The 142,184-nt window shown below is 48.8% G+C and overlaps 3 protein-coding genes and 1 non-coding gene across 7 annotated transcripts; 2 read left to right on the top strand and 2 right to left on the bottom strand.

Annotated features, from left to right (window-relative positions):
- Nucleotides 1-35,467: 35,467 nt before the first annotated feature.
- On the top strand, nucleotides 35,468-65,980 carry CAMK1G (calcium/calmodulin dependent protein kinase IG). 2 transcript variants are annotated; one of them, XM_066261462.1, is made up of 14 exons: nucleotides 35,479-35,520; nucleotides 38,388-38,507; nucleotides 46,149-46,269; nucleotides 51,371-51,499; nucleotides 54,444-54,518; nucleotides 56,957-57,095; nucleotides 57,767-57,890; nucleotides 59,597-59,672; nucleotides 60,908-61,020; nucleotides 61,783-61,861; nucleotides 63,522-63,609; nucleotides 63,840-64,264; nucleotides 64,816-64,942; nucleotides 65,118-65,980. In XM_066261462.1, exons 2-13 carry the CDS (start codon nucleotides 38,471-38,473, stop codon nucleotides 64,904-64,906), a joined length of 1,497 nt encoding a protein of 498 aa, XP_066117559.1. In that variant the 5' UTR covers nucleotides 35,479-35,520; nucleotides 38,388-38,470; the 3' UTR covers nucleotides 64,907-64,942; nucleotides 65,118-65,980. The 2 variants fall into 2 exon arrangements, with proteins under 2 accessions (XP_066117560.1, XP_066117559.1); XM_066261463.1 differs by lacking the exon at nucleotides 38,388-38,507 and having other exon boundaries at nucleotides 35,468-35,520.
- Nucleotides 65,981-66,914: 934 nt separating this feature from the next.
- On the bottom strand, nucleotides 66,915-108,335 carry LAMB3 (laminin subunit beta 3). 3 transcript variants are annotated; one of them, XM_066261459.1, is made up of 24 exons: nucleotides 108,042-108,335; nucleotides 103,096-103,541; nucleotides 101,674-101,737; nucleotides 100,763-100,917; nucleotides 89,965-90,079; nucleotides 89,391-89,464; nucleotides 87,113-87,304; nucleotides 85,419-85,482; nucleotides 84,891-85,087; nucleotides 82,982-83,102; nucleotides 82,098-82,286; nucleotides 80,295-80,450; nucleotides 79,736-79,932; nucleotides 79,314-79,425; nucleotides 78,211-78,589; nucleotides 76,894-77,054; nucleotides 76,558-76,778; nucleotides 76,091-76,288; nucleotides 75,616-75,760; nucleotides 72,061-72,268; nucleotides 71,545-71,686; nucleotides 71,002-71,178; nucleotides 70,089-70,242; nucleotides 66,915-67,409 (listed from the first exon to the last, which is right to left on the bottom strand). In XM_066261459.1, exons 3-24 carry the CDS (start codon nucleotides 101,699-101,701, stop codon nucleotides 67,273-67,275), a joined length of 3,522 nt encoding a protein of 1,173 aa, XP_066117556.1. In that variant the 5' UTR covers nucleotides 101,702-101,737; nucleotides 103,096-103,541; nucleotides 108,042-108,335; the 3' UTR covers nucleotides 66,915-67,272. The 3 variants fall into 3 exon arrangements, with proteins under 3 accessions (XP_066117556.1, XP_066117557.1, XP_066117558.1); XM_066261460.1 differs by having other exon boundaries at nucleotides 108,083-108,335; XM_066261461.1 differs by lacking the exon at nucleotides 108,042-108,335 and adding an exon at nucleotides 106,499-106,592.
- Nucleotides 108,336-122,656: 14,321 nt separating this feature from the next.
- Nucleotides 122,657-123,730, top strand: G0S2 (G0/G1 switch 2). Its single transcript, XM_066255145.1, has 2 exons — nucleotides 122,657-122,812; nucleotides 122,950-123,730. The coding sequence occupies exon 2, from the start codon at nucleotides 123,002-123,004 to the stop codon at nucleotides 123,311-123,313; it is 312 nt and encodes a 103-aa protein (XP_066111242.1). The 5' UTR covers nucleotides 122,657-122,812; nucleotides 122,950-123,001; the 3' UTR covers nucleotides 123,314-123,730.
- A 7,703-nt stretch (nucleotides 123,731-131,433) lies between these two features.
- TRNAP-GGG (transfer RNA proline (anticodon GGG)) lies at nucleotides 131,434-131,509 on the bottom strand. Its single transcript has one exon. It is a non-coding gene; the product is annotated as a tRNA-Pro (tRNA).
- Nucleotides 131,510-142,184: the final 10,675 nt, after the last annotated feature.

The raw sequence follows: 142,184 nt of genomic DNA, 5'->3' as shown, positions 1-142,184 counted from the left end.
CAACTTTTAACTATAGTGAGTCAGGAAAGTTATAATAGGAAACAAAAGCCTCAGCTCTACCCCTGCCCTCTCCATACTGGCTGGACCAGTATGAACGCGACTTTACTGACCACCTATTCCCCTGCTTCCTGCTCCTCAGTTTCCTGTAGTTGACACAAACAAAAACCTGTCTCAACCAGATTCAGCAGCCATAATGACCTAAAAGTGACCATTAGGTCATTTATAATATCTTTATAATAAACTTGCATTGCTGTTTCAAAACTGCTCTGCTTCTCCCCCACTCCTGTGCCCCACAAGTCACCATGACAGTTCTGGAAGGACCAAAAAAGAAATCACTATCCGGAGACGAGAGACAAAGACGAGCCATGTCGGCAGTTACCCCTCAGCATCAAAAGCCAAGGACCACCCTATGCCCCACCCCTTGCCTGCATTTAATAAAAGCCTTCCACCAGACTTCATCTGAACATCTTGTTCTCTGTAGTCGCCTGCTGTCACTTTTCCCCTCTTCCTCCTCCTCCTCCTCCTCCTCCTCCTCCTTCTTCTTCTGCTTCTTTTTTTGAGGGAGAGAAGAGAAAGAGGAGAAGAGAGAGAGAAGCATCAAGTTGTTTTTCTACTTAGTTATGTCATTGATTGCTTCTCACATGTGCCCTGACCGGAGCTCAAACCTGTGACTTAACAGTTGAGCCGGCACCCTTGTGGACCCCAGGATCCAGCTGGAGACTTTGGGATCAGTGACTCTGGCTTGAGCCAGTGACCCCAGGCCGGAGCTGGTGATCCAGAGCTGAGCCATCAACCCCAGGATGAAACCATCCAGGATATGCTCTAACCACTGTGCCACCAGCCAGGGCACCACTCTCACAATTCCTGAGTGTGTAATTTCCCTTTAATAAATTCACTGCACTTTGGTAAATCTTTCTGTCTAGTTCTCGAATCCTTTTTTGTGCTGTGACAAGAATCTGGACCTCAGGATCAGGGTTAGGCCTCCCATGGCTTCCCCGGGTGTCACCCAGCATCAGTAGGACCTTGGAACTTAGCCATTTATGGTAAAGGGGTGTCAGCATCAGATCTTCCAAGGCTATGGGCTCTTGGTTACTGAAAGGGGTCCAGAGTTCAAGTTCTGGTTCTGCCTTGGCCCTTTGGTAGGGGGAGGGGGAGGAAGAGGGGACACTTTAGTTCCAGATACAGCTAGAGGCCACACAGTTCTCTCCTCTGCACATGCTTTGGCTCCATGACTTGTGATTTTGATTTGTTGTCTCTGCAAAGAATCTCAGCACCCCCTCAAACAGGACAGAGCCATTTTGAGCTGCTTCTGTGGTCACATGATGACACAATAGACACTATCCCTGCTCTCATAGGTTTTACAGTCTAATGGGGGAAACAGACATGAAAGAAATCATTTTACAGACAATTTCCCTATAAAATGATTAAGTTAGCCTGGGCTGGAGGCTTTCAGCCCTAGCTGCAGATTCCTAAATCAACTGGGAAGCTCTAGGGGAAACACAAACAATCAAAACCCAACTCTATGGGCATTATTTCCAAAGGTTACAATTCCAAATGGTGGGGCTCGGGCATAAATATTTGTGTAAATTTCCCTAAGTGATTTTAATGTGTAATCAGGGGTGAGAATCAGTGAGCTAAACAATATCTAAAGTCTCTTTCTGTGCTAACATTTTATTAGTCTTTTATATTCTATGGATAATCTATGTGTTAACATATGTGTATTTCCGTCTATATGTATATGAGAGAAAGACAAAGATACCCAAGGAGATTGAGAGAGCAAGTGGAGCATGAATAAGAGAAAACATTGGAGACCAGCGGGAAAATAATAGATATCAATCCTCTCCCCACTTGGCCTGAGGAATGTTCAGTTGGAAGAGACTACTGGCCTACTCAACATTCTTTCATCCATTCCTCTTTAGTTATAAACCTCTGATTTTTTTTTAAATTTATTGATTGATTCTAGAGAGAGAGGAAGGGAGAGAGAGACACACACACACACACACACACACAGAAACAATGATCTGTTTCTGTATGTGCTCTGACTGGGGATCGAACCTGCAACCTTTGCACGTAAGGATGATGCTCTAACCAACTGAGTTAATCAACCAGGGATAGAAACCTCTGATTTACTTCAGGGCAGCACTGTGCCCAGCTCTCGGCCCGTACTTCCCAGCTGCCATGGCAGCTTGATGTGCTCAATTAGTTGCAAATAGAAGTTATGATGGGACTTCCAGAAACTCTACTTAAGGGAAGTATTCACCAAGGGGGAGTATACTGATGCCCTGCATCCCTTCTTCCAACTTTCTGCCTGGAACAGAGTGAGACGGCAAGATATCATTAGCCATCTGGAACTGCGCAAGGACCTTAAGGATGAAGGTAATGACCTAAGGCTATCAGAACAGAGATATAAAAGGAGCCTGGTTCTCGCATAATATCATGGTGTCACAATAGCCTGGATTGCCTATTTTTTCACCTGAAAAAATAAAATTAAAACCCCACTTTGTTTAAAAAACACCTTGGAGGTTATTTGACTCTGATATAGGTAATTCTGTGAAGAAAAAAAAATCCCTGGCCCTAGCCAGTTGGCTCAGTGGTAGAGCGTCGGCCTGGAGTGCAGGAGTCCCGGATTCGATTCCCGGCCAGGGCACACCGGAGAAGCACCCATCTGCTTCTCCACTTCTCCCCCTCTCCTTCCTCTCTGTCTCTCTCTTCCCCTCCCACAGCCAAGGCTCTATTGGAGCAAAGATGGCCCGGGCGCTGAGGATGGCTCCATGGCCTCTGCCTCAGGCGTTAGAATGGCTCTGGTCGCAACAGAGCAATGCCCCAGATGGGCAGAGCATTGCCCCCTGGTGGGCATGCGGGAGTCTGTCTGACTGCCTCCCAGTTTCTAACTTCAGAAAAATACAAAAGAAAAAAAAACACCAAAAAACAAAAAAAAAATCCCTTATTCAAATAAGTTTGGGAAATACTACATAGCACAGTGTTATTCTCCATCTTACTGTCGAGACTCCCACTGCACATGTGCCCACAATAAAGGCTCACAACAGAGAAATCATTGCACTCTGGTTAACTTGCCATTCAGAACCTGGCTCACTCCACACACTCACTCCCTTCCCACAATGATATATAGTTAAGTAAAGACACATAGAGAATCTTTTACAATTGCACAAAACTAATATTCTTCAGTGCAGTTTTTGAGAACCTCTGACATACACATCCACTTGCTGAGATTCCAGATTACCCAATATCTGAGCAGTTCAATGCAAAATGTCAATCAGATGTTTCATATCAGATGTGACAAACAACCAGTGAAATATTTTCTTGTCCATTCAGCTGTGGGTGCATTGGAGTGACAAAGTCACAAATGTTTTGCTGAGAAACAGCCCTAACAACCCACATCCCAAATGGCCCGGGAGAGCTCTCTCCCTCCAGCAGCCAATGGCTCCCTGCTCGTCTTGGGCTCTGACTCAGCCCTGTGTAGTGTGTTGGCCTGTGTTTTCCTGCTCCGTTCCACCTGGAAGGCTGCCCAAGAACTGGCTTTCAGAATGAGGCTCTGTTGGCAAACCTGTTTCTCAGGCCGACCGAAGAGAGTACAAACCACCCAGCCACTGGCTTCTCCTTCATGATAACCGACTGTGAGTACACACATACCTGCAGCCTGACCTATTTCAGCGTAGCATTTAACTTGATCATTTTAGCTGTCCCAGGGAGATCACCTAAATCTTCCACATTTACAATACTGAGACCAGTGACAATTCCTTTTATTTCACAAACGCACCATCTGAAAAACAAAGTCCTCTGAAAAGAAACACCAGCAAATTCACAGAAAGTACAAATGTGGATACTGTTTCCCGAAAGCCAGAGCGGTGGTTCTCCATCCCTTCACATGTAACCAGTATGTGTCTTTATAAAGTAGGTTCTTGGGGACAGTGTAGTTGGGTCTTGTTTTTTACCCACTCGGGCATTCTTTGTACTTCATTGGTGTGTCGATCATTCATATTTCAATGGATTATTGACATAGCTGAATGAATAGATCTCTAACAAACTTACACAGCCTCACACACACACTGAAAGACACTCATGCTTACACATGTCCATACATTCACACTCGTGTACACCTGTACACACACTCTACTCTCACATACATACACATACATGCATACTTATACTCACACACATTGCAGAGGTTGGTGGGAGGCCCAGAAAGGTTTCTTATTTGCTCCAGGTCACACAGCACAAATGGGACAGGCCTGGAATGACATCCCAAGGTGACTGTTCCCATTCAGGCAGTCATGCTTCCTCTCACTGGGCAAGCAGGGCCACACGGCACACCAGTATGCCCCGCACATTAATGATGATTCCGGATTGCCACCAGCCAATGACTGATGCTTGAACCAGCCATCACGAAGTCCATTCTCTGGTTTTTATGCTGTCAGACGTGTCTCCCCAGCTGCAGTGGCTAGAGAGAAACATTGCTGACTCTCAGGGTGGACAGAGCAGGGTGGACACAGTGCTGGGCAGTGGGGCATCAGTGTGGACTTGCTGGGACCAGTCACCTTCTCATCCCCGAAGAGAAAGCCAAACATCTCAACCAAAAATCAGATCACTCCTACTCTGTTAGGAGAGCCGGACCTGCAGCCCGGGTAGGGGACCCACAGAGGATGTCCTGGAGCAGTGGTCTTACAGCTGGGCTATCCGGTTGTGCTGCGTGAGCCAAAGCAAATGGCAGACATCTCTGGGCCGCCTTCTGCAAAGTGTGTGACTGAGGGTGTGTGTGGCTATGTATAAATGTACAAGTGTGTGACACGAGTGTGTCTGAATATAAATGTTTCAGTGTGTATGAGTTGGTATGTGATCTGTGTGAAGGTGTGTACATAAGTCTGTGAGTGTATGTGTGTGAGTACAAGTGTGAGTGTGAAGGTGTGTGAGAGTGAGCTTGGAGTGCATGATGAGTGTGAGCTTGTGAGGGTAGCTGAGTGAATGGATATGTGCAGAGGGTAAATGGTGAAGAAGGGCATCCTTTCGTGAGGACTCTCCGAGAAGGACGCAGATGCGGCTAATTCTATCAACGCCAGGTCCTCGGGTTCCCCATGAACTACCCCCGCTGTTTTACAAGTTCCCTTTCCTACTCACCTCCGGTTTTAATTGCCCTTCTCCTACCTCACAAAGGACAAGGGTTTCCCTCCATCCCCATCCTTACTGGAGTGTGCTCTCCAAGGCCTAAACTCCTTCAGGGCACCTAACCAAGGGACGAGTAAAAATGTGATTTGGGTGTGGAACTCCTTATTGGTGAAGTAAGGCACAATAAGCCCATCTTAGGACTGCCGTCCCTTCCCTGTTTTATACGTTCTGTAGCTAGCAGGAAGCCACAACCTCATCACGGGCCATCACAGAAGCAGTCTTTAATCAGATCTACTATAGACTACAGGCAGGGATCTCCTGGCAATTTTCTGGTCAGGAAGTCATCTCTGCATTCCTCCAGTCTTGTCAAAGAATGCATTGCTTTGACAGGGCCTGGGAGAATGAAGAGAAGACAACATTGTAAAGAATAATGAAAACTTAAACATGGCTCTACACACGCACGCGCGCACACACACACACACACACACACTTAAAGATAAGCACTTCCTTTCAACTATCCTCAGTACTCAACCCTAGGAGGAGCCAAAAAACCAACCAACCACACAAACAAAAAACTTTGAATGGTCAATCCAACCTAGGTTTGCAACACTAATTGTTTTAAACACGACTGAACTATTTCCAGGGGAGACTAATTTGACAATTTGTACTGGCTAAAACCCACAGATAAAAATTCTATGTGATTTCTTTTGAATGCAGTGTGCATTATTCAATAGGTAGTTAAAATCTATTTTATTAAATAATATACTGAGATATGTATTCCAATTACAATCAATCCTGAGACTATTTCATTTTATAAAATGTTTAAAAATTTTCCCTCATACACCCCCTATGCATAGAAAAATTAAACACTAACTGTCATATGATTTAATTTTTAGCAATACAGTTGACCCTCGAACAACGTAGGATTTAGGGGCAACCCACTTCACACAGTTGAAAATCAGTGAATAATTTTTGAATTCTCAAAACCTTAGTAATCCCGGGGTATCCATAGAGGATTGGGTCTAGGAACCCCCATAAGTACCAAAATCTACAAATGCTCAAGTCCTCAGTACATATAAAATGACATAGATCAATACATACAGTCAGCCCTCCACTCCACAGACTCCCAACCACAGATCAAAAATAGTACAGGTATTTATTTTTTAAAATCTATGTCAAAGTAGAACTGTTCAGTTCAAACTCATGTTGTTCAAGGATAGACTATACTATATATACCTTTCCCCTTCATTGAATGTGTTGGAGAATTTATTTCAATGTCTAATGAAATTAAAGGAATTATTTCTGTTTTTATATAAGATTCCTATTTAATTACTCCCAAAAGCTAACTCCAAAGTAAAGTGTACACTTGCACACATATTTGCTAAAAAGAAAAAGAAAAATATCATGCCATGTATTGTGGGGGGGGGGTTGTAAATAATTTACGATTTTGACAGCAATATAACATTGAATTATGAAACAGCTTATATTATTCTTGTTTTTATAACTTTATATAAAATAGATTTAATTATATTATAACCTTTCTTATTTTAATCTTGACTGCTTTTAGTAATCATTTTTACAAATTAGAAGTAACCCTTCTGGCCCTGGCCGGTTGGCTCAGCGGTAGAGCGTTGGCCTGGCATGCAGGGGACCCGGGTTCGATTCCCGGCCAGGGCACATAGGAGAAGCGCCCATTTGCTTCTCCATCCCCCCCCCTTCCTCTCTGTCTCTCTCTTCCCCTCCCGCAGCCAAGGCTCCATTGGAGCAAAGATGGCCCGGGCGCTGGGGATGGCTCCTTGGCCTCTGCCCCAGGTGCTAGAGTGGCTCTGGTCGCGGCAGAGCGACGCCCCAGAGGGGCAGAGCATCGCCCCCTGGTGGGCAGAGCGTTGCCCCTGGTGGGCATGCCGGGTGGATCCCGGTCGGGCGTATGCGGGAGTCTGTCTGACTGTCTCTCCCCGTTTCCAGCTTCAGAAAAAAAAAATAATAATAATAAAAAAAGAAGTAACCCTTCTTATGGTGGTTTTCATAATCTTCCTCAAAACATACATGGTAATGTTGATTTGAATTAGAAATTTAAGTCTACTTTCTCTTAGAGAAACTAAGTCTGATGTGCAGACTGGTTTGACAAGGAAGACAAGCTTTGCTAAATAGATCTTACGCAAGGCATTTTCCATAAAATGAATAAGCTAAATCTGGGCTCTAGGGTTCTGACAAAAAAAAGATACATAAGCATGTAATAAAATAAAAGCACTTCATGTTTTAAAACTGGCTTGGGAAAGTGGGTTGAAATTAACAGTATTTTAATTTTTCAGCCCTCTCTTAATACATTGGGCTATAAAAGGTGAAAAAAAATAACAGCTGTAATTAATAGTCATTGAACAGATTTTGGAAAAAAGTTCTTTGGAGATGCCCAGAAACTGAGAGAGTGTGTGGTTCTAACGATAAGTAACAAATTCCTTAGGGAGTCTTAACCTCTTCAACAAAATTGAAAGACAGATATTTTCAGATGATGGTTATTGTGTAAATTGGAGCATTTAAGTCAAGAAAGTTCAAATAATTAATGAAGTTGTAATAAAACATCTGTTCCTATCAACTTATCAGTTTAAACAAGATTTGTCAGTGTTCACACCTATAAAAACAAAACAAATACATTTTAAAAAAACAAGATTGATACTGTCCCCTTTCTCATTCTAGCAATAAGTAATATTTATTATCTAATTTGGGGAATCAGGTTAATCTCATTAAGAAATACAATATCAATTATTTTTACTATTTAATTTAGTATGGAAAAAATTGTTATAGTTGGGTTATTTTGATTACACTGGTGATAATTATAATGGCCACTCATTTAAGATGTAATTTTAACACTTAAAACCTTATGGAAAATTTTAACATTAAAACTTATGACTATACACAACAATGTGTATATACTTAACACTACTGAACTGTGCACTTAAAAATGGTTAAGATGGCAGATTTTATGTTATGTGTTTTTTTTTTTACCACAATTTAAAATGTTAAAGAATTTTAATTTCTGATTATCTACCTAATATTTTTTTCAGAAATGCATACTTGGTGATCAATAAAAGATTAGCCAGCATAAAAATATACCACATTAGAATAAAATTCAAGAAAGATGAGTTTAAGAAGATTAGAGAATGAAATACAATGTTCCAATGTTAAAGAAACAGTTTGAGTTCACATGCTTTTTAAATGGATACTGATGGATATCAAATCACTGTGATGTTTAGGTTCCACTGACTGCATTTAATAAGTGATAATGATGTCATTTTAGAGTCAATATTTATAATGCCCTGAAATGATATCCCTGGAATGATTTCAACTTTGGGAGGAAATTGTAGAGGTTAACATAAGGCTGTTTGAATTGCTACATAGATTTTCAGGACACGTGGGGAGGCGCGTGATCAGAACTGAAGGTACCGCCTTGGAGCCTGGGATGAGCGTGTCCTGGCAGCTGAGGCCAGCTTGGACTCCCCGTGCAATCGTGATTTTCTATCCCGTTCCTCCGTTTTATTCCTTAAGAGCATTTCTTTCTCCTGGAGAAAGCAGCGACCTTGTGGACCAGAGTTTTCAAAAGCATGGGTCCTTTTCCGGTTGTTTCCACTCTGTGTCATACAGCCTTTCCCTTCAGTGGGAAACTCAGTCAGCCCAGGACTTCTTTTTTTTTTTTTTTCATTTTTTTTCTGAAGCTGGAAACAGGGAGAGACAGTCAGACAGACTCCCGCATGCGCCCGACCGGGATCCACCCGGCACGCCCACCAGGGGCGACGCTCTGCCCACCAGGGGGCGATGCTCTGCCCATCCTGGGCGTCGCCATGTTGCGACCAGAGCCACTCTAGCGCCTGAGGCAGAGGCCACAGAGCCATCCCCAGTGCCCGGGCCATCTTTGCTCCAATGGAGCCTTGGCTGCGGGAGGGGAAGAGAGAGACAGAGAGGAAAGCGCGGCGGAGGGGTGGAGAAGCAAATGGGCGCTTCTCCTGTGTGCCCTGGCCAGGAATCGAACCCGGGTCCTCCGCACGCCAGGCCGACGCTCTACCACTGAGCCAACCGGCCAGGGCCAGCCCAGGATTTTTAATGCATGGACCAGATCATTGCATTTAGGATGGAGAGGAGGCGGGGACCTTTCTTACTGAACATCTGCCGTACACCAGATACTGTGCCAGATGCCGGATGCTTTATATACATAATCTCATTGATTAATATGAATAATTAAGGGGACTGTATATGGTTCTGATGATCACACTGAGCATTTCATATGCACCAGACCCTGAGCTGAAAACTGTACATGAGTGATATTTACCAGTCCTTACAATGATCCTATGAGGTAGGAATTAGGGTCATCTCCACTTTACAGATGAGAAAAATGAAATCAAAGCACCTCTTTCAAAGTAAAACAGACAGTAGGTGGGAAGCCTGATCATGATGCCCAGTCTGCACTTTGACCTCAAGTGTCATGCCCAGTGAAAATGAACCTCACAGAGTTTAAACCCCCTTGGCACGATGGAAATTACTGAGTCTCACGTCCATGTGATTCATCCATGTCTCATTTGTTCCAGAAAGGAGTTGGGGCACTGCCTGATAACTATAATATAGGGGAAAAAATCATATTTATCTGGAACTCTCCAAGTACATTACTTGCCTTGCTTTTTTGCCAACTTAAAAAGTGGACAGAATTGGTTTATTACAATGATTATTTCATTATAATTATATAATTACTATCTCTTACCCCACCCCACCCCCTTTTTTTTACAAACGCAGCTGTTAAAATGTCCATAGCCTTGCCCCTCGCATAGGCGTCCTCCAGGCTCCTGAGCAGAGAGCCTGTGACAGCTGTGAAGACTAAGCCAGGGCAGCGGGCGCGACACCAGGGCCCCCGAGCTCCCAGCGCTCGCACAGCTGAGCCAGGGTGGGAGCCCTCAACACACTCTTTCGAGCTTTCGGGTCCCACTGAAAGTGAGGGCTCCTAACTAACACGTGCTACCAGGCGGGGGACCTGTCTGTCCACAGTCTTCCTCATGGGCAGGGGGTCGTGGGCCCTGGCCTGGGAGCAGACGGGAGGGACATGCCTGCAGGTCTTGAGCAGGCAGACATGTGGGGCTCACTCCTCACTGCCGCTCCCTGAATAGGGTAATTGTTTCGTTGCTCAGAAAGGAAGGGTCTTCACTGGACTTTGCAAAAGGGCCTATTTTTACTAATTAAGCCCCAGGCAATGGTGTGCGGGGTAGGAGGTGGACTAGGGTCATTTAAACCTAATATGACATATACAAAAATACAAACAGAGATTTGCTTCTGAGAGAGCCGGAGCTGTGGAGGAGCTCCTAACTCCGATAAAGGGACAGGAGCTAGACCAGCGGGAGGCGGGGCTGCAGCGCAGCCTCCTGTGGGTTCGCCTGCTGTGACTCCCGGGTTGCCCCGCCCCACCCAGCTGCTGCGCCCAAGAAGGGTGCATCTCGGAGAGAAGCCAGCGGGCTCATACCGGTGCTTCCCTTTTCTCTCTTTTAAGGATCAGAGGGGAAGAACTCGGTTTTGTTTTCTTCTTTTCAAGTTGGCTAAGCATGACTTCTGACCTCAGACTTGACCAGCAGCGTGAGCAATCAGACAGGACAACAGCCTGGGGTATGTATACTCTTGTGGAACGAGGGGAGTCCAGGCTGTCTTTTCTTCTAAAATTTGTGGCAATAATCAGAAAAGAGCAGCTGTCAAACTCGCCTCCTGCCCCAATGACACTGCCAGGCCACTGCCATCTTTATTTAATTGGTTTATTTATCTTTTTTTTTTTACTTTTAAATTCATTTTAGAGAGGGTAGGGGGGAAAGAGAGAGAGAGAGAGAGAGAGAGAGAAGTGGGGGGGGGGCAGGAAGCATCAACTCCCATATGTGCCTTGACCAGGCAGGCCTGGGGTTTCAAACCAGCAACCTCAGCATTCCAGGTCAATGCTTTATCCACTGCACCCCCACAGGTCAGGTGGTTTATTAATCTTACAATGCAGTACCAGCCTCTGTCTCATGGTGCCTTTCCAGCTAACCAGGTCTGGATTTTGCAAACATGTTTAATTAAGCTCCAAACACCACAAGCCTTCTCTACTCTTGAAACTCTCCCTCCAGGCCAGACACCAGCCAGAACTCAGATAAATGAATGGTTCTGCCTCCTGTCCATCTGTCCCATTGGGGGTGGTGATACGAGAGCAGGATACTCTGAGGAGAGAAATGTCCCCTTCATCAGAGGTCCACTGCTTTCCCCGACAGGAGGGCTGTTGTCCTGTGCAGAAAGATGAAGCTGAGTGCTGGAGGGAAAGGAAAGAAAAAGACGTTATTCAAACTTTTATGTGTAAATCAAAAATCACTCCTTTTCCCAGCCACTCATACTTGTTGGGAAGGGATCAACAAGGGAGCAGCCTTTCTCTGGGGTTCTGTGAAATCGTGGAGACATTGTCCCCACTCTGGGGCTGGGGGGCTGTAAGGCCAGGAGGAAGCAGTGGGGATATCCAGAGATGGGTCTGGGGAAGAAGTGTACCTGTGTATGTTCTACAACTGTGTTTAACAGCTGCTACACACCTGTCACACCCAATGAACTGTGAGTCCTAGCAGACGGCTGCTATCTGGAACAGTGTTGGGCACATACCAAACACATAAATTTTGAAGGAGGAAAATAGGTAGGCAGGAAGGAAAGAAGGAAGGAAGAAGGAGGGAAGGAAGGAAAGAAGTAAGAAGGAAGGAAGGAAGGAAGGAAGGAAGGAAGGAAGGAAGGAAGGAAGGAAGGAAGGAAAAGCAGGTGGGTAGGTGAGGAAGGATGGATGGATGGATGGATGATGGATGGATGGATAGATGATGGATGGATGGACAGATGATGGATGGATGGACAGATGGATGGATGGATGGATGATGGATGGATGGACAGATGGATGGATGGATGGATGGATGATGGATGATGGATGGATGGACAGATGATGGATGGATGGACAGATGGATGGATGGATGGATGGATGATGGATGGATGGACAAATGATGGATGGATGGACAGATGGATGGATGGATGGATGATAGATGGATGAATGATGGATGGATGGACAGATGGATGGATGGATGGATGGATGGATGATGGATGGGCATTTGGGTAAGTATATGGGTGGCTGGGTGAGTAGGCAGGTGGATGAGCAGCATGCGTGTGGATGGGTGAATGGATGATGAGGATTTGGATAAGGGACTCCACTCTATTACACAGACCCCTTGGCTCCAGAAAGCCAAGCCATGGTGTTTCTTCCTCGGGCTCTTCTATCATTGACAGAGTCTTTTTCCTAGGAGGGTTCCTAGAGAGTGTGGTCAGAGGCCCCTTACATGAAGTCTGCATACCATACCACCGAAGCAAGCCAGCAGAAAGAAAAATCCAAGTCTGTCTACCAGTTGTTTTGAAGACAAGATGATAAAAACTCCCAGCTTGGGTTGTAGAGGTTATCTTTATTTTCTCATCTATATGTTTTTACTGAATTGTGTCCACAGGGCACCAAGCATTCAGAATAAGCAAAACTACTAAAATTAAATCTACCATCTGGACTTTTCTAAACATCTGGATATTTGACATCATGTCGACCCAAACTGGGTTCTTATGGCTATGTAGTTATAGCCCAAAGCAGTAGTCGGGCAAAGAAGAGGCATCAATAAGGGCATTTAGAATGATCATACATTCCAGAACACCCATAAATGTTCAGATTTCAAATACTCTGGCCCACTGTCAGGCTATGTCCCAATTTTTAATTTGAAAAATATGGCTATTGTAGACATATGAGTAAGGGAGAGTGTACAAGAGATAAGGGCGAGAAAGAGAAGGAAAAGACAGGGAGGAAAGACAGCAGTTGGGGAAAGGAGATGCTAGGGGGCTCCCCTCTGAGCAGTGAGATGGGGCAGCTGCCAACAGAGGGTACTTTTCCCCAGCGCGACCACTAAGGCTAGCTTGGGTCATTCTCGTCCCAAGCCCAAGCCCCAGGTACAAAGAGCCAGAGCACCAGGTTCTCCTGGAGTTTATTTCACACCAGCTGTGGCAATGCCCCACTCTTCCTCCCTCCAGCAACGTGGGCAGAGGAAGGAGAGTGAATCTCCCCATTTTACAGAGAAGAAAACTGAGGCTCATAAGAGACCAGAAGCTATCCGGTGATGAGCTGCAGGCAGAGGTGCATGGAAGCTCTGTGCTTCCAGGGTACCTTTTCCAGAGGGAGGAGTATAGGGAAGTCTTAACTGAAGTTAATATTTTCTGCTGCCCAAATATTCATCAAAAAAGAGGCAGGATGGCAGGGGAGACTGGGAAAGATTAGCATCACTTATACATGAAGAAGGCGAAGAAATGAAGGGGGGAAAGGCAGGCAACAGTACGGTGATTTTGGAGGGAGAGGGGGGTACAAGGAGGTGGGAGAGGGGGGTGCAAGGAGGTGGGAGAGGGGGGTGCAAGGAGGTGGGGGAGGGGGGTGCAAGGAGGTGGGAGAGGGGGGTGCAAGGAGGTGGGAGAGGGGGTGCAAGGAGGTGGGGGAGGGGGGTGCAAGGAGGTGGGGGAGGGGGGTGCAAGGAGGTGGGAGAGGGGGGTGCAAGGAGGTGGGGGAGGGGGGTGCAAGGAGGTGGGAGAGGGGGTGCAAGGAGGTGGGGGAGGGGGGTGCAAGGAGGTGGGGGAGGGGGGTGCAAGGAGGTGGGAGAGGGGGTGCAAGGAGGTGGGGGAGGGGGGTACAAGGAGGTGGGAGAGGGGTTGCAAGGAGGTGGGAGAGGGGGGTGCAAGGAGGTGGGGGAGGGGGTGCAAGGAGGTGGGAGAGGGGGGTGCAAGGAGGTGGGAGAGGGGGGTGCAAGGAGGTAGGACAGGGTAAAAGGGGATCTATGGTGATGGAGGGAGACTTGAACTAGGGTGGTGAACACACCGTGTACAATATACAGATGACATATGATAGAATTGTACACCTGAAATCTATACAATTTTATTAACCAGTATCTCCCCACTAAATTCAATAAAAAATAGTTTTAAAGAGGCAGGATGACAAGGGGAAGCCGGGAAAAGATTGGCATCACTTAGTCCTGACTTAGTCAAACACACACACACACACACACACACACACACACACATGCCATATGTCCTCAAGGTTCATTTTATTTTAAACCCATTAAAAGAAAAATATTCTCTCTGCAGGGCCCCCTCTCCTCTCAGCTGTCCCAGGCTCACTGTGGCGTGATTTTGTTTTCTGACTGGGTGATTGATTAGAGAAGAGCAAATTAGCTCCTGCTGCTTTTAAGATGCATTTTCTCCCTTAAAGAGAAGATGATGTGTGTGAGTGTTACTTCTCTCTCCTGCTGCTAGCCTTGGCCTGAGCTGCAGTCATTGCCACTTCTGAAGGACGTTCTCAAAGGGAGGAGACACACAGACAGCCCAGCGCAGCCCAGGCTGCTGCGACCCAGCCCTGCGCCCACCCTGCGCCCCCATCACCTCCTCCTAGCCCCAGGGACTCTCTCTGCTTACTCTAGGCTATTTCTTCCCATCTGTATGTCAATACATGTGAATCCAGCTGCCTAGCTCAAGGTAGACAGTGTTGAATGAATGAAGGAACACATATATGATGAATGAAGTGTAAACACTAAGGTCTCAATGTAATAAAATAAATCTGCCCCTCCCCTCTCTTTCTGCTGTGGGCCTTGCCACTCAAAGTACAGTCCCTGGATCAAAAGTATCAGCAGTCACCCGGGAGCGGGGTTCCCAGGTGCCCAGGTGACCTGGATGACTTACACGCAGACCTATAAACTTTGAGAAATGCTGCTTTGTGGTGCTAAGTGGAAGCAGGACGGTAGGCAAGACGACTTCTTATTTGTCTCTCAGTGAGATCAGATTGGCATGGTTATGGAAGGCTTAGCGCAGGGTCCTTACAGACTGGAGCACTGACCTAGGAGCGGCAAGGTAGAATTTCAACTCTTCCTTTTGGTTCTAGCCCTTCCTGCTGTCTGCTCCTTTGGGGGTCCAACTGACAGATCCAAAGCACAGCATGGCTTTGCTCTAACTAATTGCCAACAGTTGGCTGTAGCTACATTCGTTATTCAAAAAGGCTCATTAATCTCCTAATGCCGATGTAGCCACGGTTGCTAATGGTGCCTCTCACCCCCCAACACCCAGTTCCCAGTGGGGCCTCCTGGCTCCTTCTGGCAGCTCAGCAGTAGGAAACAGCTTCCTTCTCAGGCTGTTAGTGCCTGGGGACATGGAGCCAGGCTGTTTTAGAGCCTGGTTAAGCCCTGCTATGGTAACACCAGGGGGGGGGCGGTGATCTGGGAACTCTTGAATGAGCTCAGTGTACTCTCATAGCCAAACATTAGAATCTCTCCTTTTTCCTCTCTGGTATATGGATGGGTGCTACCTTGGAAAACCCTGCAGGGTGTTTGGAAACATGGAAGAGCTACCTTCTATTTTTTTAAAAAAACATTTTTTTTGTGTATTTTTCTGAAGCTGGAAAGGGGGAGAGACAGTCAGACAGACTCCTACATGCGCCCGACAGGGATCCACCCGGCACGCCCACCAGGGGCGACGCTCTGCCCACCAGGGGGCGATGCTCTGCCCCTCCGGGCATCCCTCTGCCTCGACCAGAGCCACTCTAGCGCCTGGGGCAGAGGCCAAGGAGCCATCCCCAGCGCCCGGGCCATCTTTGCTCCAATGGAGCCTTGGCTGCGGGAGGGGAAGAGAGAGACAGAGAGGAAGGAGGGAGGGGGGTGGAGAAGCAAATGGGCGCTTCTCCTATGTGCCCTGGCCGGGAATCGAACCCAGGTCCCCCGCACGCCAGGCCGACGCTCTACCGCTGAGCCAACCGGCCAGGGCCTACCTTCTATTAATAGAAAGCTGATGATGAAGTCTAAAGAACTTTAGAGCCTCTGGCCAAAGTTTGAGTCAGAGGTTCAAACCCACGTTTATGCTATGGCAGCAAGGACGTGATTTCAGTGTTCTCCTGCCTTTCTCCTCTAAGTTCTGCTTCTGAAGGTTTGTATTTCCCATACTATATATTCTTCAGGGAAGGGATCTGCTGTGCATTTCACACCTTAGCCACCAGGCGCGGCCCTGCTAACTCATTGCCATCCACTGAGACTGATGAAGATTGAAGTCACTGACTCCAGGGGTTACTCAACTGGTCCAGGCAGGTAAGCCACCCACTAGGGCTAAGGTGACACTAGGGCTTTATTCTTTCTTTGTCTGGCAATTTAATATGAAATTTTTCAGAGAGAAAAGTTGAAAGAATTATACAGGAAATGCTAATTGTCTAATATAGGTGGTTGACGTATAGGGGTCCATCTTTGTTGTTATTTTTGTTCTTTCAATGGACTAGACCCTTTGGCCTTGGTCAGTCCCATCACTGTTGCCAAAGCAGGTGTGAGTGAGCATCCTTCACGCCATAAGGTAATTGTTAGAGCAATACTGCCCTCTGCTGGCCATGAGCCCTCATTTCCTCAGGACAGCCCTGCCTGGCAGAGGGCTCAGAACGGGTTGGTCAGATTGTTCCCATCCAGCCCTTGGCTTTGGCTCTCCTGTGTCTACCCTTTGCCGAGGCCCCTGCTTAGTGTTGGTGGGACTCACTCAGGCACAACGGTGAGCATGAAGACTAAAACCCAATTAAGATCTGGCAATTAAGCAATATGTGAGGCCAGCCAATGTCTCCATCTTCACATTTCTACAGCCATTTACTGAGCGTCTGCTGGGGTTAGACGCAGGGCCAGGGCTGTGCACAGTGCAAAGCAATGTTATCGTGCCATGGGTAAATGACTTGACCACTCAGAACCTCGCTTTCCTTCTCTGTAAAATGGGGATCAGACTCTTCCTTCCCTGGCTGCCGGGGTCCCGTGCCGGGAGGAATCCAGGGGTCCCACAGGAATGGACGGTGTCAGCACGAAATGAGTGAGAGAGCCGAATTCTTTAGCTCATCTGCCAGGCATCTGTGCCAACGGCTAGTATAGCTTTATTTTTGTACACTAAATTATAATCACATGGTATGCAGAATACATTGATTAATAGTTGTTTTTGCTTTGATATGGATAAATATTCCAGGAAATGGTTAGTACATTTCTTTAAGCTATGAATCAGGTGATAAGTCATTCTAAGTACAGTTACACAATAACTTGAGAGCAGCAACAACAATATCAGCGCAAGCTTCTAAAAGGTCCCTATTGATTCTGTTTTACTTAGTGGCCTATTGTCTAGTAAAATTATGTTTGTCTACTATTTTCATCTACTAGTTAAGTTCTAACTATGTATTTTTCTCAGAACGTTCCACTACCTGAAGGTTAGGTATGTAAGAGGAACAGAAAGTTTTTCTATTCTTCTATAATATAAAAAGGCTAGGGGGGTAAAGCAATAGATTGGGTAAAAGCCAAAAGGTGCTTTTGTGTTTTAGCCTCAGTTTCCTACCTATTCATAAATCACAATCTATTTTCTTCTAATATGATTTTTAGGTGGAAATTTTCCTACAGAACTAGCCCCTTTTGGGGGATATCATAACCAGCCTTCTATGTCTTTGGGCCTAAGCAAGGGGATTTATAGGTTTTTCTGTAGAATTCACACCCTCTGTCTCATTTCCAGAGAAATTACTGCGAATCTGCAACTATTAACCCTGTTCCGTAAGTGATAGCACACACACACACCCAGAAAAAGGGGGGAAGAAAAATCAAATAGACCCAAAAGTTAGGGGGAAAGTGTCGCTGCACCTCTTCTTCATTGCTGTGACTGTGTCAACCAGCAGTTGTTGATCGACTCCCAACATCTGGCATAAAGCAGAGCAGGAAAAAACATGCAATAAACCTAAACCTGGTGGTTCAGACACACCTGAAAAGAACTAGGGAGCATTCATCCTCTTAAAGCAACAATGAGGCCCTGGCCGGTTGGCTCAGTGGTAGAGCATCAGCCTGGCGTGCAGAAGTCCCGGGTTCAATTCCCAGCCAGGGCCCACAGGAGAAGCACCCACCTGCTTCTCCACCCCTCCACCTCTCCTTCCTCTCTGACTCTCTCTTCCCCTCCTGCAGCCAAGGCTCCATTGGAGCAAAGATGGCCCGGGCGCTGGGGATGGCTCCATGGCCTCTGCCTCAGGCACTAGAGTGGCTCTGGTCGCAACAGAGCAACGTCCTGGATGGGCAGAGCATCGCCCCCTGGTGGGCGTGCTGGGTGGATCCCGGTCAGGTGCATGTGGGAGTCTGTCTGACTGCCTCCCTGTTTCCAGCTTCAGAAAAATACAAAAAAAAAAAAAAAATCAACAATGAACCTTGTGCAGGTGGTTGTTGATATCAGATAAATACCCTGGGCCTTGATATGTTTGAAGTTATTCTTAGGCAGCTGGTGCTTACATATCACTACCAGTGGGAAGGGGCCAAGCACAATGAATCATCAAACAGTGGCCACCAATGGGGTGAGGTCCCTGTGTAACTGGCAGCCAAGAGAGCAGGACCTCCCCTGTGCCCGGGTCACCTGTTCTATTTGGGGTAGGTGGTTCTCAAACTTGACCTGCGTCAGCATCAGCTGGAGGAGTTATTAAACCCAGGTTGCGGGCCTTACCGTCTGTCTTTGATTCATTGTGTGTGGAGCAGAACTTGAGAATTTGCATTTCTAACAAGTTCTTAAGTAAGCAGACCTGACTGAGAACCACTGGGCCAGGCTGTGCTATGGTAATAGCCCTTGGCCTCAGTGAATTCACACCATATCCATGTCTCATGTGGGTAAGAGTCAGCCCTGGTACTGGAGGACCCAAGCCAGCAGGTGCCCCACCATCTTAGAGCTACAGCCTCTGGAATATCTGACCTCCTCGGTTGACAAAGGAAAAGAAATTAAGTGTCAGGTTTGGGTTTTTAACTGTCCTAGCCCAGAAGTGATGACACAGATCACACCCACTCCCATTTCGTTGACCAGAACCACTCACATGCCCTGCCCGTGTTCCAGGGAGACGTCTGCTATGTCCTCCGAAGAAGAGGTGGCTGGACAGTGGTGAGCACCCGTACTGTCAATTATACCCAAGCTTATCTCTTTTCACTCTCAAGAACAGGTGCAATCAATCAAAATGGAATGATGGTTAGCAGGGACATACTTTTGGCCTTTTAAATGTTTGGTCATGGAGTAAAGATGATGATGACTACTGAGCGTTTACTATGTGTCAGGAACTGTTCCTAGTGCTCTTTGTGTATTAAATCAGCCCTCACAACAATCCTATGTGATGAGTACCGTTTATATCCTCATTTTATAAATGATGCAAAATGTGGCTGTCTCTCCCAGGTCACACAGCTAGGGAGACAGCTGGGATTGTAACCCAGCCAGTCTAACACTGGAGTCCCTGTTTTAACCATTCTCCATCACTGTGCAGGTAGGTGATAGTTTTTTTTAAGAGTAGAGGAGACTATAGTGGGAAGGCCTACTTTCTGGATAAGCGAATAGTCCAAATTTAAATAACCTACCTATAAACAGTGCTACAGAGATAGCATCCTCATATAAGTAGCTCTACTGATAATATATATACAAAGGAGTTGGTTCAGCAAGGTAGGTTGAAAAGGGCTCCAGTTCCAATGGAGTGTCTTTAAGGAATTCCTGCAGCCCCACAAAGCTAGAAGGCCATGCAGGTAGTGTCTGCCTCCCCCAAAGAACACACTCTTCCTAGTAATGGGTGAGTGATCAGGAGGATGGGACATGACATTTCTCAATTGTTCTCCTAGGATTGCTTCCTGTATCATACACACCCTCCTATAAAGAAGGCCCAGAAATCTCCATGCTCTCACTTCCCTCCTGTTCCTCCACCTCCTCCCCTTGGCCATACTCTGTCCGGGAAAAACACTTCAAGTTGCTACATTTTTCCCACCCCGAGATCTGAACATCTCTCCCTCTATCTTGCTGGGTTAGTGGCAGGCTCTCACTTAACAATATCACAGGAAGAGGCTTTACGTCTTTGTGTTTCTGAGGTACAGTCCCACTGAGCAGTGACTAAAGCAGTCCCTCGGGATGCATCATCTATAGGAACAATAAGGTGTTCTCCCACTGACAGTGATGTGCTCTCAAAACTTCAATGTGTTACAAACTGTGCCTTTTTTTTTCTGTCTTACCAAAGACGCCCACTCCACAAGAAATTGGGAAAGCAGGAGGTAGTAAAAATTATAGCTGGAAGAGGGAAGGAAAATGCTACCTGGACACTCTGGATCGGATGAGTTTGTTTACAGGGCCTCTGGCTGAGCCAAGAATGGCCAGTAGAGGGCGCTGGTGAAGCAGGAGCTTCAGCGTCGCGGCTCTGGTCACTCCATGACATCTCTGGGAGAAAGTTCCAAACTCAAGAGGGATCTGTTTAACACAAATGTCCTCGTTAGTGCATCAAAGGGAGCCAATCTTTGGCCTCAAAATGTCAGCTTTCTTCCCTGGGGTTTACAATGCTCCTATTTCTTGTGTTTTTTGTTTTTTTTTTCTTAATAAAAGTTCAAAATCTCCTTGGCAGCGATTTTGAAACCTACGGTGTTCAGAGCCATCTGAAAATACTAGCTGTTTTCTTTAGACAGCTCTCAAGGATAGACGGTCAGTTATTTCATCTTTCTCTGTGTCGCATTCTCTCCTGTGCGCGCGCACACACACACACTCAACAGTCACAGTTTCTGCTGACAGCTCAACCCCACGTCTGCAGCCTGAGATCCAGCTGAGAAGACAAGATGACTGGGAATTCACTGAGTGCTCAGAGAAGTGATTCTACTGTAAAGAGTCTCCAACCTGTTCGGCAGTGTGCTGAGCATTAATTACCAAGCACAGTTCCACTGAGTAATGACTCAAGTGATTCTTTTCAGCTGAGTCTCGGGGGGTGGGGGTAGGGAAACATATCTGTTCTTTCCTGCAAGAGTACCTGTCAGATGGACCTGAAGTGGGAGCTGTGCTTTGAAAAACAGGCAAAAACAGCTCACTCCTCAGCCAATTCAGACATGTAGAGCAAGCTGCCTACACAGCTCTGGAGCACAGCCCCCCTGGGCTCTGCCTCCAGACTGAGAATGAAAAAAATGGGAATTGAGGATTTGACACTGTTAGCAAATCAACGTCCTGAGGGGGCAGCGAAGGCAGACTCAGGATCTTCAGAGGTCTGGTGCCAGCCGTGTGTGGGGGAGGCAGGCTGACCCTGACCCATCCTCACTGCAGCCTGCCCAGTTGTGCGAGGACCCTACCTCCAGAGTCAGCGACCATCCCTATGGAGTGTATTAGTTTGTTAGAGCTGCTGTAACAAAGTGTCACAAACTGGGTGGCTTAGACAACAGAAATGTGTTGTCTCACAGTCCTGGAGGCTCCGTGTCCAAATCAAGAGTTGGCTCCTTCTGGGAGCACTGAGGGAGAGAACCTGTCCTATGCCTCCCTCCTTGGTTCTGCTGGTGTGCTGCACTCTTCAGCATCCCTTGGCTTATAGAAACATCACCCTGATCTCCCCTTTATCTCATATGGTTCTCCCTGTGGGGATATCTGCCTTCAAATTCCCCCACTTTTATAAGGACACCACTCATATCAGGTTAGACCCCTTCCTAATGACCTCATTTCAACTAATGACATATGCAATTGCCCTATTTCCAAATAATATCACATTCGGAGGCACTGGGGGGTTAGCTGAAGTTTGAGGTGGGTTATGTAGGTGAAAATAATACAGGCGAAAGGAGAGCATGAACAAGATAAAGCCCGTGAAGCATGACACAGCAAGGTCCTGCAGCCAGACAGCGTAGATTCGCTCCTGCAGCCTCTGGCGGCCACAGGCAGATTGAACAAGCATGCATGCTCAGCTTTGCCTTATGGGTCAATGGGCCATCAGGGCCAGTGAAGAATGGGAATGGAGGAGGGACACAACTATAGGAAATAAGCTCAGTTTGGAGCTTTTACTATAATCCAGGCAAGAAAAAGCATGAAGTCAAGCCATAAAAATATGGACCCTGCCCTGGCCGGTTGGCTCAGCGGTAGAGCGTCGGCCTAGCGTGCGGAGGACCCGGGTTCGATTCCCGGCCAGGGCACACAGGAGAAGCGCCCATTTGCTTCTCCACCCCTCCGCCACGCTTTCCTCTCTGTCTCTCTCTTCCCCTCCCACAGCCAAGGCTCCATTGGAGCAGGGATGGCCCGGGCGCTGGGGATGGCTCTGTGGCCTCTTCCTCAGGCGCTAGAGTGGCTCTGGTCGCAACATGGCGACGCCCAGGATGGGCAGAGCATCGCCCCCTGGTGGGCAGAGCGTCGCCCCTGGTGGGCGTGCCGGGTGGATCCCGGTCGGGCGCATGCGGGAGTCTGTCTGACTGTCTCTCCCTGTTTCCAGCTTCAGAAAAGTAAAAAAAAAAAAAAAAAAAAAAAAAAAAAAAAAATATGGACCCTGACCTGTGGTGGTGCAGTGGATAACGCGTCAACCTGGAAATGCTGAGGTCGCCAGTTCGAAACCCTGGGCTTGCCTGGTCAAGGCACATATGGGAGTTGATACTTCCAGCTCCTCCCCCTTTCTCTCTCTCTGTCTCTCTCTCTCCCTCTCTCTCTCCTCTCTAAAATGAATAAAGAAAAAAAATTGGAATTTAAAAAAAAAGAAAAAGAAATGGAGAAGGGGAAAATTTAAGAATTAATTAAGAGCCTGACCAGATGGTGGTGCAGTGGATAGAACGTCGGACTGGGATGCTGAGGACCCAGGTTCGAGACCCCGAGGTTGCTGCTTGAGCGCAGGCTCATCTGGTTTGAGCAAAAAGCTCACCGGCTTGGACTCAAGGTCACTGGCTTGAGCAAGGGGTTACTCAGTCTGCTGAAGGCCCGCAGTCGAGGCACATATGAGAAAGCAATCAATGAACAACTAAGGTGTCGCAATGCGCAACGAAGAACTAATGATTGATGCTTCTCATCTCTCCGTTCCTGTCTGTCTATCCCTCTCTCTCTCTCTCTCGCTGTAAAAAAAAAAAAGAAAAAAAAAGGATTAATTAAGAAAAAATTAAGGAAACTAAATCAGCAAGACTGGGATTTACTGGCTGTGCAAGGTGAATGGGGAGGCGGGTCACAAGTGACTCAGGCTTCCAAGTGGATGACTAAGTGGGTGACACGGGATATAGGTGGAAGAACAGGCGTGGGAAGAACGTCATGTCCAGCTCCATAGCTGTCCTTCACCGCGGCCCCTTCATCGTCCTTCACACACAGTTCTCATTTCCCTCTCAGGCACAGTTTTACATGTGCTGAACTTGGGGAGCTGTAGGACCCCTGGGGAGTGTGCCTCAGTACCCTTCAGAAATTCACACTATAATAGAGAAAATAGACATGCTTAATCTAAATATACCTAGACTCAACTATCTACAATTCCACAACCTATTATATACAATTCCAAAGTTCAAAAATGCCAGAGAATCTGGAATTTTTTTTTTTATAAATTTGAAGTTCATTTGGCAGCAGAACTAAATTGATTTGACTTGAACTCGCCACTTGACCATCAACTGTGCCAGGGGTTGGTTCTATGTAGACATGATGGCTTTCATTAGATCCACATGACAACCCCCGCAGAAAGGGCGTGGGGGTGTGTCCAGAAAGTGTAAGGAGCGCTGGCAGACCCACAGGAGCTACCCACTGTGCTCGTAAGAACCCCCATGACGTCAAGACTACATTATTCTTCCCATTCTATAGATCAGTGGACCCCAACCCCTGGGCTGTGGACTGGTACTGGTCCATGGGCCATTTGGTACCGGTCCACAGAGAAAGAATAAATAACTTACATTATTTCTGTTTTATTTATATTTAAGTCTGAACGATGTTTTATTTTTTAAAAATGACCAGATTCCCTCTGTTACATCTGTCTAAGACTCACTCTTGACGCTTGTCTCGGTCACATGATACATTTATCCATCCCACCCTAAAGGCCAGTCTGTGAAAATATTTTCTGACATTAAACCGGTCCGTGGCCCAAAAAAGGTTGGGGACCACTGTTATAGATGAAGCAACTGAGGCTCGGATCAATAATGAAAACCTCTTCTATGAGGTGAGAATCGGTAAAGGGGTGTTAGGCCCTGAACTGCCTTTATTCTCAGACTTTCCCAGCTCACTTTCTGGTTGTTTTCATGTTGTCCAAACACCACCCACAGGCATGTTTTTCATATCTGAGCTCCAGACCACCCTCCTCAAGTCATAGATTTACAACCAGAATTCCCCAGGAGCCTGGTCCTGGAGCAGCAAACTGTGATACTCTCTACGGGAAGAGGAAAGCCACAGAACACCATTGCCTTTTTACTTTCTCCTTTTAAAAAAAAATTTATTGAGAGAGAGAGAGAGAGAGGTATTTGTTGTTCCACTTATTTATGCATTCATTGTATGTGCCCTGACCGGGGATAGAACAAGCAGCCTTGGCATAGTGGGATGTCACTCTAACCAACTAGAAGTGGGCTCTGTGGAACACATGAACAGGTAGTACATGCATGGATAGTGCATCTGTGTCTCTGCAAGTTTCGCATCCAAATTTTGTGCACAAAATACTAACATCTAATGGTGGCACAAGGCCCGTTCCCCTGAGATCCCACCAGCTGTGTTAGTGCTGCCCTGCTCCGGGCTGGAAGGCTGGATAGCTATGCCTGTGTTCATTTTTTGAAGAAAAGAAGGCAAACCATTGGTCTGGGAGTCTGGCTTGTTGACCAGTTGGCTCATGGCACCCTCAGTCCTCTGGCTGCAACTAAGACTCCAGCTGCAGACTCAGCCCCATCCCAGCCATGGCCACCAGGACTGTCTTCCATTAAGGAGCCCAGACGGCCCTTCTATTCAATGTCCATAAGACCCAGCATCCAGCCTTTCTCAGGGCCACTTGCTCTACCCTATGGCCAGGTCCCTGAACTCCATTTCCAGTCTGGATTCTTGCGCTGGGAGCCCTGTAGTAAAATCTCCTCCATGCCCTGTTCCTCTGAGACATGGGCACCTCCTCACCTCTGCTCCCCCCACCCCAAGCCTGGTGTCTCACCCTGACATCTCCCACTCAGTCTCCCCCCGCCCCCATGCTGCCTGCCAGCTTGCCTTCCTGAACCCCAATTTATATTTGTTGAAGGAATTAATAAATTTCTAGCCTATATATTCTAAGTACTTAATATCTATTCTAAGGTCTCGAAATTGTGTGAAATAATTTAATAATTGAACATTTTTAATATAACAAAAGACTGAATAAGGTATTGCTAACAGCGGTGCAGAGAGTGCATTGTTTTTTTTTCTGGTTGTAAATCTATGACTTGAGGAGGGTGGTCTGGAGCTCAGATATGAAAAACATGCCTGTGGGTGGTGTTTGGACAACATGAAAACAACCAGAAAGTGAGCTGGGAAAGTCTGAGAATAAAGGCAGTTCAGGGCCTAACACCCCTTTACCAATTCTTACCTCATAGAAGAGATTTTCATTCTTGATCCGAGCCTCAGTTGCTTCATCTATAGCAGTGGTCCCCAACCTTTTTTGGGGCCACGGACTGGTTTAATGTCAGAAAATATTTTCACGGACTGGCCTTTAGGGTGGGACAGATAAATGTATCACGTGACCGAGACAAGTGTCCAGCATGAGTCTTAGACGGATGTAACAAAGGGAATCTGGTCATTTTTAAAAAATAAAACATCGTTCAGACTTAAATATAAATAAAATGGAAATAATGTAAGTCATTTATTCTTTCTCTGTAGCCCGGGGGTTGGGGTCCACTGATCTATAAAATGGGAAGAATAATGTAGTCTTGACGTCACGGGGGTTCTTATGAGAAGGTGTGAGCTAGTCCTGAAGCACAGTTAGTTGTCCTCTAAGCAGAAGAGGGGAGCACAGCCCAGGCAGAGGGCCCCCATGCAAAGGTATGCGGCATCAGCATCTCAGAATCCTCCTCCTCCTCCTCCTCCTCCTCCTCCTCTTCCTCCAAGATTCCTACCGCCATTCTCTGCACACTTGTGATGTACCCTTACCTCTCGTGGGAGCTTCAGGATGTGAGGATTTGCTGGACACACCAGTTACTCCCCATCACCGCCCTCTTCGATACTGAGCAACCTCAGTCCCAATCCTTCCATTCTTAGCAAACTCATCTTACAGAAAAATGTCCAAAATGACTTGCTTGGAAGGCCGGTACTGTCACAGTGTCCTGGGTTATAAGAGGAACAGGGACTGCCTCTGGTGCCTCCCTCCCCTGTGTCCCTGGAATCTGCTATGTTCTAGTCCAGGAGAAGAACAGAAGACCTGTCTCCTTCCCTTCTCTCTGTCATACCTCATCCTGCAGGCCTGGCCCCAAGCACGACCCTGTCAGTCGGGTTCTCTAGAGCCCCGGATCAGGCCATCATTTTCTAGTGCTACCAAGTACGCTGGTCTTGCCGCCGCTGCAAGATCGTCCGTGTCCTCTTTGTAATTCTTGAGTTCGGTTGCTTTCCCCAAGGATCTGGAAAGCAGGGGCAGACTATTTTCTCTCTGCTCCCTCCCACCTGTCATGGGGGGCAGGGTGGACATGTAGAAATGCTGAAAGTTGAGATCAAAACCATCCATAACACCGAGGGTCAATGCCAGCCCGCTCCCCAGCCGCCTGAGGAGGCCTCGCCTCCCGTGTGAAGTGCAGGAACTGGCCTTGGGCTTGGAGCGCATGTGCCTGTTCCAAGGCCCCACACAGAGGGGGCCAGCACTGTTCTTTCTGCCCGTGGACCTCGTCCTGGAGGCGTCTGCCTGCCTTCTCTCCTTCCCCAAGGTTCTTTCAATCCGTCTCTGAAGGTCAGATTCGGATTGCAGCACTGGGAACAGTGAGACGAGAGATCTGGTGTCTAAATCAAGCAATTGTTTCTTTTCTCAGGAGTGAATTATTTCTGCTGATTTCTACTTACCACAGTTCTATTATTTAGACGTTCCGGCTCAGGAACAAAGCAGAAGAGAACATTTCAGTGGTGATGCTGCCAGCAGCCTCCTGAGCCCTCCTCCTCCTCCTGAAGGCCCAGAAGGGGGCAAGGAGAAAGGGGCAGGGGAGGGAGGAGGGGCTTGCTTGCCCTCAGAAGGTGGGGAGGGAGAGGACCCCTAGGAAAAAGGTTTTCCTATTGCTACTTTTCCCAGGAGTGGGTGTGCCCCAGAATGCTGACCAGCTCCCAAGCCCTAGGTCAGGGGTCCCCAAACTACAGCCCACGGGCCACATGCAGCCCCCTGAGGCCATTTATCAGGCCCCCACCCGCACTTCCGGAAGGGGCACCTCTTTCATTGGTGGTCAGTGAGAGGAGCATAGTTGCCATTGAAATACTGGTCAGTTTGTTGATTTAAATTTACTTGTTCTTTATTTTAAATGTTATATTTGTTCCCGTTTTGTTTTTTTACTTTAAAATAAGATATGTGCAGTGTGCATAGGGATTTGTTCATAGTTTTTTTTTTTTATAGTCCGGCCCTCCAATGGTCTGAGGGACAGTGAACTGGCCCCCTGTGTAAAAAGTTTGGGGACCCCTGCCCTAGGCATTACAGTTGTTCAAGAGTCCTGGTCATCACCCTCCCAAACCCATCATTATAAGGAAAGGTTTCATCTTCTGCTGCCCCTGCTTGTGAGTCAGTCCAGAATGGGGGCATACCTTAGGCTTCCCCGGGTACCTGAGTGTTCAGGGGCTCAGGACCACTCCTCATCCTGGAAGCAACAGTTACCCCAACAAGAGACAGGACCTTAAACTGAGACCTCACCATACAGGGAAATCCTCGTCCCAGACATCTGGTTCACAGGCGCGCATGCACGCACGCGCACGCGCACACTCTGGTGCTGACACTGCCCCTTCCAGGGCCCCATCTGTCACCCTCGCACAGCTCTCCTGAGCTGCCTTTCTCTTTATGGTCGCTGCAGTGTCTTCAACTGAGTCATGTCCCCACAGGGTCCTCTTCCTGCGTGTGTATCATTTTCCAAGCACTTTCCAACCATTATCTCATTTAATTCTTACGACCCTCTTGTTGGGAAATGTGTTCCTTTGTGCCCGATTTATGCTGGAGAGACAGACTCAGAAATGGGGAGGAAATTGCCTAGGATCACACCACTAGTCACAGGGCTCCCAGTTCAATCTAAAATCTCCTCTTGCGTCGGACTCTCAGCTTCTTCACTATAACTCTCAAAGAGGAGAATGCATACTACAGCATTTCAGGGTCTGTCTGGGGAGAGACAGGCCTGAAGGTCAGCTATTCACTCAGCACTCAAATTCTTCAGTAGAGGAATCCTTCCAGAATGCCTCCTCCATGACTTCACTGTGCTGGACGCCGTGGGGACAGAGAAGAGTTGCAGTGACAGTCCCTGTGGTCCCATGAGGTCCTTTCCACAGAGGGCAGGGGGCTCAGGAATCATCCCTGGAAAATTTCCAGAAGGTTGACATCGTGGGGGTGACTGCTCTGAGACTTCCCCATCCTAAGCAGCTGGGGAGCAGGGGAGGGAAGGGAGGAGGGAAGGAGCGTCACCTCAATGTCTGGCATAGTGCTCCCTTCCAATAGTAACCTAACAAATATTTGTTGTTTTTTATCATATTATATATAGAATAGAAGCAGGAGTTTCCACCCATATCAGGAATATGAGAGACTCTGAGACAAGTCTTTTTGAAGAAGGATTGGTCAGAAACAGTCCTGCCAGGAAGGAGATCAGCCAGAGGGGTGGAGAAAGGCAGCGAGTCTGGGCAGAACGCTGCCACTAGGGGGCAGTGGCATCTCGCTCTTGGGAGCGAAGGAGCCTTGAGGTCCCATCTCTCTGGAGGAGCCAAAAGCAATCCTGCAGCCTTATAACTGTCCGTGCACAGAGGACCTGCAGGTGGACGCGCGGCATGACTTTTCACGTTTCATTTGACCCCGACAGTAGACTTGAGAGGCAGGCTGACACCGTTAGCCCAATTTGACACATAAAACCAGAAAGAGCCTTGTGTTTTAGACTCATCCCAGGTTGCTCAGCTAATAAAGATGCTGTGGGGACAAATGCTAGCTCCCCTAAGCCCCAGTTTGGCCTGACTCTGAGGCCTGTTTGGACATGGTGAGGTGGGCTGCCTGCTTCAAGGAAATTATCACCATTATAATTATTCTTTATTGGCCATTCTCTTCATTGTTTGTCCATTCCCTGGAGCGTTAGGAAGAAATAAATTTAAAAAGATTAAAATAGAATTTGACGATCAGGTACTTTGGAATAACCTTGAAAACATTTTGAATGAGGAGATACTCATGACTGACCACTCACTTCCCTTGAATTTGCTTCTTGTGATGTTTCAAGGTCACACACTGGTGACCTTGGAGAGTCATGACTGATCCCTCCAGCTGTCAGTCGATACAGAGGTATTTGCAGATAATGACGGACACCAAGGAGAAAGGTGCCACAGCCTCTGCTGAGAACCAGAGCAAGTCACCACATCCAAACTGACTCGCTCACCACCCAGAACTCCCAAGTCCACAGTGATGGGCTTTATCCTGCCTCCCACTGCTTCCTGGAACACGGCACCTTCCCAGGCGGGGCTCATTTGGGAATGTGACTCATGCAACAGAGGTGAGAGATTCTTTTAACACATGGACACACAGCAAACATGTGAGAGGGGGATAAGGTGAAACTGATCCCCGTAGACATCTTACCTGCAAGATCCAATCCTACCCCAGCCCCACCCAGGGGAGGGCTAGAGATAGCTGATTATATGCTGAACGTCGGCAGAGGGAGAGGGCAGAAAGATCTGAGGAAAAGATGCATAGGGTGAAAGGAGTCGCAGGAAACAGAAGGCAGAGAAGGTCCAGCTGGAATGGGCTGTCTTCCTCCCTAGGAGGTTGGGGTCATGGAGAGGCAGCCAGAGATCCCGGATGAATGTCTCGCCTAACATCCAACTGTCTGCAGACTGTAAAGAAATTGCAAGATGCACACAAATCAGGAGACATGTGGTGTTACATTTTCTTCTGGATTCTGCATATGCATAGAGGGCAGCCCATGGTGAACCCATCACTAATGCACTGAACTCTGCCTCCTTCTGCCATCAACAGTGTCAAACTCAGGACACACCAGAGAGCTCTTCTTTTAGGTTTGATTCAGCCCTTTGGTTTTGTAGATATTTGTGGAATATTCTCTGCCAGGCGAGACAGTAGTACCGAGGTAATAGGAGCATGGTTTCTACCCTTAGAGAGCTTATTACCACTGGGCAGTCCTGACATGTATCAGACCAATTTCCACCCCAGTGGAACAGGGTGGACGCCATTGCAGAGACAGGCTTTGGGAGGACAGAGAGGGTCATCCATTTGCTGGTGAACCCAGGAACAGGTGCTCAGGGGAGGAGACTGTTTACAGGTACGGCTCAAACAAAAAGATGAGCACCTCACAGGCTGCAGGAACAATGCACACCGAGACATAGCAGGGTCTATTCCTGGAAGTACTAGAAATCTCGTATCTTATTTTTATAACAAATAAATACTAAAGTAGCAAGTCTTACACTGATTCATGCCTGTGTACCAGCCTGTCTTTATTGTCCCATAATTTTGATTCCCTCCCTCCCACCATCATCCTGTGCCTACTCCATCCTGTTATCCAACTCCAAATTGAAATGTGTTATGAAATAAGTGTTATTTGTTCTCTGGTGGCCCCTTCTCGCATTCATTATCTGTCCTGTCATCCTTTCAAGGCTGTGCACAATTTGTTCCTTTCCTGCCTCACCAGTTGCATTTGGGTCTTCTCTCCCTCCTGTTCTCACTTCCCAGCCACAATGGACTTCTCTCTGTATCCCCAATAGGGGTGACTCTTTTGCACCCCAGGGCCTTTGCACATACTATTCTTTTGTTTCTCTGTCTTTTCCTTTACGTAATTTTTTCTCTTTCTGATTCCTGTTTAAAAGTCACTTCCTGGCCCTGGTCAGTGACTCAATGGATAGAGCATCAGCCCAGTGTATGGACATCCTGGGTTCAATTCCAGGTCAGGGCACACAGGAGAAGTGACCATCTGCTTCTCCCCCTTTCCCTATCCCCTTTCTCTCCCTCTTCCCCTCCCATAGTCAATAGCTCAATTAGCTCAAGTGTAGCCCCAGGCACTGAGGATGGCTTAATTGGTCTGATCATCAGTCTTAGGTGCTAAAGATAGCTCAGTACTCGAGCATTGGCCCCAGATGGGGGTTGCCAGGTGGATCCCAGGGTGCATGCAGGAGTCTGCCTCACTATTTCCCTCCTCTCACCAAAATTGCAAAAATATATATATATCACTTCCTGCCTTACCTGTGGTGACACAGTGATAAAGCATCTACCTGGACTGCTGAGGTTGCAGGTTCAAAGCTCTGGGCTCACCCAGTCAAGGCCCATGTGAGAAGCAACTTCCTGCTCCACCCCCATCTCTGTCTCTCTCTCTTTCTCTCTCTCTAAAAATCAATAAATAAAATCTTTAAAAGTTACTTCCTCAGAGCTAGGTAAGGTTCCTGTAACATGTACTTTCATAATGCCCTAAACTGTACATAGCACTTATCACAATTATAATTATCTATGTTTGTTTAAAATCTGACTTTACTGCTAGAACATAAGACTCATTAGGGCAAGACTGTGCCTATCTTGTTTATTACTGTATGTCCAGAGCCTAGGACAGGGTAGGAGCTTAATAACCATTCGTTGATGCATGCATGAACGAACGAAGATCGATTCCCTTCCCTTTTCCACTGTGGCTCCTCATTGTCTAGTTGTCATTTAGCTATCTAAAAAGCTCGATCTCAAAAATCTAATTAAATATAAAAGATAATGCAGACCAAGGTGAGGTGAGAAAGAACTGCTCTGTCTTCGTGAGCACACCTCCCTTTTTCTTACATCAAACCCTAAAGGACCCCTGAATTGGTGTATTTCCTGGCAGCAGCGGAGGGGGGCGCCTGCAAGGACACCTGGCCACAGCTCCCTTTGCCTGCACCACCTGTGGACCAGACAGCGGGGGACGCTCCAACCCACCCGTCCTTTGAGGTGAGAGAAGGATGCTCCCTGAGGGGCATCACCATCCCTTCTTTCCACTCGTGCTACCCGCTGAGTTCAGGCCCTCGTCCCCGAGCTCTCAGTCACGGCAAACTCCATCTCCTACCTCCAGGCACACGTGGGTTTCCCACAAACACCCTTGCTTAGTAACCTACAGTGAGTGACTGTCCCCTGATGTTGTGGCCAAGTCCAGCGCTCTCTGCTGCCCGCTCAGACACCCTGCCCGGCCAGCTCACCCTCTCACCCCCTCCCCCACATTGCAGGGCCATCTTGTCACTTCCAGCAAGCATCGTGTGGGTTCCAACCTCTGTGTTTTTCCTAATCCTACCCCACCCACCACACCTCCCAAATCAGCCTGCTCATCCTGAAGGCCCAGGCTGGCTTCCATGCCAGTCTTCCGTGAACACGTTTCTGATGTCTCCAGCTCACAGCAGTCTGATTCTCAGGGCCCATCTCTGGTACCAACATGAGCTACCAGCACCCTACTTAGCTATTGAGGGACCTCTGATGGTTTTCTGAATTTTAGCCTTATCTTGTCTAATGGGCACAGAGTTGATGTTTAATAACTATTTGGTTGAATGGCAGATTGGGGAAAATGTAAAGATAAAGTCACTAAAAGACTCTGAACCGAAGTTGCAGGCATGAGTGTGCGTGTATGCAGGCACATATGTGTGCTGTACGTGTGTTACCATGTTTCAAAGCTCTCTTCCACCTTCTTGGGAAGCATTCCCAAATGCCCCTTCAGTTCTCTGGTCACCTGTGCAATGAATCTTCTGCCCCTACTTGGCCTCTGATGTCTGACGTGTGGCCTTGTCAGTATTTGCCAGGATACCTGCCTTCTGGGCTCAGCATACAGAAGCAAGGCTTTTTCCTATGTCACCTGACATCGGCAGGACTCAGTTCTGTTTCCACAGCTGAGAGTTCACTCCTGGCTCTGTGGCTCACCAGGGCCAGCAGTGTGCAGGTGGATGGAGGGGAGAGGATGGAGAAGGAGGATTCTAGTGAGCTGGTGTTGATAGGCAGTTAGTTCCCTGCCTGATTCAAACTTGGACTAGGGAACGTTACAGAGCATGGAATTGAGTGATTTGTGTGCTTGGCAGTAGAAGTTTATGGACGAGATGGTATTTGATGTAGATTTTTAAAATCAATAACATTTCCATGGGGAGAGAACGAGAAAAGAGCAGTCTATACAGGTAGGTCAGCATAAGCAAAGGTTAGAAACTTTGGAAATAAGTGACATGTTAGAAATCAGTGTCTCATGTGCTGTGACTGAAGTGTCAGCTGAGTGAATGCAGAGACTCGGGGAAGCAGAGTTCGAAGCCAGATCTGAGAATGCCTTCAATGATGGGCTGAGGTGTGCACATTTTATTCAATAGGGGATAGATCTTTCCGAGGTAGCAGCAATGTGTTCTGTGGGGATAATCCTAGCAAGAATAAAAGTTGGAAGTGGTAGAGCGTCAGCCTGGTGTGCAGGAGTCCCGGGTTCAATTCCCGGCCAGGACACACAGGAGAAGTGTCCATCTGCTTCTCCACCCCTCCCCCTCTCCTTCCTCTCTGTCTCTTCTCCTCCTGCAGCCAAGGCTCCATTGGAGCAAAGTTGGCCCGGGCGCTGAGGATGGCTCTATGGCCTCTGCCTCAGGCACTAGAATGGCCCTGGTTGCAACAGAGCAACGCCCCGAGTGGGCACGCCGGGTGGATCCCGGTTGGGCGCATGCAGGAGTCTGTCTGCCTCCCATTTCCAACTTCAGAAAAATACAAAAAAATTAAAATAAAGAATAAAAGTTGGAGATAATGCAATGTTAGCACACATTCATTGATTACTTGCCATGTGCCAGTCACTGTTTTAAGCAAAAGCATTCTGTCCCATTCCACCCTACAAGTGTAGGAAACAAGTTCAGAAATTATCTCGTTTTACAGATGAAAAAACTGAGGCACAGGGAGCTTAAGCCACTTGTTCAAAGTCACCCAGGCAGTCAATGGATGATACAGGAGTCCAATCTAAAGCCCCTTTCCAGAGCCACTCTTCACTGTCCCCATAGATCACCTTACCTGCAGACCAATTAGAGCCTAATTTGTTAAAATAGTACCTCAGAGAGGATGAAGGCCTGAATTAATATTATAGAGATGAAATATTAAAAAGGCAGCATTTAGTTACCACCTTTTGTGTAAGAAATATAATATATATATATATATGATATAATCATTTGCTTGTATCTACATAAACAAATACTGGAGAGATACATGAGGGCAGGGGGAGGGGAGGGGTGGGTGGGGCGTGGAGAGGGTGAGACACCCCAGTGCATGCCTTTTAATATAGTTTCCAAGGTCTGACCCATATGAATGTATTTGTTCAAAAAACACATAAGTGATGTAAAATGAAAAGGCACAATTCTAATTCAAAGGGCAATTGGAAGTGCCTCGCAGCTGACTAGATCTGTAAGGCAATAAGAGAGACAGCACGCCCAGGAAAGCGAGTGTTCGGGAAGACAGAAGCCCATTAGCCTGGCTGGGAAGAACCCGAGGAGAGGGCTTTGAAGGAGGCACGGACGGCAGAGGACACGTAGACGTTGAGGTTAAGGTAGACAACCCAGACGGGGGTGTTGATTTGGGACATTCCCGTGAAGACCCCATGAGTGGGTGTTAAGATTAAGGGGAATGTCGGGAATCAGAAGCAAGAAGGCAGAAGACAGAGGTTCAAGGAAGCTACACTGAAGGTCAAGGGCAGGACGAGGAGATGAGTGTGAGGGACCGAGTTTCCAAGGAGGGATGCGGCTTCCTACGGTCTAATCAGTTAGGACTGAGAAGATGGTAGGTTTGGGGATCAGAATGCTGTGCTTCTACAAACAGGGGAGAGGAGATGTCAGATTTACTGGGTGAAACCATTCGACATAGGTCCCCCTGTGGGACATCCAACGACTTCTCTATGAGAGACATCAAGCCAGATACTGAGGGCTGTTCAGTCTCTACATTATTCAGGGTAGAAGCCCTACTGCTCAGGTAGGTGTTTTTAGACAACACACCCTAGCCACCGAGTGGTTAAGAGGGAAACTGAGGCAGGAAGACCTAGAAAGCTTCTTGGATTTTCTGTTGTCACCCCATTCAGGGAAATGGAAAGCTCTAATCTGATGTTTTGTTTTGCTTTTTATTTTTCCTCTCTCTTTCCACCCATCAACACAAACACAATTACATTCACGCACGCGCACGCACGCGTACACACACACACACACACACACACACCATCAAAGGGCCCCTTTGCAAAAGCATTTTTCTGGATCAGACTAAATGCTGCTGGGAGGGAGGGACAGTGGAGCAGAGGAAAGGAAGGAGAGACACCAGCCACCTAGCTACTTTTCCTCCCCTTTAAGGCTGCCTGGTTACGGTCCTGGGAAAGAAAACCCCTGCATTCCTCCCCTTTAATTCAGTTTATTGTTAAAGCGCTGGAGCAGCTAATCCTCACAGACCTGTAGGAGCTGGAGTGGGAGCACCAGGAGCACCAATTCTTTCTGAGTCCCTGGGTAAGGTGAACCTGTTTCTTTTCTTGATTTTAGGAGGTTCCTTTGCTTAGTGGGAGGCAGGTGGCTCCTAGACAGTGGGGTTGAAGAGCCACTTTTGTGAGCAACTTGGGTGTTTATTTCAGCCTCAGTTCCAGTTTTGCCTGATTCTTGTGTTGTCAAGGGTAAGTTGTAGCTGCCTTGGAAAATAAGTCTCAATGGGGGTTCAGGCAGGACCACCATTGGGAGCCATTTGGCCATCACTTTGGGGTCGGCTTGAGTGGGAACCTCTTGGACTTCTGGGCAGGAAAAGGGGAGCCACATTTCTGTGGCCCTCCTGCAATGCCTCCTGCAGGTTGATTCCAGGGACAGTCCTCCTCGGGGCTCCGTGCCTGGGACAGCTGGGCCATCTGCAGGGTGTCAGGACGCCCCCTCGCATGCTGCACCCCTACCTCCTCCTCAGCCTTCATCTCTTAACCTCTCTGACCCCATCTGTCACATGGGGCAATGCCCAGTCTGCCTATCCATCTGGGTTGTGGTGAAGATTAGGACAGCCAGTGGGCAAAGAAGAGATTTGTAAACAGCCTGTGGCTCTGCAACCCCATGGAAGGTGAACCAGCCTCAGCCACCTGGCAGGGTCCAGGGACAGGTTCCAGCTCCATGTCCCTGGCTGCATTAGGATGGAGAACTCAGCCACCGAGAGCAGGAAGGATCTCTTGTCGGTCACAAAATCACTCCTTCACCTTCCCCAGGGGTGCATCCAGCTCCATAGCTTTTAAACTTCCCTAGCTCAGTTCTCAGGTAAAGATGCTAAAAGGTCTGGATTCACCAACACCACCGCCATCCACACTGGCCCCTTCTCTCCACGTAACTTTGACGCACAGACCTTAACCCTGAGGCTCCCAGAGGCGCTGGCAGGGCTTCGGGTCTGGCTGCTCTGGTTGCAGTGCGTGGCTGGCCGGCTGCTCGCTCTGGAGCCAGATAAATTGATCATGAGGAAAATCGCTGAGAAGGGTCAAGAGAGTGAAGCGTGTTCCGTTTGGGGTAAGGAGATGATCTTTTCCCAGACCAGAGGCTGGAGACAGAGCCTGGCCCCTGGCAGCCCTACTGATCCAAGCTTAACCAGGGGCAACAGCGAGACCCAAGAAGTGAGACCACAAAGTGCTTAGTAATACCGGATATGGGGACTACACCTCACAGTGGATAATGTGCTTTTTCTTAATCATCTTTAGGAAAAGTCCACCAGGCTCTTGAATCAAGTAGTATTTCTCCTCTAATCTAGATGAGACCACTGAGATGCAGAAAGGTTAAACGGTTTGCCTGGGGTTGCAAAGCTGGGTACTGGCAGTATCCACTTGATGACAGTAGCGTTTGAACCCAGTCACATAATCAGTGACCTTTCCTGATACTCCAGATAGCTACCATATGTGTGTGTGGGAGGGGGTGGGCGGGGAGGAGTGTGTTAAGAGCACTCTTTAGAAAGAGGGGGTAAAACTTTGGGGCAGAAGCCCCAGGTTATAGTGAGAAAAGGTTTGGGCTGGATCAGGGAGAGCCTAGGCTAGGGCAGTAGATGTCTCAGGCCCCGGCCTCAATGCTGAGAAATTTTAGTGCTCCCGGGATGCAGGCTTTCCCTGATCCACCAAGCCATGTGTTTGGGCAGGGGAGGGGGTGCAGTCAGGTTTGGCAATTGCCAGAAAGCATCCTAAGGGTGAGGAAAGAGGCAACAGGTTACATGGTAGGGGGACTAGAAGGCTGCCGTTGGCCTCTGATGGACTGTATTTACCATCTGCTTGCTTTGGGGCATTTTGCTTAACATGTCTACTCCTCAGGACGCCCACTATAAAATAGGGTTCATTTTGAAAGGCAGCAAGCAGTGAGGCTGTAAAAGAGAGAGATGATGATGCAGGTGAGGTGCCTAGCACGGTGCCCCACCCAGGTGATCAGCCCTGGGCAGGCCGGCGGGGACTGAACAGAATCCTCTCTAAGAGGAGCATGCCTCCCTGGCCCTGTCTCCCCGACTTACACACGCACAGAGCCATAAATAAATTGTCAACGAGTGGCTGCGAGGGATGGGGCCCAGCCGCAGCCTGCTGAGCCCGCGGAGTGAATGAGCTGCAGGATGAATGAGGGAGGTGGGGCGGCTAAGTGCGAAGCGGCTGTGTGGGGCGCTACAACTGCAGGCGCGCCACTGTCCACGACAGCCGGGCGGGGGCGGGGGCGGGGCCGGAGGAGGGGCTGGGGCCGCTGCCAGAATGAACGCCCGTCAGCCAGTCCGTGGGGGTCAGCGGCCTGCCAGGGCTAGGATGATTGTCAAACCTGGTGTCCAGTGTCCTGGGACGGAAGGCTGGTCACGCAGAGCTTCTTGCCACAGCCACCCTGAGCCACCCTGTGCTGCCCCCTGCACCCCTCCCCCAGTGGAGATCGTGCGTCCACCTTCTGGGAGGCTCAGTAGAATGTCTGGCTGGGGTGCTCTATAGGAACTAGCTCCACACCTGTTCAAAGGAGGACCTATTGCATGGGAGTTCAGCTCAAAGGCAGCGAGCGGGTGGCAGACACACAGAAGTAATACCCTTCAAAACTCCTTAGAAAAGGGCCTGGGGTGGCGATGAGCCCGTGAAAGAAAAACCAACACCAGCGGTGTTTCCTACAGTATTGCAACAGATCTCTGTTTCCTTAGTTGAGCACCAGATGAGGTAGTTGGTTTGCATTTCTGGGCCGTGCTGTATGAGAATGTATATGTCTTGACACACTTCGGAATCACAGCGAGGAGAGAGGCTCACGCTGCGAGAGGCAGAGGTGTGTAGGAGCCGCGACCAGCTGCGAAAACAGCCCTCACGTCTTCTGTCCTGCGCTCACCCCTATTTAAGTCAGGTTTCCCTCTCTCTCTCCAGTGCTTGGTGTTTAATTCCTGTGCCTGTAGGCTGGGCCCCCTGCACAGCTCGTTAGAGGTTGCAGAGTGCTTTCATGCCCACTGATGTACTGGACTTCCACAGGAATGCTGAGCAATAGAGGTCAGTATTCCCATTCAGCAAATGAGGAAACTGAGGCTCACTGTGGTTAGAAACCCATTAAGAGTAAGTAGCACCCCTGCTCTCTCCAGTGACTCCTGGGTGTTGACCTCTCAGGCACCGAATGAAACCCTAGAGAATGATCCTCATTTCCTAGGTGAGCGGCACACAATAAACCATCAGCGACATGTAAATTCTGGCTTGTCACTGCAGCAGGGGGCATCTGGTTAAACGTAAATGCGGATCTGAGCCTGAAATAAACTGCAGAGGCAATTGAGAAATGTCCTTCCTCGGTGATTTTATGAACAGAAACTGGCAAGCAGAGTTGGCCTCTGAGACGCAGGACAAGTGGGAGGGCTGGGGATGGACTCCATGTTCCTTAGAAGTTCTTTCCAGCCAGAAGTCTCCAGGAGGCTCTAGTAGTGTGCAGGGCTGGGCTCTGGACAGCCGACCAGCCATTAGAGTTGTAGCCCTTGAATCAGAACCTGGTTCTGACAGCACACACAGCCCCAGCCGCGTGCCTGAGACTTCGTGAGGAGAGCAGGACTGTGAGTGGTGGCAGCAGGCTGCTGAAAAATTCATATACTGCTCAAAAAATGAAGAAGCACAGAACATCAGAGTAATACCCTTCAAAACTTGGAGATGGCCTAGTCCCCGTTTCTCAAAGTAAGCTCTGAGCAATCCTAGATTCTTCTAGGTAGTAGTAGGTGTTACAAAATAAGAGAGTTTCATAGTCTTTGGGAAATGCCAAGTTAAATACTATTAAGCAGGTGTCTTTAATAGTCCCCAGAACCTTTAATAAGCTAGTGTGGATCATTAAGGACACCTGCTAATGGGCAGCAAATCTACTTTGTTCAGAATCTCCTGGAACTAAAATAAAAAAAAAAAACAAACTTTAGGGAGCCTAACCAGGTGGTGGTACAGCTGATAAGAGCGTCGGCCTAGGCCCTGGCCGGTTGGTTCAGTGGTAGAGCATTGGCCTGGCGTGCGGGAGTCCCAGGTTCCATTCCCGGCCAGGGCACACAGGAGAAGTGCCCATCTGTTTCTCCACCCCTCCCCTTCTCCTTCCTCTCTGTCTCTCTCTTCCCCTCCCGCAGCCAAGGCTCCATTGGAGCAAAGTTGGCCCGGGCGCTGAGGATGGCTCTGTGGCCTCTGCCTCAGGCGCTAGAATGGCTCTGGTTGCGGCAGAGCAACACCCCAGATGGGCAGAGCATTGGCCCCTGGTGGGCATGCCGGGTGGATCCCGGTCAGGTGCATGCGGGAGTCTGTCTGACTGCCTCCCCGTTTCCAACTTCAGGAAAAAAAAAAAAAAAAAGAGTGTCGGCCTGGGATCCCAGATTCGAAACTTGAGGTCACTGGCTTGAGCGCAGTTTCATCCAGCTTGAGCGTGGGCTCACTGGCTTGAGCATGGAGTTACTGGTTCAAGTGTGGGATCATAGACATAACCCCATGGTCACTGGCTTGAGCCCAAAGGTCGCTGGCTTGAGCAAGGCATCATTGGCTCAGCTGGAGCCCTCCCCCCAATTAAGGCACATATGAGAAAGCAATCAGTGAACAACTAAATTGCCACAACTACAAATCAATGCTTCTCATCTCTTTCCCTTCTTTCCTATCTCTCTCTCTCTCTCTCTCTCTTGCACTACAAACAAACAAACAAATAAACTTCAGGAAAAACAATCTAGTCCAATCTCTTCTTTTCACCAAGGAGAGAGCTGGGAGCCCAGAGATGTATGGTGCCCTGCCTGGGGCTGCATAGCTCCCTGCTGCCCAGCCAGGAGTAGAGCCAGAACCTGAGTTCTTTCTTGTGTTCCTCTCAATCCAGAGCTTGACAGAAAGTCCAGAATGGGCCCAAGTCCATGAAACGGTGGGGCCCAGGCATGGAAACGCCCGACTATAGCCTTTCAGCCCCTTTATAACCAGGAGATTTACATACTGCCCAGCTCCTGTGCCCCAGCCTGCAGGCCAAGAGCAAATTCTTATGACAGATGATCTGATTGATAACCTCCTTCCCAAGACCCACAGGCCTTTCTGAATCAGGCTACAAAGAAATGAAAACCTATGGAAGCAAAAGGCAGTCGTAGGGTGGCCTGATTCCTCAGAGGTGAGTGAGACAGCCGCCCTGGTCCCCCAGGAAGGCTCTGAGGTCTGCTCACCAGCCCGCGAAGCATGGGGAAGGCAGGCTGCTCTCCGCTTAGGTGGAGCTGAGAGCCACCCCCCCCCCACCCCCCGGGCCTGCAGGCTGCAGAGGCGATGTTCACAGATTCCCTCCTTTCCTGGCCCCATCTCCCTGGCTGTCAGTGTCCAGTTTAGGAGCAGGGCTGCGGGTTTGGGGAACATATTGCATTGAGTTGAGCTAAATGCCTCTGTCTGAATTAAAACCTGCTGTTCCCAAGACTTTGGGACATCTTGTCAGGAGGGCTGACACTCTTAAGCAATTAGCCAGCTGATGGATTTAATTAGCGCCTTTAGTGCAGAATCATAAGAGATTGTGACTCAAAATAGGAAACGTTTGATAAGGAGGTTACAGGGAGGGCAGTGGGGGGTCATGAGGTGGCTGGCACCTTCTGGGTATGGTGATGAGGAGGAGGAGGCCACTAAAGAGAGACCTCATCTGTACAGTTCTGTCCAGTGCTACTCTGCTCCTGTCGTCACAGGGAGCCTGGGAAGGACTGAAAGACAGGGACGGCCCAAGGCAGAAGCATGAAGGGCACCTGCTTCTGGGCTCTCGGCCCAAGTTCTCTCACCAGCACCTCATAAAGTCAGGCCAGACGGGCAGGGACCACATGGCCTGGTCCCAGCTCAGAGAGGGCTGCACACAGGGCTATGCCCACCCCAAGGCTGTGTGTCCCACCCTCCAGGAAGAACTTTTCCCTCCATAGTCTTCTCCCAGCTGTGAAATTTCCCTCCAAGAGATCAGGAAGACGGTCCAAAAAATACCACTGAGCACTAGCAGGAGCCAGGCGCTGAGCTAGGCCCCAGGGAGACAGGGCCGGACCAGGTCTTGGTCCATAAGGAGTCGCTGGTTAGTGAGGATATGACCTCAAACAAACACACAAGAGAATTTCAGATTATCAGATATGTGATGGAAGGCGGGCTCAAGCTCACATTATAGACTAAGGGGTGATGAGTCTAGATTGAATGGTCAGGGAAGGCTTCTTCAAGTGTCCTAGGGAAGTTCTAGGGACAAAGAACTGGACCTAGAGCCCACCCCAGGCCCTGTATTGTCTGTCCCAGAAGTGACAGTGATGGCAAAGAAGTGATACTTCTGTTCACAGTGAAAGCTTCAGAGAGGAGGTCCTACAGCCCACCCTTCCCAGGGTGCTGGGCTCCTTGCTGTTGCTCTCAAGAGCAATATCAAGACCACATCCCCCCACCCTTCGATACCCATCTTAAGCCCAACTCCTCTGCAAAGCAATCCCTGATCCAATCCCCCTCCATCCATCTTCCCAGGACTCCATCACTCATTCTCCTCACTCACAAATACAGGCTGGACCCTCAGTATGTCCCGGCCTCAGTACCAGGCACTAGAGATTCCGAGATGAGGAATGCTTGGCCCCTGCCCTTTAAGCTCTCACATTCTGGTGAGGGAAACCCACACGTAAGCAATCAACCTACAGTCAACCTCTGAACCTTCTTGACCCTGACCCAATGAGCTCATTCATTTGCCAACTCCCATCAACTGGTCTGTGTTCTTAGGTACTTATTTATCTACCTCTGTTTGGTCTTTCCCACTTGATTGTAAGCACTTTCCAGGACAGCCTCATCATAAGAATGTCTGTATTTGGTCCAGTGGGTATACAGGAGGTACTCAATAAATGCATGCTTAATGAAGGAGTGTTACCTCCACAACTCAAAGATGGTGCCATGTAACAAGATCATTTTCTTTGCCAGGAGCTATTTTGCAGAATATTCTTTTTTTTTCCCAGAATATTCTTGAAGGTCTGGCCCTGTTGAGGAGGGACCAGACCCCTCCCCAAATGCAAGTACCCATGTGTCTCCTGCGCTGTGCGTGGGGGTTAGCTCTAATCCCAGAGAAATCTACGGGGGCTGCTTCTCTACAGAGAAGTTTTGAAGCCCAGTAGAAATTATTACCAGAAACAGAGAGAGGTAGGAGTATTTTGGAAACAAATGAGGGCATACTGCAGCTTCAGCCTTCTCAGAATGTGTTTCTTTTCCTCTGGAAGGGCCCTGAGGTTTCTCTGAGGTGGAGCAGGGGTGGGAATCAAGCAGGGGTTCAGATCTGGCCCCCCGACTTCTCCATGTAGCTCTGAAGATGGAACTGAATTGTTAGGATTGAGTGTATGGGAGGAGGGGTGGGCGGGAAAGATGTTTTCTTATAGCCTCGCTTAGGCTAAGAATACTATGTTTTTAAGCTATTTAAGAGAGATGGGAAAGAAGGAACAGTGAGTACAGATCTGCTAATGAGGTGGTGATGCCTCCTGGAGAGCGAGCAAGCTATCATTCCACGGGGGCTCCACAAGGGGGAGTAATGAATGCCCAGCTGAAGGCCAGAGCTGGAAAGAAGGCCTTGGATTGGCTCCCTACCTGGAAGAGCAGCGTAGGCAGCTCTGTTCTGTGGAAGAGGAGAGACAGAGAAGGGACACAAACTGACCCCATTGATTTGGTTCCTTTTAACGCCCACCGCTTCACCCCACATTCTTCAAGACTTTTCAGCTACCATATGTCTACACAGTAAGGAAGCATTTGGTCCAAGCCCAGGTGCCAACCACTCTGATAAGTGGAAGCTGCTAGATTTGGGGCTAAGAATCTGCAGCATGGTATCTGGCTAAAGATAGCCCTCTATTGTAATATTTCATCTTCCTTCAGCAGTCTCTGCCAGTCAGGGTCCATTTGTCTCCACCTTGTGTAGACTGTGTCCTCAAAGGCCAGGACGCGTGCTTCCCTGGCTAGTGCCGTGGTCCCTCTGGGATGCCACTCTGTCAAAAGGGAGCCAACCAACACAGGCGCCTGGAGTTACAGCACAAGCCACCTGATCCACACTTGGCTGTATGGACCGTGTGTTTCAGAATCACAGCTAGGTTGCAAATGTACACACTATACTAAAATGTGCAAAGAAAACAAGAGATCCTTTATTTCCTATAGAATCTCACCCTGCTAGGCAGCAATGGGAAACTTTGCATTTAAACTTGTCCGTTATAACATCCCAGATTTAATAAAGAGTCTCATTTAGCGCTTTATAGAGTGTCTTTCCGGAGAACACAGCCTTGAAAGGGCATTTCCTGCTCCTGTTCTAGCTCCAGGTGGCATTGTATGTGGTGACCTGGTTTTAGTACAGGAGAGAAGGGACTTACCAGGGACCTGGAATCCCAATTGTCTGGAATCTCAAAAGAAGCTGACTGGTGACCTCTGAGGTGTGACTGGCTCCATCTGGCCTGTGGAATGTCATGCTGACACCCTCCACAGAAGGCCTCAGCCCAGCCATTTACTTCCACCTGAGACTCCCTGATTGTCATCATCTCTTTCTAGACCCCAGGTGACATTCCCTGTAGCAGCAATATATGCCCTCACCAGGGCCGTGGGTAGAGGGATGCTGATAAATGTTTAACATCTGGTTATCGGAGGGTAGGGGGAAGAGAGGGGAGAAGCCTTGGTTGTAGCATTTGCCTGTTGCCATGGTGTAAATACTCCCACCATGCCCCATTTCACGCTAACAACATGAGGCCACTAAGCATGGATCCAAAAAGAAACATGTGCAGTCAGCTGTCAGGAGCTAGTACAAGCTGCTGCAGCCCCACACAGGCCCCGGGGAACTTCCGCAGTCATGCAATGCCATCGCTCAGCAGTCCCTCTGGGCCTGCCCCATCATTACTTTCTGCCCTCTTAGATGTGGCTGCAGCCAGAGAACCCCCTAGGCTTATATCCTCCCACCAACAGGGGCCTGGGTAGCCCCCTATCTATTCCTGGATGGGTGTTAGCAAAGATGTGTGCTTCTGACAACTACACCATCTGTCTCCGCATCTTGTCCCCAGGACCCTCTCGGGCTAAAAGTATCAGTCTTTCCATGCCTGTCCTCTCTAGCAAGGACTTCACTTCCTTCTTATTCCCAGGGTCTAAGCCTCACAGTGACGTCTTAATGGCAGAAGAGGTTTCCTTCTATATTATAGAAATTTTTTATGACATGAGTCCTCCAGATGGGCACCACCAAGAATGAGAAAACATCAACTTAATATCCCCCAAATATTATCTCTGTTACAACTGTTTAATATGAATGATACAATATGCTAAGTCTCTGCAAACACCATTTCGTTTACTCTTCATCAGAACCAGAAGATGAATTAATGGACTCAAAAGTTATCAATCTGTTTAAGGCAATTTAGTAACTAGCATAGATAGATTTAAACTCAGTCTGACCTCCTAACCTCTGCCCTTTACCTAATGCTACACTGTGGAGGCACAAACTTTCTCTTTGTTCTAAATCTATTATAAGACCCCATGGATTGTATTGGCTTTTTTTTAATGGGTAAGGGGGGGTATTACCTAAGACATACGGCCGTTAGACACACTTTCCTCCTTCTCTGTCAAGTCCAAGAAGTCTGTGGGAGAAGGGTGCTGGCAGAAATGTGTCTCACCCACCACCCCCAGAAACTCAGCACCCCTCCATCCAGCTATACTCGAGTAGCTGGCCAGAGTGCCTAAAGGAACAGAATCCTTCCAACCCACCCAGTCACACTCCAAGAACATGCTTGTCTCTAGTAATTGTGACTTCAGAAAGGGCACCATCACCCCGGGATGTTTCTGCCGGAAGCATGAGTCGGTCTAGACTCCTCCCACCCCACTATAGACACATCACCGAGTATCACAGAACATTGGACCTCCAGAACATATCCTGGGTCCACCCACTTCTCTCCTTCCCTGCCACCATGGTCCAAGCCACTGTCATTTCTCTTTTGTAGGTTTCTTCCCTCTACCTAGCCTCCTGCCTCCTCATTCCCCAGGGAGGCAGGGACATCATCTGTGCTGTCCATCAGGACATATCCAGCACCTGGCATATCATAGGTGTTGACCACTGAATATGGTAACTTCGGAGCTCTGATATTAAAGCTAGGACATGAGTTGGGTCAGATTTTAATGAATAACTATTTTCCAAGCACTGTGCTATGTGTGGAGGGAGTTACAGAGGAACACATGCTCATTCGTCTAGCATCCGTTCATTTAATCTGGAACAGGTGAGAGAGAGATGAGAGTAGGATGGCTGGCACTAGGGCAGGGGCAGAGCTGGGTTAATAGGAAAGGAAGTTGGACTGACCCTGCAATGTGAATAAACACCCGGGGGATCACCTGGTAATATGGGAAATGGCTCAGCTCAGCAGGTCCCCTCAGGATGGATAACCCCATGTTAATCTATCCATGTATGTTATTGTCCTTAACTGCATATATGCAAAGTAGAGTTTCCACTGCAGATGAGCCTCTGAACTCCTTGAGCGTGGCAGGCACAACGGGCATGAGGTGGGAACTCAGTAAATTTGTTGCGGTAATTTACATAGCAAGTGGAGAGAATAGTCTCATCTTTGCCAGTTAGCCAGGTTGTGCTCTTCATCCTAGTTGTTCAATTCTCTTTGCACCTTATCTCATCCTACCTAAGAAATCCACTGACAGACCTTTTCTTCCCTTCCTTAAACAAAGCGTCCCCGGAAACTTCAACTCTGGAGGCGATGGGTCGAAAGGAAGAGGATGACTGCAGCACCTGGAAGAAGCAGACCACCAACATCCGCAAAACCTTCATCTTCATGGAAGTGCTGGGCTCGTGAGTGCCGGGAGCGGTGTGGGGCTGGGACGCCCGGGTGGGGGTGGGGTGGGGAAGGAGTTGTTTCCGGCCAGCAGAGACCAGTAAATTGGGACATTGTCTTGGCAGTGCCTAGGGACCTAAGGAGGTGGAGCAGGGCTTCATGGGGGAGATTAGGGGACGCTGCTTGAGGGGAGTACACACAGGGGACAGTTCCATACCCTGCAGCCTCAGGGAACGCCAACTCTTCCCAGGCTTCTACCTCCTGACCCACGCCCGGCCCCGCCTACCTCCACAGCTGTGCGTTCTTGTCCTGGTTGGAGGGAAGAGACTTAATGAGCACTTCTGGAGAGGCAGTGACCCTAGAACTTTCGGGGCCTCCTCACCGGACAGTGAAAGGTCAACCCCACCGTCGACTCTAGATGGAAGGAAACGAGCTTTGAAGGTGGCCCAGAGCTGGATCAGCTCCTACCCACCACCATCTCTGCCCCACGGCTAAAGGCTGTGCTGGAAAATCAAATTCCACTGCAGCACACACCCCCACATCCCCCACCCCCCACGTCAGGAGCAAGTGCTGGGAGCTCCCCACTGAGCCTCGCCTCTCCTGTGGGAGGGCACCGCCTCCAACGCTGGCTGGCAGCACCTCTGAGCCACTGAGCCACCGGCTCCCAGTGCCTCAGAACCCCAGCTGGTCAGCTAATTAGTCTGGGCTAATTGGGCTGGGGCCTGGGGAATGAGGGGCAGTGAGCGGGTTGTCCAGTTAAGCAAGCTCTCCCTTTGGCCAGCTCGAGCTAAGTTTAGCTCCCTTTGCCTTGACTAAGGGGCAGTGACCTCAGGCAGAGAGGTGGCCACCCCCGCTGTGGACAGAGAGGAGCCAGGCTCAGCAGAGGAGGCCTCTGGACCCCCCTGCCCAGGCAGGGGTCGGGCTCTGTGCACGCAGGATCCTGGTGGTGGTCCCTCAGAGCACTGGCCCTCCATCAAGGGCCTTTGCCAAGATGGAGGTGGCTAGAGAGGGGTTTTTTGGCAAAAGGGAGAGGAACAGGACTCATGAGTGAATCATGAAACAGTTTGCTAAGCAGTCCAAAAATCAAGAGAAGGAGGGAGAAGGAAGCCTGGCTTGACAGAAGCCCATTCACCATCTACTTAGACTTGAGCTGTGGGACTGTCAGAGACGGATACACGGGGCCATCACGAAGCTCAGCAAATCTGCCACAGCAGCTCCGAAACCCAGGGGACGGCCGTGCCACCTGGGCAGCTCGCCCCTCTAACTGTGAAAATGTTTACGTAAATAAGAGGTGAAATAATAGTACAGTGACCACCGACACACCCGCCTCCTAAATGCAGCAATTGTTAACACTTCGCCACATTTGTTTTACACATACACACACGCATGCGTGCACACTCACTAACTGATTTGTAAGCTAAGTTGCAAGCATCATCACACATGGCTTCTGCATCCTTCTGCCTGCCTCTCCTAAGAATAAAGGCATTGTCTTCTATATCCACATCATTTTCACACTCAAAAATATTAGTAACTTCCTATTATTTTGTGTGTGTGTTTTGTTTGTTTGTTTTGTTTTGTTTTGTGTTTTTTTTGTATTTTTCTGAAGCTGGAAACCAGGAGAGACAGTCAGACAGACTCCCGCATGCACCCGACCGGGATCCACCCGGCATGCCCACCAGGGGCGAAGCTCTGCCCACCAGGGGGCGATGCTCTGCCCCTCCGGGGCATCGCTCTTTTGTGACCAGAGCCACTCTAGCGCCTGGGGCAGAGGCCAAGGAGCCATCCCCAGCGCCCGGGCCATCTTTGCTCCAATGGAGCCTCGCTGCGGGAGGGGAAGAGAGAGACAGAGAGGAAGGACGGGGGGGGGGGGGGGGTGGAGAAGCAAATGGGCACTTCTCCTATGTGCCCTGGCCGGGAATCTAACCCGGGTCCCCCACACGCCAGGCCGATGCTCTACCGCTGAGCCAACCAGCCAGGGCCTATTATTTTGTTTTTGAAAAATTCAGATTCCCTGCCCCAGGCTTGCTAAACTGGGATTTGGGAAGCTGAGACTCAGCAGCCAGGAGTCTGTATCTGTATTTTTTTTCTTTTTTTTACAGAGACAGAGAGAGAATCAGAGAGAGGGATAGATAGGGACAGACAGACAGGAAAGGAGAGAGATGAGAAGCATCAATCATCAATTTTTTATTGTGGCGCTTTAGTTGTTCTTTGATTGCTTTCTCATATGTGCCTTGACCGTGGGGCAACAGCAGACCGAGTGACCCCTTTGCTCAAGCCAGCGACCTTAGGCTCAAGCTGGTGAGCTTTGCTCAAACCAGATGAGCCCACGCTTAAGCTGACAATCTCGGGGTCTCGAACCTGGGTCCTCCACATCCCAGTCTGACGCTCTGTCTACTGCGCCACCACTTGGTCAGGCTGTACCTGTATTTCAAGTGCTCCTGGCGGCTCTAACATAGCCAGCCCAGCACTGCTTTGACAGAACCGAGAGGACAAGACAGGGTCAAGTCGCTGTTGCTGCAGTTAGGGCTGAGGAGGTGCAGTTAGGTGCTCAGGAGGGGGACAGGCGGCCCCACAGAGCAGCTGAGGGGGAGCAGTGGGCAGGGCAGACTCCCCCATTCAGGATGCACCAGAACCCCATGGCCAAGTCCTCGTCTTTCTAGCTCTCAGCTCCTCTGCAACAACCCACCGAGAGGGTAAGCTATTGCTAAATCTTCCCAGACACCACCCACAATTCTAGGGCCCTAGGACAGCATAGGGACACTGGGTAAAGCCAGTCCATAGTTGGAGGTGTGTCGCCCAGGCCAACCCCTTTCACTGCCCAGGAACAGATTTCTCTCCATGGTCCCTGCCCTGACTTCGGTACCACCCAGGCTCCCTGCCAGAGCGGAGAGAGCTATTCAGAGCAGGAAATGAAAACAGAGGACTCCTGGCTCTGAAGGCTCTACCCCGTTTGCCTTCTGACCCAAACAACCTTGATCGCTCAAAACTGGCTCCCTGCTCCCCAATCTGACAGATGGCACAATTAAGTCTTCTCATCCCTCTCCTTTGTCCCTGCCCCCCCACACAGCCTGGGGCAGAATCATTTCAGATTGCCACAACAGGTGCCACTGACACACACCCGGATGTAAAGCGCACCCCAGGAAGACCTTAATTTGATCTCATTCCACAAGAGGACTCAGAGCGAGCGACAGCTTTGAAATTAGGGGATCATTCCTGTGTGATTGTAGAGGTAAAGGTGAGAGAAGAACTCAGGGTAGATTGTAAAATGTCACAGCTGGAAGGAATCGCAAAGGCCAGTGGTTCAACTCTCCTCTTATAGATGAGAACAGTGGCGTCTTCCTGCTACCTGCTGTTTCGCATCTTCATGCTTTTTCTCATGCTTCTTCCCCCAGCCCCACCTGAAACATCACTTTCAAGTCCTTGCCCCCCCCCAGCCCACTGGACTCTCATTCATTCCTTTAAACTGAGTTCAGGGTGTTCTTAAGTCAGACAGCCATGAGTTATGTCCTCCTCAGCTATCCCAATGGTCACTCTGTACACATTAGGAAAAAAATCACCCTTTTCTCTAGCCTGCTGTCTGCTGAGGGGAAATGCAGTAATTACCAGATGAAAATATACAGTGGCTCCAAGGTGAATGGCAGTGCCGGAATTGCGCCGGGCACAGCCTGCCCAACCATAGCGGAGGTCGTGTCTTAAGTGTCCGTTGCCCTTGATCTCATAGTACCTCCTGCTTCTCCGAGTGTGTCTGTCTCTCTCGCTAGAGTCTAAGCTAGACTCAAACTGATCCCAGGGCCTGACACAGAGAGGTTCTGTCAGCACAACAAGTATTCGCTGAATGTCTGGTAACATTTCTCACATATTAATTGCTTGCTTGTCTGTGTTCTTCCCTAGTCTACAGGCACCTCAGGTGCAGAAACGTATCCCTTTATCTGCAGTGCCTAAGACTCAGCAAGTGCTCAATAGGTCTTGATTAAAGGAATGAGTGAGTGAATGAGTGGACAAGCTCTGAAGGCTCTGATTCACTCAGTTCCCAGTGCAGCTGGGGGAAACAGGAAACTCAGACACAGGAAACACCAAGTATCTTCTGATGAGGATTCTCAAAGTCCTTTCACCAAGTTGACTGCTGGCGGGCCTTCATTTCGGAACACCCACCTGGCAGGGAGAGCATGATTCAGCTGTTTCCTCACTGAAACTTTATCTCCTACTGGAACTTCTCCCTAATGGTATTCAAATAACAATAATAAATATAGTATCTAATACATGTGGTTTAATAGATGTCAGTAATACTTTTAAGCACTTTTGTTAACTCATTTAATCTTGTAAACAACCACGTGAATCAGATACTGTTGATAGTCACACTTTTCAGATAAAGAAACTGGGTAAATAGAAGTTAACTGACTTGTCACCCAAAAAGCTGGGATTCTAACATGGGCAATCCGGCTCCAGCACCTACTGCTAGCTAACTGCTGTTCTGATGCCCCCCTTCAAACCAAGAAGCCTGGGATTTGGAATCCCACACTGCGTCTCTATTGGGTTCCACCCCTTCTGTCTTCAGACTCCTGTCCAGAGCTGCTGGGCTCTGCCCTCCACTCCTCCAGATGCTGCTGAATGAGGAGACACTCAGCACCCCTCTCTTACCTCTGGTCATTGGTTCAGGGTGATTATTACCATCTATGGCACATACAGGGGTCTCTTTTCACTCACTGTGTCTGAGTCCTGTCCCCAGGTGCTACCTCCAACTGCCACTCTGGTGTGCCACACGGTGGCATTTGGGGGGAAGAAAAGTAATTTGACTCTGTCTGCAGTGACCTTTCTTTAATAGATTTGCCAAGAGAAGGAATCTCTCCATAGCAGAGTCTCTGGGAGTCCTTCCCAAATGATAGATCCAGGAAATAGCACCTCCTAGTTCCTAAGTCTGTAGGAAAATCTTTTCTTTCCCACGTGATGAATGCAAGAAAGGACACAATGGCGTGTCAGATAGGTTCTGCTCATCGGGTGCCCATGAGGACAATGGAACGAGTTACTAGCCACATCTTTGCCTTATTGACCCTTCGGTTTTGACTCCAGCAATGTTCTCTCCTCGGGATTCATTGTTGTCTCCTGGTGTCTTCTACTCAGAGGGGCTTTTTCAGAAGTTTTCCTGGTGAAGCAAAGGGTGACTGGGAAGCTCTATGCCCTGAAGTGCATCAAGAAGTCTCCAGCCTTCCGGGACAGCAGCCTGGAGAATGAGATTGCGGTGTTGAAAAGGTGCGTGGGTCTTAGGGTCGGAGGCAGATTAAGGTCAGTTGAGGCCCCAGGCGCCGAAGAAAATATTGGGCCCCTTACATTAGAAAAAAGTGTAAAGTTGGGGTTTTGCGGGGCCCTTCAGAAGTCGGGGCCCAGGGCGTGTACCCTGTGCGCCTGCCGTTAAATCCACCTCTGCGTAGGGTTGGTCGAGTACAGCTGAGGGATCACAACATTTCCTTCATAAACTACCTTTAAGAAGGACTGGGGCTGGATTTTCACACCAAAAGGCATTGCTCCCTTCGAATTAGCTAATGGGTCAGTTTGATTAATCAACTAAGTTTAGCTAGACAGCTGTCTTGGCTGAATTTTTTTTTAGCAAATTATCTAGTGAACCAACAGATAGCTGAGCTGATTTGTGCACATAGACAAGAGGGTAATTATCTCAAAGGAACGAAAATCAATTGAGGGCCATCCCCAGGAAGAATTGATAATTAAGGAAGCAGCCTAAGACTTGGAAATCAACCTCAATTTGCTCCAAATCAAATGTAAGGTTAGCACCCCAAGCATCACCATGGAGGCTACACTAGCCAATCATAATGTTTCCAGCAGGATGCATGTGACAAACCCTTGTGGCTCTCCTTTGGTGTGCCAAAAGTGTAGTAGGCATCATGGACCACAAGAATGAAGCCAACAAAATTCCTTACACTCAGGAGCTCACACTTTCTGGGTAGGGACAGAGGTACTCAAAACAAACTCTGTTCTCATGAAATGGGAGCCACACTAGCAGAGGACAGAGTTTGAAGGAGACAGGGATTCACTGCTTACCTGTGTTTTTTTTATGAGTTATGGATCATTAGGTATATTTTCAAAGAAGAAGAACCTTTGATGGATGAGTAGAATTTTGTGGAGACGGGAAGGACAAGGCAAAAAAGGAGTTCAGACTAGGAATAGTGTATGCTTTAATATAGAATCATGGAGCTGCAAGCATGGTTAGGAAAGAGTTAGTATTGGAAGCCCCTGAACTCAGAGTGAGCACTGTCAAGGGACAGGAAATGAAAAGAAAGTGGCCAAGTGGGACCTGATTCTAAAGGGTCTTGGCTGTCGCGATAAAGACTGTTGGCTTTATTCTGTGGGCAAAGAAAAGTCATCAAAGGATTCGATGATTGACATAATCAGATTTCTATTTTAGAGCTCTCCCTCACAAGCATGGTGAAGGATGGATTGGGGGATGCCAGCATGGAGGATGGGAGACCAAGACTTTCTCAAAAACTTAGGCGAGAGATGAGGATGCAAGCAAAGAAGCGGCAGGATCACGTCATGGCAAGAAGACCGGGGTTAGGAGGAATTGCAGAGAGAGAAGTGATTGGGTTTGGGATTGGCTGGTAGGACGGTAAAGAGAAAAGCGTAAAAAATGACTCAGACTGAGTGATTAAGTGCACGGTAATATCATCGCTTGGGAGAGAAAACAAAAAGGATATGTCCGCTTAGGGAAAATAGAAAGAAATTGATTGGAGCACACTGAAGATTAAGTATCCACCTATCTCTACAGGAGGGTGTCTGGTAGGATGTTAGCTATAGGTCTCAGCTCCAGGGAGATTAAAGCCGAGATACTCCAGACTCATTGAAAGCAAGGACAGTGGTGGTCCTCCTTATTATTGCATTATATCATCAGTCCCTAACAGTACAGATAAATAGCCCAATAAACATTTGTTCAGTGAGTGAATCATCAACAAATTAATGTTAGCTTTGTCAGCTCATATGGATAATTGAATCCATCAGGTCACCACTGCATGGGGTCTATATTTTTAGAACTGTCTTAAAGATGATAGGTATTATTAATTCTGTGTTCACTATTCCCCAGGCACTGTATTAAGTATTTGGCATGCTTTTTGCTTCTAATACAGATATAACCCTATGAGAGAGATGTACTTTGGAGACAAGGAAAGTGAGGCTTGGAAGGTTTGAGTAAGCCAGCCAAAGTTACCCAACTGATGAATGCCTGAGCTAGATCCGAACTCAGACCCAACTGACTTAGAGTCTCAGTCCTTAACCTCTCTGTTTACACAACATGAGTAAAACTTCCTAGAAATCTTCCTGCTGAACAGCCATGCATAGAATTGCTGTTTGGAAAGCCAATCCTATCAGCTAACATGATTATCCTGCTTGCCTCAGCCTCTGAGTAATCCCAGACAAAGGTCATCTAGAGCAGGGTTCTCAACCTTGGGACTACTGATATTTTAGAGCAGATAATTCTGTTGTTGGGGCTGTCCTATGCACTGTAAGATGTTTAGCAGCATTCCTGCCTCTACCAACAAACTGCCTGTAGCATCTGCCCTGCCTCAGTCATGAGAATCAAAAATGTCTCTAGATATCGTCAAATGTCCCCTGAAGGACAAAGGAGTCCTGATTGAGAATCACTGATCAAAGGCATCCCACAGAGCTGAGCCCCCAAATGACCATCTGCTTCCTCACGATACCCCGGAACAGTTATTTTGCAACGTGTCCTCCATGGTTACCCACGAGGAGGCCTCGCTAACCGAAGTCCCTCCTGTTGTAGTAGCTTCTTCCTGCCATGTTTCTGAAAGAAACCTGAATACCCATGTTGTAGATGAGCCTCGTGGTCAATGCTCCCGTAACCTTCCTCGGGTCTTTTAACTTTCTCTTTTGATAAAGTTGAAAGAGATGACTAAATTAATGATGAAACGTTTGTTTCATCATTTCCCTGAAGGCAGGATGATCAATTATCCGTTCAAAAATATGGACTGAACACCACTCTGGGAACCTTGTCTCTGTAATTTCTTTGCGACTGCCCACGTACTAGGCAGACACCCTGAGGACCCTCTCTTCCTAAACGTTGCCATCACAAGTCTCTAACAGAAATAGGAGTCCAGGGGGCTGCCTCTGCATTCTTTGTCTGGAGGACCTAAATCACATGCCTTTCACTATGACCTTTGCTTTTCCCCAGGATCAAGCATGAAAACATCGTGACCTTGGAGGACATCTATGAGAGCACCACTCACTACTACCTGGTCATGCAGCTGTAAGTGAAAGGGGACCCGCGCCCTACACAGCCGTCCCGTGGGGCCTCGGAGGCCGAGAGGAGGCTGGGTGGTAGTGAGGGAAGGATGATGATTAAAAGACAAAATCAAAAATTAGTTCAAGAGGATTTGAAATGCCCAGGGTCCTTCTAGGATACATATGCCTCTGGATACAGCCATGTTCTCTGTGGGCCAAGGGATAAAACTAGGGTTGATTGTTGAGTTGATTTTTTAAGTTGTTGAAATATTTCCTACCAGTCAGCAAGTGGCTGTGATCCCAAACCATCCATCCTCCTGTCCCAGCCCCTCCCCACAACCCTACAGCTGAAAGGGCAATGCCTGGCCAGCAGGGGCCTCCAGAGCCCACCTCTGGCTGGAGTCCCTTTTGACCAGTTATGTTCATCAAACTGGAAATGTTTATCATCACTCCAGGGTAAAATTCCTATAGGACTAGAAGATTGTAATTCAATATAAAGAAAGATTTTCTCAAAAGGGAGTTACCTAAAGTTAAAAACAGGCTGTGATTGTGTGTCCATGTGTATGATGAAATGTTGCCTTATTAGAGGTCTCCCCATCATTGTCATATCCCAGTAAGAGTTGTGTCTGAGAGTGACTCTGTAGGGTTGGTCAGTGCTCCTGAGGACTCGGCACTGGGCTCAGAGACACTCTGTTTATAAAGTACCTCTCTCTCTCTCTCTCTCTCTCTCTCTCTCTCTCTCTCTCACACACACACACACACACACACACACACACACACACCACTCTGCCATCTCAGTATAGCTGGACACAATATTTTTGACAAGCTAGTCCTCAGAAACTTTCATGAGCTTACCCTGGCCTCAGTAGCCTATTAACCCCTGAATAGGGTGGCAAGCAGTAAGGTTGAGGTGGGAGGCAAAGCATCACTAACAAGTGAGCAGAGGCCTTGTAGTACCTAATGAGGCCAGTTCAACGGGATGAACACACAGTCATTCAGATGGCCAAGGGGAGGCAAGAAGGTGAGAAGAGTCAGAAGTCACTGCAAAACCACCAAACCTCCTAGAGCACCAAGTCCAGGACCCAGGAGGCTTCGAGTCTGGAAATGATAGTGTGGACAAAGCACATCTTTCTTATGGGTCTCCCACTCCTATAGCAGAGCCTAGAGCTTCAGGACAGAAACAAAAGGAATAGTTCTACACCCTTAGTCCTGCATGGTATGCATATCCACATCCCACGTCACGGGACAGTGGGAAGGGGATTGGAGACCCTGGCTCGTCGTTGAGTAGCCTGGGATGTTCACCCCAGAGAAGGCCTCAGGAGAGCATTTCACGGTCTGTACATACTTGAAAAAATTCACATGAAAGAATGTTATTTTTGTTCTGTGTGGGAGAAAAACAACGGTGAGATTGGTGTCTGCTGGTAGAAACTACAGGGAGTTGGGTTTCATCATGTAGATAGCAATATTAAGGTGACAAAAGATAAAACAATCTGTCCTAGGAGGTCATGAGTTCACTGCCACTGATATGTGTTAGTACTTACAAGAAAACTTGGCAAAAACAGTGTAGTATTCAAAAGATGGAGGTCAGACTTGATCTTAAAGCTCCCCAAAATCCTAATATACAATACCATGTGAGCCTTAAACTACCGCTACAGCTCCACCCCACTATTTCACCTCTAAGTGTTACAATTTTACAAAATAAGGAAAGAATCCCAACATACATGCAAAATTCTCATCTGTACCTTCTCTTTGCCTGTTTCAGTTTCATGTCTCCCTCTCATCATTCCTTCTTTCCTGTATCCTAGACAGGAGGGAAGGCAGATAAGAAATGTGTCCAGCCTGACCGGGCAGTGGCACAGTGGATAGAGCATTGGACTGGGATGCGGAGGACCCAGGTTCGAGACCCCGAGGTCGCCAGCTTGAGTGCGGGCTCATCTGGTTTGAGCAAAGCTTACCAGCTTGAACCCAAGGTCACTGGTTTGAGCAAGGGGTTATTCGGTCTGCTGAAGGCCCACGGTCAAGGCACATATGAGAAAGCAATCAATGAACAACTAAGGTGTTGCAACAAAAAACTGATGATTGATGCTTCTCATCTCTCTTTGTTTTTGTCTGTCTGTCCCTATCTATCCCTCTCCCTGACTCTCTCTCTCTCTCTGTCTCTGTAAAAAAAAAAAAAGAAAGAAAGAAAAGAAAAGAAAAAAGAAATGTGTCCACAGAAAGGAATTATTGGCTTCCTGTGAAATTTAAAGAACTTTTCCAGGGAGAGGTCCATGGTTGGCCCAAAGGAAAAACTAGTGATATCATTCCAGACACCTGAAGGAGGTATTCTGACACCGGAGTGACTGGTCCTCCAGGCACAGTCCAGGGGTACCTGTCTGTTCTGCTGCTGTGTCCCCATGGCCACAATGCAAACCTTGACCTGAAATGAGAGCTGGATTCCTGCCTTTGCCCCTGTGCCCACAGTGTTTCTGGTGGGGAGCTCTTTGACCGGATCCTGGAACGGGGTGTCTACACAGAGAAGGATGCCAGCCTGGTGATCCAGCAGGTCTTGTCAGCCGTGAAATACCTCCATGAGAATGGCATCGTCCACAGAGACTTAAAGGTGCCGGGGCAGAGCCCTCGCGGGGGAGGGGCTCTGGGCAGAGCCCTCGCGGGGGAGGGGCTCTGGGCAGAGCCCTCGCGGGGGAGGGGCTCTGGGCAGTCTGAGCTCTGCGAATGAGAGGGCTGGACTAGCTCACTCCTACGGCCCTTCCTGCCCTTAGATTGAACAAATCTTGGATAAATGAACAACCATTGTTAATTTGTACCCAGCCTTTTTCTGAACTTTTCATTAGTCCTTACCCTATTTGGATACCAAGATAATCTCCAGGTTTCTTGGACCCAACCACAGTCAAACTTAAATTAACAAGTACTTCTTGAGAGTCAGCATTGTACCAGGCACATACCAGAATTTAGAGAGGTCAGAAACAGTTAACCAAGGGTTAATGCCTTCAAAAAAATAATCTTACAGTAGTTGGGAATGAGGGGAGGGAAAGACTCATACATTAAAGTTAATAAAGCTAAGCAAAGTCAAGGTCATAGCAAAATACAGAATAGGATGCAGGTACAGATAGGATGATGCAGGAGGCAGGAATGAGGGGGAGATGAGCCTGCCTTTGAAGTCAGGAGCCCATGGTGCCTCTTCCTGAGACATGATATGTCAGCGGGGAGGAGAGAGATGTGTGTGTCAGATGATTTTATCCTACACTATATGACGTTTCTCTTCTCCCGCAGCCTGAAAACCTCCTGTACCTCACCCCTGAGGAGAATTCTAAGATCATGATCACAGATTTTGGTCTGTCCAAGATGGAACAGAGTGGTGTCATGTCCACTGCCTGTGGGACCCCAGGCTATGTTGGTAAGTCTGAGAGCAGGAGGGAGGTTGACCAGCTGGCTACATTTCCCCATGGCTGTTATTCACAGTTCTGAGAAGGCAGGGTTCAATTTCAGGGATGAGCCAAGTAGAGCATTCACTTCTGAGGTTCAGGGCCTCAATCTGTCAATCACTGACACTACCCCTACTGCTCCCAAATCCTACATCTTAAAGACAGCCTACCCCAGAGCCCTTCTTACAGCTCTAGCCTGTACTTTGATTCTCTCTTTTTTTTTTTTTTTTGTATTTTTCTGAAGCTGGAAACGGGGAGAGACAGTCAGACTCCCACATGCGCCTGACCGGGATCCACCTGGCACGCCCACCAGGGGGCGATGCTCTGCCCACCAGGGGGCGATGCTCTGCCCCTCCGGGGCATCGCTCTGTTGCGACCAGAGCCACTCTAGTGCCTGAGGCAGAGGCCAAGGAGCCATCCCCAGCGCCCGGGCCATCTTTGCTCCAATGGAGCCTCGCTGCGGGAGGGGAAGAGAGAGACAGAGAGGAAGGAGAGGGGGAGGGGTGGAGAAGCAGATGGGCGCTTCTCCTGTGTGCCCTGGCCGGGAATCGAACCCGGGCGTCTGCACGCCAGGCTGATGCTCTACCACTGAGCCAACTGGCCAGGGCCTGATTCTCATTTTTATAGACAGACTTCCTGCCTTTGTCTGGCCAGCTGGATGAGGGGAAGGGAAAGAGCTCAAACCCAGATGCCATTAGACTGCTGAGTGGTTGACCACCGGCCCTTTTCCTTTTCCCACTCACAAGGAAACCTCAGCCCTCCCAATCACTGGTATCCTGGGGGCATAGAGCCGAGTTTGAACTAAGAAACCCAGATGTGGACCTCCAAATACCCACTCATGGAAACTGGCAGAGGTGGGGCCTCCTATCTAAACAGGAGGCTTCCAGAGCCCTTCCAAAAATAAGAGCAGACAAGGTCTCAGGTGAGAGCATTCCTGAGATCTGGGGAGGAGAAAGCTGAGACTCATGGCATCCAGTCCTGGCCCTTCCCTCTCAGCCAGTTCTCTCTGGGATGGTGCAAAGTAGAACCCTGACTCAATAGAGGGATCAGCTCTCTCCCTAAAAGAGAGATCAGTCACTTACCATTAAGTATTTAGTCCCACTGGGCACAAAGCCCTATGTTTGCAACAAATCCACTGCCCCGGAGTTCCCAATCAGCGGAAGGCATGACTTATTCCCTCATGGAGCTCACGATCTGACCTGGCAGACTAAGTCCTGCCCTCGGAAGGTAGCACAGCCTGCCCCCTGGGAGTTCCTCACTTTACAGGATCTACCTTGAGGAAGATCCTGGCCTAGTGGGAAAGAGACAGTCCCTAACTTGTAGATTTCTGTATCTGAAGGTAAACACATAGCCCCTGGCCTGGGGATCTCCCATCTGAGTGAGGAGACACAGGGCCTGCCTTCAGAGGGCACTCAGTCTGATGGGCGAGACATAGCCCTGGCGCTCTCCAGTCTGATCAGGGAGTCACAGGCCCCGTCATGGGCACCTTCTAGTCTGATGGAAGATTCAGTCGACGGGAGAGGCACAGTCCCTGCCCTAGGGGCGTTTTCAGGTCACAGAAGCAACGCCATCCCAGGGTCTCTGCAAGTCCTCTTCTTTAGGCCTCTTCCTGGCCCTCAGCCCCCGGCCCACGGCCCTCTCGTCTGGCTGCAGCCCTGACTCTGCCTTTGGTTTGCAGCTCCGGAAGTGTTGGCCCAGAAACCCTACAGCAAAGCTGTGGATTGCTGGTCCATTGGCGTCATCACCTACATACTGTGAGTAGAAGCTGTCATTGCTCAGTTCCTGGGAAACCTCAGAACATGTGCACCCTTCTTCTCTCTTCCCCCATCCCAGCTCAAGTGGCATCCACTGCCAAAGTATGTACACATACACTTGTGTGCGCACACATACACAGGCACGTATGTGCACACACACACTCATGCACACAGCTCCACCCGTCCTCACTTCCACCAGGTTAGAAAAGCAGAGCTCAGTGCGAACCCACTGTTCAGCCACACGGGGTCCATCTTCCTGCACCCCCACCCCCACATGCTGCACGTGCTGGGTCCCGCTCTGCAGAAGGAGCGGTGGAAAGGGGAGAGGCCAGGCAAGGCTCGGAAGCCAAGTGGGCACAATGTTCACATCTCGGGTTTTTCTCCTGGTGATGTCGGCCCAAGGCCCAACACTGGGGCCCGGATGAACCTGGTCAGTGCTCCTCTGGCTCCCCTTTCCAAACCTGCTCACCCCTCCACCCTTCCTCACCTACAGCAAACCTCACTGTTAGAAAAATAATCTTCTGTCAGTTATTTATCACTTCATGCAGATTCAGTTCTCTATTTCCTCAGCTTATATCAAATACACACTCTCATTCATACATTCACTCAACAAATATTCATTGACTGCCTATCCCGTGCCAATCACTGGTTTAGGTACTAAATAATAAAGAGCAAAACAACCTTTAAAAAAATCCCTTATGAAACTTACGCTCAAGTGACCATTCTACCATCCTTCTTAAAGATATTTTATACATCATTTAAGAGTCAGCAGTGCAGGAAGAAATGGAGAGGGGCCTGACCTGTGGTGGCACAGTGGATAAAACATCAACCTGGAAATGCTGAGGTCGCCGGTTCAAAACCCTGGGCTTGCCTGGTCAAGTCACATATGGGAGTTTATGCTTCCTGTTCCCCCTCTTCCCCTCTCTATAATGAATAAATAAAATCTTTAAACTCAAAAAGAAAAAAAAAGAAAAAAGAAAAGAAAAGAAAGAAATGGCGAGGGTTTGGGGGAATAATGTCCAAAGGGGCTTGTGGGGCTGCCTGTTCCAAGCTTTGGCTCCTGTATACACACTCGATGGGTCCTGCACTGTTCCTGAATCAGAGGCAGGTCCCCGTCCCGCTGATGGGGACCCTTGGTGCCTGCCCGTGTGCCCAGGGGAGACTGGGCAGAGGGGAGAGGCAGCCCCAGGACGAAGGTGTCATTAGGCAGCATGGCCTTTCCTGTTCCCTTGCAGGCTGTGTGGGTATCCTCCTTTCTATGAAGAAACTGAGTCTAAGCTTTTTGAGAAGATCAAGGAGGGCTACTATGAGTTTGAGTCTCCATTCTGGGATGACATTTCTGAGTCAGGTAAGGCCAGTGGCTGTGAAGGACAAAATATCGGGCTCAAGGTGGAGGCTGCCAAGAGAAAAGAGCTTAACAAAGGATGACAGTCCTGGCTCTTGAAAGTCCCTGAGGAATCTTTCAGAAAACAGGCTGCCACGGAGGGTGGAGAAATCATCATCTGGTTCAAAGGCCGGATAAATTATTCACATCTAAGGCCCATGCTTTTGTTTTCTTGGAGACAGAACCCCAGTCTGCCTGATAGAAGAAGAGGAAGTAGTTCAGATGAGGGGCCAGGTGGGCAGAGCCAGGCAGAGGGCAGTCTTCCAGCAGGAGTGGCAAAACCAAGGCCAAGTTTGCCTTTTACACACCAAGACTGAGGCCACACCACGTCTCTGTGTGTGGGAAGGCAATCTGTGCATGTCGTAGGGTCTGTTCCATAGAGATCAGAGCTAGAAAAAGCCAGCACTCACACGTGTGCCCATGTGTGGGTGCTGGCCCCTGGGCGGTGCAAATGCACGCCCGCGTGGCATACAGGCACGCTGGTGCCTCGTGACGAGAATGTATGTGCTCTGTGGGTGAGGCTGAGTAGAGCCTCCTTTTGGTGCTTTATGGTGGGTTCTTGTTAGGTGGTTTGGATTTTTTTTTTTCTTTTTAAGACTCTTAAAATTGCCTCTTTGGAAGATTAGCTAAAAAATGCATTCACTGCCACCCACCAGCCCGGAAGTAAATTTCCATCAGTCATGAAATATGGTCCTTAGCTGCTGTGTCTTTGATTGCTCCTCTTAGCCAAGGATTTTATTTGCCACTTGCTGGAGAAAGACCCGAATGAGCGGTACTCCTGTGAGAAGGCCCTGAGGCACCCCTGGTGAGTGAAGAATGGGGTGGGTTCCAGCCCTAAACAGCGACTCCCCAAATATCACGCTGACCTGTTCACATGGTATGTCTCCCTGGAGTCTGTTTGCCTGAAGCTGTTTACAGCTGTGGCACCCAAGGAGCACAGAAGTGTTCATCAGTTCCTGCTAGAAATGCAAACAGCATTTAATTAAGTGGGTTCTGACCCAAGGGTGGCAGCTGGGTCATCTGGTCATGTGCAGAAGGCAGAGGCTGCTAGGTGCTATCATCGGCACCGGAGTGAAATACGTGATACTATATAGTTACTCTAGAGCAGTGGTTCTCAACCTGTGGGTCGCGACCCCAGTGGGGGTATTTTCCGATGGCTTTGGGCAACCCCTGTGTTTTGGTCATTCAACCCCAGCCGGGGTCGCAACCCACAGGTTGAGAACCGCTGGGCTAGAGGCACCCAGGTGTCGGCAACTCTGCCCTGTCCTTAAAAGCATCATTTTCTTCTACTCTGGGGTCAAACCCTATTCCAGGTGAGGTGACTGAAGAACTATCACAATTTATAAAGAAGGGAAATAAAGGCTTGAAACACTTCCCTTTTTTCTTGCCACACCCCTGCTCAAGAATTTACAATGGCTCCCTATTTCCTACAACAGCAAGCCCAGAATGCTTTGTCTTTCCAGGTTTCCCCTCATCTGGCCTGACCTCCAACCTTATTTCCCAGGATTCCCAATATACCTGCTCTGTTCCAGCAATGCCCAAGAGCTGTACTTCTGTGTCTGCCTTCCCCCACCCGTATGCCAGTCTCTTTCCTTACACCTTGGGCTATTCCATTTCTACCATTCTTCCAGGAATGTCCTGCCTCTTGCCCTGCACATAGATAGCATCCTTTAAGATCCAGAATAGTGTCTGCTCTTCCCGGAAGCCTTGGCTCCCGCAGTCCAGGCAGACCTCCCTGACACTCGTTATCAATGACACAGCAGCACGAGTTACTCTGCAGCCAGGCCCCACACCGACTCTACAAGCCCCGAGTGATCAGGACCACGTCAGTTACTTCTCTGCATCCCTAGTACCTAGTAAGAGCTGTGCACATGGCAAATGTCTGAGGACCACTTAGAGATGAGTCAATGTCCCCTTTCCTTGCTAGGGGACAAGGAAAGGGCAGCCAAATTGGGTGTCTTCACCGAGGAAGGCTTCAGCAGGAGTTCTCAGCAAAGTTTTGAGCCAACGAATGGTGACAACCCGAGTCACCTCTGACACTGGGGTTGGTAAACTATTTTCATAAAAAAGCCAGATAGTAAATATTTTAGGCTTTGCTGACCACACCATCTCTGTGGTAGCTAGTCAACCTGCCTTGGTAGCACAGAAGAAGCCATAGCCCACGCCTGAGTGAATGGGCATGTCTGAGTCCCAGTAAGACCTTATTTACAAAAGCAGGCAATAGGTAGATTTGGCCTGTACACCACAGTTTGCCGGTCCTGCTCTAAAGCAAGGTTTTGGTTTTGTCAAAGCATAGGCCCCTGATGACCTTCCTGGGGGGACAGAATTCTGATTCCAGCCTTTCCTACTGTGGGTCCTCTTTCTCCTTGGGCACTCCATTTGGCTTAACCTGGACAGTCCCCTGCCCAACCCTGGCTGAGTTCCCATAGCCCCCCACTATCCTGGTGTCCCCCCTGCATCCACAGGATTAACGGAAACACAGCCCTCCACCGGGACATCTACCCATCAGTCAGCCTTCAGATCCAGAAAAACTTTGCCAAGAGCAAGTGGAGGGTAAGTTTTCCTCTCCAGGAAGCACCAGGCTGTTCCGGGCCCCTGGAGGCTGGGCTGGGGCGGGGTCTGGGGCAAGGGCTTTCCTTGGGGCTTCCCAGCACAGTGCTCCCTGGACCCTCTCTGAAGGCAGTGGGCACATTGGTTTCAAGAGGCCACCGGGCAGAGGGAAACCTTGAGCCCATGGCCCCCTGGGAAGAAGGATGGCCAAGGCTAGTCTTGTGTCCCCTCAGCAAGCCTTCAACGCAGCAGCTGTGGTGCACCACATGAGGAAGCTGCACATGAACCTGCACAGCCCGGGTACCCGCCCAGAGCTGGAGAACAGGCCTCCTGTCGCCAAAGCCTCAGAAGCTTCCCGGCCCAGCTCCCCCGAGCTCACCATCACCGAAGCCCCTGTGCTGAACCAGAGCGTAGCACTCCCTGTCCTGACCCGGCTGCCCTGCCCGCACGGCCCCCGGCCCACTGCCCCTGGCGGCAGGTCCCTCAACTGCCTGGTCAATGGCTCCCTCCGCATCAGCAGCAGCCTGGTGCCCATGCAGCAGGGGCCGCTGGGCGTCGGGCCCTGTGGCTGCTGCTCCAGCTGCCTGAGCATCGGGAGCAAAGGGAAGTCCTCCTACTGTTCCGAGCCCACACTCCTCAAAAAAGGCAACAAAAAACAGTATGTATTTGCACCCAAATACAGAGGCTTAGCCCTGCTCAGCCTGGGTCTGAAAGAACTCAGGCAACAAGCGAGAATACATTGACCAAAGCATCTCTCCCACTCGAGGCCACTCCATAGGATGGGAAGAGTTCTGTATCAGGGGGTCAAGGAAAATGTCCTCACCACTCACTAGCTGTGTGGCCATAGACACATCAGTCAATGTCTCTGCTTCTATTTTGCTCATCTGTAAAATGGGTTTATTGAGTTATATTTACCTTCTCAGCCTGCCTCACAGAGGTGCTATAAAAGTTTAGTGAAGCCACAGGCATTATAAATGCCTGCAGAAAACTGGGTACATGTGAATGGTGAGCTTTAGATTTCTTGTGGTTCCGGGCCTCGGGGTTTTGCGGGGAGGAAGGGGATTTGGTTGTCTTGTCTTTTCGGCAAGTGCTTGTACTTTCTGAACCTCAGAAAGGATGGGCTGAGAGGACACCACGGGCACAGAGAATGATCTCAGCTCTTCTTCCTGCCTCAAATATGTCACACCTGCTGCTTCATTTCCTTCCCAGGAACTTTAAATCTGAGGTCATGGTGCCAGTCAAAGCCAGCGGCAGCGCCCACTGCCGGGCAGGGCCCACTGGAGTCTGTCTCATTATGTGATCCCTGGAGGCCACATTGTGTCACTGCAATTTTCAGGTGAGGGGACTAGAGGCAGGAGGGCTAAGGTGGAACCTTTGGCGGGCGTAGGGGGGGAGGGAGGGGGGGAGGGTTCTGTCCCAGAAGGAAAGCCCCATCTCGGAGGCTGAATGATAGGGCGTGAGGGGTACCAGGGGTGACACCCCACCCCACCCTGTACCCCTTTTCTCTGCAGGAGAGATGGTCAGCTCTTCTCTGCCCTGCTGAACCTGGGCTCTACCCCACAGCAGGAGAAAGGAGAGCATGCAGAGCGAGGCCTGGCAGGAAGTTTCTGGTCAGAAGCAGCCGACTGCTGCCGCCCAGGGCAGGCCCTCATGGAAGGCCCGGGCGTGAGCCTCCCAGCGCCGCAGCCCTGCTGAAGCTATGGGCAGGAGGGGTGGCACCGCCGACTCCCAGGTCTCCCTGACCTGCGGCCCCGTGCCCACACCCTGTGTGCCAGCCTCTGTGCAGTGTGTGTACATAACTCTTGCCCAGGTCTGTGCTGTTTATTGTAAAAGCTTACCGGGCTGGCCAGGCTGCGTCACCCTCAGAGCAAAGCCATAAGGAGCATCCACCCAGACCTCCTGCTCAGTGTCCACTCACTCCCGCCTCCTTCCTCCCGGCCAGAATGGGCTCATCGATGCAGCCGCCTGCCCATCCGCATGAATGACCGGCAATTCTGTGGCCTGCCTGTGAGCTCTCCAAATCTAAATCCTTGATTCCAGGATTAGCTTCCAACTGTGCCAAGACCCCACCAGCCTACCCTGGACCCCTCTGAGCCACCCCTTCCTGTCCCAGCTCAGAGGCAGCGCCACACCCTCCAAAAGGGAGAAGTCCAGGATGAAGCGCGGTAAGGGGCCAGTATCCTGCCAGAGGCCCTCCAAGCGCACACCCGATTAAGTAAACACCGGACATTGACTGTTCTCATTTCAGCCAATAATTTTAATCCTGCCTCAGCTCCCCTTTCTCTCTCTGAAAGTCAGGCGCGTCGTTCTCTTCCCTCCCCGGTTTTCTTGCCACTTGACCCCACTCCAGCTTCATGCTCAGTGTTGTGCTCAATAAAATGGACATATTTTTCTCTATGAGGCTTCAGTTGGTTCTTCTCAACGTCAGAAGCAGCTCAGGGACTTGTGAGCATGTGTGGAGCAGAACGTGCACGGAGAGCCCAGGCCAGGTAGATCCTAGTGAGCGTGGGGGAGCACGCAGTGCCCAGGCCGCTAGGCAGGAGTTACACGGACTGACCCACTCACTCCTCACCACGGCCCTTTGGAGCCCAAGTGCTCCAGCTCCAGGGCCCATTCTCCTAAGGACCGTTGTTAGATGAGCATGAAGTTGAGGCTCAGCCCTGCCCTGCCACATCTGTGACCTTGGGAGAGTTTATGTTACCCCTGGTGCCACCTTGGTTTCCTAATGCAGATGAGAACAACAGCGTCACCTGCATCATGAAATAGTACAGACCATGTGTCCAGCACAGTGTTACTAAATAATATAATTAATAACAATCAACATGTTCATGTAGATAAATGTCTAGCACAGTGCCGGGGCTATGCAGCACACAAATGCTCACGCCATTTCCATATCCACCGCCCATACACACACACACACATGCGTGCACATACATGTACATACACATCCTTTACAACTTCTCTTTGAGATCCCAAAACACACAGGTTCTGATTCTAGTTCTGCTTCTACAAGCTGTATGAATTTAGACACCTTGCTTGCCTTCTCAGGATTCCTAGCTCCTCATCTGTAAATGTGAAACTAGATCATTGTTCAAAGGTGAAACGGCTCCGCTGGTCTTTCAAGGGTGGAATCCATCATGTCCCAGGACAAAGGGTCCCGTCTCCCTACGTGCAGGTGGTGAGCAAGCTGGACTGCACGGAGCAGGGCGGCCTGTGCTTCCCACACCATCAGGCCTTGCTAGACAGAAACACGTCATAAAGGTTTACTTAGTGGGACAAGATTATTTTCCCTCTTTGAACCTCCAGGCTCCTTCCCAAAGATTTTTATTGGGATTTTTCCCTTGTACATCATTTGGGTTAAGTTTGTGTGTTGATCCAGAATTCAGCCTCAATGGAGAGCCAAGAGTGAGGACACTGCCCAGCCAAGCTCTCTCCCCTTGAGAGCTGCTGGTCATGATGGCATGGCTTGCCACTGCCATTTCTGTCCCCCAGTGCAGCTGTCCAATCAGCTCAGGCTCAGCTGCGGCCCAGAGTAATCCTGATAGCTGCATACCAGGGGTGGTCCAGCGGTGCTTTTGGCTGCATAAAAGGAACTGGAAAGCATCCCAAACCAGCCTGCCCCCCAAAGCAAAGAGGACAGATGTGGAGGGTGCTGGCAGCTGGAGGTCATTTGCAGGTGGCGTAGTAGAGCACCCGCTCGTTGATGTGGTCTCGGATCTGCTCCACATGCTTCTCCAGCCCCGTCAGGTCTGCCGAGCGGAGCATGATGGCCTGGCTCCCTTGCAGCAGCTCCAATTCCATGTCTGAGGGCAAGTGGAAGAGCAGGAGAGGAGGTGGGGTTGGTGAGACATCCCCCAAAGACTCCCAACCCTTCCTCCTCTTCCCACCCACTGGAGGCAGCACCTGCGGGAGGAATCGCCTCTGGGGAAGCCTCCTTGCCCACAGCCCTCTCCCACTATTAGAGAGACAAACATGGCGGAGGCCAGATCCAGGAAGCCCTCATGCCCGTTATCCCAGGACCCCAACCCTTCGCCTCTGCCCTAGGCTCCTTCAGCTGTCCCAGACTAACAGGAGAGGCCACTGGCACTAAGATTAGCAACCCGCCCCTATTGGGCCTGGGCAGCTGCCATTCCACCAATGATCCCAAGTAGGCACCATGCTGAAGAGCAGCTGCGTGGCCAAAACTCCTCCCCAACTTCCCTCCCCAATATGCCACTCCAGATAAATCTAATTGTCCCCTTCTAGTCCATCCTGCATACCATCACCGGACTGTGAGTGAAGAATCTGAAGGACTCCAGAGTGGCCTGGTCCAGCCTGTCCCTCCTGTCACGCTAGGCAGGAGACCCCTCTACCACATTCATGAGAGCAGGGACCCAGCTCTCTTCTCTTTTCCAGGAAGAGGTACGGAGTGCACTGCCTCACAAGGCACCAACTTTAGTCAGCTCTAGTTGTTAAAAGTCTTCTCATTAAGCCAGAATCTGACCACTTCTTATACTCACTTGGCCCAGGTTTATCCCCCAGGGATATAGGAGTATATTTGGTCTGCCTCCCACATTGCAGTTCTTCAAATGTCTGAGGCTCATCTTCTCCAGATTAACCCCTAATTCCTTTATCCATTGCTTATTTGATGTGATCACTTAGCCCTTCCCTACCTCCCAACCCTGGTCACGCTCCCCCTGATGTTTGGTGTGGCAGCCACCACTGAACACGACCCCCCAGGTGAGATCCTATCAGCAGAGGTAGTACCGGGCTGACATTCAGCCAGTGGGCACCCATATAGACCTATGGGTTGATAAAATACTGACATTTTAACAACTGCTGTTCTGTTCCCAGTCCCCCACCTTTAGGGACCCCTATACATGATCGTCCCCATAATCTTGCAATTAAAGGTAAATTTCTGCAAGCAGGTAAATGGCTGTCCCAATGCTACAAACTGAGCTTTCTCTGGTTGGAAAGTGCATGATACATCCCTTTCTAAATACAGGGTGGGGCAAAAGGAGGTCTACAGCTATGTGAGAAACACAAGTTTGTTCTTATATTATTATTTATTAGTTATTGTATGATTTTCCATATGAACAACCATAAACCAACTTTTGTTCCACATTGTATTTTTAATATCATCCCTGAGCCATTACTCCCTTATTTTGGCTACTTTATCTTTATTGACCCTTTGACAGTAACAAGACACTGCTGACTTATATCAAGTTTACAGTTATTTGAAATTTTTGAGTCATTTTCAGGTGAGCAGCAAGTCACCTTCGTTGATCGATTTCTGCTTATAAAGTGTTTTCGCCACATTAGCCACCAAGGAGTCAAGCCTCTCCTGAGATGTATTTGTGAGTTTAGGCCCAAATGAGGCCAGAGTGGAAGATAAATTTTCTCTTTGTTTAATTTCATAGTGTTTCAACCCATCCTTTTAGACTTCTGGGGCTGCCTTAGAATACTGATTCTCTTATCTCGTGTACCATCTGTTGTATACAGATTTGATAAGCATATTCTTTATCTTCATATAAATCAATGGACAAGACTGGCACCAATGGATCCAGCTCCTAGGCTCCATCCAGGTCAATTCCTCTCACCTCACCCTCAGGTCTGGCTGGCCACCGCCTCATCTCTGCTCACTGTTGACTCAACAGCACAACTGTCTCCATGGTATCCATCTGGTTAGCCAGACAGACCTGTGTCTGTTTCTCTGAAATCCAGAGAAGCTCGGAAGCATTCACTGGCACGCCAGGGCACTGACCTCATCATCTTCACATCATAGAGACTGAGCCTGGTTCCCAGAAACCCCTGCTCCCCTTTCTGAGACACTCGGAACCCTTTCAAAAGCTCCTCTCGTTAAGCCTCTGCCATATCCGAAACCCTTGCTGGTTCCCGACTGCCTCCGGGGCTGAGTCTCCCTCCCGTCCCAGCGTGGAGGCCCGGCTCAGAGACCCAGCCACGCTGACCCCAGCGGCTTCTCTCCATGCCATCTGATCCTCGTCAGCACCTCTCCTGCTGGGTGCTACTGCCCCGTCCTTGGAACAGGCCTCGTCCTTCCCACCCAACCTGTCTGGGGGTCTGTCCCCTTCTTCACAGCCTCTCCCAGGTCTACACATCCTTCCGGCCCACGTCTAATCTTACCTTCTCTGAACATCTCCTTCATTGAATATTTCTCTCTGACATTGATTAGTCTCTGAACCCCCAGACCTCTTATTATTAGGGCTCCTGTCACAGACCCCCTTAGACTGTCAAATACAGAGTCATGCATTTCGCAAACAGTAGGAAAACTGACCAATCAGGATTGCAAGCTTCTTGAAAACAGGCCACGTCTTGTGAGCATCTGTGCATTCCCCAGAGCCCCCTCGCTGTGCCCCACACTCACGAGGAGCTCAGGAACTCGCAACCGGCCTCGCTCCTGCCGCACGGCTAGCTCCAGCGAGACTGAGCCAGGAAGCCCTGGGTGGGGACCAGCCTCCAAGACGCCCGAACCACTCCCTTACCTCTCATCCTGTCCATCATCTCCACGGTCTCCCCGAACAGCTCCTCTGCCTCTGTCCTGACGCTCAGCACCCGGCTGCCCTGCTCCCCTAGCATGGGGCTCTGGCCCAGCCGGGTCTTCAGCTCAGCATATTTTTGCTTCATTCTCTCAAACCCCTGAAAAAAGGCACAACAGTCTCTGTCACGATCATCATCCTCATCCAAAGTCCTAAAGACCTTTGGCTAGAGCACTTGATGCCAGCAAATCGACACTGAGGGATGAGGTCCCTCCTAACATCCCTAGTGGATAGGTCACAAACTATAACCTAAACTTCTTCCTCATGTCCATCCCTTCATCTGTAGTTCTTGTCATTTCCCACTCACCTCCAGCACAGTGTCAGGCACACAGTTGTCACTTAACAGTATACTTGGCAGTGTGGCCATTGTACCAGGACTGTAAGTGCTAACCTTCCTGGGGCACTGGAGACATGGAGAATGGCTCTTCGGTCTTCTCTCTGGTCTAATTCTGACAGTGATGGGGCTCTCAGGCTAGGCTAAGTCAAGAGTGTCTGTCTGGACTGGGCAGCCATGACAGGGACAAGCTCTGGATTAGGAGTCAAGACGCCTGCTTTGTAGAAGAGCTTTGCTTTGGACAAAGTCAGCACGTGAGTTGCAAAAGGAGAAGGACTGGACTAGATTGTTTCCAACATCTCTCAATCAGCTACAGCCGGGCCAGCCAGAAGTAGAATCTGGATGTCTGGCCAGATTTCAGTGAATCCTGAAGCCCCCTCTGGTTATTCTAGAATAACTGTCATTCCACTTGCTTTGGAACATACAGCCCTATGAAGTACACAGGTATACAGCTATAATGTGTCCTCTCCTGCTCCGGAGCCCCCACTGCCATGCTCCCTCAGGCTGACCGGGACCTCTCCGTACCTCCTGGGCACTCAGTGCCCGCCTGCTGGCACCCTCCGCGAGCTGCTGAGCCTGGGCCGCCTGCGCCCGCTGCTGCTCAGCCTGGCGGCGGAGCGCCTCCATCCGAGCTCGGAAGTCACCCAGCTGCTCCATCAGGCCTGTCACCAGTCTTTCCGCTGGCCCCAGGACCTGCTGAACCTGTGTGAGGAAGGGAGACCTGGGTCTGGGGCAGGTCTCAGAGGCAGCGGTCCTGATCCCTTTTGTCTCCAAAGCCTCGGGCAGCTACAGCTTTCTCCAACTGGAGCATCACCACGGCTCCTGCCGTCCCCCGTCTGTCCCTGGCCCCGGGCCTCCCCCTTCTCCTGCTCACTGCACCCCCGCTCCTTTCTGCCCCTGGCCACGAGACCTGAGAACCAAAGGCTCAAAGCCAGGTTCAAGGCTGTGACCCTCCTTCTTTAGGGCCCCGGCTCAGTTTCCTTCCAGGCTACTTTCTGGCATCTTCTTGCCTTCTACCAGAGTCTCTGTTCATTCCCAAAATGAGGGAAGGAAGCCATAACACGTCACCTCCACAACCCTCTCCTGGATAAGCCGAAGGGAGCGGCCGGTGCCCTGCATGGTGTCCTGGGCTTCCTGCAGCGCCACGGAGCCCTGCCGCAGGTTCCCCACCACGTCCTCCACCTGGCCCTCCACCGCGTGCGCGCGGCTCCTGTGGCCGAGAGGGGAGAGGGAGAGAACGCGCCCACAGGGCGTGTAGACCTGTGAGACTCAACACACTCGCCAGCCCAAGAGGCTGTCCCTCCCAGCCAACCAGCCAAGGCAAGGGGAGTATTAACTGGGGAGCTTTTCCACGTGAGGACCCCGCCCACAGACATGATGACTGTGTGTGTTATGTTGGAGACACCCTGTGGGCTTGCTTTCCAAAGCAGAATGCAGGGTCACCCGAGCGCTGTGTATCGCTTCACCGTCCCCCACCACAGTGAGCGCCCCATCTTGTCTCCCAGCCCCCTGACCTCTCTGATGTGGACAGCTTCTCACTTCTAGCAACAGATCGGGGAGCAAAACACTGAGCCTGCTCGGTACCTGGCCTGCTCAGCCTCCGCCTGGAGTCGGCGAGCCCGGGCAATGTCCTGCTTGGTCTGCGACAGCACCAGGTCCACATTGGGGAGCCTGGCTGCAATGGCCTGGATCTCGTTCATCTTCCGCAGGATCGTGGCCGAGTCCGTGGGCAGCCACAGGGCCAGGACAGCCTCGCTGACCTCCTGGATGGTGGCCGCGTCGGTGTCAGGGTCTAGAATAAGGCCGTCCATCAGACTGCAGGAGCCCAGCCACCTCCCCAAAGGTGGGAGGCCTCTCCGGGCTCAGCGGCACCCATGGGGAGCAGCAAGGGGGCATCTCTGCCTGGAGCCCCGAGGCCGTGCCGCCCCTCGCAGGCACACCCAGGGGCCCATTTGCTGAGGATTTCCGGAATGCTGCCCGGAGGATGATTGTCGGCACAGCTGTGGCAACTAAGTGCCAGTGACACAGGAAACTGCGGGCTGGGGAGAAGGAGGCGATGCCAGACAGCTGGTCCTGAACAATGCCGGGAGCACAAGCATGATCCGTCCCTCCACAGGGAGGGCGGCCAGGGCCTGGAGCCGCTCCCTTGGCAATAAGCCCCCTCCCATATGCTACTCCTCAGGCCAGAGTGCTCATTGTTGCAAAGGCAGATAAAGATGGTCAGGTCTTTACTCAATGTCACCTTCTCAGAGAGGCCGACCCAGACCATCTGGTCTAAGATCACAGCCTCCACCTCACACCAAGACTCCTATCATCCTTCTCTGCTCATCTGTCCCCTGCGCTTATCACCCCACAGGCCAACCCTTATCTCATTATCTGTTTCCTGTCCATTGTCCTGTGGGAATGTGAGTTCCACGAGGGCAGGGTCCGGGCTCTGTCCACAGCTCTGCCCCCGGCCCCTGGCACAGTGCCCGCACTTGGAAGCGCTCCGCGTTTGTGCAGTGATGAATGACTGAAAAGGCCCCACACCCAGGCCTCCCCATTACTCGTTAAGCAACCTGGCCAAGTCCAGTGGCTTCTCTGAGCTCTGTTTCCCAATCTGTGAAATGGGACTAACCGTCCTCATGCTGAAGGATGAAATGCAACAATGAAATAGAGGGAGTTTGACAAACCATCTCTGGGGCAGAAAGTAAGCTCACAAGGACAGAGATGGCATCTCCTCCCTGTTCACGCCTACAGACTGCACCGGTCTATAGGGAAGGGGGTACCCACCCACCTAGATGGTTTACCGTGGGACCTGGACTTCTCTGGGGCCTGGGGGGGGGGGGGGCTGGGCCCAGCCTTACTCCGCAGTCAGAGGGTTAACTCCCCGGCTGCCTGACAGGTCCCAGCCCCGCCCCTGTTGGATGGAAGGACACACCTGGAAGGTGGAAGCCACGCCTCCTTCATGTCTGCATCCCTGCTGAGTAACCTAAGCAGCACACAGCAGGAGTCCCGTATGACTGTGTCTGGCTTTAATGAAGTAAGCTTATCTCAACTATGAGCTTTCACAAGGACCTCTCCACAAAGACCAGCACCCTCTCATCTAACCTGGAGCCCCACTCCCCAAACCAGGCCTTCTAGGCACCTCCCCAGACAGGCCCGCACTGAGCACACTCATCCGGCTCAGCCTTCCAGTACCCAGCATCACTTCGGCTGTGCCGAGGGCTGGGTCTTAGCTCACTCGGTTTCACGGGCTTCTGAGTCTCAGGGTGGGCTCGACACACACCCGTGTGTTGTGAGTTGTGTGTTGTGTGTGTGCACATGCACACACGCGTCCATCTCATAGTGCAATAATCTAGAGTGTGACCTGCAGAGGAAGAGGAGTCCTACCCGCACTCCCTCCAAGCTAGATGCCCTGAGGCAGGTCGCCCCCCTCCCTGTGCCTACCGTCCTCATCTGCAAAGTGGCAGCAGTCAGGATGTAATAATAAAACATACGCGAAGCACTTAGAATGGTGCGTGGCGCTCAGTCAGCACTCAGGAAACCTGTACTGGTGCTTGGTCAATTCCATTTGAAGACCTAGGAAAGATAACTCCCCTTCCTCTGCAGGCCTCCCCCACACTGTGATCCTGGGTGCCAGCAGCTAGTATCCACGCCACCTGGTGCAGCTAACATCCTGCACCAGGACGCTGCAGACTAGACTATGCCATGGAGACTGGGTCCCTCCTTCTCTCTGCCCCCGGCTCTGTGATAGGACTTGGCCTAAGACACAAGTATAACTGAGACAACAAAAGGGGTCTCACAGCACGGTGACTCCCTGCTGTTCCTGGGAGCCCTGCACCCCAAGGAGAGATATGCCACTCCCTGGCAGGGTGGGTGGCTTTTAAGCCTCACTTGTCTTGACCCAGGGGAAGGCTTCCTTATGGCTGAGTCTGAGCCCCAGACTGCACTGCCCCTCTGTCCATGTTTGCCGGGCTCCATTCCCTGCGTCCCCAGATAGCTCTCTGCCCATCCCTTATCCTGGAGCTGACCAGGAGGGTAGCTTCAGCATGGCCTCAGAAAAGCCAGTGGACCTCAGTGGGCCCTTCCTGCCCTTTTTTTTATCAACACTCAGGAGGGGCTCTGGCCTGTTTGGAGCAAAGGCACTCAGTAGTATCAAGAAAACCCTCTGTCATTACACCAAGCCCGCAGCTCCTGTTAACTAGGCTCCTGGCCAAGCAAATCCCCTGGCAGGGACTAGAAATCTAATAATATCAACTCATATTTCTAAGGCACCTTTAATTTTTCAAAACACACTTTACATCAGTTACTCAATCCCCAGAATAAACTTGTGAAGTACTACCATCCCAGTTTGCAGAAGCAAAAAAAATGAGGCACAGAGAAAAGCAGCTTGCCCAAAGTGGCCCGGGTTCCTGAGTCCTGTCCAGGGCACTTTCCACCCCCCAGGGTGGCACTGAAGGGGATCTGGTTTATTTACTCATTCAACCAACGCTGGATGTGTGGCCTTATGCTAGGCGCCGGTGACACAGAGAGCAGACAGCCAGGCCTGCCCTCTTGGAGCTTACGGTCTAGTGGGGAGACAATACACTCCCGGACAACGGAATTCTAGGCCACAGGCCAGGAGCGGTGTGATGAAGGTCAGCTGCCAAAGAGGAATGGAGGAGGAGGGCGTGGACCACACAGGATGGTCACAAAAGGGCCCCCAGGAGATGATATTGAAGCTGAGACTTGGAGGGCAGGAATCAGCAGCCTTGGAGACAGTGTTTCCGGCAAAGACAGAAAAAGTGCAAGTCTCGAGACAGCACAAGCCTGGCTCGTTCAAGGACGGTCAGTGAGCAAAGCAGGAAAACACAAGGTCACAGAGCCAGGAGGTGAGCAGAGGCCACGGTAAGAAGTTGGGAGTTATTCCAAGAGCAAGGGGAAGCCAGTGAGGGATTTTCAAGATGAGTGGGATGTGATTCCACAGGCACATTTTTCAAAGATGTGTTAGGCTGCTTTGTTGAGAATGGACCTGCGGAAGCAGGAGGGGAGATGGGAGAGCAGGCCACCGCAGCCGGCCCGGTGGGCCTGGCCCAGGGGGCGTGCAGCCGAGGGACGGAAGCGGCTGGCTGCCCCGCTGGGACAGCAGGAGTGGAGACAGCCGAGGGGAGGGCTCACCTGAGAGGAAGTCCCGGACCTGCTGGATGAGGAGGCGCGTGCGTCTGACGTCTTCCTGCATCTGGGAGCGGCTGCTGCTCACCTGGGTCTCCAGGCGCTGAGCATCTGACTGCACCTGCGAGGCGGCCTCCTCGGCGGCTCTGATCTGCACACACGCTGTAGGTCAGCCATCACCAAAACCCCGGGAGAGCGTCCCAGCACCTCCCAGGTGTCTACCAGCTGCACAAGATCTATCTGGGAATCATCTGTAACTAACCCAGCCTGGTCCTAGATAAAAATGATGTAGAATCAGATAAAATAGAAGTCCAAAACAGTGGTGCCAAAGTCTACTTCCCATTCGCTGTGTGGCCTGGGGCAAGTTAGCCGACATCTCTGGGCCTACCTTTCCTGGCTGCAAAATGGGAAATGATTTCCCCAGGGCTCTGTCCTCTCTGCCCCCTCCTATGAGTGCCCACCTCACCTTGGCCACACCTACCATCTGTCTGGTCTGCTGGAGCTGGGCACTGAAGCCCCGGAGCTGCTCGGCCACCTGCCCTGCTGTCCGGAAGGCCCCACCAGCCTTGGGGAAGGCGCCTCTGCAGTGGGAGCCACAGGCTGTGTCGTTGTCTCGGGGACAGAGTTCACCAGGGCATGCTCCAGGGGTACAAGCTGTCTGCCTGGAGCCCCCACAGAGCTGTGCAGAGAGGGGCGGTCAAAGAGGGTACCCAAGGCTCTTCAACAACCACTCCCATCCCACACAAATAACCAGACATCTCCATGGCAACTGGGTGCCAGAAACTTGTTTCCTTGGCAACCACTAAGTACACCGTGACGGGCCAAAGGTCAGGAAGGGTGGGGGAGTGGAGTAGGCTCATGCCCTCACAGGAAATGTGAACAAGTAGTTGGTGTGCGACAAGCTGGGGCAAGGGGCTCCAGGAGGTGGGGCTCTGTGCCATGACTCACCTTATTGATGGTGGGTGTCAGATCAGGCAGGGAAGCCATTTCCAGCTTCAGGGCTGCGAGCTGGGGGCCACCGGCCCCTCCTCCCCCTCCCACATGCTGCTCCAGCCTCTCTGCCTCTCTGCGGCTGTCCCTGATGTGCAGCAGCCGACGGGAGCTGTCAGAGACCTGCCGGGCGGCCTGAGATGACCGCTGGTAGGCTGTGGTCAGCATCTGGAAGGCTCCTGGGAGAAGAGAGAGGGAGACTGAGTGATGCCGGACCCAGAGGTCCGGAGGTGGAGGAGCAGGAGAGTGTGCGTGGTACAGGGATGCACACGCTGTCTGGGTCCCACTCCTCACCTGAAGGGTCAGCGCTGCTCATCTTTTCAAACTGCTCCCTCTTATTCTGATACATAACGAGGAGACGATTGAAGCTTCTGTCCAGATTCTCCAGGTCTCCTGGGAGGGACAAGGTCTCCTCTTCTAGGGGCAGAGTGGGCTGCAGGTCCTGGAGGGTCCGCCTGAGATGGGAGAAGAGCTTCTACTAACATATAGGAGGGGGCCGACTGCCCAGAACCAACCCGCCCCTAGAGAGAATGCCACCAGGTCAGGAAAAGCAGAGAGGCCTTTAGCAAAGGCCACAGGATGAAGACACCACAGGCTAAAGGAGATTCTGCTGGGCCAAGGCTGCCAGGGCCAGCCTGACCTCCCTCCATCTGCAAGCAGATCCAGGAAAATCTCTGTCCTTGACTTGTGGGACCTGACGCTCCCGATGCTCCACCTGCCCACAGCTGCCTTCCGTGAGGAGCGCCCCTGACCCTCCTCCTGGGCTCCCTACAGGCTGACCCGAGCCACCACCTGTACCGCCAAGGTGCCCAAGACCCCCTTCTATCTTCTGTAGTTCACACCTGCCCACAGAGCTCCCACACTGCTGGCTGTGTCCACCCGAAGGGGGTCCCTGCCTGGGCTCACAGCCAGAGATCCGCCTCTCTCCAAGCCTGCCTTCTCCACCTCCAGGCATGGACCAGCGCCCCCCACACCCCTGTGGAACGCCCTCCCGGGCGTTCTAGCCAACCAAATGTCTGTGAGCTCACTGCTCAACTGAACCAAATGTCTGTGAGCTCACTGCTCAACTGTGAGACTGGGTCACGCACACACCTGGATGTCTCTGGGAATTGACAGTCAGTGAGGGCTCAGGGGAAAGAAACTAATGAAAGAAGCTTCCAGAACCAAATCTCAAGAAGGTACCTCTGCTGGTAGGAGGGAGGTGTGGGTGGGACGGCTCCCTTTCCAAAGGCAAATACGAGTTATTTTTGGAGCCCCTGCCTGTTGGATGCCCTCCACCAGGTGACTAATTCGGAGCTGACGTTCCCCCCCCAGAGAGTGCCCAGCACTTGAAAGAACACGGGGCTCAGGCTCCAGCCAGTCCTCAGAGTCCCCTCCGTGGCCACATGGCTCTGTCACGTCATCTCTCTGCACCTGTTTCCTCATCTGCAAGTGGAAGTACTAACGCCCGCCACACCCACCACGCAGGACGGTTGTGACAGTTAAAAGAGAGAGAGTGCATGAACAGGCTTTGTAAGCTGCAAAGGGCTCTACCAATGTGAAGACTGGGCAACCCTTGTGTGAGCCCTCATGGCATAATTCTTCTAAGTGATTGACAAGGGAAGAGGTTACCTGATAGAGAAGATGGCATTGGCCACCTGGGCCACCTCCCGCTCTGTGGCTGGGGTGCTGCCAAGAATTGCTTGGATCTGCTCAATCTTCCTCTTGGCATCCTGGATCCGGGAGGCCAGGCCAGGGTCCTCCGGGCCTGGCCCGGGCCACAGGGCGGCGGTGGCATTGCGGAGGCTGTGGAGGCGGAGGGCCTGCGCCTGGAGGTCGCCGTCGTAGCTCTGGAAGCAAGGATGGCAGGCCGTGCACAGCGGGTAGCGGTCACAGTAGCCTCGCTGGCACTGGTCACAGCGGGACCCGGTCAAGCCAGGGCGGCAGAGGCAGCGGCCTGAGGCCTTGTCACAGCCTGGGCCTTGGGTTCCCCGGAAGTCACAGTCGCAGGCTGTGGGGAGGAGGAAGGAGGCTGCGGTCAGGGAGAGTCTGAAGAGGAGGCCTGCCCTCGGGGTCTGTCTGACTTAGAAGCGTTGACTCGTGGGGTCAGGATGAAGCCGTGTGAGGGCAGCCATGGAAGCAGGCGCCAGGGCTGCCCTCCCGCCCACCGTGCGCACGCGGCTCTGACCCGCACAACCGCTCCGTGACAGTGAGCCACTCCGCGTGTTCATTTTCACAGATGAGGCAACTGAGGCACAGAGAGGTCAGGGACAGCGTGCCTCTCCCCCAGGGGAGGAGACTGGGGCCTGCGGAAGGGGAGTGACTTGTCGCAAGTCAGTAAGGCCAAGCAGAGCAGACCGGTCTGTCTGCCCTTGTGGCTACTTGTCAAACTGACTTTCTGGGGACATTACACCTTTCCCCTCAGGACTCACTTTCCCCATCTATGCAGAAGGAAGAGACGCCCTCCCCTCCCTCCGCAGCCCTGGACACGGCTCTGGGAAGTGCTTCCTTAGGGAAGTGGGGAGCAAAGCAACCTTCCTGTCATTGAGGACGTCGCTGGTCCAGGGCTGGAGCAGTGCAGAGTGTGCGTGCCCACGGGGCCACAGGGCCCCACACCACACGCAGTGCAGAGGCTTTCCTCCCACACCACAGACCATGCGCCCCATCGTGCGCCCCCCCAAGTGCTCATCCTGCCACGGCCTCCCTCTGTGTCCCCTCACTCAGTGGGGACGTACCTCTGCACCCCATGGCCGCGTCTCCATAGGTCTGGTCAGGACACTGACGGAGGGCTGCAGCGTTGCAGGTCAGGCCATCAAACCCGTCCCGACAGGGACACTGCCCTGTGAACTGTGAGAGAGCTGTGAGGGGGCCTCCCTCAAGACCCAGCCTCAGAGAACCTCCCAAAGACTTCCACTCAGAGACAAGCTCTTAAGCCAAAGCACAGGATGGCCCCAGAGAAGGGGTGGCAAATGTGCATGGCCAAAGCCACGAGCCACAGAAGGAGGGACATTGGGTGGCCTTCCCAAAGCAGTTGGGGACAGAAGCAGCCCAGCCTGACTCTGGAAAGGCCCAGAGGGCAGCATGGAGGGGAGATGGACAAGCTGGTGGGCAGCCCACCCTCCTGTTCAGGGGCCCAAGGGCCACCCCCACCACGTACTTGGTTGCACTGGGGGCTGAGGGAGTTGTTTGGGTCACAGGCACACGGCTCGCAGCCCCGGCCGCTGGCCAGCTTCCAGTGGTAGGGAGCGCACTGGTCACATTTGGGGCCCACCACATGGGGCAGACACAGGCAGTGCCCGCTCTCCTCATCACAGGGCATGTCCTGCCGGGACCCCAGGGCGCTGCAGTCACAGCCTGCAAGAGAGAGGGCTGCTGAGCTTGGGGGACAGCTCATCAGAAATTTACCCCCAGAGAACCTGTACCAGGAGGGTCCCAGCCTGGGAGAACCAGGCAAGGCCAATCCCTCCAGATAATCTGGCTGACTCATAAGGCCACAGAGCTTCCCACCAGTTTCAGCACCTGTGGGTTTGGCAGCCTGCCCTGCCTCCCACTGGCTGACTCACTCAGCCCCACCTTCCAAACTGGGCCTGTGCTGCCCTCTGCTGGAAGTCAATGGCACAACAGCTGGCGCACAGCACAGTGTGCAGGGCAAGCAGTGTGTCTGGTAGCTCCACGCAGCCTGCCCCACGTCATGCCAGGCTGGCCCCCCTACTCACGGTGGCAGCCCTGCGGGTTGGCGTAGGTGAGTCCTGTAAATCCTGGCTTGCACAGGTCACAGCGCTCCCCTTGCACATGCTCCTTGCACACGCACTGCCCTGTCACTGCGTCGCAGGGAACCCCTGGCACTGCCCCATCCGGGTCACACTCGCAGGCTGAGAGACAAAAGCAGCCACCACAGTAGAAATAAAGAAGAAAAGCAGAGAGTTAGGAGCACATCGCAAAAGCCAGACTTCCTGGCTAAAATTTTTGTTCCAGCACTTACTGGCTTACAGCCCTACAACCTTAGTCAAGTTACTTAATCCCTCTGTACCTCAGTTTTCTCATCTGTAAAATGGGGATGATTATACAGCCCTCACTGGCTTCTTATGGGGAATAAATGAGTAGATAGAACAGGGCACGGGGCTTGGCACATGGTAAGGACTATACAAGTTCTATTCTCATTATTTACATAACAACTACTGTATACCAAGCACTGAGCTGGGCACTCTTACATGTTATCTCTGGTAATCTTCATGACAACCTCAAAAAGGGGAGATAATTATCCTTATTATACAGATGAGGAAACTGAGGCTCAGAGATGGTAAGGAATGTATTCAGGTCACACTGCAAGAAAGTTCTGGAAACAGAAGTCAAACTCAAGCTTTTCTCACTCGTTCCATAAACAAATAATATAAACAAATTTTTGATGACCCAGCTTTCTCGGGAAGCCACCGCACTCAGACCTCTTCCCTGCCTTTCAACCACAGCCTCTCTTGTTCTGGAAAGTCTTCGCTGATTGGCCCCGCCTGCATCAGGTGGCTTCCGTCCAGGGGGCTCTCGCCTGTGTGAGCCACTGGACCTGGTGCATCTAGTAAGTCACTCTGGGTAGCCCATAACACTGCATTCATTCTTTATTCAATAAACCTTCTTTGAGCACCAACTGTTTGCTTGTCGTTGAGGTAGGGCCTGAGGATACAAGATATAATCCCTGCCATAGAGGAGTTCTCGATGTTTGGGGAAAATAGAAAAATATCGAGCAAGCCATGACAGCATGTAACCTCAATATATACAGACAAAGCGCCCCGCCCTCTTTTCCACGTGTGTATGGATCATATTACCAACAGTGTGTGTGCCTCGACAGTGGGAACTGTATCTTTTTTTTTTTTTTTTTTTTTTTTTTTTGTATTTTTCTGAAGCTAGAAATGGGGAGAGACAGTCAGACAGACTCCCGCATGCACCCGACCAGGATCCACCCGGCATGCCCACCAGGGGCGACGCTCTGCCCACCAGGGGGCGATGCTCTGCCCCTCCGGGGCATCACTCTGCCGCGACCAGAGCCACTCTAGCGCCTGGGGCAGAGGCCAAGGAGCCATCCCCAGCGCCCGGGCCATCTTTGCTCCAATGGAGCCTCGGCTGCGGGAGGGGAAGAGAGAGACAGAGAGGAAGGAGGGGGGGTGGAGAAGCAAATGGGCACTTCTCCTATGTGCCCTGGCCGGGAATCGAACCCAGGTCCCCCGCACGCCAGGCCGACGCTCTACCGCTGAGCCAACCGGCCAGGGCCAGGAACTGTATCTTATCTACTGTTTTCTTCCTATGCCCAAAATAAGGATTCTAGGATGATTGACCGATTGCTTGATTAGTGGCCCAGGAGATTTGCTTAGAAGTGCACAGCTAACAATGGCCCACAAGTGCTGACACAAAACCGCGTCTTCAAGCTTGTATCCATGTACAAGGACCTGTGCTCAGAGACATGTGCTCTCTTGTATCTAGAACAGACAGGGAGAAATGGACAGACGGTGCCCCGGGGAGTCCCTACTCACGGATACAGGTCTCCTGAATGGGAGCACCAGGGCGCCGGTTCCGGAAATAGTGAAGCTGGCACCGCTCACAGTTCTTGCCCTCTGTGTGGTCCCGGCAGTTGTCGCACACCCCTCCATGTGCCCCCTGGCTGGTGGCAAAGACAGCTGGGTCGAAGTGACATGTCTCCGAGTGACCGTTGCAATCACACCCTGAAAAAGGAGTTCGCAGGAATGACATTGGACCAGCAGCACCTTTGCCGTCTACAAAGCACATCCCCTACTACTCATTGGCATCCCTTGTAACTCTGCAATACGCTCAGGTCTGGGAAATGGGGAAACCGAGGCCTGAGGAGACTTGTATAATTTATTTAAGGTTATACCGCCAGTAAAAAAAAAAAAAAAAAAGGCAGAATGGAGTGAGAATTCAGGCCTTCTGACTCAGAGTGTGCAGACTAACCCTAAAAATAATGTCCATGTTGAACCAAAGAGAAAGTTCTTTGAATGGTCCATCCCACCCCTCCTGCATTTGCTACCATGGATCTCCTCCCGGGTCACTGCCTCTCTCTGGGCTGGGGACTCTGTCTTCTCATTTATGCAGAGAAAGGCCCTGACTCTAGGGACAGTTAAAGTAGGAAACCAGATACGTACAACACAGGATAAGGCACGTGAAGAAGAGAAAGGCTCTGGAAGAAGTCATGTAGCACAAAAGCATAGACCAAGCCTTGGTCTCTGCAGGGCTAGCTGAGCAGAAGGAGGGGGGAAGCTACAACCCAAATACTCCCTCCAACCCCACAGAGCAAGAAGAGCTTAAATTGCAGGGTGCATCAAGGTTAAACTTAAATAATAAAGAACACATTCTCCCTGTGTTCCAGTAGAGGTCACTGAGCACCCCCACTCGGTCATACTTCGGCATTCGTGGGCGTCCTGGTCATCCGCGGGTCTCCAGGGCCGATTGTTGTAGAAGGGCGCACAGCGTTCACAGTTCGGGCCCGCGGTGTTGTGCTGACAGACACAGACGTCGTGGACCTAGGGGAGGGGCCGCCAGTCAGCAGGAATGATGATCATGGAACGGCCCAGGATGGACCTGCCCCCTCTCCACAGACCCTCTCCCCCACCACTCAGGGTCCGGCTCAGACCCCAGCTCCTCCAGCCTTCACTCAACTCCCGTAACCCTGCTTGTGCCTGTGCACGTGCCTGTGCGCGTGCGCGTGCCTGTGTGTGTGCGCATGCGCTGCTCCTCTAGCTGGGCTTTTATATATACTCCTTCCTTGCACTTGGACACCCTCATGATGTCCAGTCCAAAGCAGCGCCCGAAAAGTACTCAGACACCCTTGCTAGTAAACAGTGATTCTAGAAGCTTGTGGGCCCCCTAGAGATTTCTATTCTAACAATCTATGATGAGGTTGTTTGGCTAATAGACTGCATGATGAATTGTTACTAGACTCATTAAGGTATAAAAATAGAATAGCTATTGTGCGCTAATTGTCTTCCAAATTAAGCCCCACTCCCTCAGCCTGTTATTCACGGACCTCATGTCTGTCCCATTCTCCTCTCCCACTCCCTCCTGCCAGCACAGCCGGGCTAAGCTTCGCAGCGGCCCCTCCACGAGCCCGGCTTTCCTCTCCATTCGGCTTTTACTGATTTTCTTTCTGCCTGCAATACCTTGCTCTCCCTAGCCACCAACAAGATCCCGCTGGCTCCAATGGCACATCCTTCGCAGGCCTCCTGCTCCCTCTAGTTTCATGGGTTTCAACCCTGAATGTGCTTCAGAATCATATTGGGAAGCTTTTTTTAAAATACCAACAACAGGTCCGATTTGGTTAGACTCTCGGGGACAAGGGCCAGGCATCAGTACTTTTTAAAGTGCTGATTCCCTCGTGCAGCCAGATTTGAGAACCTCGGGGGCTGGGCACGCCCTCTGCCTCTGTCCCAGCCCACAGAACGGTGTGTTCTGCACATCAGCAAGCCTGTGCGCTGGTCCTTTGTCTCTGGGTCCTAATAGATCACACGTTCCGTTACCGGAGCTGGTCTCCCTCTGGCCTCCTCTGCAGCCCAGAGTCAGAGTTGGCTGCTCAGAAATGGAAATAATAAAGCTGAGCGATGTTCCTTTTACCTGTGTTTTCCTTTCAGGTCATGACACATGATTTCTGGTACCCTTCTATGGACAGGGCAAATAGCACGTTACCCTATGTTAACAGGACTGAAGCCCTAGAACAGGGAAATGAGTTTTCTCTTCTTGACCCAGGGTTCTCTACTAGTGGTTCTCAAGTGTGGTTTCACAGCAGAATCCCCAGGGTGGCCTGACTGGCTGCAGCCTGCCTCTCACCCCCGTTGCTGACGCATCTGACCCAGCTGGTCTGGGCACATGAGCATCTGTGTTAGACTCTGTTCTCTCACCACGCCCCACCTCTCACCACTGGATGGGACCTCAGAGTCCCCAAACTAGGCACTCTCAACCCTGGCAGTATGTTAGAATCATCTCAAAGCTTTAAAAAAAACAAAGGTCTGGGCAATATGTTGAGCTTTCCAGGAAATCATCATGTGTAGCCAGAGCTGAGAGCATCGCCTAAGCTCTCCCCACATCCACGCATGGGCTTACGCGTACCTGGAAATAGCATAGTGCAGGTCTAAGGAAGGGCTGCAAAACTCTGATCTTTGAAATGATTACCACTTACACTTTTTTCAGCAATGCTAAAATATTAAATACTCACAGCTTGAATTTAGTGCACACCTGCTTTACGGGAGCCTCACAGGTGTCCTTAGTTGCTCTGGTCTTACCCCTCCCGCTCTGTCCCTCCCACCCTGTACTGTCACCTTCACAGTGGTGGAGGGGCCGCCGGCAGGGGCTCCGGGCTCGGGGGCGCAGCGGTCAGCGTGGCCGTGGCAGAAGCAGCTCCCCTGCAGACGCAGCTGGGACACTGCGTAGTAGGCGCTGGGTGGGTAGTAGCCCCTCTGGGGCACAAGGGCCAGCCTGGTGAAGTTGACTCTCAAGTTTGTGATCTGCCCAAGCTCTGAGAGGGGCAAACACAGGGAGGAAGGGGGTTGGGAAAAGACAATAAAGACAGGAACTTAGAGGCAAATAGAGTGTCCAAGAGCAGAGTGGCTAAGGAAAGGAATTCTGATTATACCGTTATTCTGGGGGCCATCTTCCCCAGCCTCAACCCTCCGTGACAGAACAGGCACACAGCCCCCCAACTCAGGGCTCAGGGTAAGTGGGGCAAGTGTTCAACCCAGCCATGTTGTCAGAAATGTAAAAGACTAGGAACGTTCCATGGCCCGGGTTCCAACCCTGTTTCGTCCTCTGCCGACAGTCCCTCAGACTTGAAGGGTAGCCAGACTGACCTTGAATTTTTTTACTTTGAGTTGCTGGAATCCTAGAGGCTAAATCCATAAGGTTAAGTTGGACCTACAGAGAAAAGAGGGAGGCACTGAGGAGGAGGTACAATGTGTCCCCCAGCTCAGAATAAGTCTCCTGTCCCTTCAGTGGCCCGCCCTCCTCAGGTTACACTGCGGTCCTGCTAACCTGGAACTGAGACCACCATGGCTGGGAGGCTTGTCTACTGTCCTCAGGGAGCAAGGTGATCACCAGGCCCTAAATGAATGTGTGAGTGCATGTGTGTGTGTGTGTGTGTGTGTGTGTGTGTGTGTCCTCCTCTCCACTGGAAATATAACAGTCCCAAGACTTTCCTGATTTCCTTGGGTCAGAAATTATGGTAAGATATATAACATACATATAAAGGTTTAGGGAATACTAATTTTTCAAAACCTAAATGAAAGGATTCAGAGCCCAGGGATACATAGATGTGGTGACCACCACCTCCTAGACCTCAATTTTAAATATGCTTTTGCTTTTTAATAAAAAAACATTTCTTGTATGTAACTTCATCTCATATTCCTTTTCATTCCCAGCAACCCTTCACAAATCAGGGGAAAGGCCTGTATTGTGATCTGGAGAATGTGGTCACCATAGTTCTGGATGCAACTATAACCGAGGAACAGCTGTGACAGTGAAGGAAACAGGTTTGCTGTCCACAAGGTTGGTGACCCTCTAAGCAGGTGGTGCAGACCAGAGCAGCTCGGAGGGCTCCCCTGAGCCTGGGACAGAAAAATGAAAGACTTAGACCCCAGGTGGCAGGATTCCGGGAGAGGCATTCTGAGCTGTTTCTAGAGGCAGGTTCTCACTTCTAGCTCCGTGTTTAAGTTTAGGTGACCTGGAGCTATGGCTTATATCTGAATATTCTGAAGGGCAAGGATGGGGCTGGATGAATGAATTAAATGGAAATGTTCATTCTTGTGTTAAACACGACCAAGGTGAAATCAGAGATTAAATCAAATTTGAGCAATTTGCTCATTTGTCTCTAAGTTGCCATCTCAAAGTCCTGGAACCCTCTGCACTGTGGGGACAAGCAAGCAAGCCACATGGGAGGAGGCTATGCAGAGAGCAGGGTTGGGCCATGCGGTACACCCCACACATGTCTGAGATACCCTCCCTGGGCAGCAAAGAAGACAAGCTGCAGATGTTTTGAGGATGGAGAACTCAAGAAAGACATCAAGGAGCCCTGCCAGAAGGTGTTCTCATCTCTTCTCAAGAGCCTGGGCAAGGTCCTGGCCAATGGCTCAGTGGATAGAGTGTCAGCCTGGCATACGAATGTCCCAGGTTTGATTCCCAGTCAGGGCACACAGGAGAAGTACCCATCTGCTTCTCTCCCCCTTTTCCTCTCCTGCAGCCAGTGGCTTGATTGGTCCAAATGTGGCCCCAGGTGCTGAGGATAGCTTGGTTGGTCCAAGCACATCAGTCTCAAGCACTACAAATAGCTCAGTGCTCGAGCATCAGTCCCAGATAGGGTTGACAGGTGGATCCTGGTCAGGGCACATGCAGGAGTCGGCCTCACTATCACCCCCCTCTCACTTAATAAAAATAAATAAATAAATAAATAAATAAATAAATAAATAAATAAGGAGTCTGGGTTAAGGTATGAGCAATGAGATGTCAGAGAGTTCTCTACGACTGCCTTTTTGGGGTCCCTTATACTTACCCTGCCCCCATCTAGGCGCCCATTAGGCCTCTGGGGCAAAGGCTGGCACCGAACATCCTGCCAGCTCTGAGGCTGGCCCTGGCGAACGCGGGGGAAGGCAGACGTGCAGTCGGCAGCCAGGTACTGGTACACATGCCAGGTCTTACCAAAGTCCGAGGAGCGCTCAATCAGCAAGGCCCTGGGCATGGGCTCCTGCAGAGACACAGACAAGGCATGGCCTGCATGACTGAGGGGAGGGAAGCACCTTGGGGACACAATCACAGAAACAGGCTCCTAAAGATGTGCTGATGGCTGCTGTCCTGGTCATTGTAGGATGGTTGGCAGCATCCCTGGCCTCCACTCACTAGAAATCAACAGCACACTTACAGTCATGACAACCAAAAATATTTCCAGAAACTGCCAAATAGCCGTTGGTTGAGAACCCTTTGTCTGTCTTGTTCACAGTTGTGCCTCCAACATCCAGCCCATAGTAAGTGCCAGGTCCACATTTGTTCAATGAATGGGTGAGTCTTTGGTCTGCTTCCCCCTCCCCATTTATATCTGAAAACTCGTCTCTCAGCAGTTTGCAGCCTTCCACATCCTTGCCTCTCACGGCCAACACCTATTTTCCCCTCCAGATGCTCTGTCCATTCGCCTGTCCCCTCTCCAGTTATGTCCCTTCTTGCCTCTTGTCTTCTGGTATTTGTGCTTTACTGTTCTCTGGGCCCAGGGTGAACGTGGCCCCTCAGCTGGCTATTACTGATCTAGGAAGATTGGTCTTCCCCTGGGTGCATTCCCTGACCCTCCCCCAGCTAACACAACAAGCTAGATGCCCCCGTCCCATGCTCCCCAGAACCTCTTAGCAATACCACAGCACACATCCCACTCTCTCTCTGCTGGGTTGTTGTCTTCCCTGCAGATCTAATGTAACTTGAGGAGAGTGGTTTAGTTTTATTTATCTCTTATCCCTGACACCTGGCACCAAACCTAACATATAATCAGTGTGTTTATATGTCTGTAGCAAGAGTAGACATATACATGAATGGGTGAGTGATAATAAAACAATGAAATTAATGGTATCCATTCAAATGAATGTTACTCTTCAGAATTAAGGTAGGGCATTTACTCAGTGATCCTGGCATTTCTCAAAATACTTTTGACCTTTTCTCGGCCTGAGGAGCCCTGAGCTAATTTCCTCGCAAATACAAGAAATTAGGTTCTATTGCTTTTTATTCACAGTTCAGTTGAACTCCTGAAAGGGGTATCACCCTTCCTAATCATCTAATCTTAATAACCAACCTTGATCCTTAAATATTTAACTATTTCTCTAGAAGTGTAAAATCAAATCTTCTCTGAAACAAAAAAAAAAAAATGACCCGTCACAAATGAATAAAAATGTTCCCTCTAAAAGGAGTATCTCCGAAGACTAGTCTAAGAGCAGAACCCAGAAGTCCTCGGAGACATGGTGGTGCTGAATGACTAGTTTGCTCACCAGAAGGCCTGCTCCAAAAGCACTTCTTCATGTGGATAGATGGGCCAGCCCTTGACTGTTTGTTAAACTCAATCTCATCAGCAAGCTTATTAAAACAGAGTGCTGCCTGACCAGGCGGTGGCGCAGTGGATAGAGCATCGGACTGGGAGGCAGAGGACCCAGGTTCGAGACCCCGAGGTCACCAGTTTGGGCTCATCTGGTTTTAGCAAGGCTCACCAGCTTGAGCCCAAGGTCGCTGGTTCCAGCAAGGGGTTACTCCATCTGCTGAAGTCCACAGTCAAAGCACATATGAAAAAGCAATCAATGAACAACTAAGGTATCGCAACAAAAAACTGATGATTGATGCTTCTCATCTCTCTCTGTTCCTGTCTGTCTCTATTTATCCCTCTCTCTGACTCTCTCTCTCTGTCTCTGTAAAAAACAAAAACAAAAACAAAACCAGAGTGCAGCAGGAGTACAGAGCTGTATAATATGTGACAGGCCCAGCAGGACTGGTACTTGGCAGAGCTGAATCACTTAGATGGTGAGGGTGGTGAGGGTGGGGGAGGCAGAGAGAGTAAGTGGATATATGACCATAGCGCAGCAAAGACAGGAGTCTGGAGTTGCCTCTGTTCTCCCTGGAGTGGGGCCTCTGCCGTCACCCTGATATAGGGTCAGGGTACATGTCAGCCTGGTGAAGGGAGGCCCACTCAGCATGTGGTGCCATCACCCCAGCCCAGGCAGACAAGAACTCTGTGCTCCCCATGAGTCAGCCCACATGGCCCAGGGTCCCCCTCGCTTATCCACTGCCATCCCCAGGAAGCACACCTTAAAATCGATCATGATGTCTTGAAGCTGGAATCTCTTGTCTAGGTCCAGCTGCAGAGAGACAGGGTTCACATCTGGAAGGACAAAAGGTAGGAACTTTAGACCAGAGAATTTCTACCTTCCCAGCCCAAAGAAGGCTCTGGACTACACCAGCCCTAGGAAGCCAGACGCTCTCTAACCTTGACGCTCCAATTTCCCTCTCGGGAAGGAACAGCACCAGCATGTTTCTCCTTATATCATCTATTCAAGATCCTGTCTGTTTTGGGCCAGACTCCCTGCCTACCGCAACTTGAGGCTCCTGATACTTTAAATGGGTTTCAACTTGTCTGTTCAACACAGACCTGTTCCCACAGCTCAATTCATTCAACAAGCTTACTGTGGGCCAGTGGGGTGAAATACCTACAACAACTAAAAGACCTTAAATCTGGAAGCAGAAGGTTCTGCCTGTCAATCACCAAGTCCCAGAGCCCTAAGAAATGCCTGGGATGCCCAAAGAGTTCCCAGGCACCCTCCAGCCACCCCCACCTGTGAGAGCCTCCACAGGTTTGGTCCCCTATAGATGGCAGGCCTTTACCATTCTGTGACTGCCACCAACGCGTGGGGCCTGAAGATGAAGCGACATTCTCCACTCGGTGACTGTTGTAATTGTGAGGCAACCTGGAGTCGCACTTGCAGCATTTCATCTGCCACTGTGGGGGCAGGGAGACAGCACACTCAGGGGAGGGGTCCAGATAGAATTCTCCCCTTGTATCCTGAAAACCCAGAGCATTCCCTCCAGGGAAATCCTCCCCATAGGGATTCATTGATTTCCTTAATACACTTGAAAGGATTAACCTTTTAAAACAAGAATAGTGGTCATCTCTTAGTTCGATTCCTTTGTGTCCCTCCTAAGACATGGCTAAGTGAATAATAAATAGATGTTAGGATTGGAAAGAGGTATGGGGTCATAGAAGAAGTTTGGTTCACGACATTGCCTTGGAGAGAAACTTAAAAATGGTGCCAAGAAAAAAACCCATTAATTTAGTATCTATCATGTGCTAAATGCAGGCTGCAGTTTTATATCTCATCTCACTCGGTCATGGCAAACTAGGGAAAACTGCATTTCTGAAGATCAAGAAGAGGGGACAGCCAAACAGGATGAGGGAATTTGGGGAGTCCAGTCCTAGCTGTCAGCTCACTTTCTGAGCCCAGTTTTGTCCTCTGTGAATTGAGTAGAAGCTGGAAGAGTCATTTAATCATTCAACAAATACTTAAGTGTTAGCATGTACTGTGTGTTAGACCCTGCTCTGGCCTCTGGGTTTATAACAGTGAACAACACAAGGACCCTGCCATCACGGAGCCAACATCCTGGTATCATTCAGAACATCTCTAAGGACTTCCAACAATGGTAGCTGGAACTTGAGGCTCTTTTCCAGGTCTGGCATTCCCTGTCCACAGGAGAGAACCTGGGGTCCCCAACCAAACAGGACTCTGTAAGATCGTAGGCAATACCAAGGCCAGGAAAGCATGCAGCCCTGGGGCTGAAGACAATGGCTCTCCCCCATAAAGATGTGGGCCAAAGTGGGCAGCTGAGAAGGAAGCAGTTTCACAGGGGAGGTCCCCAAAGCCACACCTTCCCAAACCTGCCTATGCGCTGGATGAGACAGGAGGCAGAGCTGAGAGCCATGGGCTCCACAGGCAGGCAGACGTCACTAAGGAAAAGAACGTGAGCAGAGAATATGGCCCCTGTTCTTTCATTCCTGCGCATGTGTATACATTGTATACATACACATGCACACGCACACACCCCACAGAGACAGCATAGCCTTGTCCCAGCTGTTCTCTGCAACACACATAAAACTGCTTTCTCTAAGTAACCATGTTTCCAAATCTTGCACCCAGAGTAAAGAACAGCATTCAGAGGGCTCTGAATTTACATACAAGTAGAAGCAAGACTAGACAAGAAGCTCCCTGACCTGCTGGTCCTTCTGGGTAGAAACAACAGTACCACCACACAGCCCATGAGTCTGCTTTCCCCTAAGCCCCCTTCTCTGAGGCTTTCCAGCTCCTGACCTTCTGCCCTGCTCAGGGAAGGTGGTAAGCTAATGAGCTGGTGTCTGCTGAACTGATTAACCTGACAGCGCAGCCCCAAAGGGATCGTGTTAATTAACATGGCAAACTGCGACTTTGTTATAAATACTCCTTGCTGGACACCCTCTTTCCCCTGCACAGTAAACAGAGCTGGGAGCAGTGGACGCAGAGGGGTGCCAGGTGCCCGGGTCATCTGAGCCTCTGCTTCCCACCCCTTTCCAGCTCTCATCTCCAATCTGCAAAGTAAAAGCATTGTCACCAGCCCGATGCTTGGAACTGTCCTCACCAGGTCCAAAAATGCTCTTCTAAACAATAATTTTTGGATGTTTAATGCTCCAGTAATGGCTGGCACACGTGCCCTGCATAAAACAGCACTCACTGCCTGTGCCCCTCTCTGCCCCTGTCTATTCCTTTCCTGCCACAGTTTCTTCATAGTACTCATTGCCACCTGGCATACTGTGCATTTGTTGTCTAGTGATTTGCTTATAGCAGGGGTCCACAAACTTTTTACACAGAGGGCCAATTCACTGTCCCTCAGACCATTGGAGGGCCAGACTATAAAAAAACTATGAACAAATCCCTATGCACACTGCACATATCTTATTTTAAAGTAAAAAAAACAAAATGGGAACAAATACAATATTTAAAATAAAGAACAAGTAAATTTAAATCAACAAACTGACCAGTATTTCAATGGGAACTATGCTCCTCTCACTGACCACCAATGAAAGAAGTGCCCCTTCCAGAAGTGTGGCGGGGGCCGGATAAATGGCCTCAGGGGGCCACATGTGGCCCGCGGGCCGTAGTTTGGGGACCCCTGGCTTATAGTGTTTGTTTATTGTCTTCCTCCCCTGGTAGATGGGTGGGTACTCCATGAAGGTAGAGCTTACTTTCCTTTACTACTGTATTACCAGTGTTTAGAAAAGTACCTGGCACATAGTAGGACCTCAATAAATCTTGTTGAGTGACTAGTAAACGCTCATAGTGCCAACATTTTCATTAACGTTATGACTAAACACTTCCTTCTTATACCGTGTGCCAGGTTCTATATTAGGAATCTCCATACAATAGCTTATTTAAGCCTCACAACATCTCTATATGGTAAGTAGCACGATTCCCATTTTACATATGGGAATGCTGAGACTCAGAGAGGTTACATGACTTTCCTATTGACTGATAAGCAGTGTCAGCACCAGAACCAGAAAAGGACCCTTTCCTCCAACTCCCCCTTTTTATTTTTCTCTCTCTCTCCCTTCCTTCCTCCCTTTCTGTCATTCTCTCATTTCCACTAGAAACCAGCTGGGTACACAGACATCATGTAAAGCATGGTTGAGGGGGACAATTTTCATCTCACCCAAAGGCCTTCTCTGACCCTGAAGCTGACTTGGGGGTCAGGGGAAGACTAAGGCAGATAAAGCACCTGGGAAGAAAGCCAGCCTCTCAGGTTGACCCAGCTCAGTTAACACAGAGACTGCAGATCTGTCAGTGGCTGAAATAAATGCACAAGCATTAAAATAATCTTTCCTGGGCCAGAGATGCCGCCTGCTGGAATCTGACTCTCCTCCAGAACTCGATTTGGCCCCTGGCAGAGCGCATGCCCTTCTCCCCACTCTGCCCGGCCTCTCAGGGCAAACTTTTCCACTCCCCGTCCTCGGCCTGCACTCAGCACACGTCCCACAGAGAGATGAGAGCCAGCTGTCTTCCGGTGGCCCAGCACCAGAGCTGTCTCCCCAGCTCTGTTGGGAGCTGATCCCAGCCTGTCCCTTGCCCAAGAGAGTGCCAAAAACAAGGCTCTTTCTTCCCTTGGGCCATGGGACACAGGAGCTAGAACAGCTCAACCTGAGACTGGAAATGCCCTTGACATTCTCAAATGATGAAATATAATGTAACAATTAAAACTACTGCTTACAGAAATATGGGGAAAATGCTGACATTATAATGTTTTATGAAAATAAAAGTTGGGCATAAAATTGTATTTACATTATGATCGCAAAAATACATATTTTTAAAAAGAAATAAAAAATGCTATTCAGCTATTTGACTTATAGAAATAGCATCTGCATGCAGTGTAACCTAATGTCTCTGGGTAATGGGATAATAGGTAACTTTTCCTCCGTCTTTGTAATTTTTTAAAATAATTTAAAACTTTCATGCTCTGACTATATACTAACTGTTGTATTCAGGGAAGTAGACATTATTGTAAAATAAAACAAGCTAAAAATGTCCTGGGGGTTCGATATGGGCTTATCATCCTGCCTCCTCCCTCAGTCTTTACAGTCTGGGGGTGCCCAGACCACCCTCCTTCCACGTGCACAGGCGCTGATGGAGGGATCGGATGGCCTCGTACACCTAAAACTATGTGCTGCTTATCATAGTAACATGGCTAAAGGAGGGATTTATCTCAATCCTTAGAGACAGGCCAAGCCAGCGGGCCTGGGACAGGTATTTTAAGTAGCTCTGCTTGTCAACTAGCTAGCAGGGTGGTGACTGAAATAGAACAGCTGATGGTGAAGCCCACATGAACAGAAGCTGCTAATTTCTTCTCTCCTTTTGAGCTTCAGTTTCCCTATTTCATTCTTCTATGCCTCTATGTAGTATGTATATAAGAGTATGTGTGTGTGTATGTGTGTGTGTGTGTGATTCTCAGTGAGAGGCTTGTCCCCCGTGTGTGTCACGTTCCTCTATCTTCCCGGCTGATGGGTGCTCTCAGCTGCAGCTGCCCCCTCTCTGGGGTCAACTGGCCAGCGCTCCATGGCTGTGCTACCTCAGAGAGGCAGGGTTGCTATCAGTCCAGTCTGCCAGGCCTCCAGCCAGCTTGGCTCCTGCTTGCTCTCCATCTGGGAAGGCTGAGCCTCTTCCCTTATCTGGGAGCCTTCAGAAAGCTCAGCTCAATTTGGCCAGAAGACAACCCCCCACCCCAGAGAGCTCATGGGGGGGCAAAGGAGAGAGCAAGAGCCAGCAGGAGCCTGAAGCGCAGTGGGAGGGGAGGAGAAAGGAAAGCAATGCAAATCAGAGCTCTGCGTCTTTGCAGAGCACAGAGCTAATTCTGGGAGGGGGGACAGAAAACAGGCTCTGGTTATACATGGCTCAGCCCCCTCCCATGAGCAGGCCACAGGCCACCTGTGTCTATGTAAGGAGCTACAGTCTGGGTCGTGGCTAGCAGCCAGGGCAAAAAAAAAAAAAAAAAAAAAGACAGCCAGGACTAAAAAAATCCAGTGCTCTGCAAGAAAAGACATTCTCTCCACTTTGGCTTCCTCACTGGTAAAATGCAGGGGTGGAGTGAGATAATGAAGCTGCTTCTTGCTCTAATATTCTATTAGAATTCTCCCCTATTTCATCCAGCTTATCAGCTCAGAAGTCAGACACTCCAAACAAGAATGCAAAGGGAGCAAGAAAAATATAAGCCATTGGCCAGCGCCATACTGGAGAAAACACTTTTCCCAGAAAAGTGAGCAGGGAAAGAAAGGGCTGCTAAGGCCCTTAGTTAGCATGGCTTCCATTAGACCCAACTGAGATCCACAAGCCTCACCATTTCTATGTCAATGGAAATGGTTGGCAAAGGTCAAAAGTTGGGGCCTGCTAGGGTGCTGGGTGGGAGAAGTGCCCCAATGCTATGAGGTACATCTTGACCAAAGCCTTAATTCGACACCACCTGTATCCCCATCCAAACTAAATTCAGAAAGGTCACTTTCTGAAGCTGATCATAGAGACGATGTATACCACACATTCGGAAATTACACTGTACCGGCCTCTCTCCTGAGCACTGTACCTGTGTTACCATATTTCATCCTTCCAAAATCTCTGAGGTAGGTATATTACATTAAATGGTGGGTAGCCTCATTTCACAGACTAGGAAAGCAAGTCTCAGAGAAGTTAAGGGTGTCCAAGCCCATAGAGCTAAGAAGACAGGAAGTAGGATATCTGCTCCAGGATGTCTGGCCAAACCTTCTTGTCCTGTTCTCACTCAAGGGACACAGTGGTTACTTGGCAACCATGGAAATTGCAAGGACTAAAACTGGTCATCCAGATACTCTTTCTCTTCTGTCCCTGGTAGGGCAGCCTCAACTCCAGCTCAGACCCCTAGAGAAAGAGGTGTTCCCCTAGCCCTGAGAGCAGAAGTTGGTTCATATGCCTGGACTCCGCAGGCTTTACCAGTGACAATGGTTCCGACAGTCCCTGATAACAAAAGAAAGCAAGGTAGAGCTGTAACACATCGCCCAGAAACTTCTAGGAGCAATGGGGTAAAAGGTCAGGCCAGCAAACCTGTGAGGCCACCCAGGTTTGTGTCCAGGCCTTCCCATCACCCCCTTCTCCTCTCATCTCTCCTTTTCACTCCACAAGCCATGCTCCTCAGCCCAAACAACTGGGACCCAAAAATCTCACATTCTACCAACACACGTTTTGCCTCCCTTAGAAAGCAATTCTTTTCCTTGATGTCCTTTTCCGTTTTCCTCCATTGCCTCAAACCTTACTCATCCTGGGTCTCTTCCTCTTGGAATCCTTTGCAGAAGTCACAGCTCATTTTCTCAGAAGCAAACCCTTGCTGAGATATAAACAGTTGATAACAGATTGATATGGGTTTTTTTTAAAGATTTTATTTATTCATTATAGAGAGGGGAGAGAGAGAGAGAGAGAGAGAAGGGGGGAGGAGCAGAAAGCATCAACTCCCATATGTGCCTTGACCAGGCAAGCCCAGGGTTTTGAACCGGCAACCTCAGCGTTTCCAGGTTGACGCTTTATCCACTGCGCCACCACAGGTCAGGCATTCCCAAGGGTGTGTCCATTTTAAACAAGGAACTCAACAATGCTTTGTCCAAAAGAGTGAGTCCCCAGAGGTAAGAGCTTTGAGAACTTCAGACCTACTGAGGGCTGCTGGGAGAGCAGACAGCTTGGTCAGAGACGGTCTCAAAGTGCTCTGAGAGCAAGGACAATGGAGACCTTGGGACCTACATGACTATGTCTCTGCCTTGGGCAGAGAAAGGCAGAGACCTTGGGCACATCGGCCATGTCCAAGGTCAAGAAAACAGGTGATCATTAAAGAAAGACAGTGGTTGTTGGGATGTGTACGTTGTGTGTGTGCGTTGGGGTGGGGGAGACAGGAATTGGCTATTGCTCCTCAGCTTGCTTCTGAGATACAGAAGTGACAGAGTTTGGCTTACACAGCTAATTCACCTGAGAGATGCAGTAGGTAAGACTGTTATTAAGGCAGCTGGATAATTAAGTCTCCCCCCACCAAGGGCGGGAGTGGGGGATAAATACAGCATTTGGGGGAACAGACACAGCACTGGAGGAAACACAGTCAGGAGCAGACACAGGGCTCGAAAGCTCCTAGGTGCACCTCCTGGCTCCCGAGGAGCACGCCCCAGCCCAGAGGTGACAGAAGGGTGTGGCTTGGCCCCTGCCAGCACCCACCTGAGAAAGACGGCTCAGACCCTCAGGGTGGCACACAGCCCAGCCATCTCCAAGGAGCTGTAAAGGATGACTAGCCCAACCCTTTCATTTCATAAATGGGGAATGGTGGTCTAGAGAGAAGCCATGGCCTCTCCCATTTCTATGCTGAGTGTCAGGACCAGGACCAGGACTGGAGTCTTTACCTCTAGTCCGGTGACTTCGCTAACCATGACTGGCTTCAGAGTCTCCCACCGCCCACTGTGGATCAGCTCAGTGGTCACCTAGGAGGCCAACAGTGGGGTGGCCCATGGATGGGTTGATTTCAGTCACTACGCCAGTATGTATTCTGAACAGGGAAGAAATGCTCAGAAGTGTGATTCACAGATGGGGGGTGTTATGGGGGGGTCTCTGTGTGCAGGTGCAGGTCTCGGAGGTGGGTAGGAAAGGGGATGAAACCTCTAGCATCTTCAAGACATCATGTCAGTGGTCATGTGGCTCATTCTTTCACACGGCCCTCACAACAACGTATTGAAGTGGTTGCTGGCATTACTCCCATTTTTCAAATGAGGAACTGAGGTGCAGGGAAAGCAAAGAAGAGAACAAGGGTGGGGACACATCACATTTCATTCATGCTTGAGCTTTAGGGGAAAACGGTGCAGTGAAGTTACCCAGAGCTTATCTAGAAGATAGAAGAAAGAGAACAAGGAGTCAGCATAGGACTGCAGCCTCAGGCCATTTAGGTAAAACACTGGCTGGGCCCCAGCCCAGACAGCCAATGGGAAGTCAGGGTAAGCAGGCATCAAAGCAGGTGGAGGAGTACACAAGGCAGAGCCAGCCAAGTCCTGCGCCCATTGGAGGGGTTGCAATATGGACCCCAAAGCCACCAAAGCTAGCTCTCCAGGCCAATAGAATTTAGCCACTCGATAGAATTGGGCAGAGGAGGTAATGTGTCAACAGGCTAAGATGGCCCATAAAAAAGGAGACACACTCTGAGACTGGGAGCTGGGACAGACAGTTTTGGAACTGGAAGGGGTCCCAACAGCTCCTGCAATTGCCATCACACTGAGGCCCCCTCGGACTGGGGGTGAGGTGTGAGCATTCAGAAGTGTCCACGGGCATCAATTCCCATGGCACTTGCATACATGCCACATCAGTAGGCAGAGAGCAGGTGCTGGGAGATCTTGTAATGAGCTCAAGGCTCGCAATGTCACCCTTGTACGGAAATAGAACAGAGGCACTAACCAGAGGCTCTGGCTTGAGGAAGCAGTGTAAATGGGGGCGGGGCTGTAGCGAGGGGGAAGGGAGGGGGGAGGGGCGGCACTGGCAGTGCAGCTCCGTAGCACCCACCACCATTTCCAGCTGGGGCTGGCCAGTACAGCCTCCCATCTCTAACTGCTCAGAAAATTCAACACCTACATGTCTCCATCAGACGTTTGGGGTCCCAACACACACCCTCCCAATAGCTCATGGGGATAACAAGAGCCACCTCCTGGAGTATTGTGGAAATTAACTGAAATAATTTATATAAAACTCTTAGTATGATGCCTTGGATGCCTAATATGTGTTTAATAAATTATAGCTGATATAATATTTAATAATATTATAATATTTATAATATTTAATAATACTAATAATATTTAATAAGTTTCAGATATTGGAACTCAGCTGAGTTAAAACTGGCTTCCTAATTTTTATCACCCAGCCCCACTACACCATGAGGGCTCAGGGCACATCGGTACGAAGGGTGTGTCTGTGCATTAGAGTGTGCGTTCACTGCCGGCCTCCACAGCCTCTAGGTTAGTCAGGCAAGGGAGAAGGAAAGTGAAATCGGATGAGATAGAGAAGCGGGCAGGAGAGAGAGAAGCTGGGTCTCAGAAGTCAGCTCCTTCGCAAGGAAAGTTGGAAGCAAGGAGCAACCCGAAGACCTTTTCATCTAACACTCACTCACGGAAGAGGAAATGGAAACTCAGAGAGGCGTAACATCTGACCATGCCACGAAGAAGTGGCAGACCTGGGTGACACCCTGCACTCAAGATGCCCTGTCTTCCGCTCTTCCCAAGAGGGTCCCCAGATTCACTCGCCCTTACAGAAAAAGAAAAAAGAGCCAAGGCTTCTCAACTTTCAGAGTCCCAAAATAGCTGAGATTTATCCATCCCCGGGGTTGCAGAGGTCTAGACTGCTCTTTTGCAAGCACCCTGTTCTGCTCTTGGGGGGTGACTTAAAAGCAAGGATGTCAGTTGGCTCCCTGGGGCATCTGAGAGAGGCAGGGCTGGTCAGGGTGAAGCCCAGAGGCCCAGGCCTAGAGGGAGAGAGGCTGTCCAGGCAGGCGGAGGGGTGGCCCAGCACAGGGGCCTCTGATGCCTCCTAGCTTCCTCCCCCAGAAGGCAGGTCAGCCTAAGGAACGGAGTCAGAGGTCTGCCTGAAGTTGTTAGACATGGCTCAGTGGCCGAGGATTTTGAGAGTGTGTGGGTAGGGGCAGCTAAACTCACTCTATTGCCGAGGAAGCTCAATACTGCCAGGTCCCCTGATGCTTGTGAAGTAATCTGGGCCCACAGGGACGACTCCCCTGATGCTGGCCATCTTACCCAACACTGTCAACTGGGTTTCACATATCCAAGTGGGTGAGATGCAGAAACCATAGCAGTCTCTGCTCAGCACCTCCAAAGCCACAGCTCAGGACCGTCTGTGATTAAAAGTTGCCAAAAGAACACTGGGGACTGCAAGGACAGGGAGGCCCAGAGACGGTATCAGATACGTCACCACGGTCCTGACACATCACCACCAAGGGCGGTCTGGAAAGAGGAAACCACAGATAGCCCGTCTCCTTCATTACAATCAATCTCTCTCACCCACTCCCTTGCTCTCTCTGTCCTGCTATTTCTTTTCCCCAAAGGCTGCAAAGCAAACCACCCCCTCACCCATTCTTTCCTCCAAATCTTTATTCTGGGGACAGAAAAGTGGGTCCCCAGAGATAAGCGGCAATGAGACAAGAAAACACTGAATGATTCTGACCTTGGTGAACACGAGGAGCGAAGAAAGACCCCAACCTTGTGGATGGGAAAGGGAAACAAAGTTTCTACCAAAAAAGCTCCAGAGGCAGTGCAGTGGGAGAAATCTAGAAGAACACTCACAACAGCTCTTTGGACAAGTCAGCTGCCTACATAGGCAATGTTAATGACGTCGGAGTTCCTGGGTTCACCCAGCTCGCTTTCTTACGTATGAACCAAGTTCCTGAACCTCCGAGCTAACCTCAAGTCACTTCCCCATTTATTTCGCTGGCCTACGTCCTTTAAGAACAGTTTGACTGTTTCCCACTTTGGTGCTAAAACACGTGGACCAAGGAGGCTGAGAGGTAAGAAAGTGGGATCTTCATGCATAATAACTGCAGAGCGTAAAACTCCAGCTTGTGACCATATATTCTCCTGCTAGCCCTGTCGACACCCAGACCCCAGTGCTGGCCAGAGAGGTGATGGTAATAGAGTGACCATGTCCATGGTTCCGCTCAGTTCACCCCCTGGCAAGACACTGCCAGCGTACATGTCCCAGCGCCTGTGCTCCACCAGCCTTGACTGTTGTCCACCAGTGATGGTGCATCAACTCCATACATAAGGATTGACATTCATGTGACTGCCTGTCCCCAAGACTTAAATGACTGCCCCACCCATGCCCAAGGGCTGAGAAAAGGTTCCAGTTTTATGGAGCAGAAGCAAGAAAAGAGCAATTCAGCTGCTTCTGAGTACATTTGCTCTCACCCAGCCTTATACTTTCCTTGCACCCCAACCCCCTCCCCAGGTGCCCGGGGCTGGGCCCACACCAAGTACACGCGAAGTGTTTAGTGAACAATGGCAGGCTCCCCGTCCTGCGCCACCCAGCCTCCCTCCAGCCCTGGAGGCCGTGGGGCTAGGGCCTACCTCGCCATGCTGGGTGCAGTAGGTCTCGGGTCTGCTCAGTCCACAGGTGGATGAAGCTCGGAGAAACCGGGTCCTCCCAATGAGCAGGTCCCCAGCAGGTGGATAGCAGGCCCCCCGCGAGCAGGCTTGCTGAGCACTCAGGAGGCTGGGCAAGACTGAAATCACAGGGTGCCGGGGTTCAGCCTGAAGAGAAGACGGTCTAGACAGCCGCCCCAGCATCCCTCAGGGAAGCAGACAAGAGACAAGACTAGACGCTCCCCCTCCTCCAGCTCACACTCGCTCGTGACAGTAATTATTGTAATCCTGAGGCTATGAGGTTTAAAAAAAAAAAAGGGAGGAAAAAACACTGGCAACCAACATCCACTGATGATCCTAAAATGTGGCTTCCATATGTGGCTTTTAGAATCAAGCTTCAGACGCACGCTTGGCCACCTGGACAAGGTCCACAACTCTCCTCACCTGCAGCATGACCTCTGTCAACAGCCCTGAGGAGGGCTGGCTGCTGGCCACTGTGGAACATTGGGAGATACCTGAATTCTTTCTGCTCCTTTAGCTGCAAAGATGACCCAGATTTTGTGAGTACCCCATGACAATTTTCTGGAACATCAAGAACTCAAGACCTGATGGGTCTGGACCCAGCTTGAGAGTGAGAGGGGGGGAACAGACTGTGCAGGGTACTCGGGTGGGAACAGGAAGACACCTGTGAGCTCCTCAGGAGAGGCAGAACTCATCTTCTCCAAAGGCCTGAAGGAGCAGACAAACCTCATGGTGTCCCCAGTAGACAAGTGTTCCAAACGCTAGGACTAAAGGCTGACAGGTAATGCACACACTTTGGTTAACTGCTCTCCTACCCATAACTTTCACCGCCCTCCTCTATGTTAGCTCCTGGAAGGATGGGAAGAAATACTTACAAAAGCACAGAAGAAGGAGTGGCCTCATCTTCAGCCAATGGGGTGATCCCAGAGAGGACCTCACCTGGGGCAGACCAAAGCAGCCTGGGTAAAATAGTGCCAACCACCGGGGCACACTGGCCCCTTTTCTGTTTCTGGACTCATGATTTTTCTGAAGTCTTATCTAGGCTCTTGACCTAGGACAATACAACTCTGAGCAGCAGATGCATTTGAAGCCAAAAGCTTAAAAAATGCCAGAGCTCTGGACTCCTGTCCCACCTGGAATGTCACTCACAGGGTGCCCTGGAAAATGTCATCCCCTCCCAGACTTTAGCTTTCTCCTCTGCAACGGAAGGGAAGAGGATGGGTTGCCCTGCCCCAAACAGTCGTAAGGACAACCTGGGAAGCTAGAAGCAGCTGGGCCCTTTGCAGGAGAGGAGCCACAAAGAGGTCTGAGGCCTTGTCAGTGCCCAAGAAAGAAGGCCAACCTTTCTCAGGGCTTGGTCTAGCCCACAGGTCCAAAAATGACTGGGTCAATGTGGCTGGAGGTCTGGAAACGAGCCCTCCCCTGCCAATGGCACCATCTCTAATACCACCGAGGGCCATCTCGAGGGTAAGGCTGTGGTAGCCACACCGCTGGACTAAGCAGGTAGCTGGAATGTGATGGGGAAGCCTGGCAGCTTTTTAAAATGGAGTGAGGATTTTATCTGAACAGGAAACAACCCAAAATGTCTCTAATGGTGGGCCGGGGCTGTGCAGGGAGGGTGGGACTGGGAGGCCGCACAGCAGAGTGCTGATGGATACTCTAAGGGTCCCAGAGGGTCCGAGAGGCAGGCACCTGCTCATGCAGCGCCACCTCTGCCTAGGCCTAGGTGCTGGCTCTGCCCCAGTGACAGCCACAGGTCCTTTGGCTGGGGTCAGGAGATGGAAGTGGGCAAAGCAGGGCCAGAGAGGGAACTGGGGCTATCCTGGCAGCTTTAAATGATACATCCGAATTCTCTGAAATCATTCCTTCCAATCAGTTCCCAGAAGCATCAAGGACCTAGAGAGGAGGTAGGTGCCCTGAGGGCACACAGCTAATCCTGGCCCAAGAGGAAGACCCATCCTCTGGTTCATTTCCAGTGCTGTCTCCGCCCCTCACCCCCAGAACAAGGCACTCCGCGTGGCCTTGGAAGGGCTCTGGCCCGCCAGCCCACGCTTCTCACTTCTCTTTGTGCTCAGCCCCGATCTGAACTTGCTTTCTTCTGAGACGCTGAAACACTTATCAGATGTGAGGAAGCAATTCAAACAGAGGCAGCCACTTAATCTCGCCTTTGCAGGTGGCTCGTTCAGGTGAGCTCGCAGGAAGAGGAAGAATGGGCCCTGCGAGCAGGCCCCGGACACCCAGCCTATAGCCCTGCTCCCCGCCCTGCCCCACCAGGCAGGTGAAGGCAGATAACATACCTGGCTTCCTGCTGCCACTGTTCTTTCTCCAGATCTCCTCTCTGAGAACACCCCTTGAATGTGGGGGGTCTCCGCTCCTGGCTGGCAGTTTTTAAACAACGGCCTCACCTCTGGAGACTCCCTGGCTGGGCGTAGCCCACTGCAGGGCGGGTCTCAGGAATCTGTTGGCTGGCACGCCCATCTGCCGTCACTGCACTGACACAGCCCCAGGACAGGACTGGGCAAGTGGGTCGGTCCCAGGGGCCTCGCAGCAAGCCTGGCAGTGCCCACCTGCCTGTAGGTGCCTCAGGGGGGGAGGGGACCAGCAGTGCTAACTGAAAGCACCAGGCAAATATTTGTGGTTTTTCCAGATCAGGATTCGGAGGCACTGGCATCTGTGATAGGCACTGAACTTGGTGTTTTCTCAAAGCTCGTAGGGGTCGGCTTCCTCTTGGGTCCTGGACCACCTGCACAAAAGACCAAGCAGAGGACACAGAGGTCAGGGCTTGTATATAGGCTGTTAAAGCCCCAGACCCGTCACCAGGCTGGAGGGTGAGAAGACCCAAAAACATCCAGGACCCTGGAAAGCACCAGGTCCACCCCTTCCCCAAGGAAGACAAAAACAGTGGAAAATCCCCGATCCTTGGGGCATCTGAAGGAGCCTTAAAAGGCTACAGCTCATCAGGAAGGGGTCAAGGCCCAAATCACTCAAGGAAGGCTTAAGAGGAATAAGCAGGAATAAACTCTAAATTCCTTCCCTCCGGTCTTTTCCCGGGGTTGGCAGGGAGCCCCAGGACAGGTAACTACCTGTGAGTCACTGCCCCCAGCTTAGGAAGAGGGCTGGTGTCCTAGCCTCTCCCTCACTGGGCAGGAATGCCCGCCTGGAGGGCCAGAAAACAGACCTGACCACAAGCGGTAGAAGGCAAGGCTGAAGCATAACTGGACCAACTTGCCCTGGCCCCTTGCCAGGCCTGGGGACACATATTCCTTTGTGGGACCCTGGGCTGGCTCCTGGCTCCTGGCTCCGGGCCCTGGGCTGAGAATAAATGACAGTAACAGGCCAGATAGAGAGGCTGGTCTCAGAGGACACCGTTTCCCCAGGTTAGGGTCAGAGCTTTAGAGAGAGCTGGAAGCTTCACCCAGTACATCGCTCGGCCCTGGAGAGCCTGCACTGGCACTGTTTGGGAACAGCATTGCTTCAAAGTTTCTATTTAAAGGAGATTCTTAACTAGCCATTCTGGCCTGCCAGTCTGTCCTAAGCAGGAAGTTCTCTCTGCAATAGGAGGGTTAAGTCCAAGAAATCGGTGTGAGAACCCCTGAGGGAAAAAAATGTACTATTTTGTAGATTCATCTGGGTATTGACCCTCAGTTTCTAATTTAGTCCAAGAAACTTCAATGGGCAAGAGAAATACTGTAATTAGCAAATGGGCAATAAGTTGTTTAGATACACAATGGGAATTCCAATCATTGTTAGTATCTTGACCCCTATAAGCATTGCCGTGAAATCTCAGCAGGCCCGAGGCAGTAGAAGCAGCTTCCCTTCGTGGGCCTGCTGGGCCACAGGAACACAGAGAACCTCAAGTTCCCCCGAGAATGGTCACTGCTGACACCCCTGGGGTTTGGAAGCTACGAGTCTGATCTCTTGTTCTCTACTCTTCAGCTGCCTAAACTCAAGGCCTCCAAGGAGTTTCCCCCTCCTGAAGCTGCGCATCTTCTGCCCACCACCAGGAAAGAGGATGTGACAGACAAACAACTCATTAATAGTTAACTCAGCACAAGAGCAGGTGTTGCAATTGCTGATCCTCACCTTTAAATCCCCCTTCACCCCCACCCCCCCTTTAGGAGGCAGGAGCTCTGGTAAATAAGCCTTTAGTGTTTCAGACATCACAGGTTGGGGCAAGTTTAGGGAGTGGTTTGGCTTCACAGGAGGAAAGTGGCAATTCTGTTTGGACCCCCTCCAGGCTCCTGCCAAGTGCAGGACGTTATTTCTGCAGAACCCAGGGCAGCCTGTCGGCCTCACTCCTTAGGAACACTGAGCACACTCCCTTAGCAGATCTAGTAGAAGGACTGCATTGCCCGAGGCACGGGCTTTGAACTTCAGAACCCAATTTGTTTAGACATAAGAGCCTAAAATAGAGCCAGAGGCTGAGTTTGGCCCCAGCCTGGGCCAAGGGGAGGCAGGGGAGTGGCTCTAACCCCACAGCCTCCTTCTGTGTACCCTTCCCCTTCTCCCCGCCTCCCACTGCCCTGCTCGGGAGGGAGCCCTCCGTCCTCAGCACCCACCCCCAGCCTTGGCTCATTTGAACCTACCCCCTCAGGAAAGTGGCTAGCCAGGTCATCCTCCACTCCTGACTCTCACCTCCACATCAACCTATCAGGCAGTTCTGCTGGCTCCCCTTCCAAAGGCAACCAGGACCCCTTCTACCCTCCTGGCCCAAGCCTCTCTCCCCCAGACTTCTGCAAGAGCCTCCCAACTGGTCTGCAGTCCAGTCCCGACACAGCAGGTCATGGCCTCCCCTGCCCAGAACCCTGTACCAGTGGCCCATTGCGGTCAGCATCAAAGCCAAAGCCATTATAGAGGCCCCGCATGATACAGCCCCCCATTAACTTCTCTACACAAGCACCACCACCCCCTTGTCTCCTCTCATGCCAGCCACAGGGCCTCCTTGCTGTGCTTCTGAATCATCCGGCTGCGTCAGTCTGAGGGTGCTGCCCCAGCAGCTCTCTCCACCGGGGCAACCCCTCTGCTGCCCATGTGGGCAAAGCTAACTCTCTCACCACGGTAAGGTCTTTGTTCAATTCTACCTTCTCCATGTCATTTTACAGAGGATAGCCCGCTCCAACCACCCTCTTTAAAATGACAACAAAGTCAAGTGGGTATGAAATTCGGTAAGTTATGTAAATGTCTAACCACTATACCATACATCTGAAAGTGATATAATATTAAATGCCATCTGCGACTGAAAAATAAAAATAATAAAATACAATAAAATGACAACCAAGCTCCTAGCCCCATCCCTGTCCCCCACACCCCAGCACATCCAACCCCACCTACATTAATGGGAGGTAAGGATGAGGGGTTTTGGCTTTTCTTTCTTTCTTTTCTTTCTTTTTTTTTTTGAGGGGTCTAAAAGCTGGGTGCATCTTATACAGTGGTTGCAGACTATTTTACTTGCATTTCCTGCTTTTTCAACGCTTGTTTTTGCGCTCAGTGTTGAAGACAGTGATTCGTCATCAGACACAGATGACGACAAGCTAATGGATGGGAGTGTTGACAGTGATGAGAAGTTGTATGAATTTTATAATGAATAATACTTGAGTTCAATAACTTTATGTACTATGTTTTTTTTAATTTTTTCAAATTTCAGGCCTCCAAATTAAGGTATGTCTTATACATGAGGAATACAGTAGCTTACCTACTTACCATGTTTTCTCTCTGTCTCCCTCCACCAGAATGAAATGTCCAAGAAGGCAGATTTTTGTCCATTTTGTTCAGTACTATATTGCAACTGCCTAAAATAGTGCCTAGCACTGATTAGATGCTCGCTATTTGTGGAATGAGTGGAGTTGCAATGAAGTGTAAATCACTGATATAGGGTACTGAGTCTCCATACCCTTGTAGGTGTAGTTACACCCTCAGAGGGTACCGGCAGGGCTAACAGTAGTAATTCATACATCAGTCAGCTGGGGGTGGGGGGCTTGTTTTGAGGCAGCTACCCTTAGATTACAAAAATGTCACCATGGTGATCTAGGCAGGCTCCTTCTATGCCTGCGTATCAGTCGTTCCTGGCGGTGTCTCGGACGGGACAGGGTACAGGAGTGGCATTGGAAGCTTGTCTCCATCATCCACCGTCAGATGTAAACTGTCCAGACTGTCAGCGAGGTCAGCCAAGATCTGATCAATGAGAGGTCAAAGGATAAGGAGCAAGGAAAGAGGAAAAGGAGGAAGGAAAGGAGAAAAGCCGTAAGGATAAGAGAGCCCGGCCCAGGCTGTGAATGCTGACACTCAGGTGCTGGAGGGAGGAGCGCCAGGTGAGTAAAGCTCAGGTTTCCCCTGCATACGGTGAGTCAGGGCTGATCCCTGTCTGCGGGAGGGGATGAGCTCCAGGAGCAGCCTTGGGGTTTGCCATGTGACTCAAGCTGGCATGACCCTCGGACCATCAGTCACTCTCCTGTGAGTCTCCCCAAGGACCAGAGAGAGAAAGCGTGTCTGGTATGCTATTGAGCAGCCAGGACCAACCTCCGGCAGAGGCCAGCAGTAAGCAGAGGGGTCCGGGCGGCCTGCCGTGCGGTGACTATTCCATACCCTTCTCTCTCCCTTAATCTCACCTACCCAACCTCAATGTCTGCCCAGCGGACACGGTCTGAGAGGAATCGGGCAGTCAGCCTAAATTAACTACAGCTAACATTTCACCGAGTGCTTGCAGGAAGCCAGGCACTGTGCTAAGCCCTTTGTTTATATCAATTCACTTAACACCCACTACATCACTATGTGGGTAGACATTTAATTATCTTTCCTTTACAGATGAAGAAAATGAGGCACGTTTTCAATAACTTGGTCCCAGCTAGGAAGTGGTCATTTGAACCCAGACCAGTTTGCTTTGGCATTCATATTAACTCTAATTTAAAGCCTAAAATAGCCTAAACTCCCTAACTGTATCTTTGGGAATCCTTGGTCATAGACTACCAGACTGTGAAATTCATGTTTCCCAAATCTAATCAAGACCCAGTATCTAAAAATGTCTCGTTGAGCCCTTGCTCTGATTTTTGGAGCACTGATGCTGACTGAGGGCTCCCGGGGAGACATTGTAGAAACATCTAGAACAAACACCACATTTTGTCTGTTTTCCATACCGACGATCTCCCTTGTTGGCCTCTACCTCCCTCATCGCAGAGACTCTGGAACCTTCCAGCAGGCTTTGCCCCTCGTACCAACAGGAAGCTACTCTGAGTGAGGATGTTAGTACCTGAGAAGAAGTCAAACTCCAGAGAAGGTGACCGGACAAACCTCACGGTGAGCTGACGGCATCATACACGATGACAGGATGACACAACTTCCTCCTCGCCCCAGGAAGGGAGATCCCCTCCCCTGAGGTCAGTCTCTTGGGTCACCTTGCAGAGGCCTGAGCTCCCTCTCTTCTCTCTCCCAGGACACACCCCCAAATGTCCTACTACCCACCCCGAGGGGCACAGCCTGGTACCGCCCGCAGCCTAGAGGAGTGAGATGCTGGCTCATGGCTGGCTGCTTTCCCAGAGAAGAGGGAGGAATATCTTGGCATTTCTGCCCCGTCACTGCCCTACCTTCCTCTAGCAGACAGATAGGCCAGCTCGTGACCACACCCCCCTCCACCCCCAGCGAATGCCCTACTGTCTGGCCAGTGCCCTCCGGGAATTAGGTTCTCGGGACCCAAGTCCAACCTTGTAACCTTGGTCAACGAGTCCCTGCAGTGCCGGTGCCACATGGGGTCTGTTTGAACTTCAACTTCTCTTAAATCCGAAACCTAGCTTCAACTCCTCTACTCTATAGAAGCATAAACTTGGCAGGCCCCTCCCTAGGCCTCAGTCTCGTCATTCATAAATAAAAGTGTTGAATTCTCCTGGTTCTCAACCCAGACTGCCCCTCACAATTACTTACAGAACTCATCAAATCATATCCTTAGACCAGGCCTGACCCCAGGATTTAACTGGCTTGCAGAGGAGCAGGGACATTCAGTAGGTTTTTCAAGCTCCTCCAAAGCTCCATTTAGCTTCATAGGATGCTGGTCTCAGGGGCTGGGTTTAGGACAGCAGTTAAAAGCCTAGACTTTAGAGCAGTGGTTCTCAAAGTGTGCACCAGGGTGCACTGGTGCACCCTAGAAGATTTCCAGGTGCACTCTATGGTATTCCAGAGAAATATGTGCCTGTTGGGGACCAAAAAACTAGCAGGGTGTTTGGAGTTTAGATTTTTGGGGGACAGAGGTGGGGGGAATTGGCTGTAAACTGACAGTCTGCCCAACCCCCCACCTCACTTGCCTGATTAGGTTGCAAAAGGCTGTTAAGCTGTCGTGCTGGATTGTTTACACTACCTCCCATGTTCCCCAGAAAGACTGGAGGCAAGTTTCTTCTATCCTTTGTTAGGTATAAAGTTAAAATGATATGTATGGTGGGGGTTTTGGATTGATGATTAACATAAGGAATTGTCTCCAAAAGCCTTTTAGATTTCTATAAAAGAATATGTGGCAATATCTAAAAAAGCTTTGAACATTTTACTACAATTTTCAACATCCTATTTATGTGAATTAGGATTTTCTACCCTTACACAATTAAAAGTAAAAAGAGAGGAATTCTTCAATGTATTGATGAGAAAATGAGAGTTTGCCTTTCAAATATATGCCCAAACATTGAAGAAATCTCTAGGACACATCAGGCTCATGTTTCTCATAAACACAAGAATGAAAAAACTTAACACATTTGCACTGGGACCTGCCAAATTTACTACATCTTACTAAGAATGTATCTATATATATAAAAAGATGACATTTTTGGCATTTTTTTATTTTTTAACCCCTCTTTTTTACGAATTCTAAAAAGCGTAACTCAAAAAATGTAACATAAAAATGCTTTTTTTTTTTTTTTTTTTTTTTGCATTTTTCTGAAGCTGGAAACAGGGAGAGAGTCAGACAGACTCCCGCATGCGCCCGACCGGGATCCACCTGGCACGCCCACCTTGGGGCGATGCTCTGCCCACCAGGGGGCAATGCTCTGCCCATCTGGGCGTTGCCATGCTGCGACCAGAGCCACTCTAGCGCCTGAGGCAGAGGCCAAGGAGCCATCCCCAGCACCCGGGCCATCTTTGCTCCAATGGAGCCTCGGCTGCGGGAGGGGAAGAAACAGAGAGGAAGGTGCGGCGGAGGGGTGGAGAAGCAAATGGGCACTTCTCCTGTGTGCCCTGGCCGGGAATCGAACTCGGGTCCTCCGCACGCTAGGCCGACGCTCTACCGCTGAGCCAACCGGCCAGGGCTATAAAAATGCTTTTTAATGTCAGAATAAATTTAATTTTGTCATATTTATTTCATTTAATTACCATAAAAGCACACTTGGACTTTATATTTTTTCTTTAATATTTGACTTAATTATTATAACATATTTCTCAGAAATTTATATAAAGTGTGCCCACAGTTATCTGTAGGACTTTAAATGCACTCTGACTTCAAAAAGTTTGAGAACCACTGCTTTAGAGTGTGAGAGGTGAAGGTTCAAGTCTGGTTTTGTACTCACCAGGTGTGACTTTGGACAACCCAAGCGACTTGCCTCCAATGGAAATAGTTAACAATCTACCTCATGGGTCTTTATAATGATGAAAGGAAACAATGCACGAATAACCCTCAGCAAAGTGCCTGGAGAGGTGTGTGTTCTCTGGAGAGGTGTGTGTTCTCTGCTGGGCGTTTGTCCCACGTGTACATCACATGCAGGTGTTTGGGGCTGTGATTAGCAATTTTTACAACTGTTAGTAACAAAAAGCAAGTATCACCCTCACACAGATGTTTTATAGCTCACTTATGAAGCAGTGCAGGGCAGGCGAGGCTGCTCCCCTGCCGCTCCCCGCCCCCAGGAAGCCCCAGGTCCCACCCTGAGAACCTATGCCTGGTGCGTCCCACTCCATTCCCGAAGGGCTGCAAACTCCCCAGGAGCCAAACTGAGCTGAGCTCCCCAAGAAGGATGATGCTTCTGGCCTTTCTGAACAGGGAAGGATAGAGGGTAAGGGTAGGGTTTGTTTACAAACTGAGGACAAGCATAACAGTGTTTTATGGTCTCAAGAGTAAACATGGCATTGGTTAGTAAAACCAGAACCTAACACCTGATTAAGATAGTCAGAGCTGGTCTGGGCAGCAGGCTTGTTATTTAGTTTGGAGCAGTTGTCCATCAAGTCCAAGGACTATAGAGAAAAGGCCCTTTCTTTTCCTGGGCCTCTGCTCACACAGATCAAAGTCTAGTCAATATCCTACCAGAGCCTGACCAGGCGGTGGCGCAGTGGATAGAGCGTCAGACTGGGATGCAGAGGACCCGGGTTCGAGACCTCGAGGTCGCCAGCTTGAGCGCGGGCTCATCTGGTTTAAGCAAAAAGCCCACCAGCTTGAACCCAAGATCGCTGGCTCCAGCAAGGGGTTACTTGGTCTGCTGAAGGCCCGTGGTCAAGGCACATATGAGAAAGCAATCAATGAACAAACAACTAAGGTGTTGTAACATGCAATGAAAAACTAATGATTGATGCTTCTCATCTCTCTCCATTCCTGTCTATCCCTCTCTCTGACTCACTCTCTGTCTCTGTAAAAAAAAAAAAAAAAAAAAAAAAAAAAATCCTACCAGACAAGGGTGATAAATCCTAATCTAATCTAAATCCTCCCCCTTAAAACATCATTCAAAACTGACACCCTTCTGATCTAAAATACTGATAAAGAGGCTTTAATAACCCGAGGAAATGTTTATGAGATATATTTAACTGGGGGGTGGGGAGATATAAGAAAACAAATGTGCAAGAGATCTGCATAACTGAAAAAACACTCAGAAGACAGGGAGAAAATCCCCACAATGTTAACATTTCCCACCTCTTTATCTTTGTCTGTATGCTCTCATCTTCTAGAATGAGCATATTTTACTAGAATAATCAATATGAATAAAGTAGAAAGTTTCAGGGAGGAGAATAATTTTTGTCCACCTACAAGTCATTAATGTTCCCTCCACTACCCCCACAGACTGCCTGAGAATTTACTACAAGTTTTCAAATCTATCTTTATAGATTTTGTAAGATATGGTGTCCCCTTCTTTAAGAATCCAGGATTGCTTCTTGGGGCTGTTAGCTTTCTTTTGTCAAGACATCACTTAGCACACTTTCTCAATAAATGTACACACTGGTCTGAGGCAGGGCAGAAAACGTCAAAGGAACTGCCAGCACCTTTTCTTCCGGCGTGTAGGTCGTAGGACAAACCAAAAAGAAGGAACAGAGTCAGTTCTCTCTAACCTATATTTTTGAGAGGAAAGAGGAATTGAGGAGTGCTAAAAATGTTTATCCTCACCCAAATTTGCCTCTCCTATGGCAAATGTCCCAGGATCATGTCACCTAATTCTGACCTTTCCCATTGCTCACTCAGAAATTTGTACATCCATCAGCTCATTGTGGTCAAGAATAAATACGCATTTGTGTTCATGAACAGGAGATTCCAGCTCTATCTCAGGTGTGCACTGTCTCCAACAAGAGACATAGCTCCTTGTAACTAGGATTGACAGATAAAATACAGGGATTCCAGTGAAATTTGAATCTCAGATACAAAGAATACCTTGTTAGTATAAGCAGACTAAAATATTGCATGCAGCATACTTATATGAAAATACTATTCACTATTTATCTGCTATTCTAATTTTTCTAGGCTTCTTGTATTACAAGTAAAGTTCTGGCAATCTTACTTGTAATCTGTTGTTCATCTATTCCATGACTTCCAGATTTTTTCTAACCTGGTCATCTTCCTCTAAAAATTCACGCATCTGTCGATAATCTTCCTAAAATATGATGCTGAGAAGTGAACACAGGTGTCCTGGTGTCTGGATGCCTGACATCATGGTGACATCCTCTGGGCCTGGGTCCCTTTATCAAAGATCATTCCAAGTAAAGGACCAAGAGCTGAACAAGCGTCTCAGAGCTGGGCCTAATCCCTCCATCATCTGGAGACTACATGTATCCTTCCCTGGACATTACAGGTTGTATTTACTCCTTTGTTTAATTTCTACTCCACAACTAAATAGTTATGTATTGCCCTGAAAGGACAGAAGGAAATAAAATAGTTTTCCAGCTCTTGCTATGTATGAGGCACCATTCTAAACACTGTATCTACAGTCTCTTTATGCATTAAGTAGCCTGTACAGGTTACAGAGTGTTATGGATTGAATATGTCTCTCAAAATTCACTTGTTGAAACCCCAATGTAATGGTATTAGGAGAGGGACTTGGACAATAATTAGGTTTAGACGAGGTCATGTAGGTGAAGTCCCCATAATGGGCCCAGTGCCCTAAGAAGAAGAAGAAACACCAGAGGACAAGCAAGAAGAAAGCCAGACAGCAGGCTCCCACCAGGAACCCAGCATGTTGATCTTAGATTTCCAGCCTCCAGAACCATGAGAAATAAATGCCTGTTGTTTAAGCTACCCATCTATGGTGTTTTCTGATATAGCAGCCTGAGGTGATAAAGACACAGAAGTAGTGTTTTAGTCTAATTAGGCTATGCTGCATTAATAAATTAACCACAAAAATCTCAGCACCTAACACAATAAACGTTTATTTGTTGCTCGCATAAAGGAAGATGCAAGATAGCAGTGAGGTGAGAGGTCCTCTGTTCTACACAGTCACTCAGGGACTTCTGCCACCTTCTAGCTTCACAGCCGGGACACACAGCCTGAAGGTCACAGCTGCAAGGTTAGAGGACATGAAGGAACTCTCCCCAGTTATCCCATGCTTCGCGCTGAAGTGACAGCATCACTCTGCTCACTGTCAGACGGCTTGCACCTTCCTGTGTGTCCAGAAGAGGAAGGTGAAGTAGGACATAGTGAACACATGGCATTGTCTACCACAGCTAACATCCGGTGAAACCAGAATCCCACAGCAGATCTGTAAGCTTCCAAAGTCCGTGCTCTTTCCACTACAGCATTTGGCCTCCCAGAATTAAAGGAAATCTCACAACAGCATAATCGATAAAATGTGACCTCAAAAATAAAACCAGTAAGAAAAACAGCCATGATGAATGGTTAAGATTTGCAAAACCTAAAACATCACGAGATTGTCCCCTGGAAAACTTTAGAAACACAGATAATGAGACCTCTGCAAGTTCCACCCAGAGGGTAAGTATCTGTGAGACGAGCGCCACCCCAGTCTCTAAGAGAAAACCACCATGGGCCAGGGCACATCTTCAAAGAGATGATTCCAACAGGTTGTAAGGTGGCCAGCCATTCTAGTTTGCCAGGACTCTCCTCATTTAAGCTCCAAAAGTTCCACATCCCAGGACACCCTGCAGTCCTAGACAAATGCTTGGTCCCCTGGTTGTGCATTGATAGATACTATTTTTCCTCACAGACAGCTTCTGGGACTGTACCTTCTGATGGCTCAGTCAGCTCTATGTGAGGATGCCCAATGATCTGAGGAAGTGGAGCTGACGCTGAGTCCAAGAAAAAACTGCATGGCCTGACCAGGTGGTAGCGTGGTGGATAGAGTGTCAGCCTGGGATGCTGAGGACCCAGGTGCAAAACCCCGAGGTCGCCAGCTTGAGCGTGGGATCATCATAGACATGATCTCATGGTCACTCGCTTGAGCCCAAGGTCACTGGCTTAAGCAAGGGGTCACTGGCTCGGCTGGAGTCCCTGCCCTCATCAAAGCACATATGAGAAGCAATCAATGAACAACTAAGGTGCTGCAACTATGAGTTGATGCTTCTCACCTCTCTCCCTTTCTGTCAGACCCTGTCTCTCTGTCTCTCTCTCTCTCAATTAAAAAAAATAAAACAAAACATCCTGGATGGAAACAGCACGTGAGGATAAAGCTCTCATGGGGGAAAGAAGTCAGGACACTCCCGTGGGAAGGCTGGCCCGTGTGAGTGAAGCAGTCCTCTTTGTGGACTCGGGAAGAAAATAACACAAACAGCACACCAGTAGGACGTTGGTTCTGGAGACTCTGCCCCCACTGTCGCAGACTGATGACAGGAGGCCTTTCCCAGCCAAATCACACCACAGACCCATATCGAGCTCACAGATACAGAAACACTTCTGCCTTTTTCCCAGTCAGATTCTGCTGAAACAGGTCACCCATCTTGAATTGGGGCTATTCTGAAGGCGGGTATGCACACGCACACACATACGCAGGCACATGCGTAAAAAGCCTTTGCACCTTTACCTATTACCTTTGTCTTGTTAGCTTTGGCCTACTGCTCCACTTGCTACATTGTATTCAGAATGCACTCTGACCTGTACACACTCCATTAACTGCGGACTGAAGTCCAGAGTCCACAGCCAGGCCCTCAAGGCCCTGCTGAAAAACCTGCATTCCTGACCCTACGTCACACAGCCTCCTCCACTCAAGTGCTCTGACCCAGTTAGGCCGTTCCCTTAACCATATCTGGGCTTCAGTCATCGACTCTGTATGCACTGCCCGCTCCACTTCTTGTGTCCTTGGTTAAATCCTAAACCCAAGACTTATTTCAGATTCCTGGATCAGTGATGGCTTCACTGCTATTTTCTGTCACTTCTTCCCAAACTCCAGCAGCAGACCTTACCAATACAATTCTGTTAGCAATCAGTTCTGTTCCATTTTGTAAACCCCTTCTGTCTCAAGTTGACATAAAAGTTACTCACCTTTTAGTAATTTTGTGATTTGTCCCTAAACCTGGATTGCAAACTCCTTGAGGACAGGGACAACTCTTGCTCACTGTTTTTATCCCCTAATGCATAACCCAGTGTTTGCATATAGTAAGTGCTCAAACGACAGATACTGATTTATTAGTATGGGTCCTGGGGGCAAGGGAAAACCTAACAAAAAGTGTTTGAAGAATATGGTGCCATGAATATGACCCCATAACTCCCTCTGAAGACAACACAGACAGAAAATCAGCCAGAAAAAGAAATATTTTTCCCCTAAGAATTGAAACCTGAGAACATTCCTGATCAGCTGACTTCCAAGGCTGTGCTTCCCGGTTCATCCATCATGGCTGGACTTGCGGATAGAAAAGCCAGGAGTCAAACTGTACTTTTGGGATTCAGTTGTGTAGCTCCAGCAAGAACCCAAGTTTATTTCCTCTTTCTCATCTTGTATCTCCAGCACGGAGACTTGTTATAGTTGAGCTCACATTATGGTTCCAAGATAGTTGCTAGAGTTCCAGCCACTGCATTCAATACAACAACATCCAGTGAAAGGAGAGAGGCTGTTCTTTCTCTTTTATTGCCAAAGAAACTTTACCTAGAATCCCAGCAGCGACTTCCTCTCATTGGCCAGAACTGGGTTGAATGCCCCTCCCTAAGACTACTTATGAAGGAAAGGATTACCATCATGCTTAGAGCAGTGGTCTCAAAGGTTGTCCCTGGGAATAGCAGTAGCAACATCATCTGAGAACTTATGAGAAATGCAGATTCTTGAGCTCCACCCCAAACCTATTGAATCAGATAGTCCCAGCCGGACTAGCTGTCATCGTCGTAAAGAGTCCTCAAGGTAATTCTGGTGCATGCTAAAGTTTGAGAGCCACTGGTTTAGGCTAATCTCTGAGCTGGGGAGAGAACAACTGCCCTGAATACTTGAAAAACATGGAATCTTTAGCAAGGAGGAAGTAGGATATAGATGTTGGATTGGGAGTAAACTTCCTACTCCTTCCTGTTCCCTGAATAATTATTTTCTCCTTTTTTATTATAGTACTCCATCAGCATACAAACATACTCTAATATCTTAAAAAGTCTAGCCCATGACCCCAAATCACTATCCAGCTGTTGCGTGATTCTTTGCTCCTCTTCATAACTAAAACTATTTCTATTAGTTGTCTACGATCACTGCATCAATTTCTTCATCAACCACTCACTCTTTTACCCACTGCTATGTATTTTCCATTCCCACCACCCCCACCAACTGTTCCTAGGTATGGCATATGCAGTTGATCATTTACATAACTGTTCTATATCTGGCTCCTGCCTAACACTGCCTCATTTCCTGCCATTTCCCAAAACCCGTCCTTTATTCTGTAACACCAGCCAATCTTGCTAACTTCTCCTGAACCATGCAATGCTTTCTCATGCATCCTCCCCTTTTCATATGCAGTCCTTTCTCACTTCAGGCCTCCCAACCCTGAACCTCCACTCTATCCCACAGTTACCTCGGAAACACTACCCACCCTTTAATACCCTAAGCTGCTCAGTCATCATCCTCTCTTACACCTACTCTGACTACCTCCTTTCCAGATTGAATCAATATATTTCTCATTCTATTCTATTTGGTTACCTGGTACATATTTTCATTATTGTGCTTATCCTACTATAATGTAATACCTATTTAATGTCTGTGTCCTCTACTTGAATACAAGCTACTTTAGGACAAGAACAACTTTGTATTCTGCTTTCTATAACTATAAACACAGTATCGAATACATGGCTAGCTGTAACAAATGTTCATGGACTTCTTATTGCTGGCTATATGTCATCAAGGGAATGTGATTGTCCTAGGCTGGGAGAAAGGACCATGGGAACCACTGACATGGAGCAGAAGGTAAAGACAACTGAGTAATAACAGAATAATAATTGAATCAATAGCATATACTGATTGCTTCATCTTTGCCAGACCACTAAGCCCTTTGTAATGCTCCAGCTCATTCTGTCCTCACCACTCCCCATTTCATAGGTGCTATCATCATTCTCACTTTACAGATAGGGAAACGGAGGCTAGAGTTGTCCCTTTTCCAAGGTCAGACCCTAATAAGAGAAGCCAAGACTTAAACAAATCCAAGTCTGTTTGACTCCAGATCCCTGTACCCTCCTGTCCAGCTAGGCTTTGAGTTCAAGGGAAGTCCCTCATGCAAACTGCAATCAGTTAAGTACAGTACTGCGATTCAGAAGCGGAATGTGGGCAGCAGGGTGTCCATGGCTACCCGAGGCTCCCAGCACGTCCTGCATGCACTGGCAGCCAGTGGCTCCGTTTGGCCAGAAGCCATGGGGGACAAATGCTAAATGACTATGAAGGGTCAGTTCCTCACAGTTGATTCGACAAGGCCCTGGTGTCCCAGGAGCAGGTTGGAGGGGTGCCCGACAGTGAGCCAATCGCTGCCACATCAGATACTAAGCTGGGAGTGCAAGTGAAAGGTGAGGAAGCCAGAGTGGAGGGAATGAAGCCAGCTGCCAGGTCTTGGGCAATCACAACCCCAAGGACAAGCCACTGTGCCCAAAATAACCTCCCAAGAGAGCTTAACTGATCATTTTGCAGTCTCTATTCCAGTACTGACTTTCAGGTCTGTGTAACTACAGACTGGGCCCCTATAATGTGTTAGCACCATGAAAGGTACAAAGAGCTGGTCTTCCACAGAAATAAGGCAAGCCCATAGGAAACAGTGGTGAGCTGTAGGACAGTCCACAGTGCAGTGCAAACCTGTGCAGCACAAGCCAAGAAGGCAACTGAAATTCACAGAAAGAGTAGTCAGGGTGTGCTGGCACAGGCGGTGGTGGCTTCTTGGAGCATATGGACTGAAGGAAGGCCGACAGAATAGAAGAGCAGTATTTCATGGAGGAAGAAGAAAACGAGCAAAGGTGAGCCGGCAACAATGAAAAACCCACCTGCGGGGCAAAGGGTCTTGTCGGAGCAGAATGAAGGATAAAGTTAGATGAGTCAGGAAGGTCAGATCATAGAGGTCCTGGATTCCAAGAAGAGTAGTCAAGCGAATTCAACATGCAGAATCCAGGAATTCAGCATGTGAGCAAAAAATCATCCCAGGATTTAAACAGATAACTAAGAATAAAAATGTAATTTATGAAGCTTTATTTGTTGGTAGTGTTTGACATGGATTAGACAGAAGAGGAAAAACAGCAAAAAAACCCTGCCCCCCCCCAAGAAATCCTGAATGCATCTTTGAACATTCACTAAAAGTCTTTCTGTATGAAAACTTAATAACCACGGTCCCTCCCCCACCAGGCTTCACGGTCCAGTGAGGATGACATTCATTAACCCCATGGTTACTATTAAGTACTTACTATGTACTAAGGAGTATACTTGACCCTGGGGACACAGGGAAGGATTAAACAAAGTCCAGGCCCTCATGAAGCTCATTCTCCAAAGGACATGGAAAAGAAGACAAAAAGCAAACCAACAATTATATCAATATAAAGTTGGGTCTAAGTGCTATTGAGAAAAACACAACAGGGCATTGGGTAGAGAATGGTAGGGTGAATTGGTCGGGGAGGCCTCTCCAAGAAAATGCCACCATACTTCAATCCCAGAGAACAGGTAAAGTGAAGATGCCACTGCTAGCAATAAAGACATGGAGAAGGTGACCGCTTGTAAGAGTACGGAGAATGTGGGGAATCTTGTTTTCAGTGTGTCAAGCTTGTGATAAAAGTACGATAACCACACAGAAATGTCTAGATCAGGGGTCCTCAAACTTTTTACACAGGGGGCCAGTTCACTGACCCTCAGACCATTAGAGGGCCGGACTATTAAAAAAACCATGAACAAATCCCTATGCACACTGCACATACCTTATTTTAAAGTAAAAAAAATAAAACGGGAACAAATACAATATTTATAATAAAGAACAAGTAAATTTAAATCAACAAACTGACCAGTATTTCAATGGGAACTATGGGCCTGCTTTTGGCTAATGAGATGGTCAATGTCTGGTTTTATATTTGTCACTGCTAGCCGTAACAAGAGATATGACGTGCTTCTGGAGCTGTGACGCGTCATCCCGCGTCACAGGAAGTAGTACTGTACATGAGCGACGCCGCGCTTTGCGTCCGCATCCTGTGCTCCTCTCACTGACCAACGAAAGAAGTGCCCCTTCTGGAAGTGCGTCAGGGGCTGGATAAATGGCCTCGGGGGGCCGCATGCGGCCCGCGGGCTGTAGTTTGGGGACCCCTGGTCTAGATTCTCAAATGCTCATGTACAAGACCAGAGGAAGATAAAATTGAGGTATGTAGATAGAATAATCATCTATTGATATTTGAGTGATAAGAAACCTTTTCTCCAAAACAAATTCACATGAAATGAAAGTAATTCAAGGACTGAAAAATACTAGAGTGTAAGATATACAACTAGTTTTATCACGTCTCCTGGGATGATCCTCTCCCTAAGCCTTATGGGAGGAACCCCAGGAGGGGTAGGGACTTTAGTAGGCAGTGAGCAGCTGGTTAACAAAATAATACTATTAATAATTGAAGTTCATACACAGACAACCACCCAACAGACCTCTGTCCTTGCTTCTTCAACCTCCAAGGCACAGTTGTAGGAACAGTTCTATCTTCTTCTGTACTCCTTTCTTGGACCACATGTCACCCCTTTTGATTGTTTCCTCTGCAGATGGCTCTGGGTACTTTAATGTTTGGAATGGCAAGAATTCAATACTGGGGTGGCCTCAAGAACAGGTTGACAAACTCTTTCAACCCTCCTGAAACTGTCCCAGTTTTAGCATTATAAGTCATACATCTTGGGGATATCTCTCAGTCCTGGGCAAAAAGGAAAGGTTGGTCATCAAGACTAGGCAGACCTTCATAGCTATAACCCCTCACTAACCTGTATGATGCAACACAAAGCTTTATAGCTCTGAAGTGATATCGGTGCTTTAAAGCATGGGCTTAGTTTCCCAAGCCCTACCTAATCCCCGACCCTGCAGGCTGGGTTCTCCTTCCCCACCCAGACAGAAGAGCGGTGTCAGAAACACACAGGTAGGAGGTGATCCTGGAGTCCTCAGCCTTCTGTTCCCCTTCTCTCCCACTCAGCCCCAGCTACCACCTAAACCAGGAACACCAACTCCATGGGCAACCCCAATCCATGTCACTTGCTGCCCTCTCTGCCTCGCCCTGGCCAGCAAGCTGATGGGGCCTGGGGGTCAAAGTCAGATGATCAAAGAGGAAAAGAAGCGAACTGATCCGAGGCAGTGATGTGCTCTACCACTACAAATCACAAGAAAGGGGAACCCCAGACACATTACAGCCTACTGACTTTGAAACACAGGTAGTTTGCGTCTTTGAGTTGCAGAAATACCGGAAATGCTTATTGACACATTAATTTCAGATTTGGGGGTTCAAAGCTGGGCTGACTCAGAGCAGAAACCAGGTAAAAGTCCTGAAATTAATGTGCTTGAAAAATGTCCTTCCAAAGCCATAATGTTTGCAACACTCACAGATCTTGGGAAGGCTCACAAATCATTTCTACCAATTATTAGAGATTTTTCCAAAATTATAAGATTCTAAGAACGTGCCAAGACTGATATAAATCTCTGCTTGGTTCTTCATTATGGAATTTTCCTGCCTGACAAGTTTAAAAGAATAATAAGCAGGGGACACAATCCTTCAGAATTAATTCAATCCCTATTTCGTCCCTGGTCACCTTGACTGCTATGTACAGACAAAAATGTAGAATGTTAAATAAGCTATTTAGGTAACCTTGCCAAATCTGCACCAACCAATCCTATTCCCTGAACTATGAATAGCCTAGGCAAACAGTAGTTGTTACTGTTGCCTTTTTTTAACTAAATTGTCTGGGAAATTGCCTCAGACCTCTGAAGAAAGATTACTATAAAAATTTTCAGACTTCTCTCCCTATCCTTCCCCACAGGGCTCAGCCGGAATGATTGTGACAGGTTGTTGCAAGATTGCATCACTGACCTTTGCAAGTTTCTGGCCAGTCTGATTTCCCCCTTCCTCCCCCTGCCCTCTCCCTTTCCTTGTTTAAAGCCCTTTGGCCTACCCGGTTCTCTTTTTCCAGACTTGCTAACTCTGGTAGATGGAGAACCAAAGCTAAATCAGAATCACCTGCACACACACACACACACACACACACACTCATGGCAATGTTGTTTAATCCTAGTCACAATCAATTCTACTATCTTCACCTTCTAAGAGTAATCTCCATTCTTTACCTTCTTACCCAAACTCTCCACTCTCACCCTCCTGCCCCTAAACTGTTCTATGACAAGCTGAGCTGGCACAGTGCTGCTGTACCCCCAGATCCAGAGAAGTGGCAAATAATCTTTGAGGACAGCATGAAATATTTACATTCCAGACCAGCAGACAAACTTTTACCAACAGCCCCTCTTCCATCTGCTCCTCCTTCCCGCCCCCAACTTCACTTCTCAAGTGGGAAAGGGGACGACTTGGATTTAATAGCAGTTCCCTGATAAACAGAAGCACGTACACAAGCACCTGCAGGTACGGAGACTGACATCACACACACGCACCTGTGCATAACAGGGCATGCTCAGTGAATGGCTTAGGTGACCCTGACAATGCAAACACCTGCGCATAGAACCAGTCAGGCCAGAAAGAAATGGTGTAAGCACACACGGCCTCATGCAGAGTCTGGAGACAAGTCCTGTTCTTTATTCGACCCTTCCCCCTTGCCTTCTCCCTTTAACATCCCACACCTGTGGGAAGATGACAACCCTTCTGAATAAAAGAATCATTTTTCCGTATAACCCCAGCTGTCCCTATTAGGGGTCCTTCTCAGGCTGCCCCGACCGAGAGAAGCCATGCACCCACCCCACTGCCAAGACTGAGTTGTGTCGCATTTGTATAGATATCTCTGTGGGTTCGGTTCTCACTCTGGCTCGCACTCAGAGCAGGGCCCTCCACGTCCAGACCTCCCCTCCCCCTGCACCCTGGCGCGGTCTCCGCCACCTGGGCACCCGCTCACACCGCCCCAGCGTGCACAGCTCGTGGCTGTGGCCGCCTCTCCCACCGCGACCTGGCCGCTCCTCCCCCTCTTCCCCTTTCCTCCTCCCCCCTTTCTTCCCTCACCCCCCGCCCCCATCCCCCGCCCCCACCCTCTCGGCTCGCCGGCTGGCCCCAGCCCAGAGAGCCCTGGAGGCGGGTCTAGGAGAAAAGATATAAGCGGCCGCGGGACGCGGGCAAGGTGTCAGCTGCGGAGTCTCCATCTGAAGAGCCGCGGTGGCCCAGGAGAGAACGCGGAGCCGGCTGGACCGACGGACGCTCCCGCTGCCTCCAGCTCGCTCTGCCTCCTAGGAGCTCACTACGCGGTGCAGGTGAGCCCGGCGGGCATGCGATGGTCTGGGGGACCCCTCCTGCGGGGCTGGGGTACGGGGCCGGAGCACAGGTGCTGGGGCAGCTGGACCATTCCGCAGTGACTAACGGTGCCCCTTCCTGCCCGCTCCGCCCGCAGGTCCCGCCAGCCCCGAGAGCCCAGAGCCCAGAGCCCAGAGCCCAGAGCCGGGATGGAGACGGTGCAGGAGCTGATCCCCCTGGTCAGGGAGATGGTGGCGCAGAAGCCCAGCCGCAAGCTGGTGAAGCTGTACGTGCTGGGCGGCGTGCTGGCCCTGTTCGGCGCCATGCTCGGCCTGGTGGAGACGGTGTGCGCCCCCTTCACGGCCGCCAGCCGCCTGCGGGACGAGGAGGACGCCGTGGCCGAGCTGCGGGCCGCCCGGGAGCGCCAGGCCCTTCAGACACAGGCCCTGCTGGAGAAGGACAAGCAACCTGAGGCCATGCTCTGCAGCCGGGCCCTCGCCAACCGGCAGCACGCCTCCTAGGACCGGGAGGTCGGCAGAGGGCGGGGGAGAGGAGAAAGAGAGAGCAAGAGAGAAAAAGAGCGAGGCAGAGACTAAGACTGAGATTGAGACTGAGAATGAGAATGAGACTGACTCTAGGAGAGAGCAGGAGGCCTGTGCTGTTCGGAGATACTTCGGAGAAGCCACTGACTTCTGGAACCGAACGCGCTCACAGATCCACCCAAAGGAGACTGGGATGAGTTTTGCTGCTGTGCAGCAGTGCAGAAGGATATCATGTCCAACACAGTATCTGAGCTGCGTGCATCTACCATTTTGCACTAGGGCAGAAGGAGGAGAAATAAATGCTTTTTATATATATTATTGGTACTATTATTAATAATAATATTTTTACAATGACCACCATTTTGCATTTTGAAATTAAAAACATTTTGTACTATATCTCAGTCTCTGATTCCTGCGCGGAATGATTCCCTGAGGTGGGCGGGCACAGAGGGGGGTGGGCATACTGGTAGAGGGGTTCACACCTGAGAGAGCACAGGAGAGAGCAGCTTCCTGCAGGACAGGCAACACTTTCTCCACTGCCAGGGACTCTGATATTCATATTTCGGGTTTAGATGTCTGTCGAGGATTTGCTTTTGTTTCACATTAGAGGTGGGAAGAAACTTCGATAAGTCCTACCAGACTTAGCATTTTAAGATCAGAAGATAAATCAACTTCTATGCTACAGTACATGAATGGGAGATAGTGATCAGTTCTAGGGCAGAAAATCCATTTCTCGTTTCACACCTGTGCACCAGAGGCTCCCATGGCTGATACCTCTTTCTTCCCAACTGTATTTTAGCAAGAGAAAGAGGGAGGTGGAGAGAGGTGAAGGGAGGGGAGAGGGGGATAGAGAAAACCAGCCCCTCTCCCCAGTAGGACAAGAGAGAAGGCAAGGCTTCCAAGAACCCCTAATTGCTTGTCCAGTTCGACCTAGCCTTCCTCTTTATGAACTCAAATCACAGTAAGAGAAGCTCTAGGTTAGAAGAAGAGACCGGTTGTCACAAACCTGAGTCCTCTGCCTCCAGGGACAGAGCTTGTATGGCAATAACTAATTCAGTGTCTCTTTAGGGCTCAGCAAAGAAAATTTTGAACAATGGCTTTTAAAGAGGTAGATAGGGGCATGGGCTCTTGTCATCAGTAGCTAGGAGTTTTTGCCAGACAGCAATGGCTCCTGTCATTGCTTCTAATCAGACTCTCTCGGAACCACCAATCCCTACCACACACCGCTCCATTTTGTATATTTCTGCCAGCTCATATCCTACCCAGGGTTCCTGGCCCTGATCAAATGTCATCTCTCTCTGAAACACATCCTTATCACTCCCAAGTAAAAGGACAATCAGAACGGCATGAGATTAATCAAAGGGAAAGAGATATATTTAAAGGAAAAGAAGAATATCAGTGGCACCGCTGTTCTCCGTTTCCAAATTGCAAAGCTCAGTGCTATATTAAGACATGGAGCCTCATCTTAAATACCAAAAAAAAATCTGAGAACTTCACCCAATCTTATTCTTCCAGTTGGTTTTCCCAAATGCCTCTCCTATTATGTTAATCATTCCTCCTCCCATGTAGCCACCACCACGTTCCAGCTCTCAACAGCTCAAACCACCCCCCAGGACATTCGCCCCAAACCAACCCACTGCCAGACTCTGTTCTTCAATACCTTTCTTTCTTTCTTTCTTTTCTAAGTGAGAGTAGGAGAGATACAGAGACAGACTCCCACATGCACCCCAACCGAGATCCACCCAGCAACCCCCATCTGGGCCAAAGCTCTGCCCATTTGGGTCCATGCACCAAATGGAGCTATTTTTGGCACCTGAGGTGGAGGGAAGCCATCCTCAGAGCCCAGAGCTGACAAGCTGATATGCTCAAACCAATCGAGCCATGACTGCAGGTGGGGGGGGGGGGCAGAGAGAGAGAGAATAAGAGAGAGAGAGAGAGAGAGAGAGAGAGAGAGAGAGAGAGAGGAGGGCGAAGGGGGAAGCGGAGCGGGTATAGGGACAAGCAGATGGTGACCTCTCTTGTGTACCCTGACTGGGAATTAAATCCAGGACTTTTACACACCAGGTCAATGCTCTACCACTGAGCCAACTAGCCAGGGCCCTGCAATACCTTTCATCCTGCTACTCCTCCACTCCAGAAGTATCTCAGACTAACTTCCGTGCCTCTGTGTGTCTGCAATCTGCTGCTGTCCTAGCCCTTTCACTTGACTTCTCAGGCTGCCCAGAGTAAACCCTCGTACCTTCTTTCTGGAGTTTTGTATCTTTGCTCACATTACTCTTCCCACCTGAATGTCCTCCAACCCACAATCTCCACGTCTTTTTTTTTTTTTTTTTTTTTTTTTTTTTTTACAGGGACAGAGAGAGAGAGTCAGATAGGGACAGACAGACAGGAACAGGGAGAGATGAGAACCATCAATCATCAGTTTTTCGTTGCAACACCTTAGTTGTTCACTGATTGCTTTCTCATATATGTCTTGACCGCAGGCCGTCAGCAGACTGAGTAACCCCTTGCTTGAGCCAGTGACCTTAGGTCCAAGCTGGTGAGCTTTTTGCTCAAGCCAGATGAGCCCGCGCTCAAGCTGACGACCTCGGGGTCTCGAACCTGGGTCTTTCCACATCCCAGTCCAACGCTCTATCCACTGCGCCACCGCCTGGTCAGGCAATCTCCACATCTTCTGAAACCAACTTTACATTCTACAAATATTCTTCCTGTTGCCGAACAATATATCAAATCGTGTACTCCAGGCCTGACCTGTGGTGGCACAGTGGATAAAGCGTTGACCTGAAATGCTGAGGTCAGCTGGTTTGAAGTCTCTGGCTTGCCTAGTCAAAGCACATATGGGAGTTGATGCTTCCTGCTCCCCCTTCTCTGTCTGTCTTTCTCTCCCCCCTCTCTTAAATGAATAAGTTAAAAAAAATTTAAAACATGTACTCCAAATTTTTATTTAGAAGATAATGCCTATTTCTTGTTTGCCTATGTATAACAAAATATATGTTTTTACAAATTTTCCTAAATGTACAAAAAGTGCCTATGTATTTTTAGTTTAAAATGTTATGCCTCATGCATATACATGTTCAAAACACCCAACCCAAGTAAGTCTGAGCTATTGAAATCTTCTCTGTTCTCATTGATCTTCTCATCTTCTGAATTCTTACAGGTAATACAATATGGGTTTCATACTGGATCATTTAGTAATGAACGTTTTCTTCAGTTGTATTATGGATCTGGTCTATCTCTCATAGTATATAATCTTCTTAAGGTCAAGGACATCTTCCTCTTTAGTGTTCATAGAAATTAGCAAGTCCTAGGCAAATAGTAGGTTCTTAATAAATACTTGATTATTCAATCAACCAATTAGGACATTAGAGCAATGGTTCTCAATGGGGAAGAGGGGGCAATTTTGTCACCCCAGGACACACGTGCAAGTGTCTGGAGACAAGTTGTCTGGTAGGGAAAGAGGGGCACTAATACACCTAGTGGGTAGAAGCCAAGGATTCTGTTAAACATCTTATAATGCACAAGACAGCCACTCACGACAAAGAATTCTCCAGTCCAAAATATCCAAGGACTGAGGTTGAGAAACCCTGGGTTAAAGGAAAGTAAGGGTAAGGGACTTGCTTAATAGTTTAAGAATCAAGGTTTAGAGGCAGTCTCATAAGACTATGCCTGGTTGTGTGATCAGACATAAGACTCTCTTCCAATCCAGGGACAGAATTGGTCCTCGGCCCTATCTTGGTTGACAATTTTATCAGCAAACTAAAAGTCCCAGAAAGTATTCATAACTATTCTCTCGGTGATGCAAAGCTGAATAGCAGACTCAGGATTCAAAACAACTCAACAGGTTGGAACCTTGCACTAGAGCTAACTGATTGAAACTAAATAGGGAAGAAGATACAACAAAGAATTTCAGTCCAAAAAATCAGTTACATGACCACAGAATTATGAAGACTTATTCTAGGAGCAGATCATGTAAAAAAAGAAAAAGTATTTTCACTAATTACAAGTTCAGTATAAGCTAATAAAGGCTTGTGACCAGGTTGATAAAACAAAAGAATACCTTACTGGTAAAACTAGAAAGTCCAGAAAGAGGGAAGAGGAGGTGGTTTTGTTTTACTTGGCAACCTGGCAAGTGGGAAACAGAAGCAGCTAAGTTCGGCTGCCTGGATTGCGTGGGTTTATATTCTGACACCCTACTTGTGAGCTCTAAGGCCTTGAACAAGGAAGTTACTTATACACTGTATGCCTCAAGTTACTTAAATTCTTTTCTCACCCATAAAATAGTACCTTCCTCATGGGATAATTTTGCAAATTAAGTGAGTTAAGTGCTTAGAGAGTATCTGCTATACACAGTTGACCCTTGAACAATGTCAGGGGCACTGACTTCCATTGCTATCAAAAATCCATGTATAATTTTGACTCCCCCAAAATTTAACAACCTTTAGTATCTATGGGGAATTGGTTTCACCCTCCCTCACCTAGTGAATACTAAAATCTGTGGATGTTCAAACCCCCTATATAAAATAGTGTAGATCAATGCATACAGTGGGCCTTCCAAATCCATGGACTCCTGACCACAGACTGAAACAGTACAAGTATTGATTTTGAAACTTCTCATATACGTAGATCTATACAGTTCAAACCCATGTTGCTCAAGGGTCAACTGTGGTAAGCTTTCAGCCAGTGACAGTTACTATTGTTGTTATTGTTGTTGTTGTTGTTGTTGTTATAATTTAAGACAAAACTGCTTTGGTTAGAGTGACTTGGGAAGATAAGAGTCCAGAAACCCTGTCACATACAGAACAATCAGATGGATTACTAGAAGAGAGACGATAGAGTAGTGTCACATAACAATTGCCTCCAATTAGGTAAAGGGCTGCCATATTGGTCCATAAAATACAATAAAAGGGACTTATTTTATGTTGCTTACAAGTGCAGAACTAGAGCTAGCAAGTAGGAGTATAAGGAAGCAGATCTTAGGTCATTAAGAAGTCAGAGTATTTCAAAGCATAATGTCTTGTAACGTATAGTAAGCACCCCATTACTAAAAGCACCTAAGCAGAGGTTAGAAATCATCTTCCAGGGACAATATAAACTGGAGATGAAATTTCTGAACTCAGAGAAATGTTATTTCACAACCTGTGAGGTCCCATTCGATTATAAGATGCTAGAATTTTGTTTACTACAACCACCAAATAAGGATTGCTTCTCTAGAACCCAGCACTCCCTCTTTCTGTTTCCAATACCTCTCTCCGTTCTTTTTCTCAGCATGTTGACAAATACTTTCCTTCTTGCGGGATGACTGTTAAAAGTAATTCATTTATCCTCAAAATAAACTATTTCCTGATTAAATTTATCCTACAAATACTCTTGCCTCTTAAAATACCTAAGCCTAGAGGTTGAACCTAATGGTTCTCAAACTTGGTCATAATGAAACATTCATTAGTCCCCTTGCTCTGTACAAAACACCATAAAACTCTGATCTGTGAATATAAATAAGTATATCAATTTGTGTTATATCAGATACTAATTTGCACTGTGTTCTAGTGAAAACAAATAGTAGGAATGAACTATGAGAATATGTAAAAGTGAACATATTCTTGGGGAAAGTTTGGCTGTTCTATAATCATGGTAACCAGAACCAGTTTTAAACCCATTGGCTCAATCAATGACGACTCACCTCAGTTACCACACTTTTACAAGCCAACCGCTCAGTGATAGCCCTGAGGGCCAGCCAACCAGGAATTGATTCACCCATAAATACATTTCAGAGTGCCAGCCGATCAACAAATATATATACATCCATAGATGATGCCAGCCCACTTATGTCTGGAAAACAACACCAATCCCTGAACTCCACGCTTCCCCAAAATCAACAAGAGTATTTACTGGGCTCCTTGGGCCCAAATTCTATTTGTCCTTCAACCTGCTGTCAGATAAATCAGGCCCAACACTAATCTGAACTCAGCTAGTCTCACTCAGTTCTCACTCTTTCTGTGATTTTTAACCAAGTAAATCTTTGTATAAAATCATTAGACCTCTATCTTTGTATAAAGTAATTAAAAATTTTAGTTTACAGATGTGCATTCTGGTAAATAATTATTCCTAGGCTTTTGTATAAAGTCATTAGACATTTTGTTTGGGAAGTATATCATCAGAGGTGGATTTAACGGCAGGCACACCAGGCACCCGCCCTGGGCCCGACTTCTGAAGGGCCCCACAAAACCCCAACTTGACACTTTTTTCTAATGACACCAAGTTTGGTTTCATATGTGCAATTTTAACATTAATAGTACATAATATTTTTATTTATTTAAAAATATAGTTAACATGGCCTGAGCAGGCGGTGGCACAGTGAATAGAGTGTCGGACTGGGATGCGGAGGACCCAGGTTTGAGACCTGAGGTCACCAGCTTGAGCGCGGGCTCATCTGGTTTGAGCAAAGCTCACCAGCTTGGACCCAAGATCCCTGGCTCGAGCAAGAGGTTACTTGGTCTGCTGAAGGCCCGCGGTCAAGGCACATATGAGAAAGCAATCAATGAACAACTAAGATGTCACAACAAAAAACTAATGATTGATACTTCTCATTTCTCTCCGTTCCTGTCTGTCTGTCCCTATCTATCCCTCTCTCTGACTCTCTCTGTCTCTGTAAAAAAATAAAAATAAAAATAAAGGCCCTGGCCAGTTGGCTCAGCGGTGGAGCATCAGCCTGGCGTGCCAGAGTCCAGGGTTCGATTCCCGGCCAGGGCACACAGGAGAAGCGCCCATCTGCTTCTCCACCCCTCCCCCTCTCCTTCCTCTCTGTCTCTCTCTTCCCCTCTCACAGCCGAGGCTCCATTGGAGCAAAGATGGCCCAGGCGCTGAGGATGGCTCTGTGGCCTCTGCCTCAGGCGCTCGAATGGCTCTGGATGCAACAGAGCGACGCCCCAGATGGGCAGAGCATCGCCCCCTGGTGGGCATGCCGGGTGGATCACAGTCAGGCGCATGCGGGAGTCTGTCTGACTGCCTCCCCGTTTCCAGCTTTGGAAAAATGAAAAATAAATAAATAAATAAATAAATAAATATAAAAAAATATAGTTAACATGTATTTTTATTTTCCCTGTCTCTTTTTTTAAGGGGCCCAATATTTTCTTCTGCACCTGGCGCCTCGGCCAACCTTAATTTACCTCTATATATCATTGAATACTTAGACATAGATCCATATAGCTTCATTAGACCTTTTGTTTTGGAGATGTACCATTTTTGCCATTAAGCTGCTTATTCTCCTGGTGCTCACTCTACTTTTGCTTTCATCTACCTTTATTATAAAGTCTTATTGTATGTGTTTTTGTTTTGTTCTGGAATGTCTTGTTTCTGATAGATGAACAAGAGAGTGTTTCAGATGGAATGACCCAGTAAGTCACCAAGCCAATCCAAGCTGGTCCTAAGGGATAACAGTTGGTGATCCATTAGACTGGTGAGCAATTCAGGAAAGGGCAATTGGTCAAACATAGTTTTAGGTCCCCAAAAAACATTCATGAGAGCACTGTCTTGTCAATACGTGACAGGTTACTTTTAATCTGTATTCCAAAGTCAAAGATTGTCAGGTCATTGACTGCATGACCCTTTCCTAACTTTTGCTTAGAAAGGGAACCCAAGATACTATCTGCAGGCACACCCTCTTTCTAAGTAGCCGCTTTTGTCTCCCCTGGGTTCATCTATGTCAAAACCACAACTTCCTCTTAGAACAACTGCTTTCCATGTAAACTTCCACTGTAATCCTAACTCTTTAACTTACTTTGATAAAGAGCAAAAACTTTTTTTTTTTTTTTGTATTTTTCTGAAGCTGGAAACGGGAGAGACAGTCAGACAGACTCCCGCATGCGCCCGACCGGGATCCACCCGGCGACGCTCTGCCCACCAGGGGGCGATGCTCTGCCCCTCCGGGGCGTCGCTCTGTTGTGACCAGAGCCACACTAGCACCTGGGGCAGAGGCCAAGGAGCCATCCCCAGCACCCGGGCCATCTTTGCTCCAATGGAGCCTTGGCTGTGGGAGGGGAGGAGAGAGACAGAGAGGAAGGAGAGGGGGAGGGGTGGAGAAGCAGATGGGCGCTTCTCCTGTGTGCCCTGGCGGGGAATCGAACCCAGGACTTCTGCACCCCAGGCCGACGCTCTACCACTGAGCCAACCAGCCAGGGCCAAAGAGCAAAAACTTTTGATTTAAAACAACAATGGCCATCACGGAGAACTTTTGGCATGTCACAATCAATAAATTCATTCACTTACAAGGAACCCCAGAATAAATTAATACATTTAAGAGGAACCCCAGAAACTTCAAGAGTCAATAGTTAGCTTCTTTAACTACTATGCTGAGGTTTTAAAAAACAAAATCCTAACTCCAGCAGGGCTTTCTGAAAGATTCTGAAACCTTGGAACTCACTCTCACTCCATTTCTCCCTCTTTCTACTCATCAATACCCGACCTTTTATGTGAGCCATCCTTTCTTCAGACTTTTCCCTGGGGAAAAAAAGCAATCACAGTATAAAACTGCTAAACCAGAGGCAGCCCTAAAGAAGTTGGGTGAACTGTTTTTTTTGTTGTTGTTCATTTGTTTTAGTTTAAATAAATGGATTTTTTTTTAAAAAGTTAAACCTTGATCAAGAGTCATATTAAGAATTATAATTAAGGATTTTCCTAAACCTCAGGAAACCAGGGAGAAATCTGTTACATAATCTAAGATTTCATTCAGTGTTCTGAACTACAGATCATACCAACTAGTTCAGTTGTTAGTCCTTGAGCTGTAGAAAAATATTTAAAATAGGGAGGGTAAGAAAAGAAAAATTTTAATCACTTGGTTCTGTCACATGAAGAAAAAAGTGCCCTGAAAGAGGGAAAAATAAAAATACAGTACAAAAGACAATTCCAGAAGCCCTTCTTTTAAAGATACATTGGACAAAGATTCAAAAGTATAAAGAGTATTCTGGCATAGACTTAATAGTTGAAGTAAAGGAGACTTGTCTTGTTGTTATTTATTTCTTTTTCTTCTAATGGCCCCAACTATGAGTTAGGAGATTAAATAAGAAAAACTTAATTGAAATCCAAAATGAGCAGCTTAGAAAATATTCAACACATGGGTAGACATCTTCAGAGAGCCTCAGAAAGTAACTAAGCTGGAAATCTTTACATAAAACAACTGGCTCCTGAAAAAAAAAAAAACAAGTCTAAAAGTCTTCTATCCTCTAAGAAGTAGGAGTCTACAGATAAGTATACTTGTCGATATTATAAGCAGAAGGGTCATTGGAATAACCCAATATCCCTTTTTGGCTAAGAAATAGAAAGATGATTATCTAAAATCTCTCCAATGATTCTGCTCCAAAGGAGACATTAGCACTAAGCAATTTCAGTCCTTCCTCTAAACCAGGGGTCTCAAACTCGCGGCCCGCCGAACAATTTTGTGCGGCCCGCAGACTAATCCACGAAGTTCAAAATATTTTGGATAAAATTAAGTAAGCCTAGGGGCCTACTTGTATTTTTCATTTCTCTAGCATCCTAGCTAGATATTAGCTTAGTTAACAGCAGTTGTGATGCGAACTACAGTTTCTGGTCATTTTGTGACACTGAGTAAACTGCATGTACGATTGTGCTTGTTGTACTGATTTTTTTTTTTGTTTTCAACTGCAGTGAGAAAAGTGTTGCATAACAGTTGCCTTTTGTAGACCTAGTGTGGCCCGCTGAACGGCTGTGATCTTGCTCTGCGGCCCACATGCTGAGTTGAGTTTGAGACCCCTGCTCTGAACTGATGTCTCCAAGCCTCAGAGAGGCTGGTGTGGAACCATACCAATTACACCTTCCATCAGGGCAGAGATATGTCTGGTTGGCTCACCACTCTAACCCACACTCCTAGCCCAGTGCCTGGCATGGAGTAGGTGTTCATTAAACACTTGCTGCATAAGAATACATAAATGGATTAAGAAAGTGGCCTTTTTGTTGACACATCATTGTCCATTCCTCTGAATTGGGTATGATGCTCCATCATTAATTGGTGTAGATTGGGCTGGAATTGTTATCCCTACTTATGGAGCCTCTACCCCACCTGGATCCTATTGTAGCCTCCTGTCTCCCCTCCACCATCCATACTCCTATTGATGGGATTACATAATTGTTTGTAAATCACATAGATTATTGCTTAAGGAGGTTATACCTCAGAGATGTGTAGATACACAAACCTCACAGAGAGCATTGGATCATTTGAGTCTCTCCTCATAGGGAGGGAAAATCTGCCCCAACCCAGTTCTGGTAAATGGTGGAGGTGGGGAATGGCATTACCTGTTCCTGTTAATACTTCTCTTTGAGGCAAAGCCAGGAATCTGAGATAAGTTCTGGCTAAAGGTGAGACAGAGGTTCTGCCTAGTGCTCCTATGGCTTGTTTAGAGCTAACAATAGTAATGGATATGTCTCCAGGGCAACCAGGACCACTTCCAATCATTCATACTGGGCTGCCTCAGGAGGTCCTCTGTCTTTTGGGGAACCCTGATGCCGGCGACCCAGGATTGGCCCACTCTGGCTTCCCTTTGGGGCTTCTCTCCCAGTGGCTCCTGGCTGTAACCCTGGACCCAGCATAAAGCTTTCTTTCTTGGCCCGGATTTCACCTTTTTGTATCAGATGGCAAACCAGCTGGTCCCAGTCCTGAATCAGATCTTCTGACTCCTCCCAGAAACCAACCAAATTCTGAGCAGGAAGTCCTGCCCCTCCCCAAAGAGTGGGAAACCACAGAGGAAGAGGGGATGAAACAGAAGGGAAGGCAGAGGAGGAAGGAGAGGAAGAAAAGAAGCAAAGGGGGAAAGTAACTCCATTAAAAGAAGAAGAATTTGGTTGACTCCTCAAGGTAAGTCTTTTTAAAATCTCATATATTATAGCATTACCATTGTGTCGGGACCTAGTTTATCATAGGTACTTTTAAAAAAAGTACTAAAATAATGCATCTATTAGGATAAACTAGAAGGCTGAGCTGAGGAGAGATTTCAATGTCAAATGCTTGTCAAAGAAAAAGAACAGAAATGCCCAATGAGTTATGAAGTGTGTAGGAGGGAAGATGTAAGACACAGATGGAACCAGACGTCTGTTACTGGCACTGAGCATTCCGGCCGTTTGGGGACAGAAAGTTAAGTTGGAATTAAAAAGTGGCAAAAATAGTTTTTAAAAGTGTACGCACGTTTTTTTGAAATCATAAAAAAGATTACAGGCCGTAAGCATTTTTTAAAATTGGCTTTAACCCAGTGACAGAGTACAAACATCAGGTGGTATCCTGGGACTTGTTAAAAGTGCTGATAGATGCATTTTACATCCAATCATCGGTCAGTTTATATATTATTAATATTGACATCTGGAACTTTGAGAAAGGCTCATTTTATTTCAAGAAGTCTTGTTCAATGGACCCAGGGAGGCTTAAAGTTGTCAATCAAAATTCTTCATGTGCTCTTCACCTGTCCCTTAATCTTCATCCCACCTGGCTGCTCAGGATACTGACCTAAGCTCTAAAAAGGCCTGTTCACCTAAGCTCAAAAAAGCACTTCTTGTGTGTCAGTTAGAGAAACCCTGACAGGAACAGGAAATGCCATTCCCCGCCCTGATCATTTACCAGAACCCTCACTTGCCATCAATAACAATATCATCCAGAAGGCTGCGGTTTACTGGTCCAGTCTTGGCGGGATTAAAATAGCTAGACTCATGCTTTGGAAAACGTCTATAGAGGATGGTGATGTGTTTTCACAACAGTTGGCTGTTAAGAATCCTGCTCCCTCAACTTTTCCAACAGAGCTTAACAATTCAAAGGGACACGCTTGAAGTGGGTTTTTTAGTGCCAGTATTTCTCTTTGGGTTTTGTGTGAGTAAATCAAAGTCAGAAGCTGAAGGGGGATGGGGAGGCACAGAGAGATGGAAGAATCTCACTTCTGCTTCCTTGCCAAGATTTAAAAGGAACTGCCTTTCCTTCCCTCTTTAGCGTGATATGAAAATAAAACCCCCAAATCCAAGGTTGCTCTATAGATTGATTTCAGTACAGCTAAAAGCTCCCTGCATCCAATTTCAGAACTGGAACAAATCTTAAAGTCAATCTAATTGAATTTCTCTTATTTGCCAGGTGAGATAATTAAAGCGCAGGCAAGGGAAGTGCCTTGCCCAGGGTCACATATATCAGTGGTGGAGGGAGACTGGAACTTGGTTCTCCTGGTCTCCCACAGGGGTCTTTCAAAAAAATCACTAAAACTTTACAGGAAGGTGCTTCAGACACCCGAGAACTCATAAATATTACATCTGCTGATTAAATAAAGTATTCCATTAAAAGTTGCTCAAGTAATCCTTGCCTGGCCAAAATAGAAGGAGGGAAAAGCTTTGCCTAACAGTTAAGATTTTCCAGAATCTGTTTTATAATTGTCAGGAGACTAGAGACTACAGAAGAAGGGTTCAAGGCGGGTTTGTCATAAAACAACTAGAATATTTTACATTCTTACCATTAACCTAGCACTTTACATATCTCATCTTTTTATATAACCTCCTAATATCTCCATTTTACAAATAATACTTTTTTAATTTGCTCAAATTCACAGAGGGAATAGCATATTATTAATTCCACACCCTTCATTGGTAGACCCAAGATCACACTCTGGACTCAGGTGGATACTTATAGTTCAGTAACCATTACACTCTTACTCAGGCCACTCCCCAGTGTGGACCTTTGCTCCAGGTATTTCAATCTACATGAGGTTCCTTTGGCATGTCATACTATTGCTAGACCCCTTGTCTGAACACATGAAGCTCCCTCTGCTTAGAATACCTTTCCCCCAACTTCTTCTCCATAACTTGTATTTATCCATCAAAACTTAACTCCAGGGCCCTGGCCAGTTGGCTCAGCGGTAGAGCGTCGACCTGGCGTGCGAGGGACCCGGGTTCGATTCCCAGCCAGGGCACATAGGAGAAGCGCCCATTTGCTTCTCCACCCCCACCCCCTCCTTCCTCTCTGTCTCTCTCTTCCCCTCCCACAGCCAAGGCTCCATTGGAGCAAAGATGGCCCGGGTACTGGGGATGGCTCCTTGGACTCTGCTCCAGGTGCTGGAGTGGCTCTGGTCGCAGCAGAGTGACGCCCTGGAGGGGCAAAGCATCGCCCCCTGGTGGGCAGAGCATCGCCCCTGGTGGGCGTGCCGGGTGGATCCCGGTCGGGCGCATGCGGGAGTCTGTCTGACTGTCTCTCCCGTTTCCAGCTTCAGAAAAAAAAAGTAAAAAAATAAAAATTAAAAAAATTAAAAAAAAAAACTTAACTCCAGGGCCTGACCAGGCAGTGGCGCAGTGGGTAGTGCGTCGGATGGGGATGCAGAGAACCCAGGTTCAAGACCCCAAGGTCGCCAGCTTGAGCGCGGGCTCATCTGGTTTGAGCAAAGCTCACCAGCTTGGACCCAAGGTCGCTGGCTCAAGCAAGGGGTTACTCGGTCTGCTGAAGGCCCATGGTCAAGGCACATATGAGAAAGCAATCAATAAACAACTAAGATGTCAAACAAAAAACTGATGATTGATGCTTCTCATCTCTCTCCATTCCTATCTGTCTGTCCCTATCTATCCCTCTCTCTGACTCTCTCTCTGTTTCTGTAAAAAAACAAAAAACAAAAAACTTAACTCCAGGGCTTCCTCCTTCCAGAATCCTTTCCCCCACTCTGGGCTGATGTGGATGGCCTGCTCTGTACTCCGGTAGCATCTCTGCATACCCATATTATAGTATATAGTATTAGCTATTGCAACTTCATTTACATGCCTACCTTTCTTATGTTTAACTACAACCTCCTTGAAGAAAGATATGAAATATCACTCAGCTTTTATATTCTTGGCATCTTGCACAGTTTGGGTTATTAGAGCTCAATAAATGTTTGGAAAAACTAGACGAATAACCAAATAAAATATTTTTCCTTCTTTCCTTCCATTAAAATGATTTAATAAAAAGTCTAATTTCTACACTCTTAACTCTTAAGTAGCTAGAGGGGGGGTGGAATAGAAAATGTCACTATTACAAGCTTCACCTCATTTCAAGCCCAATAATCTACTTGAGAGAACTATCTAGGATAAAACATGGGAGTTGAAAAAGACATATTAATTTCTGATTTCTTACAAACACACTTATCACAGTAGAAGAATTCACATGCTAAAAACCACATGGTCAAAGAGAACTGGAATGGAGACAACAGCAGATGAGAGATGTCAACATTCTTTTGGAAGCTAGAACATGAGTAGATGAGGGATACGTGACTAAGCAAACTGGAGATTGCTAAAGGAAGCCCCCAAGTCCCCGTGATAGGAAGCTAACAAGAAGCCACAGAGTCCAGAAAACTCTCAGGGGTAATAAGGGCATCAGGATCTCAGAACATAGAGGGACAGAAGGGCCAAAAATATGAAACACTTCAGACCCCTTCTCTTGCCCTTCGACTGAAGGAGGTAAGTCTATTTTCTGAGCCTGACCTGTGGTAGCGCAGTGGATAAAGCATCGACCTGGAAATGCTGAGGTCGCTGGTTCGAAACCCTGGGCTTGCCTGGTCAAGGCACATATGGGAGTTGATGCTTCCAGCTCCTCCCCCCTGTCTCTGTCTCTCTCTGTCTCTCTCTGTCCCTCTCTGTCTCCTCTCTAAAATGAATAAATAAAATAAAAAAAATTCATTGTGTCAATAACATTTCAGAAAAACAAAATGTAAAAAAAAAAAAAAAAAAAAAAAGTCTATTTTCTGGAGAAACTGGTCAAAAAGGCAGCAGGCTCAGCAGAGGGGGGCAGGGCTTCGGCACTAAACTAGAAACAGAATTAGGGAAAGACACCATCCTGAAAGATGAGATTCCCCAGACCGTTATCCTGGCTCAGCTCCCAGAATATCAAAAGCTCAACTTATATCCCTCTCTATTCACCCTACTCCAGCCCACACTAGGCAGAAACACTAAGGATTCCTCTGTGTAGAAAGTACCCAATGAAAAGAAAGAAAAAAACCTACAGGCACTGGTATTTGGGGTCACCCAATAAAACTGTCCAGGACCCTCTGGGTTATCCTGCAGTAGAGCCCAACAGTTAACGAGCCTTCCCTTCTCACGTGAAGCTTCCAACAGCCAAGGAATGAACTCCAAGGATCATCACTCATGGAATGAAAGCCTCTGACATTGAAGATGGAAACTCTAAAATAATAAAGAGAGAGAAGAAATGGTTAATTAACAACAGCCATGACAAACATCAAAATTACCCTTGAAATAAGGGAAGACAGTGCCTCCATGAAAGAAGACCAGGAAACCAATGTTTTTAAAAGTAGTAGGGGCCTGACCTGTGGTGGTGCAGTGGATAAAGCATCGACCTGGAAATGCTGAGGTCACTGGTTCGAAACCCTGGGCTTGCCTGGTCAAGGCACATATGGGAGTTGATGCTTCCTGATCCTCCCCCTTCTCTCTCTCTTCTCTCTCTCTCTCTCCCTCTCTCTCTCCTTTCTAAAAAATGAATAAAAAAAAGTAGTAGGGAATAAGAAAAAGCTTTTTTTTAAATAAAAATACAACTAAAAATTTAAAAATTAAAATGAAGCATCGGAAGATAAAATTCATAAAATCTCTCAGAAAGCATGCCAAAATGAAAAAGAAATAAATAATAGGTCAAAACAATAGGAAACTTAGAAGATCCATCCTGGAGCGCTGACATCTTCTAATACGAATTCCAAAAAGAGAGCACAGAGAAAATGGAAGGAAATATATTAACTAAACAAATAATTTCTCCAAAGTTTCCCTATGGAAAGGACCCAGTGGGTGCTCAACACATTTATAATAAATAACAACAACTCTCCCCAAAGTACATCATTATAAATGTTAGAACCCTAGAGCCCCAGCAATAAAAGGATCCCAAAAGTTCTAGAAAAAAGAAAACCAGTTCACAAAACAAGGGTCAGTTTTCCAGCAGCAGCTGGACTTCTCAGGATCAACACTGGAAGCTGGAAACTGAAGGGCAATATAGCAATGCCTTCCAATTCCATGAGAAAATAATCTCCAATCTAGAAATCCTTACCCAGCCTAATCATGAATCAAGGAGAGGGTAAAATAAGGACAAGCAGGCAGAGCTGCCACCCTAGAGTTTATGTGGCCATGATCAAATGGATTGATGCCCACATAAAAATGTTAAATGTAAAATAGCAGTCCTGCATCCAAGGTCTCAAAAACTCTCCTTACCATTTATGACAAGTCAACCAAGAAAGAGAGAAGTTGGAGTTCCCACGTGAATGGCAAAGGGACCTCCCAGCTATCAGCCTGTCCAGCTCCTAGTACAGATTCCAACCAGAGGATTGGGGGCTCCAAGAGGGATATCCCCAAGGAAAAACAAAAACAGATTACCCAATTAATTTTAGCAATTTATTTTTCTAGCGCTTGTCCGAGGCTTTGGAGAACATGAACAACTAAGCAAGCAAACAAAAACAAGATCATAAATTCTGGCAGAGAGGGTAGAAAGAATAGAAGAAAAGAAATGCAATCACAATACATTACATTGCTGAGCTGTAATCAGTCATAATGATATAAACACTATCGATTAATTAAAATGATGAAATAATAGTATTAGGAATCTAGAAGAAAGGATAAGAGTGTCTATGTGTGTTATCAAAACAGAAAAATCTTTTTATTTCTTAGAAGAAAATCAGTAAATAATTTCTAAAATTAAGAAATCAACAAATAGCAGCAAACGCATATTTTTTTTTGTTTGGGGTTTTTTTGGGGGTTTGTTTGTTTTTTACAGAGACAGAGAGAGAGTCAGAGAGAAGGATAGATAGGGACAGACAGACAGGAATGGAGAGAGATGAGAAACATCAATCATCATTTTTTCATTGCAACACCTTAGTTGTTCATTGATTGTTTTCTCATATGTGCCTTGACCATGGGGCTACAACAGAGTAACCCCTTGCTCGAGCCAGTGACCTTGGGTCCAAGCTGGTGAGCTTTGCTCAAACAAGATGAGCCCACACTCAAGCTGGCGACCTCGGGGTCTTGAATCTGGGTCCTCCGCATCCCTGTCCGACGCTCCATCCACTGCGCCACCGCCTGGTCCAGCAAAAAGCATATTGTTTTAAAAAATAAAAATATGTGGCCCTGCTGGTTGGCTCAGTAGTGCATCGGCTCAGCATGTGGAAGTCCCAGGTTCAATTCCCAGTCAGGGCAAACAAGAGAAGTGTCCATCTGCTTTTCCACCTTTCCCCCTCTCTTTTCTCTCTATTGCTCTCTTCTCCTCCTGCAGCCAATGCTCCATTGGAGCAAAGTTGGCCAGGGGGGCTGAGGATGGCTCCATGACCTCTGCCTCAGGTGCTACAATGGCTCTGGTTGCAACAGAGCAATGCCCCAGATGGACAGAGCATTGCCTCCTAGTGGGCATGCTGGGTGGATCCCAGTTGGGCACATGCAGGAATCTGTCTGTTTGCCTACCTGCTTCTCACTTCAGAAAAATACATAAATAAATAAATAAGATAAAAATATGTGGTTAACTCTCATATTTAAAAAAGAGGAAGAAGGAATGTGGGTAGGGGTGGTGAGACGTTTCTGGGAAAGGATTTTAAAACTAATGAACTTGTAAAGCTAAAGGAGTGAGTTTGGACTTTATTCTAAGAATAGAGAGCCACTGAAGAAGAATTGGATGAAATAGAGCCCACAGCACCCTAAAAGAGGCCAGGGCATGGAAAAAAGAGGCAAAAGGACTTATGATAATCAAGTGTTTTGTACCAGGTGACTTTTTAAATCCTCTTCATGTGTTATATTGATAAATATAAAAATTATTTTACAAAAAAGAGAAAGAGAGAATGGTTCAATCATAATGATGGACTCCTATAGATTACATTCAATCTACCAGTCAACATGTTGAGGCTAGGAACCATTAAATTAAGTCTTCAACAAGCTAAAGAACTACGTACCTATTTAGAGTAGTTCACCAGCCGGTTCACAATTTACTTCACAATCACCTAGGGAGCTTTGTAAACATACAGATTCCTGGGTCCCATCCTTGATGGTTCTGGTTCAATGGGCCTTGGTGGGATCTGGGAATCTGCCCTTACCTCCTTCAGATGGTTCAGTGGCATAGCAAGGTTTAGGAACCAATGGACTAGAGCAGAAATTGTGAGTGTGCCTAGGGAGGGGTGAGGAAAGAGGTTCTGTGTGATTTGAGTGAGTGTAACTATTTCTGTGTATATGTTCATGTGTTGTGAGTCTTTCTCCCTTCTTCTCTCCTCTAATCTCTTTTATCTGAATTTAACTCTTAAATCCCACTGGAATGCTGAAAACATTGCCAGAAATAGACCCCCCATCCTGATCATTTTTAACCCTTGCAGTCTGAGCTTACTCTCCCAACCTTGGGGCTCCCTCTGCTGGCAGAAGCCTGTTAAAAACTTTTAGCATCCTAAACCCAGACCATTCTTCTTCCATTCCTAATTAGGTCATTTTTCTAGGCTGTTTCGACGTCCTCAAACTTCATGACACCTCCCATCAGACAAAAAATGGAAAATTCAACCAACATGGGATGGACTTACAGGTGACTTACAGGTATGAACATGTAAAATCAGGAGGATGCCTGACGAGGCAGAAATGAGAATGAGAGGTGCATACTGCAGTCAAGACTGAGGACAAGGAGACATTAACTAGTTCTATTCCACACCTCTTCTTCCTTACCCTCATCCTGTAGAGATGGACGGATGGGAAGACAAACCTCCCGCCTTCCAAAAGTCAAAGAAAGGAAGCACGTTAGACTAAAGAGCTCACTGGATTTAGATGCAGAAGACAAGGGTTCCATATCTACCTTTACTTCACTTCCTCTCTCTTCTTTCTCCAGAGCCTTGGGCCATTATCA

Source organism: Saccopteryx bilineata, chromosome 2 (genome assembly GCF_036850765.1).
Source record: "Saccopteryx bilineata isolate mSacBil1 chromosome 2, mSacBil1_pri_phased_curated, whole genome shotgun sequence".
Taxonomy (NCBI): Eukaryota; Metazoa; Chordata; class Mammalia; order Chiroptera; family Emballonuridae; genus Saccopteryx; species Saccopteryx bilineata.
Note: the sequence above shows the minus strand (reverse complement) of the source record. Positions and strands in the feature narration are given on the sequence as shown.

Coding starts and splice junctions, on each gene's coding strand:
- CAMK1G (XM_066261462.1), top strand. CDS start 38,471: ATGTACTGGACTTCCACAGGAATGCTGAGCAATAGAG. Junction 51,500..54,443: donor GAGATTGCGGTGTTGAAAAG/GTGCGTGGGTCT, acceptor GCTTTTCCCCAG/GATCAAGCATGAAAACATCG. Junction 61,021..61,782: donor GGATGACATTTCTGAGTCAG/GTAAGGCCAGTG, acceptor TGCTCCTCTTAG/CCAAGGATTTTATTTGCCAC.
- LAMB3 (XM_066261459.1), bottom strand. CDS start 101,701: ATGAGGCCACTCCTTCTTCTGTGCTTTT. Junction 90,080..100,762: donor ACTGCACCCAGCATGGCGAG/GTAGGCCCTAGC, acceptor CTGCCCCCACAG/TGGCAGATGAAATGCTGCAA. Junction 77,055..78,210: donor AATGCCATCTTCTCTATCAG/GTAACCTCTTCC, acceptor CTCCCATCTCAG/GCGGACCCTCCAGGACCTGC.
- G0S2 (XM_066255145.1), top strand. CDS start 123,002: ATGGAGACGGTGCAGGAGCTGATCCCCCTGGTCAGGGAGATGGTGGCG.